Source organism: Salvelinus alpinus, chromosome 6 (genome assembly GCF_045679555.1).
Source record: "Salvelinus alpinus chromosome 6, SLU_Salpinus.1, whole genome shotgun sequence".
NCBI classification, from domain to species: domain Eukaryota; kingdom Metazoa; phylum Chordata; class Actinopteri; order Salmoniformes; family Salmonidae; genus Salvelinus; species Salvelinus alpinus.
This window is the reverse complement of record NC_092091.1, coordinates 8,774,408-8,916,514: the sequence shown is the minus strand read 5'-3', so window position 1 is coordinate 8,916,514 and position 142,107 is coordinate 8,774,408. Positions and strand designations below refer to the sequence as shown.

Below are 142,107 nucleotides of genomic sequence, written 5' to 3'. Positions count from 1 at the left end.
TACATAATGAAACATAGAATGTGAAGCCTACAGCATCTCTCCCTCTACATAACATACATCGTTGTAGGCTACATAATGAAACATAGAATGTGAAGTCTACAGCATCTCTCCCTCTGACACCACGGCCACTCTAACATACTGTAGGTTTAGGTAGGGACCTGGGGACCAGTGTGAGGCCTATCTTTCTCTGATAGGGAATTCCATGCTTCTCAGACAGAATGCTGTACAGAATGATACTTTCTATAATGTGTCAGAGTGTGGTAAGAGCAGGTGTGATGTGGATGGAGATATTTCAAGACAAGGTTTACCTCCTAGAAAAGTAGTGTGTCATCTTCAGGTATCTACTATAACTAGATCACATTATACCAGCCTGTCTATGTGTCCAGATGCCCCTATAACTAGATCACATTATACCAGTCTGTCTATGTGTCCACATGCCCCTATAACTAGATCACATTATACCAGCCTGTCTATGTGTCCAGATGCCCCTATAACTAGATCACATTATACCAGCCTGTCTATGTGTCCAGATGCCCCTATAACTAGATCACATTATACCAGTCTGTCTATGTGTCCACATGCCCCTATAACTAGATCACATTATACCAGCCTGTCTATGTGCCCAGATGCCCCGCTGCCCACTCTGTTTATCTATTCAGGAGTCTTACATCTTTCTGTTACTCTTATTTCCTTACCCATCATCTCTTCTTCTTCTTCTTCGGGTTTCTCTTCTCAATTTACACTGTCCTCATCTCCCTCCTGTCCTCCTCCTCCACTCCCTCAATTCTCATCTTTCTTTCATCAGCATCCATCCTCTTGGTTCATCTACTTGGCTCTATCACAGTTTGTCTCCTCGCCTCCTGAAATCAAGGACAGATGAATTGAGATAGACTTCATACGTCATTATTGATCACCTCTAACCCATACAGGCAGTACTGGTGCAGGATTTCCAGGCCTTGCGTGACCGTGTGGAGAGGGAGGGTTTGCTCATTGCCCGCCCCCTGTTCTTCAGCCTCTACCTGGGCCACATCCTGCTACTAGAGGCCCTGGCTTTGGGCCTGCTCTGGGTCTGGGGGACCAGCTGGAGCGTCACACTGCTCTGTTCCCTCATGCTGGCTACGTCTCAGGTACCATTACAGTATTATTAGGGAGTACAAGAAGATATTTGACAGGCATAGGGATCTACGGTTAGGGTTAGGTTTAGGATTAAGGTTAGAATTAGAGGATTAGGTTCTGGTTAGGATTACGTTTAGGGGTGGTGAGGTTAGATTATGGTGAGGGTTTAGGTTAGCCATAGGGTTACCGAACCACCTTTTAGACACCGTTCAAAATCTGCCTTTCTTTTTCCCTCTCAGTCCCAGGCTGGCTGGCTGCAGCATGACTTCGGCCACCTGTCAGTCTGCAAGAAATCCAGCTGGAATCACGTACTGCACAAGTTTGTCATTGGACACCTAAAGGTAGGCTACTGGACAATGGTTGGACATTTGACATGACTGTTTATTTAGGCTGATCTTCTGCTACTCGTTGGATAAGTTAACCGGACACAGTTTAAACCCAGTCCTGGACTGAAAACCATTCTCAATGGATAATCTCTGTTGAAAGTACATTTTACTCCAGGACTATGTTAAATCTTTGTTCAGGAAACTGTCCCTTTCACTTTCCTACATTCACAAGAGCAGTGTTACATTTACAAGTTCACTGCTATACATTAGCCTTATTTGGTGTAGTGTCCAACAGGTGTAAGTTACAGTAAGTGTAATTGTGTGTACCATTAATAAGTAACAGTAGCTGTGTGTTTCCAGGGTGCCTCTGCTAACTGGTGGAACCATCGTCACTTCCAGCACCACGCTAAACCCAACGTGTTGAGTAAAGATCCTGATGTTAATATGCTGCATGTCTTCGTCCTGGGAGACAAACAGCCGGTAGAGGTAGTTATCTCTATAATATATATGTGATCCTTGCAGGAACTGAACCAACAACCTTAGTGCTTTATGAACCATCTGACTCCATGTCATATTTTAATAATAATCTAAATATTCATGTGATATTCAAATATCCATGTAATAGTTCATTAATTTAATGTAATATTCATGAAATAACCATGTAATAATATCCATGTAATATTCAAATATCCATGTAATAGGTCATTCATTTAATGTAATATTCATGAAATGACCATGTAATGATATCTATGTAATATTCAAATATCCATGTAATAGTTCATTAATTTAATGTAATATTCATGAAATAACCATGTAATAATATCCATGTAATATTCAAATATCCATGTAATAGTTAATTAATTTAATGTAATATTCATGAAATAACCATGTAATAATACCCATGTAATATTCAAATGTTCATTAATTTAATGTAATATTCATGAAATAACCATGTAATAATACCCATGTAATATTCAAATATCCATGTAATAGTTCATTAATTTAATGTAATATTCATGAAATAACCATGTAATGATATCCATGTAACAGTTTGTCTCAGTAGTGTTAAACCGGTATTGGTGTTTCTGTGTAAGATCCATCTGACTCCTTGTCTCTGTTTACTGCAGTATGGTGTAAAGAAGTTGAAGTACATGCCCTACCATCACCAACACCAATACTTCTTCCTCAGTAAGTTTCTGAACACCTTTTATGGATTTCTGTATATAAATCACATCAACTTCCATTGAACACATACAAGTAAAAGAACAGACAACTGATGTATGTATGTAATACCAATATTTTCCTTCTGTCTCTCAGTTGGACCTCCACTACTCATTCCAGTGTTTTTCACCATCCAGATATTCCAGACCATGTTTTCACAACGGAACTGGGTGGTGAGATGTCATACCAATCCTCTTCCTTCCTATGTGGAACCTAAGGCTTCCATGAGAGAGAGAGACACCTGTGATTATATGACTATGCTAACACCTGGGGGCACTAAATCCTTGTTCGTCGCTCACTAAAGCTAGCGAGAACAAATATTGCAACACCAACAACACACTGACTGTACCATCAGAAATGACTAACTTCCTAATCAACAGTGACAATTGTTGCTTTGCTAGGAACCCCAGATGTGATCATTGTTGCTTTGCTAGGAACCCCAGATGTGATCATTGTTGCTTTGCTAGGAACCCTAGATGTGATCATTGTTGCTTTGCTAGGAACCCCAGATGTGATCATTGTTGCTTTGCTAGGAACCCTAGATGTGATCATTGTTGCTTTGCTAGGAACCCCAGATGTGATCATGTCTGGCCGTAATACCAAATCTTTGTCTACTGTGAAGGATCTGGCGTGGTCGATGACTTTCTACCTTCGCTTCTTCTGCTGTTACTATCCCTTCTTTGGTTTCTTTGGCTCGGTAGCATTGATCAGCTTCGTCAGGTAAAGTATGAACTGAGAGGGAGATCAAAGATTAATTCATTCATTCATTGTATTCAAACTATCTACAGTATTATAAAACAACACAATGCTGTGCTTGATGTCATAATGTAACATAATATTGTGGCTGAATAATTGTATTGTGAATATTGTACTGTATATAGGTTTTTGGAAAGCCACTGGTTTGTATGGGTGACCCAGATGAATCATCTTCCTATGGAGATAGATCACGAGAGACACCAGGACTGGCTCACCATGCAGGTAACATGTCATCATTACTAGACAACTGGGTCCGTATACACAGTGTCTTGGAGTAGGACTGCTGATCTAGGATCAGGTCCCCCCTTGTCCATACATTCCTATTCATTATCATCTTAAAAGGCTAAACTGATCCTAGAACAGCACTCCTACACTGAAACTTAGTGAATACAGGCCCTGGAGTGTTTTCTGGGGTTTTGCCATCTGCATTTGTATTTATTATGGATCTGCATTAGTTCCTGTCAAGGCAGCAGCTAGTCTTCCTGGGGTTTATAATGGATCCCCATTAGTTCCTGCCAAGGAAGCAGCTACCCTTCCTGGGGTTTATTATGGATCCCCATTAGTTCCTGCCAAGGCAGCAGCTACTCTTCCTGGGGTTTATTATGGATCCCCATTAGTTCCTGCCAAGGCAGCAGCTACTCTTCCTGGGGTTTATAATGGATCCCCATTCGTTCCTGCCAAGGCAGCAGCTACTCTTCCTGGGGTTTATTATGGATCCCCATTAGTTCCTGCCAAGGCAGCAGCTACTCTTCCTGGGGTTTATAATGGATCCCCATTAGTTCCTGCCAAGGCAGCAGCTACTCTTCCTGGGGTTTATTATGGATCCCCATTAGTTCCTGCCAAGGCAGCAGCTAGTCTTCCTGGGGTTTATAATGGATCCCCATTTGGTCCCGCCAAGGAAGCAGCTACTCTTCCTGGGGTTTATTATGGATCCCCATTAGTTCCTGCCAAGGCAGCAGCTAGTCTTCCTGGGGTTTATTATGGATCCCCATTAGTTCCTGCCAAGGAAGCAGCTACTCTTCCTGGGGTTTATTATGGATCCCCATTAGTTCCTGCCAAGGCAGCAGCTACTCTTCCTGGGGTTTATTATGGATCCCCATTAGTTCCTGCCAAGGCAGCAGCTACTCTTCCTGGGGTTTATTATGGATCCCCATTAGTTCCTGCCAAGGCAGCAGCTACTCTTCCTGGGGTTTATAATGGATCCCCATCAGTTCCTGCCAAGGCAGCAGCTACTCTTCCTGGGGTTTATAATGGATCCCCATTAGTTCCTGCCAAGGCAGCAGCTACTCTTCCTGGGGTTTATTAGGGATCCCCATTAGTTCCTGCCAAGGCAGCAGCTACTCTTCCTGGGGTTTATTAGGGATCCCCATTAGTTCCTGCCAAGGCAGCAGCTACTCTTCCTGGGGTTTATAATGGATCCCCATTAGTTCCTGCCAAGGCAGCAGCTACTCTTCCTGGGGTTTATTATGGATCCCCATTAGTTCCTGCCAAGGCAGCAGCTACTTCCTGGGGTCCAGCAACATTAATACAGTTATGTACAGTTTAAAATATTACATGACATTACATTTTATAACACTTTACCCAATACATTTAGTGTGTTCCCTCATGCCACATCTATAGTTTTCCAGTAGAGGGTGCTGTAACGTGTTTCTTTCTCTGGTCTTAGTTGAGTGGTACTTGCAATATTGAACAGTCAACCTTCAACGACTGGTTCAGTGGACACCTCAACTTTCAGATTGAACACCAGTAAGTGAAACAAATATCTCACCTTACTGTTGTCTGTCAAACAGTATATACTGTATTTATATGGTAATTTATAAAGTCATTCAGATACTAAAGTAGGTTATAGTTTAGGCAGTATTCAGCTTTATTTGATCTTAAATATAACTTAAGTTGTTTGTACTAATTACTGCACTAATTACTTGTACTAATTAATTATGAATAGTGTTGCGATACAACATTGATACAATCCTACTCAGTTTCTGAGGTTTCTCTGAGAAACTCTGATACCCTTTGCTCTCTCTCTCTCTCTCTCTCTCTCTCTCTCTCTTTTTCTCTCCCTCTCCCCTCCCCCTCTCTCTCTCTCCCCTCCTCTTTCTGATGCTTTCTTTCTCTCCCCCCCCCACTCTCTCTCTGCCTCTCTTTCTCTGTCTCCCAGTCTGTTTCCCACCATGCCCCGTCATAACTACCACCTGGTGGCTCCTCTGGTTCGTACTCTGTGTGAGAAACATGGAATTCCCTATCAGGTCAAGACTTTGCAGAACGCCATCATTGATGTTGTCAGGTAAGTGGTAACATCACATACCACTACTTATCCAGGGGTATGAAATAGTTCCAGACAAATAGCTACTCAGTTTAAAAATAAAATATAAACATGTTTTAATGAATACTTGTATAGTGCTATCCTCTGGGAGTAGATTGTACATCATAAGGTGATACCTGCTGCTCTCAGACTCCTATGTGATTTACCTGGTTTGTTATCCACCTCTGTTCTTCCCCAGGTCACTGAAGAAGTCAGGGGATCTGTGGCTGGATGCATATCTTCATAAATAAATCCCTTCCTGGCTCTGGACGGGATTTAAATCCATCGCAGATTAACTACCTGTGAACAGAGATAGTTTCCCCAGACGTTTGTGTCGGATGCTGTATTTTGTTTTGACGTAATTGTTTTAATAATTTTTTGGACCCCAGGAAGAGTAGCTGCTGCCTTGGCAGGAACTAATGAGGATCCATAAACCCAGGAAGAGTAGCTGCTGCCTTGGCAGGAACTAATGGGGGATCCAAAGCAACAATCCAGGGTTTATATTAGGGCTGTCAGAGTTAATCAGTTAAAACTGAAGTTAACTTTTTTTTACATTTTAGTGCATACATTTTTATTTTTTCGCGATTAATCGCATTGTCTGAAAGCGTTGAATACACTGAAAACATCCAAAAGACATCATGTATACAACTAAAATCTATAATGCCATGTAAAAATAAGTTGAGGTTAAATAAAGTTTGCTTTCTCAGTTTACCTAATTTTGCTAACTGTTACTTTAGAAAAAAGTTTTTGGTATGAAAAATCTTAAATTACAGCTCACTTTGAGCAAATTAGGAATTTGCAATTAATCGCAAATCCTGCTAGTTAACTCGATTGAAAACATTTAATTGTTTGACAGCCTTAGTTCATGTACATCATTGGTAGGGCGTCTTTTTTTGTGGGGATTTTCTTTTATGGCATTTCAAGCATTATCCACTGGGCTTGCTGCAGGCAGAAAATCCTAGGAAATGCTCTTTAATTGACACAAGCTGTCTCCAATCAATCATTCAATGTCTGGTTGTGTGTGAGTGTTTTGGTGGGGGGGGGGATCTCTTAAACCAGGGGAGGCACAGCATAGGAAACGTAATCGCACTAAGCCTATTATTTGGCAGGAAATACTATTTGTAGATCAGTGATTCTACGCCTCACTTCTGCTTAAACTGATCCTCTCTAATAGACTCTATACCTTGATCATCGGAGGTTTATAAAACATTTGGTAATTAGAACAGTTTTAAAGGGGAGAGACTATGAATCCAACAAGAAAAAAAAGAAAAAATTCAAAACCATATTATAGTTTGAAAAATAGAGCGCGCCAATATACCGGTGGGACGCTTTTGGAGATTACAACAATATATTCTGCAAAATCTGCAATTTAGCATTTAGATTATAAACGGTAAGTCAAGATACACAGCCTTCTGAAAGAAAGTAAACACCTTACGCTTTGTCAGACGAATGCTTCTATGCAAGACAGTTTAGCTCGGCAGCAGGTGGTGAAGGATATAGTGAAACAGTCTCAACCTTACCTCAACATTTCACAACGTATTCGTTGTCTGTTCTTAACATATGGGCATGATAGTCTACATTTTCTGATATTAAAAATGCCTATTTTCATTTGCTACATAAATAACACAACTTCGCTAACTCTAATGGCCTCAGTATTTGAAGGGATATGCTTCTCACAGCTTAATGTAAGCGCTCATAAAAGCGCAGGTAGGGTACTAGGGGGTAACTAAAACAATGTCTAATTGCTGACACGCAAAATAAATGTTGGAAAACAAATTGGTACGTGGATGAAGGTCATGCTTAGGTGAATAAACTATAAAGGGAAATAAATGGCTACAGTTGACCCTTTTTTTTGTTATTTCGTGAAATGTATTTAGAAAAGGGCTGTTTTTTTCCCCCGGGGTAGCTGCCCCCCCCCCCCCCCCCCCACCCCAGGGGTGCCAGTTACCCCGGTAGAAGACTATGAGACATAGGGTTTCACACAAATGTGTTCAAATGAATGTAATCAGTTTAATGTAGAAATTATTTAGTAAGTAATACTTGAAAGCTAAGTCTAGTTGTCTTATTTTAATTATTTAAATAAAACATGGGGCGGAAATTGTTGCACATGTCAGTGTTAATATCCACACTATGAGGAAATTTGATGCAAAGTCCCTCTTTCTAACTCACCTGCACATTAATGTTCTTTGTTTTTTCTTTGTTGTTCATTTTCCATACAATCCATTATGTACAATTGTACTAAATATGATTTGAATATTGCAAGATTTTAAATCCCAGCAGCCTTTAAAATGACATTCAGGAGCAAAAGGTTTTCAATAGTTTTTAATTCATTAAGAAAATATATTAATTGGAATATAATATTGGAATGGAAAATAACATTAATATTGGAATTGAATATTTAATAACAATAACTCAACTCATTAATTCAGTGTAACATTGATGTGGCAACTCTCTCTTATGCTCTGCTATTGCACGATTCTAATATGTACATAGGTCACAAATAAAGCTATCCCCAGTCAAATTGGAGCACAACTCATGAGCCCACCCCCTTCACTGCTCACACCTAATCCATGTCCCCACCTATGACTGAAAACAAGAGGAGAGATGCCAATTGAAAAGCTCTCTCTTAAAAATGTTGCTAGCGATCTAGCTATATGATGTAAAATATCTAAAAGGCTATAAAGTAACTAACTGTAAATCTCTGTCACTAGTGGAAACATTTACATCTGCAATTAAGTTACGTTATCTTTTTTTATGTAATTTACATCAGACAATCTGTTAGTAAGTTTGATAGTTAGCACTCCTAGGAGCTTATGCTAACTAGCTAGATGGCAAGTATTTACTGCTAGTGAAATTGCTAGCTAGCAAGTTAGCATAAACTAGCAGTTAGGGCTAGTCATTGTCTAAATGACTGGTAGAAACACATTCATAACCATAAAGGGGTAACTAGCCCCGCATTCTTGCTGATAGGCACCAATGCTATAGCAGCTGGCTCTGGTCTGCTTAGTTCATTGACTGTATAATACTGTGCCTTCAGAAAGTATTCATACCCCTTGACTTATTCCACATTTTGTTCTGTTACAGCCTGAATTCAAAATGTATTAATATTTTTTTTTCTCACCCATCTACAAACAATACCCCATACTGAGAAATTGAAAACATGTTTTTAGAAATGTTTGCTAATTTATAGAAAATGAAATACAGAAATATTTCAGTGTATTCAGACCCTTTGACTTGTTCCACATTTTGTTACTCTACAGCCTTACCTTCCCTTTCCCTTTCTATAATTGATTAAATTCAAATTTTTCCTCATCAATCTACACACAATACCCCATAATGACAAAGCAAAAACATGTTTTTATACATTTTTGCAAATGTATAAAATATTAAACTGAAATATCATATTTAAATACAGTACCAGTCAAAGGTTTGGACACACCTACACATTCAAGGGTTTTTCTGCATTTTAGAATAATAGTGAAGACATCAAAACTATGAAATAGCACATATGGAATCATGTGTTAAGCAAATCAGATTCTTCAAGATTCTTCAAAGTAGCCACCCTTTGCCTTGATGACAGCTTTGCACACTCTTTGAATTCTCTCAACCACCTTCATGAGGTAGTCACCTGGAATGCATTTCAATTAACAGGTGTGCCTTGTTAAGTTTATTTGTGGAATTTCTTTTCTTCTTAATGCGTTTGAGCCAAATAGTTGTGTTGAGCCAATCAGTTGGTAGCCCTATTTGGTAAAATACCAAGTCCATATTATGGCAAGAACAGCTCAAATAAGCAAAGAGAAACGACAGACCATCATTACTTTAAGACATGAAGGTCAGTCAATACAGAACATTTCAAGAACTTTGAAAGTTTCTTCAAGTGCTGTCGCAAAATCATCAAGCGCTACGATGAAACTGGATCTCATGAGGACCGCCACAGGAAAGGAAGACCCAGAGTTAACTCTGCTGCAAAGGATAAGTTCATTGAGGCATGAGACCCAGTATGAGCCAAAGGGTGGCTACTTTGTAAAATCTGAAATTTAAAATATATTTTGAGTTGTTTAACACTTTTTTTGGTTACTACATGATTCCATATGTGTTATTTCATAGTTTGGATGTCTTCACTGTTATTCTACAATGTAGAAAATAGTAAAAATAAAGAAAAACCATTGAAGGATTAGGTGTGTCCAAACCTTTGACTGGTACCATATCAAACCATATCAATTAACCATATCAAACCATATCAATTAACCATATCAAACCATATCAATTAACCATATTAATTAACCATATCAAACCATATCAATTAACCATATCAATTAACCATATCAAACTATATCAATTAACCATATCAAACCATATCAATTAACCATATCAAACCATATCAATTAACCATATCAAACCATATCAAATAACCATATCAATTAACCATATCAAACCATATCAATTAACCATATCAAAAGAAGTTAAAGATTCAAGACCTGAGAATAAAATTTGTTTTATAAAGATATTTATACACAATTGTAATTTTATTGAGTAAATGTTTACAGTAGTTATGCACATGATACAAACAATTGTTTATACATTTTAATGACATGGTTTTAAAAACAACTAGAAATTGTAATTTTTCAAACAAGAAAATAAGTTGAAAAACGCACAGACTAGTGTTAAAATGTAGTCTAGTGTAGCAGTACTGTATTACAGTTGTGGGATAGTAACAGAAAAAGTATCGACTATAGCCCAGCAGTAGTAGTACCTGGTCCCATATCTGTTTGTACTGTCTTGGTAACCTGTGTATTTACATTTATATGGTCAGTGCTAGGTGTGTCTCAGCGGCTGTGATCAAGTGGCCAGAGAAATGTGTGACCATTCTGGGCATGGTGAGGCTGTGTTCGTCCTCCACCAGTCAGGTCAGTGTGGTTGGTATTGGTTGTGGTCAGGTCAGTTTGGTCAGTGTTGGTTATGGTCAGAGGTAAAAGTCAGTGTTGGTTGTGGTCAGTGGAGGCTGGTGGCGGGTTGTGGTCAGTGGTGACCGGTTGTGGTCAGTGGTGGCTGGTGACCGGTTGTGGTCAGTGGAGGCTGGTGGCTGGTTGTGGTCAGTGGAGGCTGGTTGTGGTCAGTGGAGGCTGGTTGTGGTCAGTGGAGGCTGGTGGCTGGTTGTGGTCAGTGGTGACCGGTTGTGGTCAGTGGTGGCTGGTGACCGGTTGTGGTCAGTGGAGGCTGGTGGCTGGTTGTGGTCAGTGGAGGCTGGTTGTGGTCAGTGGAGGCTGGTGGCTGGTTGTGGTCAGTGGAGGCTGGTTGTGGTCAGTGGAGGCTGGTGACTGGTTGTGGTCAGTGGAGGCTGCTGGCTGGTTTTGGTCAGTGGAGGCTGGTTGTGGTCAGTGGTGGCTGGTGACCGGTTGTGGTCAGTGGAGACTGGTTGTGGTCAATGGAGGCTGGTGGCTGGTTGTGGTCAGTGGAGGCTGGTTGTGGTCAGTGGTGGCTGGTTGTGGTCAGTGGAGGCTGGTGGCTGGTTGTGGTCAGTGGAGGCTGGTTGTGATCAGTGGAGGCTGGTGGCTGGTTGTGGTCAGTGGAGGCTGGTTGTGGTCAGTGGAGGCTGGTGACTGGTTGTGGTCAGTGGAGGCTGGTTGTGGTCAGTGGAGGCTGGTGGTTGGTTGTGGTCAGTGGAGGCTGGTTGTGGTCAGTGGAGGCTGGTTGTGGTCAGTGGAGGCTGGTTGTGGTCAGTGGTGGCTGGTGACTAGTTGTGGTCAGTGGTGGCTGGTTGTGGTCAGTGGCGGCAGGTTGTGGTCAGTGGAGGCTGCTTGTGTCATTCTGGGTATGAGCCTCATGGTCAGGCTGTGTTCATGTTCATTCTCAACAGGTTGCTGTGACAGGTTGTTGATCAGGACAGGTTATATTGGTCAGTAGTGATGGTGGTCAGTAGTGATTGTGGTCAGTAGTGGTTGTGGTCAGTAGTGGTTGTTGTCAGTTGTGGTTGTGGTCAGTAGTGATTGTGGTCAGTAGTGATTGTGGTCAGTGGTGATTGTGGTCAGTAGTGGTTGTGGTCAGTGGTGATTGTGGTCAGTAGTGATTGTGGTCAGTAGTGGTTGTGGTCAGTAGTGGTTGTGGTTAGGTTGTGGTCATCTGTCTTGGTATGAACCTCATTGCCAGACTGTGTTCATCCTCCACGGGTTGCTGTGACAGGTTGTTTGTCTGCCTGATGCTGCTCAGTGTGTTGCCATGACGAGGACACACCGTGTACCGCGCCAACAGCGTCACCAGGACAGCCTTCATCATCATCATGGCGATGTGTTTACCCACACAGGAGCGGGGGCCACAGCCGAACGGCTGGAAGAAACGACTGGGCACCTGACGGAAAGAGGAGAGGTCAACCATAGCCTGGTACCAGATCGGTTTGTGCTGTCTTGCCAACTCCTACAGTCGTTATAATGTTCGGCATGAATCAAAGGAGTTGGCAAGACGACACAAGCAGATCTGGAACCAGGTAAACCACACGCTACTTCTGAATAATTCCATCAATTATGACAACACATCAGTTTGCAATACAATGCTTTTAAGATAGTAGGACAACGCCAACTCTCACTTACAGTTCTATCAAAGTTCTCCAAGCTGAATTCGTTGGGTTTGGGGAAGAACTCAGTTTTGTGCATGAGCCCTATGTTGAGGATGATGTTGGTTCCCTTGGAAACCTTAGTCCCATCGATGATGTCATCTTCCAGCGCCTTCCTCATGGTGAAGTCTACCACAGGATGGAACCTCATGGACTCATTGATAAAACTCTCCAGTACTCTGAAGTTCTGGAAGTCAACTGTCATGACATCCTTCTCTCCTGTGGATAGAAGTGAACAGGAGATTGTCAGCATGTTGTGCCTAAAATATATAATTTGTCATCCGTGAGATATTTGTCTCAATTATTAGTCAAGGGTGGCTCAGTGAGTAAGAGTATGGTGCCAGCAAGATTGTGGGTTCAAGTCCCGCAGAGATTATTAACACATACTAAAAATAGATGCACTCACTGTACTGTAAGTTGCTGTCGCTTTGGATAAAATCGTCTGCTATGTGGCATATATTATTCGAAATTCCACCTAACTGTTGAAACCCCCTTTATTTGAAAGGTGTGATCATAGTCACCTATGAGAGTGCTGATCTCCTCTACAATCCTCATCTCCACCTCAGGGTTCTGCTTCAGCAGCATGAGCATGAAGAACAGACTGATGGACAGAGTGTCTGGGGCTGCTATCACCATCTCCAACACACACTGTCTCACGTCGTCCGCCGACAGCTCTCCATGGTTCTGGTCAACACACACACACACACACACACACACACACACACACACACACACACACACACACACACACACACACACACACACACACACACACACACACACACACACACACACACACACACACACACACACACACACACACACACACACACAGAGAGAGAGTATAAGATCGACAGGTTTCTCTTAGTGACACCCTATACAATGATATGATTTCATTCATCAGCAGAACAGACCTGGGCAAAGATGAGTTCTGAGGTGAAGTCAATATCATCATCCAGTTTTTCAGATTCACTGATAATTCTTCTTTTGGTTTCAATAAGGCTTTCCATCACATCCTGTAGATCCTTGCTAGAAACAAGACGTCGAAACACTTGATTAAAACTACACGGCTTCATTGACGCAACCCCCCCCCCCCCCCACCAACAATGTAAACATTGGAGACATTGGAGACTTTAAGTGCATGTGTGAACTTACGCTGCTTTTTGGTGCTTCTTGTACATCCATCCACATTTGAAGAAGATATCAGGCTTGATCAGAACCGTTTGCCAGGTGTCAAAGTAGTGTTGAATCTTCAATAGCAGCTCTTTCTCTTGAGTTACATAAAGTACAAGGCACACAGTCAAAAGCTTGGCATAATTCAATGTGTTAAGGATGTCCATTTACATTACATTGAAAGTAGTGAGTCATTTTAGCAGACGCTCTCATCCAGAGCCACTTACAGTTCATGTATTCATCTTAAGATAGCCAGGTGGGACAACCACATATCACAGTCATAGTATGTACACTTTCCTCAATAAAGTAGCTATCAACAAAGTCAGAGCAAGTAAAGGCGTGGGGGGGATTGATGTGAGAAGGGTGGGGGTGGGGGGGGGGTATTATTTAAGATACTCTTTGAAGAGGTAGGGTTTCAGATGTTTCCGGAAGATGGGAAGGGACTCTGCTGTCCTAGCTTCAGGGGAAAGCTGGTTCCACCATTGGGGCGCCAGGACAGAGAACAGAAGTCCCCACATGCATGCAGGCACACCCACACAGACAAACCCCTCCCCCCGCACACACACCCTGCTACTGACCGTTGAGAGGCACCCGGAGGAACAGTTTGTTAGAAATGTCCACTACGATGCATCTCAGCAGGTTGAGAACATCTACGTGTCCGGAGGGGTCAGTCATCTCCTGCAGACGCTCCAGGTGTCTGTCTGTAGCACTCACACAGATCCCTACTGTCCGCTGCAGACCAGGTCCTGTCAGAGCTGACACACACCACACCAAGGATGGGGTCAATTCCATTTCAATTCAGACAATTCAGGAAGAATTCCATTGACTGAATTGAAATCACCCTGTACAATTAATAAAAATGGCCACCGGACTATTTACGTTAAATAGTACCCGCAAAACACCAGTCTCAATGTCAACAGTGAAGAGGCGACTCCGGGATGCTGTCCTTCTAGGCAGAGTTGCAAAGAAAAAGCCATATCTCAGACTGGCCAGTAAAAAGAAACGATAGAGATGGGCAAAAGAACACATACACTGGACAGAGGAACTCTGCCTAGAAGGCCAGCATCCCGGAGTCACCTCTTCACTGTTGACGTTGAGGCTGATGTTTTGCGGGTACTATTTAATGAAGCTGCCAGTTGAGGACTTTTGAGGCGTCTGTTTCTCAAACTAGACACTCTAATGTCCTCTTGCTCAGTTGTGCACCGGAGCCTCCCACTCCTCTTTCTATTCTGGTTTGAGGCAGTTTGCGCTGTTCTGTGAGGGGAGTAGTACACACCGTTGTACGAGGTCTTCAGTTTCTTGGCAATTTCTCGCATGGAATAGCCTTCATTTCTCAGAACAAGAATAGACTGATAAGTTTCAGAAGAATGGTCTTTGTTTCTGGCCATTTTGAGCCTGTAATCGAACCCACAAATGCTGATGCTCCAGATAATCAACTAGTGTAAAGAAGGACTGTTTTATTGCTTCTTAATCAGCACTACAGTTTTCAGCTGTGCTAACATAATTGCAAAAGGGTTTTCTAATGATCAATTAGCCTTTTAAAATTATAAACTTGGATTAGCTAACACAATGTGCCATTGGAACAAAGGAGTGATGGTTGCTGATAATGGGCTTCTGTACTCCTATGTACGCCTCCATTAAAAAATCTGCCGTTTCCAGCTACAATAGTCATTTACAACATTAACAATGTCTACACTGTATTTCTGATCAATTTGATGTTATTTTAATGGACAAAAAATTTGCTTTTCTTTCAAAAACAAGGACATTTCTAAGTGACCCCAAACCTTTGAGCGGTAGTGTATATACATACTGTACATGTACAAATTACCTCGACTAACCTGTACCCCCACACACTGACTCAGTACCGGTACCCCCTGTATATAGCCTCCACACTGACTCAGTACCGGTACCCCCTGTATATAGCCTCCACACTGACTCAGTACCGGTACCCCCTGTATATAGCCTCCACACTGACTCAGTACCGGTACCCCCTGTATATAGCCTCCACACTGACTCAGTACCGGTACCCCCTGTATATAGCCTCCACACTGACTCAGTACCGGTACCCCCTGTATATAGCCTCCACACTGACTCAGTACCGGTACCCCCTGTATATAGCCTCCACACTGACTCAGTACCGGTACCCCCTGTATATAGCCTCCACACTGACTCAGTACCGGTACCCCCTGTATATAGCCTCCACACTGACTCAGTACCGGTACCCCCTGTATATAGCCTCCACACTGACTCAGTACCGGTACCCCCTGTATATAGCCTCCACACTGACTTAGTACCGGTACCCCCTGTATATAGCCTCCACATTGACTCAGTACCGGGACCCCCTGTATAAAGCCTCCACATTGACTCTGTACCGGTACCCCCTGTATATAGCCTCCACATTGACTCTGTACTGATACCCCCTGTATATAGCCTCCACATTGACTCTGTACCAGTACCCCCTGTATATAGCCTCCACATTGACTCTGTACCGGTACCCCCTGTATAAAGCCTCGTTATTGTTATGTTATTGTGTTACTTTGTATTATTTTTTACTTTAGTTTATTTGGTCAATATTTTCTTAACTCTTTCTTGAACTGCATTGTTGGTTAAGGGCTTGTAAGTAAGCATTTCAAGGTAAGGTCTACTACACCTGTTGTATTCGGGCGCATGTGACTAATAAAGTTTGATTTGATTTGAAAACGAATTGATCCCAACCCTGCACCAGACCGGAACATGAATTAGTTTGACATCTAGTTAGAGCGAGTTAGTTAGATAATCATGTTAAATAAACTTAAAGTCTCTGTCGTATACCTTTCGCAAAATATGTCCTCACTTTTTTCCAGAGTGGGATGTCGCTGTTAAAGATGATACCTCTCCCGTCCATCCCGATACACTGCAGTCCCTGTTTACTGGCAAACCGGGCTGTGTAGTGGGCACTCTTCAGGACATGGTAGACAGCAGAGGACCTGCAGCAAGAGTGAGAGACCAAGAGTGTAACAAATAGAGAGTCTCAAAGGAGTAGTACTGATCTTGGATCAGTTTTTACTTTTCAATGATAACGAATGGACATGGGAGGTAGCTGATCTTAGATCTACTCTGAGACGCTTGATGAATACCCCCACCCCCCCCACCCCCACCGAACTGAATGAGTGAAGTATTTTCCAATTCCATTTCAACAGAACTTACTTGCTAAGAATGAGAGTCTCTTCTCCGTTGATCCAGACCCGAACCATACTCCCATATCTCTTGTTGTAGTAGTTACAGGCTGTTCCTATCCCGCTCCAGATGAACCTAGAGTAGGACATGATTGGACCCAGACCAGCCCAGAAGAAAGGACCTGCCATAGAAGTACATAAAGTAGAGACGCAGGTTAGTACAGGATTGCTACCGTTTTACAGTAGTAACCGTTATATTAGATGAATAGCCAATGTCTTTCTAGTTAACTATTGGCTATCAACTTTCATATGAGATATTAGAGATACAATTCCAAAATGTATTAAAGCTCAAAAGGTTTCATCTTCAAACGATCAAACAAAAAATACATTACGACACTTCATATTTTACACGGAAGTGATAGTTGTTAGACGAAGAGAGAGTGGCTGTGTGTTCCCCCCCCCCCCCCGTACATCATACATTCATACATCATTGGTCTTACCTGGTATGTGTGAGGCGTTAGTGAGGCACCGGGTCGTGATGAGCAGGAGACAGAGCAGCAGCAGCAGCAGGGTTCCAGACACGCTAGTGTCATCCACTATACTGGTAGCCATTACAGCGAGGAGGTCTGGAGGCTGCTGTGTTATGATGACAGCTGGAGCACTCTGCTATTAATTATTCTCCTTCCAAGTTTTATCTCCTCCTCCCCAGGGAAAAAGGTCTTCTGACTTACTTCAAGGAGACTACCTGGTTAAATAATTTTTTTTTAAGTAAAACATGTCCCACTGGTTTGCACCTCACCGAAGTAGGTGTCGCTTATCTATTGGGACAGCCGAAGAAAAAAAGGCTTCTAACAGTTGACTGTATATGTATTGAATCACCCTTAATTTCCAGAACCAGATTACACCCTATTCCCTATGTAGTGTACACTTTTTTATACCAGAACCCTATAGGTCCCGGTTAAAAGTAGTGCACTAAATAGGGAATAGGGTGCCATTTGGGACGTTGACAGGGGGATTCAAATGGTCAAAACAAAAGCCTTAATCTCTGTGACAACCCTTGCTCTTTTTTCATCCCCTTTTTAATATTTCTCCTGTCCTTGTCCTATGGGGTCGGTACAACATGTGAACAGGGTAACCATAACACACCCAAAGAAAGCTTTTCAAGTTGACCAGTTGTACAATTGCATGTACAGTTCCAGATGTCTTACCAAGGCTAGAGTTAGTAGATTAGACATCAAAGATATTGGAACGTTCTGAAACCAGAGGGAAGGCTGAGGTGTCTGTCATTTTATCAGAATGTACCAATGCTGTTGTTTCTTTATCTATCGGAGAAACTTGGTCAGCTTTGTTCTCGTCATCGTCCCCTCTAGAAGACACGTTTTTTTTTTATGTAACATTGTATAATACAGATTGTTTGTTTTTATGTTTAAAATTGTACAAATTTCTATGATATTTCTAATTCTGTTATGGGCCTCTTTTCAAGAATATCCCTCTTGACACTTCTTGTTCCACAGAGAGAAAACAATTCCCTCTAGTTAATTAGACATACAGACAAAAAAATCCCACCTATTTATAGAATTGTCATTATGTAGGAAAAGGATAATAGTCACCGTTCTCATCCTGGACTGCACCAGAGTAGTCTGCCTCTAGCCTGGCTACAGTTTGTGTCCGTCTCCTGTGTCGCCACTGCTGTGCCCCTGTTTCTTCCCCTGGTTGGTTTTAAAGATGATCAGCATTCTTTTATCTGATAAATCACAGGCATCCAAGCTTTTGAATATCAACTTACCGGTTGCTTGGTTACACTACCAATTTAGGCCCTCAAGGGCCGTTAAATGCCTGAACTTCTCACCAAAAGACTGCCAAAGAAAAACAATAGAGCTATAGTGAAGGGCCTGGCTACCTTTTAACTGGAAAAGTATACCCCAAAATGAACAAAAAAAGACTTAATGTTGGAGATTATAGAGTAGACCTGGTCTCTCAAGTATGACCGTAGGTCTTTCATTTTGATTGAAACAGTCTCATTTAACCTTCAAAAGAAAGTAAACCACCATATAATTCATCATCTGAAGAAAGAAATAAATTAAACAGGTCAGACTGACCCAGCTAATTTGAGGATAAGAATAGGGCTTTTATCCAGCAAACTTACAACAGAAGAAATGTTAAGAATACATTTGCCCCTGTCTGTCAATAAGTTGGAGAAGGGAAAGACCTAGTCAGTTGTACAACTGAATGCATTCAACTGAAATGTGTCTTGCGCATTTAACCCAATCCCCTGTGGGTCAGAAAGGTGCAGGGGGCTGTCTTTCAGCACCCAGAGAACAGTGGGTTAACTGCCTTGTTCATTGGCAGAACTACAGATGTTTACCTTGTCAGCTCGGGGATTTGATCCAGCAACATTCCAGGTACAGGCCCAGTGCTCTAACCACTAGGCTACCTGCTGCCCTTATATGTTGATAGTTACTCAGCGGTGATTTACAAGCTACAGTGGGGCAAGCCACCAATTGTGCAAGCCACCAATTGTGCAAGTTCTCCCACTTAAAAAGATGAGAGAGGCCTGTAATTTTCATCATAGGTACACTTCAACTATGACAGACAAAATGAGAAAAAAAATTCCAGAAAATCACATTGTAGGATTTTTAATGAATTTATTTGCAAATTATGGTGGAAAATAAGTATTTGGTCACCTACAAACAAGCAAGATTTCTGGCTCTCACAGACCTGTAACTTCTTCTTTAAGAGGCTCCTCTGTCCTCCACTCGTTACCTGTATTAATGGCACCTGTTTGAACTTGTTATCAGTATAAAAGACACCTGTCCACAACCTCAAACAGTCACACTCCAAACTCCACTATGGCCAAGACCAAAGAGCTGTCAAAGGACACCAAAAACAAAATTGTAGACCTGCACCAGGCTGGGAAGACTGAATCTGCAATAGGTAAGCAGCTTGGTTTGAAGAAATCAACTGTGGGAGCAATTATTAGGAAATGGAAGACATACAAGACCACTGATAATCTCCCTCGATCTGGGGCTCCACGCAAGATCTCACCCCGTGGGGTCAAAATGAGCACAAGAACGGTGAGCAAAAATCCCAGAACCACACGGGGGGACCTAGTGAATGACCTGCAGAGAGCTGGGACCAAAGTAACAAAGCCTACCATCAATAACACACTACGCCGCCAGGGACTCAAATCCTGCAGTGCCAGACGTGTCCCCATGCTTATGCCAGTACATGTCCAGGCCCGTCTGAAGTTTGCTAGAGAGCATTTGGATGATCCAGAAGAAGTTTGGATGCTGAGTTGCATCCAAAGAACACCGTACCTACTGTGAAGCATGGGGGTGGAAACATCATGCTTTGGGGCTGTTTTTCTGCAAAGGGACCAGGACGACTGATCCGTGTAAAGGACAGAATGAATGGGGCCATGTATCGTGAGATTGAGTGAAAACCTCCTTCCATCAGCAAGGGCATTGAAGATGAAACGTGGCTGGGTCTTTCAGCATGACAATGATCCCAAACACACCGCCCGGGCAACGAAGGAGTGGCTTCGTAAGAAACATTTCAAGGTCCTGGAGTGGCCTAGCCAGTCTCCAGATCTCAACCCCATAGAAAATCTTTGGAGGGAGTTGAAAGTCCGTGTTGCCCAGCAACAGCCCCAAAACATCACTGCTCTAGAGGAGATCTGCATGGAGGAATGGGCCAAAATACCAGCAACAGTGTGTGAAAACCTTGTGAAGACTTACAGAAAACGTTTGACCTCTGTCATTGCCAACAAAGGGTATATAACAAAGTATTGAGATAAACTTTTGTTATTGACCAAATACTTATTTTCCACCATAATTTGCAAATAAATTCATAAAAAATCCTACAATGTGATTTTCTGGAATTTTTTTTCTCCTTTTGTATATACAGCAGGGCACAGAGACAGTCAATTGAAAGTAAAACACAGTTAAACAGAGAACGAGAGAGACAGAGATCCATGTAGTCTAACCTGCAGGGTCATTCCAGTTCACTCCCTCTGAATGCCTGATTCTGTCACTGATTAAGACATGGTCTTAATGATGCTGGAGGCCTTTGTGTCATGGCCAGACATGGCACAATGGTGGAGAGGGAAAAGGTATTTGGCATCTTCCTGGTTGCCATAGAGACTAGGCATCAACTTAGAGAGGGAGAGGGCTTCTTGAGAGAATACACTTAAGAATGTTCCTATAATTCTTGGCCCGTATTCACAAAGCTTCTCAAAGGTAGGAGCGCTGATATAATCGTATTTAATATAATCTGAGGCTAAATTGATCATTGATCCCCTATCATATTTTGTGATATAGCAAAATAGAACTTCTACAATCCAGACAGGATAACCAAATTGCTTCAGAAGATAGTCATTTTTTCACAACTTGTTTCTATTACTTTCTAGTATGTCAAACTAACTTACAGAGTAGCTATAGCTAACTAGCCAGCTAGCTTTCTAGCCATGGATTGTGCACCTTACATTGTTTAGCTAAGTAGCTAGCTGGTTGATGTTTTCCTTTGGTAACCAGAGCAGATGAAAGCAACATTCACCTCCACAAATGCTGTTTACATTGATATCCATGCTGAATGAAGAAGTTAAGGGACCTCATTGGCACCCTTAACTTTTTTCACTTAATTTAAGAGGGAAATTCACATAAAAATGCTTTGTGCAACTGACTTAAAGTTAAGGAAACTTTAAGGGAAAAGATAAGAGGAAAATTAACTTACGGTGTTTTATGCAACCGGACCATGATCTGTATTGATGTCACTTGGTAAATCCACTTCAATCCGTGTTGATGAAGGGGAGGAGACATGTTAAAGAAGGATTTTTAAGCCTTGAGAAAGTTGAGACATTGATTGTGGTGGGGGGCATTCAGAGGGTGAATGGACAAGACAAAAGATTTAAGTGCTTTTGAATGGGGTATGGTAGTAGGTGCCAGGCGCACTGTTTTTTTCACGGTCAACAGTTTCCTGTGTGTATCAAGAATGGTCAACCACCCAAAGGACATCCAAACAACTACACACAACTGTGGGAAGCGTTGGAGTCAACATGGGACAGTATTCCTGTGGAACGCTTTCGACACCAGAGTCCATGCCCCGACAAATTGAGGCTGTTCTGAGGGCAAAAAAGTGGGTGGGTGCAACTCAATATTAGGAAGGTGTTCCTAATGTTTTGTACATTCAGTGTAGCATACTAACCAATACATATAATCTAAAAACACTGAGAAGGTGTTCAAATACAGTAAACACGTGTTCCAACCACTACTATGAGCCGTCCTTCCATCTGCAGCCTCCACTGATATATATGTACAGTGGGGAGAACAAGTATTTGATACACTGACGATTTTGCAGGTTTTCCTACTTACAAAGCATGTAGAGGTCTGTAATTTTTATCATAGGTACACTTCAACTGTGAGAGAAGGAATCTAAAACAAAAATCCAGAAAATCACATTGTATGATTTTTAAGTAATTAATTTGCATTTTATTTATTATATACTGTATATATATACCAGTCAAAAGTTTGGACACACCTACTCATTTAAGGGGTTTTCTTTATTTTATCATATTTTCTACATTGTAGAATAATAGTGAAGACATCAAAACTCTGAAATAACACACATGGAATCATGAAGTAACCAAAAAAGTGTTAAAGAAATCATAATATATTTTATATTTGAGATTCTTCAAAGAAGCTACCCTTTGCCTTGATGACAGCTTTGCACACTCTTGGCATTCTCTCAACCAGCTTCATGAGGTAGTCACCTGGAATGCATTTAAATTAACAGGTGTGACTTGTTAAAAGTTAAACAGTGGAATTCCATCCCTTCTTAATGCGTTTGAGCAAATCAGTTGTGTTGTGACCAGGTAGGGGTGGTATACAGAAGATAACCCTATTTGGTAAAAGACAAAGACCATATTATGGCAAGAACAGCTCAAATAAGCAAAGAGACACAACAGTCCATCATTACTTTAAGACATGAAGGTCAGTCAATACGGAACATTTCAAGAACTTTGAAAGTTTCTTCAAGTGCAGTTGCAAAAACCATCAAGCGCTATGATGAAACTGGCTCTCATGAGAACCGCCACAGGAAAGGAAGACCCAGAGTTACCTCTGCTGCAGAGGATAAGTTTATTGGAGTTACCAGCCTCAGAAATTGCAGCCCAAATAAATGCTTCACAGAGTTCAAGTAACAGACACATCTCAACATCAACTGTTCAGAGGAGACTGCGTGAATCAGGCCTTCATGGTCGAATTGCTGCAAAGAAACCATTACTAAAGGACACCAATAAGAAGAGACTTGCTTGGGCCAAGAAACACGAGCAATGGACATTAGTGTGCTTTGCTGGTGACACTGTCTGTGATTTATTTAGAATTCAAGGCACACTTAACCAGCATGGCTACCACAGTATTCTGCAGCGATACACCATCCCATCTGGTTTGCGCTTAGTGGGACTATCATTTGTTTTTCAACAGGACAACGACCCAACACACCTCCAGGATGTGTAAGGGCTATTTTACCAAGAAGGAGAGTGATGGAGTGCTGCATCAGATGACCTGGCCTCCACAATCACCTGACCTCAACCCAATTGAGATGGTTTGGGATGAGTTGGACCACAGAGTGAAGGAAAAGCCGCCAACAAGTGCTCAGCATATGTGGGAACTCCTTCAAGACTGTTGGAAAAGCATTCCAGGTAAAGCTGGTTGAGAGAATGCAATGAGTGTGCAAAGCTGTCATCAAGGCAGACGGTGGCTACTTTGAAGAATCTAATATCAAAAATATAATCTGACACTTTTTTGGGGTTACTACATGATTTCATGTGTGTTATTTCACAGTTTTGATGTCTTCACTATTATTCTACAATGTAGAACATAGTAAAAAATTCAGAAAAACCCTTGAATGAGTAGGTCTGTCCAAACTTTTGACTGGCAGTGTATATACAGTATCTTCGGAAAGTATTCAGACCCCTTTGAGTATTTCCACATTTTGTTAGGTTACAGCCTTTTCTAATATTGATGAAATAGTTTTCTTTCCTCATCAATCTACACACAATACCCCATAATGACAAAGCAAAAACAGAATTTTTGAAATTTTTGCTGATTTATTACCAAAAAAGCCTGGAAATAATACATTTACATAAGTATTCAGACCCTTTACTCAGTACTTTGTTGAAGCACCTTTGGCAGCGATTACAGCCTCAAATCTTCTTGGGTATGACGCTACAAGCTTGGCACACCTGTATTTGAGGAGTTTCTCCCATTCTTCTCTGCTGATCCTCTCAAGCTCTGTCAGGCTGGATGGGGAGTGTTGATGCTGCACAGCTATTTTCAGGTCTCTCCAGAGATTATCGATCGGGTTCAAGTCCAGACTCTGGCTGGGCCACTCATGGACATTTAGAGACTTGTCCCAAAGCCACTCCTGCGTTGTCTTGGCTGTGTGCTTAAAGTAATTGTCCTGTTGGAAGGTGAACCTTCACCCCAGTTTGAGGTCCTGATCGCTCTGGAGCAGATTTTCATCAAATATTTCTCTGTACTTTGCTCAATCTTGGTTTCATCAGACCAGAGAATCTTGTTTCTCATGGTCTGAAACTCCAAGAATGCTGTCATGTGCCTTTTACTGAGGAGTGGCTTCCAATTTGTTATTATGGGGTATTGTGTGTAGATTGATGAGATTTTTTTTTATTTCATCCATTTTCAAATAAGGCTGTAGCATAACAAAATGTGGGAAAAGGCAAGGGGTCTGAATACTTTCTGAATGCACTGTATATATAATGGTGTGTATGGACAGTATATGAATAGGAAAGGTGTGTACAGTACAGAAGTATTATTATAGTAATACTAGTATTATAGTATATAGGATGAGCCTTGACTAGAATACAGTACATATGAAGTGGGTAAACCAGTATGTAAACATTATTAAAGTGACTAGTGTTCAATGACTCTATGTAAATAGGGCAGCAGTCTCTAAGGTGCAGGGTAGAGTACCGTGTGGTAGCCATCTAGTAACAGTGACTAAGGTTCAGGGCAGGGTACTGGGTGATAGCAGGCTAGTAACAGTAACTAAGGTTCAGGGCAGGGTACTGGGTGATAGCAGGCTAGTAACAGTAACTAAGGTTCAGGGCAGGGTACTGGGTGATAGCAGGCTAGTAACAGTAACTAAGGTTCAGGGCAGGGTACTGGGTGATAGCAGGCTAGTAACAGTAACTAAGGTTCATGGCAGTGTACTGGGTGATAGCAGGCTAGTAACAGTAACTAAGGTTCAGGACAGGGTACAGGCTGATCGCAGGCTAGTAACAGTGACTAAGGTTCAGGGCAGTATACTGGGTGACAGCAGGCTAGTAACAGTGACTAAGGTTCAGGGCAGATGGGCAGATGCCGGCTAGCGGTGACTGTCTGATGGCCTAGAGATAGAAGCTGTTTATCAGTCTCTCAGTATCAGCTTTAAAGCACCTGTACTGTCTCCCCCTTCTAGATGGTAGCAGGGTGAACAGTCCGTGGCTCGGGCGGGTTCTTGATGATCTTCTTGGCCTTACTGTAACACCGGCTGCTGTAGATGTCATGGAGGGCAGGCAGTGTGCCCCTGGTGATGTGTTGGGCTGACCGCACCACCCTCTGGAGAGCCCTTCGTTTGCGGACGGTGCAATTGCCATACCAGGCAGGAATTTTTAAGCCTCTTGAAGTTGAACAGGTCCGTGAGCTTATTGATAAGCTCGAAGGGCATTATGGGGTTGAAGGCTGAGCTGTAGTCGATGAACAGCATTCTTACATAGGTATGTATTTTGTCCAGGTTGTAAAGGGCAGTGTGCAGTGCAATGGCGATTGTGTCGTCCGTGGATATGTTGTGGTGGTATGTGAATTGTAGTGGGTCTATGGTGTCGGGTAAGGTGGGGGTTATATGGACCTTAACTAGCGTCTCAAAGCACTTCATGATGACAGAAGTGAGTGCTATGGGGCGATAGTCATTTCATTCAGTTACCTTTCTGGGGACAACAGACTGAGATAGGGAGAGATTGAATATGTCCGTAAACAGTCCAGCCAGTTGGTCTGCACATGCTCTAATGACGTGGCTTGGGATTTCGTCTGGGCAGGCAGCCTTGCGAGGGTAAACACGCTTAAATGACTTACTCATGTCGGCCACGGAGAACGAAAGCACACAGTCCCCGTGAGCGGCGGGAGACCCGGCAGCTCAATGTTGTTTTCCTCGAAGTGGATGATGGTGTTTAACTTGTCCGGGAGCGTGGTGTCATTGCCAGCGACGTGGCTGGCTTTCCGTTTAGAATCTGTGATTGTCTGGATTCCCTGCCACATACGTCTCGTGTCTGAGCCATTGAATTGCAACTTTACTTTGTCCCTGTACTATTCGTTTTGCCTCTTTGATTGCCTTAAGGAGGACATAACCGGTCTGTTTGTACATGGCCATGTTCCCAGTCACCTTGCCATGGTTAAATGCGGTGGTTCGTGCTTCCAGTTTTGCGCGAATGTGGCTGCTATTTGATTTGGATAAGTTCTAATCATCACAGTGGGAACAACATCCTCTATGCACTTCCTGATTAACCCAGTCACCGAGTCAGTGTTTGCGTCGATATAATTCTCAGAGGCGACCCGGAACATTTCCCAGTCGTGTGATCAAAACAATTTGGAAGCATAGATTCCAATTGGTCAGACCAACGTTGAACAGTCCTTACCTCGGGTGCTTCCTGCTTAAGTTTCAGCCTATAGGTGTAGAGGAGCAGAATATAGGCGTGATCTGATTTGCCAAAGGGAGGGCGGGGTAGGTCCTTGTAGCTGTCCGGGAAGGAAGAGTAGCAATGATCCAGAGTCCATGATGCACGTGTAGCACAGGAGATGTGTTGCTAGAATTTTAGGAGCGTTTTCCTCAGATTTCCTTTATTAAAGTCCCCAGCTACAATAAATACTGCCTCAGGATATGCGATTTCCAGTTTCCCCATAGTCCAGTGTTGTTCCTTGAGAGCCATCGCGGTGTCGACTTGGGGGAGGGGGGGGGTCATGGATTGAGTATAGGATTTTCTTATGTGTGTAGATCATCTATGTCCAACTGTGAATGCAAATGAAAAAGATAGGAGATCAGGAAATTTCAAACTAATTAATGAACTTCCAGTTATTATAGAGTTGTCCAGCCTATAAAAATGTCCGGGCCTATGCCAAGAGTAATCTCAATCCAAATTGCACGATAGGGAATAGGGTTCCATTCACAGCCGGAACGTTTTTCTAAACGGTATGTCATGGGGAAACGATGTGCAGTGGTGCTCAATGACACCCTATTTCATAAATAGTGCACTACTTTTGACCAGGGTCCATAGGGCTCTGGTCAAAAGTAGTGCCCTATATAGGGAGTAGGGTGTCATTTGGGACTCACTCAGTGACTTGGTTCTCTCTGCCATACTCATATCCTATCCCCTGGGCCTTGGCTCAACTACAGAGGGACCTACTTGGCTGAAGAAATGTATATAAAAATATATATAAATATTCTGAGTGACTCAGGAAATTATAGTCAAACCACTGAACATGAACAGAAAGTCAATGGAAAATAAATCAACATAAAAATTTCACCATCTCATTGGATTTAGATTTAAACGCTCAGTGAAAGAAAGACGAAATGCCCTTAACGTTGACAACTTTTTGCAAATCCATTCAGTTTTCCACATTGATTCAACGTTCACACAGAGTTTTGGGGGTTGAAATGACGTGGAAACAACGTTGATTCAACTAGTTTTTGCCCAGTGGGAACTGATTACCCTCAGAAAGTGAACTGGATCTAATGGTTAAGTTGTTATTGTAATTTGATCCCGCTTTTCCTCTTTTCTTTCTGTCTTTTAGATCAAGGTCCTGTTGGATCTACAGAATGTAAAGGAATTGAGTCCTGTTGGATCTACAGAATGTAAATGAATTGAGTCCTGTTGGATCTACAGAATGTAAATGAATTGGGTCCTGTTGGATCTACAGTATGTACATGAATTGGGTCCTGTTGGATCTACAGTATGTAAATGAATTGGGTCCTGTTGGATCTACAGTATGTAAATGAATTGGGTCCTGTTGGATCTACAGTATGTAAATGAATTGGGTCCTGTTGGATCTACAGAATGTAAATGAATTGGGTCCTGTTGGATCTACATTATGTAACAGAACAAAATTAATTGGGTCTTGTTGGATCTACAGTATGTAACAGAACAAAATTAATTGGGTCCTGTTGGATCTACAGAATGTAAAGGAATTGGGTCCTGTTGGATCTACAGTATGTAAATTAATTGAGTACTGTTGGATCTACAGTATGTAAATTAATTGGGTCCTGTTGGATCTACAGAATGTAAATTAATTGGGTTCTGTTGGATCTGCAGTATGTAAATGAATTGAGTCCTGTTGGATCTACAGTATGTAAAGGAATTGGGTCCTGTTGGATCTACAGAATGTAAATGAATTGGGTCCTGTTGGATCTACAGAATGTAAATGAATTGGGTCCTGTTGGATCTACAGAATGTAAATGAATTGGGTCCTGTTGGATCTACAGAATGTAAATGAATTGGGTCCTGTTGGATCTACAGAATGTAAATTAATTGGGTCTTGTTGGATCTACATTATGTAACAGAACAAAATTAATTGGGTCTTGTTGGATCTACAGTATGTAACAGAACAAAATGAATTGGGTCCTGTTGGATCTACAGAATGTAAATTAATTGGGTCCTGTTGGATCTACAGTATGTAAATTAATTGAGTACTGTTGGATCTACAGTATGTAAATTAATTGGGTTCTGTTGGATCTACAGTATGTAAATGAATTGAGTCCTGTTGGATCTACAGTATGTAAAGGAATTGGGTCCTGTTGGATCTACAGTATGTAAAGGAATTGGGTCCTGTTGGATCTACAGAATGTAAATGAATTGGGTCCTGTTGGATCTACAGAATGTAAAGGAATTGGGTCCTGTTGGATCTATAGAATGTAAATGAATTGGGTCCTGTTGGATCTACAGTATGTAAATGAATTGAGTCCTGTTGGATCTACAGAATGTAAAGGAATTGGATTCTGTTGCATCTACAGTATGTAAATGAATTGGGTCCTGTTGGATCTACAGTATGTAAATGAATTGGGTCCTGTTGGATCTACAGTATGTAAATTAATTGGGTCCTGTTGGATCTACAGAATGTAAAGGAATTGGGTCCTGTTGGATCTACAGTATGTAAATGAATTGGGTCCTGTTGGATCTACAGAATGTAAAGGAATTGGGTCCTGTTGGATCTACAGTATGTAAATGAATTGGGTCCTGTTGGATCTACAGTATGTAAATGAATTGTGTCTTGTTGGATCTACAGTATGTAACAGAACTAAATGAATTGGGTCTTGTTGGACCTACAGTATGTAACAGAACACAAGTTTATTTCTCATTGGACAGTTGGTGTTAAAAAAAATGATAATATTCACATCGCCCCAAAAACATATTTCCCTATATTCATCACATACCTTAAACAAAATTTCACAAATTCCATCAAAATATTTCACATCAGCACTAGGTGGCCTATAGCAGAAACCAACTAGTATTGGTTTCAAATGTGGTCAATGCACCTGTACCCATAGTGCCTCTAATCCATTCAACATTAAGTCCTGACGTTGTTTTGCTGGAATATGATTCTGGATGTATAAACTGCAACTCCACCCTCCATATCTATGTCTGTCCCTCCTGAACAAATTGTCTCCATGTAAAGAGATCTCAGCATCCTCAAAAGAAGAGTCCAGGTGAGTCGCTCATATTGCCAATACATGAATATTGTTTGACTGCACTAGACAGCATAATTCATGTATTTTATTCCTTAAACTGCATATATTCAAGTGAGTAATGAACAGACCTTTCTTTGGTAAATATAAGTATTTATATGTTCAAACATGAATCGGCAGTTGTAGTCTGAGAGAGACAAACTGAGGCTGTGTGTGTGTGTGTGTGTGTGTGTGTGTGTGTGTGTGTGTGTGTGTGTGTGTGTGTGTGTGTGTGTGTGTGTGTGTCGGGGGGGAGTGGGCGGGGGCTGGAAAGACTTGTGTCTGTCGCTCCTCCTAACTCCTTGGGAGGGACTGTGAACAATCAGTTTGTCATACCTCAGATATCCTATCCTATGTCACCTCGTTCTCTTGCAGCCTTCATGGCTGGGATTAGTTCCTTTCTTCTTGGACGGACTGCATCTGAGAAAATCCTCATTGATGAAGATGAAGGACCCTTTTAAGGCGATTGGATTTTTCAAGGACTGCAAGCTTATCCTTGAACCTGAGGAATTTCACTACAATTGGCCTGGGTCTGGTTCCATTGGCACCACCATTGGCACCACTAGTGACCCCTGGTTTCCCAGACCGGTGAGCACGTTCCAGCTCAACCTGTCGATCCAATTGTAGCTCCTCAGAAAACAGCTTTCGAACTTTGTCCTCAGATTCAGCCCATGTCTCACTATTGGCTCTCCTGGATACCATCTATTACAAGATAATTTCTCCTGGATTCTCCATCCAGGTAATCAGCCTTCCCAGACATGTTCTGGAGGCCCTCCCTGACTGTGGTGACCTTGTTCTGGAGGCCCTCCCTGACTGGGGTGACCTTGTTCTGGAGGCCCTCCCTGACTGTGGTGACCTTGTTCTGGATGCCCTCCCTGACTGTGGTGACATTGTTCTGGAGGCCCTCCCTGACTGTGGTGACCTTGTTCTGGAGGCCCTCCCTGACTGTGGTGACCTTGTTCTGGATGCCCTCCCTGACTGTGGTGACCTTGTTCTGGAGGCCCTCCCTGACTGTGGTGACCTTGTTCTGGAGGCCCTCCCTGACTGTGGTGACCTTGTTCTGGAGGCCCTCCCTGACTGTGGTGACCTTGTTCTGGAGGTCCTCCCTGACTGCACTAGTTTGTGTTTACCTTGAAACTTTTGCTCACGAGCACCCCCCCACCCCCCCAGAAAATATTGAAGTGTATATTTAAAGGTGTTTCATGCCATTTCAACATTGCATCTAAATTGTAGTTCTATTCTATCCATATTTTCATTTCATACCCATAGAATGCATTATCAAAAAACATAACATGCTCTAGAAATGTTACTACAATGGAAACTACATGTGGGTGTTTGGATGCAAGATGCAGTCCAGGTGAATGATTACCATATTTTGGATGGCTGAACACTTTTCAGGTACCTTTGGCAAATCTAAATTTAGATTTTTTGGGGGGGGGGGATAATAGTGATATAAATGTGTTTATTTAGTGTCATATAACCATTTGCATTTGTGCTTCAGGTCGGGTTGTCCAACAGTACAAGGGCATTACATCCTTACCGAGCAGCAAGACCATTGACATCAGGTAATTCTCCCAGGGCTGTGGACATACCGTTTACAATATGGATCAATGTATTGCCACAATGCAAGGAACTCCAAAGTTGTGAAATGTAAGCGCTTTTTTTTTTATTTTTTTTTTAGATATGTCAATGTTGACATAAGATATGGGTAACACTTTACTTAAAGCTTACAGGTATAGTGCATTATAACTTGTTATTATAAGTTGTTATAACTGGACCTATATTTTATTCATTTTATTTGGCAGATGTAAGTTGAAAACTAAGATCTTACAGACACTGGACATTGAGAATGCCCTCTACCACAATCTGACCCATCTCTTTCAATAACTCCAAGATATATTTCAAGTTTGCCGCAGACGAGAATGAAGTGTGGGTCGAAATGTCTTCGGATATCGATGAAACCATTATGGTTGCCAAGTTAGACCATAACAGATGATCTATGTGTGTTATTTATAACACATCCTATCTTATACTAAAAGCTGGGACCTCGTCTTGAATCCATCAATAACCTTGGCCTTGTTGTCTGGAGGAGACACACATATTGTACGATACGAGGAGGAAATTACAGTCCTAAAAAACCTTTAAAGTTCCAATGACTCACCCAATGATGGCCGTGCGCTCGTGCCAAAAGCCTATTTCTCTGGTTCGCTCAACAGGCCTATTCGGAAGTTTATAAAATATTTTCATAGCCTACAGACAGATAAGTATTTTTAATTTCAGCTGGAGCCATTTGCTTTCCAAACCTGTGCTACCCCAAGATTGTATTAGAAGTATTGCGAAAGGCCTGTTTTGGCTGCATGCTGTTCACTGACAGATTTGCCAAGCGTTCCCGACTGTAGGCAATGCCTTGTGATTAGGTCACACACAATCCACAGCTAGGCTATTAAAAAAAAAAAAAAAAGCTATTGATCCTCTGTGGCTAAATTATAGGCCTACTCCTCGTGTAGTCTTCTGAATTATTTAATTTTATTTCTGAACAGACGGCAGTTATTCTATAATTTTGGCAAATTTATTTCAATGTACTACACTACCACTACCCTTCCCATGGCTATGACTCGTTCAGGAAATAAATGATGACCTACAACTCTGGAGAGATGGAGAGATGAGAGTTGCAGGCTCATGTCTATCAGAGCAGAGAGAGTGAAAGAGATCATAGAAAGAAAGTGAATCTCATTCTGGTTCTGTGAGAGATACAGGCACGCTTCTCTCTCTCTCTCTCCCGTCACAGCAACTGCTACGAGTTGGTCTCTATAGGCTACAATGTTGAGCAAATCATAAACACGGACTGGCCAAACCCAAGTCAATTCTTAGAATATCAGGCATAGGCTACTTTTTTTTTTAGGTGGCAGGAGAATTACAGAGGAGGCAGCTTGAATGAACTCTTATCACTTTTATTCAAAGTTTTACATTGCAAACAGTGGAAATTAACTGTCATGCCACGAGAGGTACTGGATCCTGGTAAATAAGTTCTGGAACAAAACAGTCCAAAACTGATAGGTACCGGATCCTGATCCGGCAAGATGCGGCTCAAATTAACCACTGCGATTTACATTCACACCCCTGGGTCAATATTTAGTAGCACCTTTGGCAGCGATTACAGCTGTGAGTCTTTTTTTTTTAATCTATCTTTATTTTTTAAAAATCTATTTATTTTTTGTATCTCTTTTTTTTTTTTATACTTAAAAAAAATATATATATGTATCTAATTCCCATAAGTATTCACACCCCTGAGTCAGTACATGTTAGAATCACCTTTAGCAGAGATTACAGCTGTGAGTCTTTCTGGGTAAGTTTCTAAGAGCTTTCCACACCTGGATTGTGCAACATTTCAAGCTCTGTCAAATGTGTTGTTGATCATTGCTAGACAACCATTTTCAGGTCTTGCCATAGATTTTCAAGTAGATTTAAGTCAAAACTGTAAATCGGCCACTGTCTTCTTGGTAAGCAACTCAAGTGTACAGTAGATTTGGCCTTGTGTTTTCGGGTTATTGTCCTGCTGCAAGGAGAATTATCTCAGTGTCTGCTGGAAAGCAGACTGAACCAGGTTTTTCTCTAGGAATTTGCCTGTGCTTAGCTCCATTCTTTTTTATCCTGAAAAAATCCCTAGAACTTAACAATTACAAGCATACCAATAACATGATGCGAGAGCGAGAGTTGCACCCCTTCTGAAAAAACCTACACTCGATCCCTCCGATGTCAACAACTACAGACCAGTATCCCTTCTTTCTTTTCTCTCCAAAACTCTTGAACGTGCCGTCCTTGGCCAGCTCTCCCGCTATCTCTCTCAGAATGACCTTCTTGATCCAAATCAGTCAGGTTTCAAGACTAGTCATTCAACTGAGACTGCTCTTCTCTGTATCACGGAGGCGCTCCGCACTGCTAAAGCTAACTCTCTCTCCTCTGCTCTCATCCTTCTAGACCTATCGGCTGCCTTCGATACTGTGAACCATCAGATCCTCCTCTCCACCCTCTCCGAGTTGGGCATCTCCGGCGCGGCCCACGCTTGGATTGCGTCCTACCTGACAGGTCGCTCCTACCAGGTGGCGTGGCGAGAATCTGTCTCCTCACCACGTGCTCTCACCACTGGTGTCCCCCAGGGCTCTGTTCTAGGCCCTCTCCTATTCTCGCTATACACCAAGTCACTTGGCTCTGTCATAACCTCACATGGTCTCTCCTATCATTGCTATGCAGACGACACACAACTAATCTTCTCCTTTCCCCCTTCTGATGACCAGGTGGCGAATCGCATCTCTGCATGTCTGGCAGACATATCAGTGTGGATGACGGATCACCACCTCAAGCTGAACCTCGGCAAGACGGAGCTGCTCTTCCTCCCGGGGAAGGACTGCCCGTTCCATGATCTCGCCATCACGGTTGACAACTCCATTGTGTCCTCCTCCCAGAGCGCTAAGAACCTTGGCGTGATCCTGGACAACACCCTGTCGTTCTCAACTAACATCAAGGCGGTGGCCCGTTCCTGTAGGTTCATGCTCTACAACATCCGCAGAGTACGACCCTGCCTCACACAGGAAGCGGCGCAGGTCCTAATCCAGGCACTTGTCATCTCCCGTCTGGATTACTGCAACTCGCTGTTGGCTGGGCTCCCTGCCTGTGCCATTAAACCCCTACAACTCATCCAGAACGCCGCAGCCCGTCTGGTGTTCAACCTTCCCAAGTTCTCTCACGTCACCCCGCTCCTCCGCTCTCTCCACTGGCTTCCAGTTGAAGCTCGCATCCGCTACAAGACCATGGTGCTTGCCTACGGAGCTGTGAGGGGAACGGCACCCCAGTACCTCCAGGCTCTGATCAGGCCCTACACCCAAACAAGGGCACTGCGTTCATCCACCTCTGGCCTGCTCGCCTCCCTACCACTGAGGAAGTACAGTTCCCGCTCAGCCCAGTCAAAACTGTTCGCTGCTCTGGCCCCCCAATGGTGGAACAAACTCCCTCACGACGCCAGGACAGCGGAGTCAATCACCACCTTCCGGAGACACCTGAAACCCCACCTCTTTAAGGAATACCTAGGATAGGATAAAGTAATCCTTCTCACCCCCCCCCCCCCCCCTTAAAAGATTTAGATGCACTATTGTAAAGTGGCTGTTCCACTGGATGTCATAAGGTGAATGCACCAATTTGTAAGTCGCTCTGGATAAGAGCGTCTGCTAAATGACTTAAATGTAAATGTAAATGTAATGATGCAGCCACCACCAGGCTTGGAAATATGAAGAGTGTATGTGTTGTGTTGGATTTGCCACAAACATAACACTTTGTATTCAGGATAAAAAGTAAATTGTTTTGCAGTATTACTTTAGTGCATTATTGCAAACAGCATGCGTGTTTTGGAATATTTTTTATTTTGTGCAGGCTTCCTTCTTTTCACTCTGTCAATTAGGTTAGTGTTATATCTAGCTTAGCTGTCAAAGAACGCACATCTGCACAGATTCACATTGTACATCACAACTCTGTTGTTTAATGACATGTGCCACTCATTCTGACAACTCATTCATCCGTAAAGCAGCACACTGTCGTAAACCATAACAATGTACAGTACGACTAACAGCACGTCGTACCATACATAACACTCCCCCCCCTCTTTCCAAAACCAGGGACTGATACCATATATAAAAATGTCCGTAGGGCAAGAACCTAGAGTGACACCCGTAAGAAAGAAACATTAACCCTTAAAACGGAAGAGGTAAATAACGTCTCTCTGAACTAGCCAGTTCAGTCCATTAACCTGGAGCTTGGACTAAGACACCAAACGGAGCCTAAGAATGAAAGGAGGTTAAGTAGTCCCCCAGATGAGCAGGGCGAGTTCGTGCCCTCATAGGCCGTTCTGCAGCCGCCCTCCACTTGTGGCTCTGGCCCTTGGGGAGCCCACAGAGGCTGGGGCTCAGGTGGTAGTAGTGGGGGAGGTTCATAAGGTGGCGTCTCTGGCCTGGAAGTCAGTTTTGTGGGAATTTGTATTCCTTGAGGGGCAGGGACTTTTCTGAGGCGGCTGGCGTGCCAGCTTGATCCATTGCTCAGCATGAAGGTGGCGGGCCCCAGTTGTCGACTGACCGGCAAGGGGTCCGACCAGAATGAGGCCATTTTGTTGCACCGTTGAGGCCGTCGGGCTCGGACCCAGTCTGACACTTAGATGATCGGCTTCTTCACCCTGTGTGCCTTGTCAAAACGCTGTTTCATTGCTCTTTGCTGCCTGGTCACTGCCTGCTTTTCTTGGGTGCGCCTAGTCGCCCGGGTCTGCTACTCTCTGTGTTCTGAGTCTGTCCAGTGGCAGTTCCATCACGACCTAGCAAGAGAGATGCCAGGGAGACCTGTGTTGTTGTGAGTTTGCTTGCTCTGTAGTGCATTAGCTTTTGGTTCAAAGCAGTTTGGAACGTGCACCCCTGGACCAGGTGCGCTTTGATGCCGTTCTTCAGCGTTTTGTTGAAGCGTTCCACTCCGTTAGCTTGTGGGTTGTAGTCGGCCGTGCGGATGTGTTTGATTCCCTTGTCGCTGAGATAGGAGGAGAACTCGACAGAGGTTAGCTGGAAGCCCATTGTCCGTGGTGAGGTTGAGGGATAGGCCCGATCTTGTGAACAGGCTGTCTAGGATGTTCACGATGGCCTGTGTTGTGACAGTTCCGACAGAACACTTCTAGTCACTTAGAGTGGAGGTCATATGCCACCACCAGGAAGCGCTCATGGTGAGGGATTGCGTGCCAATGGATCTCACAAACAGATGTCCAGCTGGATGTGCTCCCAAGGGCGGGACAAGGCCACGTGAGAGGCTGCAGGGGACCTGGTGCGGACTTTCCTGTTTTCCCACTGAAGAGGCATGCAGCACAATCCCTGACCGGGGCTTCAATGTCATGGTCGATGCCTGGCCACCACACAAGGTCTCGACATCGCTGCTTGACCTTCACTATACCCAAGTGACCCTCGTGCACCATTTGATAGAACATGAGCACGCAGGCCACTCATGACCACAGTGCAAAATCCTTCGAGAGACACAGACTTCTTCCCAGCAAGAAAGTTTGTGCTTCACCCTGGCGAAAGTCGCCAGCTCTTCCGGCACACGTGCTGGCCATCCAGTGCGTATGTAGGTGCGCAGGTTAGACAGTGTGGGATCCTGTTCCGATGCTTGCTTCAGCTCCTCCAGTGAGACGGCTGACTGAAGGGGAGCGTAGAGCATTTGCACGAGCTGTTTTGTTGTCGTCTGGCAAGACGGTCGGAGTAGGAGCGTCAAAGGAGCGTGAGAGGAGGTCTGTTACCATGTTATCCCTCCCCGGAGTTAACTTCAGCTGATAGTCAGACTGTCTAAGGCGGTTGGCCCATCTGTGCAGCCGAAGTGGCTTGTGGCCAGTTCCTGATGCCGACAGTAGTGTTGAGGGACTGGTGGTCGGTTCGGAGAGTGAACAGCCGGCCGTATAGGTAAAGGTGCCACCTTTCGCACGCCCAGACACAGCCCAGTGCTTCTCGTTCGCCCACATAGTACCGTTGTTCAGTGGGGCTCAGGGCCCTTGAGGCGAAGGCGACGGGCCTCTCAATGCCATTCTGCAGCTGTGAGAGAGTACAGCTCCTAGTGCTCCAGCTGAGGCGTCACAGGTGACAATGGTGGGGCAGACGGGGTCAAAGTGAGCCAAGACTGGGGTTGTGGTGAGCTGGCTCTTCAGTGAGTGGACCGCGTCTGAGCAGGCTGCCGTCCAGGGCCATGGCTCGTCCTTCTTGAGGAGCTGGCGAAGGGGCGCTGTGGTCTGAAAGTAGTGGGGCATAAACCGGAGGTAGTAGGCTATCATGCCCAAGAATGAGGCCACCTAAGAGGCTGAGGTCGGTTCCGGGATGCGGAGGACGGCTTCAATGCTCGACATGAATGGGGCAATGCCTTTGGGCGACAGGCGGAACCCCACAAACTCGACGGCTGGAGCTGCAAAGGTGCACTTTCCACAGTTCAGGGTCAGGTTGTTCCGCAGTAGAGCACTGAATACTCTGTGGAGTCGATGGTGATTTGATGTGGAGGTCAGGGCCGTGGACGATGATGTCGTCCAGATAGACTGCCACCCTGGGTATTCCAGCGAGGATGGTGCTCATCACCTTCTGGAAGCAGCTGGGGGCGGAGCTAAGTCCAAAAGGTATGCGTGTATATCTGAACACACCACCATGTGATGACAAAGGCTGTGAGGTCTCTGCTGGCTGGGTGGAGGGGCACCTGAAGATAACCCTGACGCAGGTCGAGCTTTGTGAAGCCCGTGGAGCCATGGAATTGTTGCGGTCAGCTCCTCAGCTGTAGGCAAGGGATACTTATCTGGGACAACAGCCTTGTTCACAGCACAGAGATCCACACAGGTCCGGATTCCACCAGACTTTTTGGTTGCGATGACCAAGTTTGAAATCCAGGGGGCAGCGTTGACTGGCTCAATGATGCCTGCCTCCAACTGTGACTGGAGATATTTTGTGACGTCATCACGCGGTGCAAAGGGAATGCACTAGGGGCCTGTGAGTAAAAACTGTGAGGCAGCCCAGTCCATCAGAGTTGGCCAGTTCCAGGAGGTTGGCATTCCGCTTTGCAACGTGAAATGTGAATGATGGCAGGTGCTTGGCGCTGTAGTGCACTGGGACCTGGAGGGCGCCTGCAAATATCTATCTTGGATCTACCATACCCACACAGGGCAGTGGAGGGCTTGGATCTACCATACCCACACAGAACAATGGAGGGCTGTTGGAGTGGTAGATGACTGAAACACTTGTAGTAACTGGCAAGGTTGAGCAACAACACCGCAGTGCCAGTATCCAGTAGCAAAGGCAAACCCACCTCGCCCAGCTGCACAGTGCATGTCTTGAATGATACATGGTTAGTGGAGATGGATCAGAACATAACATATTATTGTGTTCATGTTGAGAGCGAGATGAAAATAAGGGCCTGTTCTGGGTGGAGCTAGTAGCTGGGGCAGAACGACACACTTTAGCAAAGTATTTTGAACAGTTCTTGCATATTTTCCCACGGGCTGGGCAGTTTGAAGCCCTTGAACTGTGAGAGCTAGCCCCACAGTTGCCACAGCTACTTCTGTTTGTTTGTCAGTGTGCCTGCTGCACGGGTATGCCGGTGTTTGTGTCCATGCAGCTATCCACTTGGGAGGGCGTTCTTAGCGTGTGATCTTTGTAGTGCGCCTGCTCGGGCTGAAACTGCTGTGTGAGAATGGCTGGGGGCCGAGTGTATGCTGCAGAGTGTATGCTGCAGAGCTGTCTGTTAGCATAGTAGAGCATTCCAAAGCCGGTTCAACCTGCAGTGCTATTTTAATAGCTCCATCAAGTTGTAAATTAAACAATTCTAAAAAGCATTTCACCCTTGTCTTTTCACATAACGTTCCCTCTATCAGCTGATCTTGTCCTGAAGTGTCCCGCAGTTACAAGAGCTAGCCAAATCTCTCAGATTAGCCATGTAGCTTTGAATGGACTCACCCGGGCATTGGTGTCTTTTCCGTAACCGGTAGCGTAGGAGGAGCACTCGCTCTTTCCCGGCAAAGTGGTTCCGTAGAAGGCTGACTGCAGCGGTGAATGTAGGTGAATCCAAGCACTCTGGAAATCCTCTGTACCGAGGCAGTGACGGAGCAGTGCTGTCCTCCGTTTGTCGGAGATTCTAGAAAAGTCCATAGTTTCGAGATAAGTGTTAAAACTTTCAAGCCAGTTATTCCATGGGGACTGGAGGTTTGCCAGACATGGCGAGGAACGGCGCTGGTGGTGGTAAGCTGAATTCAGCCATCTTCGTCGCCAATGTTATATCTAGCTTAGCTGTCAAAGAAGGCACATCTGCACAGTTTCACATTGTACATCACAATGTCGTTAAATGACATTTGACACTCATTCTGACAACCCATTCATCCGTAAAGCAGCACACTGTCGTAAACCATAACAACGTACAGTACGACCAACAGCACGTCGTACCATACATAACAGTTAGTATTGTGGAGTAACTACAATGTTGTTAATCCATCCTCAGTGTTCTCCTATCCAAGCCATTAAACTATGTAACTGTTTTAAAGTCACCATTGGCCTCATGGTGAAATCTCTGAGCGGTTTCCTTCCTCTCTGGCAACTGTGAGGAAGGACCTCTGTATATTTGTAGTGACTGGCTGTATTTATACACCATCCAAAGTGTTAGTAATAACTTCACCATGGTCAAATGGATAAAAATGTTTTACCCATTTACCAATAGCTGCCCTTCTTTGCGAGGCATCGGAAAACCTCCCTGATCTTTGTGGTTGAATCTGTGTTCGAAATTCACTTCTCGACTTACAGATAATTTTATGTGTGGGGTACAGAGATGAGATAGTCATTAAAAAATCATGTTATACACTATTATTGCACACCGAGTGCAACTTATTATGTGACTTGTTAAGCATATTGTTACTCCTGAACTTATTTAGGCTTGCCATAACAAAAGGGTTGAATAGTCATTGACTCAAGACATTTCAGCTTTTCATTTATTATTAATTTGTAAAAATCTCAAAAAACATAATTCCACTTTGACATTATGATTATGGGGTATTGTGTGTAGGCCAGTGACACAAAATCTCAATTTAATCCATTTTAAATTCAGGCTGTAACACAACAAAATGTGGAAAATGTCACGGCGTGTGAATACTTTCTGAAGACGCTGTAAATTTGGATCTCAGACCAGCCAATGAATGGTATTATGGGTATTTTGTCATATTATCATAAAACAAAATATATAGTCATAAACCTAATGGTATTAAAGAAACTACCCAAATTGTTTAATGGATGTGGTAGAAAAATATGAAACATTCTGCCTATGCCTTGAGCTTATTAATGAAGTGTTTGTTTGTCATTAAATATATATTTTTTTGTACAATATGTAGCATCCAATGTGATATGTTTTCTCATTCATGTTGTACAATGACCAATAAACATGTTGTTGTTTTTTCCATCTTTTACTGTAATTCTCTAATTTGTACAACTGTAAATCCACCCCTCATTACCTTTCAAGGTTTGACAATGCGATACTAAGACCGTATCTAGTCAAGAATGACATAATGCATGATGACAACTGAGAAATGTCACCATAAGCATGTTTCATGCAGACAGAGTACTACAATCCCTTTAGGCTCAGCTGATAGTGTGCACCACAACAGTACAGTAGTCTGCCACATTTATTTCCTCTACACTTCAGAATAGAACACACTACAGTACATTATAGAAGAGAGTAGGCCTAGAATTTGTGACGGTCCAGTCCTGAAACTGGTTTAGTAAGTTAATAATCACCTTCACGGTAGATGGCAGCAGATGACCCTATGTGACGAAATGACCTCAAACCAATCCAAGGGAATAATAATTGTACACTTCCCCTTGGCTTGGATATATCTGACGCAGACAGACAACAACACTGTTCTGGAATACGTAATAACACGGGGGTAAATTGCTGGCCTCGGTCTTGCAATTTGCTTGACCTACTAACATCAAACGTTATATCACACAGGGGTCCAGTCGTCCAACGGGGGTAATATCGGTCCGATTTGAAGCGGGTTATACATGCTATCTGGACAGTGACATTGGTATGACACCGTTGACCTGCGACCATACACAGTTACAGAGTCAACGGAATTGTACTCCGGAAGAAACTGTCAAGACTTGTTTTGGTTCCATCGTGCTCTTTTACGAGTCGACAGGTAACGTTAGCTCGTTAGCAAACCATATTGTTTTTGTCAAGACACATTTTGCGTCTTAAACATGTCACATAGTTAGCCAGTTTAACGGTTTAGTTATCGTTGACCTTCTAACTAACGTTAGCTAACTATATCTCTCTTCCGGAATGTTCACTTGTTTTTCTGTCGCTAGCCCCGTTTGCTAGCTAGCTAGCTGCCCCACTCCAATCCAAATCAGGCATTGCCAGGCCTACCAGCTCTAGGGGGTGTTCATTTTGTTTAATAAATAGCTAGTTAGCACGTAGCTACGCCAGCTACCTGTTGACAGGTGAACTTGAATGGCTAGCTAACTGTATTGTAAGTAAGGAGTTTAGTTTGTCAAATTTGTTTAACTTTGCTTGGTACTGTAGCTGTGGCCTGTGAAATTTAGCAGCTGTCGGAGAGGATCCATGCTAGCTAATCCTGCTTCACTGTTTTTATTTGCTAGACCTTGACTAAAGTATGTCTTGCCCATGCACATCGGCCGCGAGGATATTCTTGAATTCAGCACAGAGAGGTAAGAACAGATTGAAATATTGAGAATTTGTAATATCTAAAGTTACTTATTCGCATTACATTTTAAACGCTTCTGCTAGCTAGCTAACTTGCTAACCTGCAAATTACAGTGCCATCGCAAAGTATTCACAACTTTACTTTTCCCACATTTTGTTGTTACAATGTGAGATTAAAATGGATTGAATTGTAATTTTTTTGTCAATTATCTACACAAAATAGAAAGAAAAATTCTAACTTGTTTTTTTTAAATATGGAAAATTAAACACTAACCTTGATTAGTTAAGTATTCAACCCCCTTAGTCAATACGTGTTAGAATCACCTTTGACAGCGATTACAGCTGTGTGTCTTTCTGGGTAAGTCTCCAAGAGCTTTGCACACCTGGATTGTGCAATATTTGTCCATTATTCTTTTTAAAATGATTTAAGCTCGGTCAAGTGGATTGTTTATTATTGCTCGACAGCCATTTTCAAGTCTTGCCATAGATTTTCAAGACAATTTAAGTCTACACTGTAACTAGGCCACTCAGAAACATTCAATGTTGTGTTGGTAAGCAACTCCAGTGTATATTTGGCCTTGTGTTTTAGGTTATTGTCCTGCTGAAAGTTGAATTTGTCTCCCAGTGTCTGTTTGCCTGTGCTTAGCTCGATTCAGTTTATTTTTATCCTTAAAAAGAACTCCCTAGTCCTTGCCGATGACAAGCATACCCATAACATGATGCAGCTACCACCAGGCTTGAACATATGAAGAGTGGATGTGTTGTGTTGGATTTGGCCCAAACATAATGCTTTGTATTCAGGACATAAAGTTAATTTCTTTGCTACATTTTTTTGCAGTTTTACCTTAGTGCCTTTTTGCAAACAGGATGTACTCTTTCTTTTCACTCTGTCATTTATGTTAGTATTGTGGAGTAACTACAGTATTATTGTTACATGCTCAGTTAGCTCATATCACAGCCTTAAACTCTAATTGTTTTAAAATCACCATTGGCCTCTTGGTGAAATCCCTGAGTGGTTTCCTTCCTGTGTTAGGAAGGGCGTCTGTAACTTTGTAGTGACTGGGTGTATTGATGCACCTTCCAAAGTGTAATTAATAACTTAACCATGCTCAAAGGGACATTCAATGTGTGCTTTTTTTTTTTACCCATCTACCTTCTTTGCGAACCATTGGAAAACCTCCCAGGTTTTTGTGATTGGAAAACCTCCCTGGTTTTTGTGGTTGAATCTGTGCTTGAAATTCACTGCTCGACTGAGGGACCTTACAATTATCTGTATGTGTGGGGTACAGAGATGGGGATGTCGTTTTAAAAAACATGTTAAACGCTATTATTGCACACAGAGTGGGCCCATGCAACTTATTATGTGACTTGTTAAGCACATTTTTACTCCTTCAGGCTTGTCATAACAAAGGGGTTGAATACTTATTGTCTTGAGTCATTTCAGCGTTTCATTTTTTATTAATTTATAAAAATGTCTAAACTTAATTCCACCCTGACATTGTGGGGTATTGAGTGTATATCAGTGACAGAAAATATCAAAATGTAATCGATTTTAAATTCATGCTGTAACAACAATGTGGAAAAAGTTATGGCGTGAACGTTATGTGATGTTGACCTCGTGAACTATGCCGCGTTCACGTGATAGTCGGAACTAGGGAACTGAATTCTCCGACTTGATAACTGGTTGAACGCGGCATGTTGTATAACTACAACCAGTTAGCAAGTCGGAAATGTCAGACTTTCCTAGTTCCGACTAGCACGTGGACGCAGCACAAGTTTTGAAAACGGGTCACCTGTTGCATTTATTTATGATACGTGTGGTGTGCGAAAATTTAGTGCGACGTCACAAATGCAGTGTTCATGAGGTGGCAGCTAGCTATATTTCCATAATACCAATTGTTGATTTTGACATTGGGCGAGTTTGTTTTTGAAATGTCAAAGTTGATGGATTATAACAGCGGCCTAAACATTTGGTTGCATTGTGTTTCTGTCGTAACAGGGCTGTCTTGTTCTCGGGTTCAGCTCTATGCTTTGAGCAGACCTGGTTGGGGTTTTCGTGAAGCTTCTCTTCCTCGCATAGTCCGAGTGAGATCCTTCCATGAAACTGCAGTATGTTTTGCCTCTAAAGATGGAACGACTAAGGATGGATCCAGCGATGGTGGAAAGGTAAACTTGATTCCACTGGATTGTGACATGTCTGTTTGATTCTTTAAAACATTTATTTTTTTTATTTTAAGAATGAATCACACACTGGTGACTAGCTTGGACCCAGATCAGTTTGTGCTCTCTTTCGAACTGCTATGGTCATTGCCAAACATGGCATAACAAAGTGGAAGGACAGCATAAACAGATCTGGGAACAAGCTAAGTGATGACAGCCATAATTGAATGACTGAACTGAAATGGAATTAAACACTGACACGACACAAGAATAGACTTTCTAATAAATAAAATGTGCCGAATACAACAACTGTAGATAGACTTTACCGTGAAATGCTTTCTTAGGAGCCTTTTCTCAACAATTTTAAAGTAAGAAAATTAGGAAAAGGAAATCGGAACACAATAAAATAACAATGCATTATACAAGGAGTACCAGTACCGAGTCAATGGGCAGGGGCACGAAGTGATTGCGGTAATATGTACATGTAGGTAGGGGTATAAATGACTAAGCAATCAGGATAGATAATAAAGAGTAGCAGCAGCGTATGTGAAGAGTGTTGGAGTGTCAGTGTAATGTATTGGTGTGTCGGAGAGTCAGTGTAATGTATTGGTGTGTCGGAGAGTCAGTCTGGTGGGTCGGAGAGTCAGTCTGGTGGGTCGGCGAGTCAGTCTGGTGGGTCGGAGAGTCAGTCTGGTGGGTCGGAGAGTCAGTCTGGTGGGTCGGAGAGTCGGAGAGTCAGTGTGGTGTGTCGGAGTGTGCATAGAGTCAGTGTAGTACATGCTATAACCCCAGTGGTTTCAATAAGTGATAGCTACTGTACACAGAAACAAGCTTCCTCTGTGTCTAAATTATGTTTTTCTGCTGTGTTGCATTCATGAAACAATCTCTCTCTTTCTTTTGTGTTCATCATATATGCAGAAGAGCATCAGTGAAGGAAAGAGATTGTCGGGCTCTTCTGGTGGATCAGGGAAGGGGGGTAACCAGCTGCACTGTCCCAAATGTGGAGACCCGTGTACACATGTGGAGACCTTTGTATGTGAGGACCTTAAAGATACTCCATTCACATAGGCTGTGTTTTCTAAAGACTCCAGTTGCAGAAAAAGCAGCCGTATAAATGATTGACTTGTCCACACAGTCACTACTGTTTTTATTAAATCAGAAACGCGATAAAGAAACATTTCAATAGTCTCACTTTTGTTTTGTTTCTTTTCAGCGTCAACACGTTTTGTGAAGTGTGAGAAATGCCATCACTTCTTCGTGGTGCTCTCTGAGACGGACTCTAAGAAGGGTCTGAATAAAGAAGCAGAGTCGCCCGCTGAGGCTGTCAAAATGGCTTTCGCACAGAAACCTCCCCCGCCACCCAAAAAGGTACGAGCACCGAAACCTCCCCCGCCGCACCGAAACCTCCCCCGCCGCACCGAAACCCTCCCCCGCCACCCAGAAATTCTCTCCCGCTGCACAGAAACCTCTCCCGCCACCCAGAAGCCCTCCCCCGCCACCCAGAAACCTCCCCCGCCACCCAAAAAGGTACGAGCACAGAAATCTCCCCCGCCGCACCGAAGCCTCCCCCGCCACCCAGAAACCCTCCCCCGCCACCCAGAAACCCTCCCCCGCCACCCAGAAACCCTCCCCCGCTGCACAGAAACCTCCCCCGCTGCACAGAAACTCTCCCCCGCCACCCAGAAACTCTCCCCCGCCACCCAGAAACTCTCCCCCGCCGCACAGAAACCTCCCCCGCCGCACAGAAACCCTCCCCTGCCACCCAGAAATTCTCCCCCGCCGCACAGAAACCTTCCCTGCCGCACAGAAACCTTCCCTGCCGCACAGAAACCTTCCCCGCCACCCAGAAGTTCTCCCCCGCCACCCAGAAGTTCTCCCCCGCCACCCAAAAACCTCCCCCGCCACCCAAAAAGGTACGAGCACCAACGACAACAAACAACAACTGGTTCTAGTTTCTATGATGTAATGATTATCTTTTAACAGGAATTACTATGGTAATGCTCCATGTATACCTTGTGCTGTCATTAAGCAATAAGGCCCGAGGAGGTGTGGTATATGGCCAATATACCACGGCTAAGGGCTGTTCTTAGGCACGACGACGCAACGTGGTATACGGTCTGATATACCACAGCTGCCAGCCAATCAGCATTCAGGGCACGAACCACCCAGTTTATAATGCATTATGATACAGTTCATGTATTGTTAGACTTGTCATGAAGAGCAAGTATGACCACGTAATATTGTCTTATAGTCGATGAACCTGCCTTTCAGATCTATGCCTACCTGGACAAGTACGTAGTGGGTCAGTCCTATGCTAAGAAGGTGCTGGCGGTAGCTGTGTATAATCACTACAAGAGAATCTACAACAACATCCCTGCTGGGAGCAGACAGGTGGAGGTGGAGAAACAGGCCTCGCTCACTCCACGAGGTCAGTAGTACAGTCTACTGTTAGTTAGAAACAGGCCTCGCTCACTCCACGAGGTCAGTAGTACAGTCTATTGTTAGTTAGAAACAGGCCTCGCTCACTCCACGAGGTCAGTAGTACAGTCTACTGTTAGAAACAGGCCTCGTTCACACCACGAGGTCAGTAGTACAGACTACTGTTAGTTAGAAACAGGCCTCGCTCACTCCACCAGGTCAGTAGTACAGTCTATTGTTAGTTAGAAACAGGCCTCGCTCACTCCACGAGGTCAGTAGTACATTCTACTGTTGGTTAGAAACAGGCCTCGCTCACTCCACGAGGTCAGTAGTACATTCTACTGTTGGTTAGAAACAGGCCTCGCTCACTCCACGAGGTCAGTAGTACAGACTACTGTTAGTTAGAAACAGGCCTCGCTCACTCCACGAGGTCAGTAGTACAGACTACTGTTAGTTAGAAACAGGCCTCGCTCACTCCACGAGGTCAGTAGTACAGTCTACTGTTGGTTAGAAACAGGCCTCGTTCACACCACGAGGCCAGTCAGCTACAGTCATTTGGTTGAACACTTGGTAAAATAGTAAATCACCCCTCCCCCCTCCAGGGTTTCCAGAAAATGTAGACCGGTCTAATTTTTACGTTTGTTTACTTCAGAATAGTAGAATTTCAATAGGCAACAGTGTTATACTTTCATTATTATGAACAAAGAACTAACCACTGTTTTCTAGAATGTGCTGAAACTCCTGTTCAGATGTCAGTCACCTCCCAAGGTGCTCTCGTCTGTATAATTTGGCATTTGTTTAATGTTGTTTACTTTTATACCCAAGCTCAACATCTTAAATGGACGATGATAATGAATTTAACAAGATGATAACGACAAGAATCTACAGTGGAATCTGATACTCTCTTACGGGCCTGTAGTGATAATAATGATGATGTCATCCTCTCTGTAGAACTAGAGACGAGAAGACGGGAGGATGAGTACAGATTCACAAGTAAGTGATTTGATTGGTCCTCCTTACATAGCTTTCTCCGTATCATTGGCTATTTTAAACATGTCACTTTTTGATTTTCAAGAATTGCTCAAATGCCAAAGTTTACAGACAAACTTATAGTATCTTCTTGTCAATGACTTGTCGTTTTGCGGGTGTGTTAGATGAATTATTTCATAAATGATTTGCCATTTTATGATTTTACGGTAATAAATAGTGGTGGTGGAAAAAATCGAAAGTTACATATCGGGATATTATTATAATGATATACTATATCTTATTGTTTTTTTTGACAATATCGCAATATTATTTTTGCGCTAGTTGGCTGTACCTGCACCAAATCTTCATAACATGTTCTCCATCTTTTGAAATAGGGAGCCAATTAGATTTCAGCACTTTTATTTCCATGACTCTTATCTTCTCATGACTCTCTCTTGTCCCTCTGCAACAGACATAATATGATGACCAATATGTTTGGAACATCGAATCACAATAAAATCACAGTGTCGAATCGCAATACATATAGAATGGTGTGGTGATCAAATCAAATTTATTTATAAAGCCCTTCTTACATCAGCTGATATCTCAAAGTGCTGTACAGAAACCCAGCCTAAAACCCCAAACAGCAAGCAATGCAGGTGTAGAAGCACGGTGGCTAGGAAAAACTCCCTAGAAAGGCCAAAACCTAGGAAGAAACCTAGAGAGGAACCAGGCTATGAGGGGTGGCCAGTCCTCATCTGGCTGTGCCGGGTGGAGATTATAACAGAACATGGCCATGATGTTCAAATGTTCATAAATGACCAGCATGGTCAAATAATAATAATCACAGTAGTTGTCGGTGCAGCAAGTCAGCACCTCTGGAGTAAATGTCAGTTGGCTTTTCATAGCCGATCATTAAGAGTATCTCTACCGCTCCTGCGGTCTCTAGAGAGTTGAAAACAGCAGGTCTGGGACAGGTAGCACGTCCGGTGAACAGGTCAGGGTTCCATAGCCGCAGGCAGAACAGTTGAAACTGGAAACAGCAGCACGGCCAGGTGGACTGGGGACAGCAAGGAGTCATCATGCCAGGTAGTCCTGAGGCATGGTCCTAGGGCTCAGGTCCTCCGAGAATGAGAGAGAGCATACTTAAATTCACACAGGACACCGGATAAGACAGGAGAAGTACTCCAGATATAACAAACTGACCCTAGCCCCCCGACACATAAACTACTGCAGCATACTGGAGGCTGAGACAGGAGGGGTCAGGAGACACTGTGACCCCATCCGATGATACCCCCGGACAGGGCCAAACAGGAAGGATATAACCCCTCCCACTTTGCCAAAGCACAGCACAGTGATGATATGGTATGGTGATAATATCTCAGTATGGTGATAATATGGTATGGTGAGGTCCCTCAGTATGGTGATATGGTATGGTGAGGTCCCTCAGTATGGTGATATGGTATGGTGAGGTCCCTCAGTATGGTGATATGGTATGGTGAGGTCCCTCAATATGGTGATAATATGATATGGTGAGGTCCCTCAGTATGGTGGTAATATGGTATGGTGAGGTCCCTCAATATGGTGATAATATGATATGGTGAGGTCCCTCAGTATGGTGGTAATATGGTATGGTGAGGTCCCTCAATATGGTGATAATATGATATGGTGATATAATGGTATGGTGATAATATGGTATAGTGAGGTCTCTCAGTATGGTGATAATATGGTATGGTGATAATATGGTATGGTGATTAAATGGTATGGTGATAATATAGTATGGTGTTAATATGGTATGGTGAGGTCCCTCAGTATGGTGATAATATGGTATGGTGATAATATGGTATGGTGATAATATGGTATGGTGAGGTCTCAGTATGGTGATAATATGGTATGGTGATAATATGATATGGTGAGGTCCCTCAGTATGGTGATAATATGGTATGGTGATAATATGGTATGGTGAGGTCCCTCAGTATGGTGATATATGGCATGGTGATACTATGGCATGGTGATACTATGGCATGGTGATACTATGGTATGGTGATAATATAGTATGGTGAGGTCTCTCAGTATGGTGATAATATGGTATGGTAATAATATGGTATGGGGAGATCTCTCAGTATGGTGATAATATGGTATGGTGATAATATGGTATGGTGAGGTCTCTCAGTATGGTGATAATATGGTATGATGAGGTCCCTCAGTATGATGATAATATGGTATGGTGATAATATGGTATGGTGAGGATCCTCAGTATGGTGTTAATATGATATGGTAAGGTCCCTCGGTATGGTGAGGACCCTCAGTATGGTGATCATATAGTGTTGTGAGGCCCCTGGCAATTCCCAGCCCTCGTAATATATAATCTGTGTGCACGTTGTGAACTCGGTGTAGCTAGTCGCCATGCTGGACCGATAAGGTGTCCCAATGACCCAGACAATACATTTGTAGTCTTGCTATCTATCCCAGCCTTCGGCCCTGCTCTCCTCATTCACACCAGGGTTCAAATATTATTCGAGATCTTTCAAATACTTTGAGCGTTTGCTTTAGCCTACCTGGAGTGCCAGATGGGAGGGGTTTGCAGTTTTACGACTATTCTATTGGTTCCATTGCACCAGGCAAGCTCAATCAAGCACATATAAAGTATTTGAAATGATTTTGAATACTATTTGAACCCAGGTCTGCGTTTCTTCATTTCGGTAACGCCACACTGGCTCCCAGTTCAGTTTAGCAGTGCAGGGTGCATGTATTTTTAGATTGAACTTGGACCTATTGCTGTAATGCAGCAGGCAGCACCACAGATACTGATACTTCACATTATAACTAGAGAGCCTAGATTATGCAATATCATGCCTGGAAAACTTTTTAAAAAACAAGACACAAACTTATTATACATTTATAACACAATTCATTAATACATTACAAACTTTTAATAGAACTCAAGTTTCCAGATCTCAGAGAGTAGGTCAACATTGCATAGCCTGTTCGGAAAAGTTACGTTTTATCGCCTGGTCATTGCCATGCGAGATGGGAAACATTGACCCAAAATGGATTCCCCTAGCCTGAGTGCCAGTCTTTTTCTGCACTCTCACCAACTCCTTATGGAACCAGTCATGCCGAAGAAGCTTGACAAGGATGACAGTTGGAGTTGACATTTGGCAAGAGAACAAACCGATCTGGGACCAGGTTAGAATTCACCACTGTCCTGCTGCCAAATCTGAAACCAAATATACAATACGACTGTTTGTTTACATTTGTCATTATAGAACTCCTTCAAATAGCAGGGATCAGTCCCCATGGCAACGCTCTGGGAGCCTCCATGCAGCAACAGGCCACTCAGCAGGCTCCTCAGGAGAGGAGGGGCGGGGACGTGTTAGACTCCACACACACCGACATCAAACTGGAGAAGAGCAACATCGTGCTGCTAGGCCCCACCGGATCAGGTTAGTAGACTATTCGTGACGTCATCAAACCAGTTCTGGCATCAGTGTGAGAAGAACTAAATGCGTTGTGGCTCGTACCTTCAACAAAAGCCAAGGCACTTCTAATTCATTTTTGATACAATTTATTTTTAGTTACAGACAGGGTACATTACTCATCTCATATGTATATACTGCGCTCTATACCATCTACTGCATCTTGCCTATGCCGTTCGGCCATTGCTCATCCATATATTTATATGTACATATTCTCATTCATTCCTTTACACTTGTGTGTATAAGGTAGTTGTTGTGAAATTGTTAGATTAATTGTTAGACATTACTGCACGGTCGGAACTAGAAGCACAAGCATTTTGCTACACTCGCATTAACATCTGCTAACCATGTGTATGTGACCAATAACATTTGATTTGATTAGGGTAGTGTTCAGCATTTTGAGGGCCTTAAGCGAGATTTGGTTGGGGGGGGGGGGGGGTCTGTCACAGCCAAAGGCAGGACAGTTGAAACTGGATCAGCAGCACGACCAGATGGACTGGAGACGGCCATGAGTCGTCAGGCCAGGTAGTCCTGAGACATGGTCCTAGGGAGAGAGAGAATTAGAGGGAGCATACTTAAATTCACACAGGACAACAGATAAGACAGGAGAATTTCACCAGATTAATCGGTCTGACCCTAGCCCCCCGCCACATAGGCTATTGCAGTATAGATACTGGAGGCTGAGAGAGTCAGGGGACACAGTGGCCACGTCCGAAGATACCCCCGGACAGGGCCAACCAGGCAGGACGTTTGCGAGAAGATGTGTAATCTGCTTGAAACATTAAAGTGACTTACCTTACAGATTCAAAGGCAGCTAATTTCCACTCCATTCATATGCAAATCCATTTGATTCATGCACTGGGTTGTCTGGCTGTCATCTATCTTTCTACACTGAACAAAAATATAAATGCAACATGTAAAATGTTGGTTTCATGAGCTGAAATAAATGATCCCAGAAATGTTCCATACGCACAAAAATCGTATTTCTTTGTGCACAAATTTGTTTACATCCCTGTTAGTGAGCATTTCTCCTTTGCCAAGATAATCCATCCAACTGACAGGTGTGGCATATCAAGAAGCTGATTAAACAGCATGATCATTACACAGGTGCACCTTGTGCTGTGGACAGTGTCCTTACACATTCTTTACTATACTTTCCCAGGCAAGACATTGTTGGCCCAGACCCTGGCCAAGTGTCTAGATGTACCCTTTGCCATCTGTGATTGTACCACCCTGACCCAGGCTGGCTATGTGGGGGAGGATATTGAGTCTGTTATTGCCAAGCTGCTGCAGGATGCCAACTACTCTGTGGATAAAGCACAGCAAGGTGGGTGAATCACACAAACTGTATCCTGGGTTCTTTAGGACTGTTTAAAGACATGCTCCGGTACTATGGCGACTAAGAAAATATCTCGCTTTTGGGGCTGGATGTGTCAATGTGTAGTTCATGGATAATTTATGAGGAGAATTACTGTTTTACCTCAGTTAGCCACCAAATCCCTAGTTTAAAAGTAACTGTATTCTTGAAGATGTGCCATTTCCCCCCGCGTGGGCCAGCCCCCTAGCAATTCGAGTTCTAGCTAATGAGCTTTGGCCCCTCGCATTGCAGTGACAGCTAGCAAGAGGCCTGCCCAGCGTTATCCAATGAGGTTTGCACGGCGGGCCCAACGGCTCAGTGGACACAGCAGAGAGAGAGAGAGAGAGCAATGACGTGGTGCATATATCTGCACATATGTGACGTAGTATGCTACTTTCAGATCTACTGGCTAAAAAGTATACAAAAGTACCGGATAATCTCTTTTAATAGACCTCTGTTTTACAAGCACTAGTATGATGAAACAGGAACTACATTTGGACTGTTCCCCAATGTTATTATGCAACTTCCTAATTACATAAGCCCCTTTGAACAATATATGGTTTTGTCCTTACCCCTCCGAAAGAGACACATACAGGTTGGAGAGTTACTGGGTGCCCGTGGAGCAGTTATTGTGGTGGGTAAAGTGCCTTGCTCAATGGGCACAATGGCAGGCAATGGCATCTAGAAGTTGATACCAGCAACCCTTCGGTTGCCAGATCACTTCCCGACAGATTTTTGCCTGTCAGACCCGGGATTCGAACGGACAACCCTCCGGTTGCTGGCTCATCTCTCTAACCGCTCATTTTGCTCTTTTGGAACAGTATGCAAAGAGCTCTTTCAACTGAACATCACAACTACTTTTTTACTGAGCTAACCTGCTCCAGGGTGTTGTTCCACAGCTGACCCTGTGCTGTTTCCTGCCTCTTGTACTGTGTCTGTCTCTGTGTGTCTATCTCTGTGTGTCTGTGTCTGTCTCTGTGTGTCTCTCTCTGTGTGTCTCTCTCTGTGTGTCTCTCTCTGTGTGTCTCTCTCTGTGTGTCTGTCTCTGTGTGTCTGTCTCTGTGTGTCTGTCTCTGTGTATCTGTCTCTGTGTGTCTGTCTCTGTGTGTCTGTCTCTGTGTGTCTGTCTCTGTGTGTCTGTCTCTGTGTGTCTGTCTCTGTGTGTCCGTCTCTTGGGAGTTGGGAATAATCTAGGACAGCAAAAAGACCCATTTCTGATTCCCATTAGACGATAAAGTTGTGTTTTATTCCGTGGTTTCCCTGTACAATAGGCATAGTGTTTCTTGATGAGGTGGACAAGATCGGCAGTGTTCCTGGGATCCACCAGCTCAGAGATGTAGGAGGAGAGGGTGTACAACAGGTCAGTACTGTTCTACACTGTCCACAAGTCTAGTAGATACCTCTAGTGTGTGTAGAATCTTCTACACTGTCCATAAATCTACTAGATACATCTAGTGTGTGTAGAATATTCTACACTGTCCACATGTCTAGTAGATACCTCTAGTGTGTGTAGAATCTGCTACACTGTCCACAAATCGAGTAGATACCTCTATTGTGTAGAGGGAGGTATTCAACACTATCCTTAACACTACATACCTCTAATAATGATACTTTAGTTAATGTTCAAACACTCGCCCTGCCGTCATCTACGTACATCTAACAATGATCAGGGATGCAAACGAGTCACCTTTAGGAGAAAATTGCCGTTTTTAATCCAAAATAGGTGACCTACTAGATTTGTGTAGATCCGATTGGTAAAAAAAGTTTGGGCAGGGGTGCTTTGGATCACTACTGGCTGTAAGCGAACAAGTGATGCGCGTTTGCCGCTATACTGTCTGCATCCAAGACAACCAATTTGCTAGTTACAGCATCAGCGTGCGCTCTGGGAAGACAGCAGAGAGTAGAAAGGCAGTTTGTCAGTTACAGCAGCGCGTCCCCTGAACGATAACGAAGAGGTAGGTGAGAAGCTTGACCACGGAGATGGGGGTGAGAAGGTGAGGAAGCTTTTTTTCATCATTGCTTCCTTATGGGCTTTTGGATGGGTGTTTTTATGGTGATTCCACAGGTTGGTGGTATTCTTTTATTTTGTCGTTCCTGACCCCATGCTTACATCTTTATCACAAATAAGACACCTTGCTTTCCCTGGTGCCAATTCAATGTAATAGTCCCACACTGGTGCTCTGCTTTTCTCTGCCATCTGTAAAATGTATATAATCGTACGCACATACAGCTCTCTGAAGTGACAAGGATACTGAAGAGTGCTTATGCGACACAAATACTCTCAACTGTTTGAATAATAAAAATAGAGTTTAAGTTACCTGTGATGAATGTTGAAAACCAAAAACTGTAATTTCTATATGCAGGAAATCCTATTTTAATAATGGGCATGGTAAGAATTGACTACCAAAGTGTGAGTCATAATTCCCATGACACCTTCTAGCAAAATCTGAAAAGCAGTTCCTTCATTCATTTATTCCATAGGATATTCTTAGATTGACTTCAAATAAGGTCTGTTTCGTGTAGGCTTACACCACCTTGCCAATTTGATAACTGTGTAGATATCCATAGGACAAGGTAACTGATCAATATTGGCTAAATATAAGCAAAGGGGGAAAAAATGTAGAGTGGCTTTATGAAAATATGTTGACAAACGTTACCTTATCCTAGTGAGATTTACGCGGGTATCAAAACATCGAGGCGGTTTAAGCCTGCACGAAACGCAGACCTTATTTGAAGTAGATCAAGACATTCACTATGGAAGACATGAACGGTAAAATAACGAAGGAACCCCTTTCAAGTTCAGCCGGGTCGACTATTTTTCTCTATACCATTTGTATTTCATATACCTTTGACTATTGGATGTTCTTATAGGCACTTTAGTATTGCCAGCCTAATCTCGGGAGTTGATAGGCTTGAAGTCATAAACAGCGCTGTGCTTCAAGCATTGCTAAGAGCTGCTGGCAAACGCAGGAAAGTGCTGTTAATGCTTACGAGCGTTATGAAAACTTGAAATCTGCCCTAATTAATCGGCATGGCTATATTACAAATGTCATAGTATGTATATATACAGTGCTGTAACAATGTGCAAATGGTTAAAGTACAAAAGGGAAAATAAATAAACATAAATATGGGTTGTATTTACAATGGTGTTTGTTCTTCTGCCCTTTTCTTGTGGCAACAGGTCACGAATCTTGCTGCTGTGATGGCACACTGGTATTTCACCCAGTAGATATGGGAGTTTATCAAAATCGTGTTTGTTTTCGAATTCTTTGTGGATCTGTGTAATCTGAGGGAAATATGTGTCTCTAATATGGTCAAACATTTGGCAGGAAGTGCAGCTCAGTTTCCTCCTCATTTTGTGGGCAGTGTGAACAGCCTGTCTTCTCTTGAGAGCCAGGTCTGCCTACGGCGGCCTTTCTCAATAGCAAGGCTATGCTCACTGAGTCTGTACATAGTCAAAGCTTTCCTTAGGTTTGGGTCAGTCACAGTGGTCAGGTCTTCTGCCACTGTGTACTCTCTGTTTAGGGCCAAATAGCATTCTAGTTGGCTCTGTTTTGTTGTGAATTCTTTCCAATGTGTCAAGTAATCTTTTTGTTTTCTCATGATTTGGTTGTGTCTAATTGTGTTGGTGTCCTGTGGCTCTGTGGGGTCTGTTTGTGAACAGAGCCCCATGACCAGCTTGCTTAGGGCACTCTTCTCCAGGTTCATCTCTCTGTAGGTGATGGCTTTATGGAAGGGTTGTGAATCGCTTCCTTTTAGGTGGTTGTAGAATGTAACGTCTCTTATCTGGATTTTGATAATTAGCGCTAACGGCCTAATTCTGCTCTGCATGCATTATTTGGTGTTTTACGTTGTACCAGGAGGATATTTTTGCATAATTCTGCATGCAGAGTCTCAATTTGGTGTTTGTCCCATTTTGTGAATTCTTGGTTGGTGAGTGGACCACAGACCTCACAGCCATAAAGGGCAATGGGTTCTATAACTGAGTCAAGTATTCTTAGCCAGATCCTAATTGGTATGTCGAATTGTATGTTCCTTTTGAATGCCCTTCTTGCCTTGTCTCTCAGATCATTCACAGCTTTGTGGAAGTTACCTGTGGCGCTGATGTTTAGGCCAAGGTATGTATAGTTTTTTGTGTGCTCTAGGGCAACGGTGTCTAGATGGAATTTGTATTTTTGGTCCTGGAGACTGGACCTTTTTTGGAACACCATTATTTTGGTCTTACTGAGATTTACTGTCAGGGCCCAGGTCTGGCAGAATCTGTGCAGAAGATCTAGGTGCTGCTGTAGGCCCTCCTTGGTTGGTGACAGAAGCACCAGATCATCAGCAAACAGTAGACGTTTGACTTCAGATTCTATTAGGGTGAAGCCGGGTGCTGCAGACTTTTCTAGTGCCCTCGCCAATTTGTTGATATATATGTTGAAGAGGGTGGGGCTTAAGCTGCATCCCTGTCTCACCCCACGGCCCTGTGGGAAGAAATGTGTTTTTTGCCTATTTTAACCGCACACTTTTTGTTTGTATACATGGATTTTATAATGTTGTATGTTTTTCCACCAACACCACTGTCCATCAATTTGTATAGCGGACCCTCATGCCAAATTGAGTCAAAGGCTTTTTTTAAATCAACAAAGCATGAGAAGACTTTGCCTTTGTTTTGATTTGATTTGTTTGTCAATTACGGTGTGCAGGGTGAATACGTGGTCTGTCGTACGATAATTTGGTAAAAAGCCAATTTGACATTTGCTCAGTAGATTGTTTTCACTGAGGAAATGTAGACGTGTGCTGTTAATGATAATGCAGAGGATTTTCCCACGGTTGCTGTTGACGCATATCCCACAGTAGTTATTGGGGTCAAATTTGTCTCCGCTTTTGTGTATTGGGGGGGGGGGTCAGTCCTTGGTTCCAAATATTGGGGAAGATGTCAGAGATGAGGATGATGTTTAAGTTTAGCCAATTGGAATTTGTGGTCTGTATATTTTATCATTTCATTGAGGATACCGTCAACACCACAGGCCTTTTTGGGTTGGAGGGTTTTTATTTTGTCCTGTAGTTCATTCAAGGTAATTGGAGAATCCAGTGGGTTCTTTAACAGTTGAATCTAAGATTTGTATTTGATCATGTATATGTTTTTGCTGTTTGTTCTGTGTTATAGAGCCAAAAAGATTAGAGAAGTGGTTTACACATACATCTCCATTTTGGATAGATAATTCTTTGTGTTGTTTGTTTAGTGTTATCCAATTTTCCCAGAAGTGGCTTAGATTCTATGGATTCTTCAATTACATTGAGCTGATTTCTGACGTGCTGTTCCTTCTTTTTCCGTAGTGTATTTCTGTATTGTTTTAGTGATTCACCGTAGTGAAGGCGTAGACTCAGGTTTTCTGGGTCTCTATGTTTTTGGTTGGATAGGTTTCTTTCTTAGGTTTTTGCATTCTTCATTAACCTTTGTTTTCGCTTTACGGCGAAAACACAACATATGATTATGTTAGATCACCGCCAAGTCCAAAAAACACACAGCCATTTTCCCAGCAAAAGATAGGAGTCACAAAAAGCAGAAATAGAGATAAAATGTATCACTAACCTTTGATGATCTTCATCAGGTGACACTCATATGACATCATGTTACACAATACATGTATGTTTTGTTCGATAATGTGCATATTTATATCCAAAAATCTCAGTTTACATTGGCGCCATGTTCAGAAATGCCTCCAAAATATCCAGAGAAATTGCAGAGAGCCACATCAAATAACATAAATACTCATCATAAACTTTGATGAAAGATGCATGTTTTACATAGCATTAAAGATACACTTGTTCTTAATGCAACCGCTGTGTCGGATTTCAAAAAAACTTTACGGAAAAAGCAAACCATGCAATAATCTGAGACGGCACTCAGATAGAAACAACATTTCTCTGCCATGTTGGAGTCAACAGAAATACGAAAATACATTATAAATATTCCCTTACCTTTGATCTTCATCAGAATGCACTCCCAGAAATCCTAGTTCCACAATAAATTGTTGTTTTGTTCGATAATGTCCATTATTTATGTCCAAGTAGCTACTTTTGTTAGCACGTTTAGTACACATATCCAAACGCTCGTGCAGGTCCAGGCGAACTTCGGACGAAAACTTCAAAAAGTTATATTACAGGTCGACTAAACTTGTCACACTAAGTAGAGAATCAAACTTTAGGATGTTGTTATCATAAATATTCAATAACGTTCCAACCCGGAGAATTCCTTTGTGTCTATAGAAGTAATGGAACGCAAGTCGATATCATGTGGAATGCGCGTGACCAGGACCTGGCTCTCTGCCAGACCACTGACTCAAACAGCTCCCATCCGGCTCAACATCACAGTAGAAGCTTCATTCAACGTTCTACAGACTGTTGAATGTAGAAGCCGTAGGAAGTGCAAACAGATCCATATCCCACTGGGATTTCAATAGGCGATGAGTTGAAAATCGACCAGCCTCAGAATTCCCACTTCCTGTTTGGATTTTTTCTCAGGTTTTTGCCTGCCATATGAGTTCTGTTATACTCACAGACGTCATTCAAACAGTTTTCTATCCAAATCTACTAATAATATTCATATCTTAGCCTCTGAGCCTGAGTAGCAGGCAGTTTACTCTGGGCACCTTTTCATCCAAGCTACTCAATATTGCCACCCAGCCATAAGAAGTTAAACCATTTGTCATTGTTGTTAATTTTCTTCGGTTTTCAGTTTGAATTTTTTAGATTAGATAGTGAAGCTGAGGGGTCAAATATACTGTTAAAATGTTCTACTGCAAAATGTACACCTTCACTATTACAGTGAAACATTTTGTCCAGGAAGTTATCTAGAAGTGATTGAATTTGTTGCTGCCTAATAGTTTATTGGTGGGTTTCCACACTACATTCCTTCCATCTATAGCATTTCTTAATATTACTCCGTTGCTTTGGCTTTGATGCCTCATGAGTATTGAGCATTGCTCTGTTTAAGTAGACTGTGATTTTGATGTTGATCTGATAGGGGTGTCAGTGTACTGACTGTGAACTCTCTGAGAGACTCTGGGTTGAGGTCAGTGATAAAGTAGTCTACAGTACTACTGCCAAGAGATGAGCTATAGGTGTACCTACGAAGCCTACCATTGACTATGTACATACCCAGCGTGCGACAGAGCTGCAGGAGTTGTGACCTGTTTTTGTTGGTTTGTTGTCATAGTTGTGCCTAGGGGGGCATATGGGGGAGGGAATGCTGTCACCTCCAGGCAGGTGTTTGTCCCCCTGTGTGCTGAGGCTGTCCGGTTCTGGCATTTAGGTCGCCACAGACTAGTACCTGTCCCTGGGCCTGGAAATGATTGATTTCCCCCTCCAGGATGGAGAAGCTGTCTTCATTAAAGTATGGGGATTCTATTGGGGGGATATAGGTAGCACACGAGGACATTTTTATCTGTTAAGATAATTTCCTTTTGAATTTCTAGCCAAATGTAAAATGTTCCTGTTCTGATTATTTTAATAGAGTGAGTTACATCTGCTCTATACCAAATTAGCATACCCCCTGAGTCCCTTCCCTGTTTCACACCTGGTAGTTTAGTGGATGGGACTCCCAGCTCTCTGTAACCTAGAGGGCAACCAGTGGGTCCGTCTCTATACCAGGTTTCTTGTAGGATGACAATGTCTGTATTTCCGATTTATTGGATGAAGTCCAGGTTCCTGCTCTTTAGGCCAAAGGCAGATGACCTCGGGCCTTGGATATTCCAGGATGAGATGGTGAAGGCTTTGTGTTCCATAAAAGTGTCCAATGTTGGTTGTGTGGTTTGGCCTCAGGCCAGTAAGTGTGAGCAGAGCCTGCTGAGCATCTCAAATCAAAGTGTATTTGTCATGTGCGCTGAATACAACAGTGAAATGCTTACTTACAGGCTCTAACCAATAGTGCAAAAAAGATATTAGGTGAACAATAGGTAAGTAAAGAAATAAAACAACAGTAAAAAGACAGGCTATATACAGTAGCGAGGCTATAAAAGTAGCGAGGCTACATACAGGTCTGATCTAAGGGGGCCTAAATGGGATATCTTTCTCTTTGTCTCTGTCTCCTTCCTCTTCTCCACACCCCTGTCTCCCTCCCTCCGTTCTCTCCCCGCCCGCTCTCTCACTAACTCCCTCTGTCTCAGCTGTAATCGCTGCCAAAGGTGATTCTAACATGTATTGACTCGAGGGTGTATCGAGGGTGTATTGTATTGACTCGATACTTATCTAATCAAGATATGAGTTTTATTTTCCATTCATTAAAAAAAAAGTTACATATATATAATTTTGTTGATAGTTGACAAAAAAAAAGACAAATCCATTGGAATCTTACTTTGTAACATAACAAAATGTGTAAAAAGTCAAGAGGTGTGAAATTCTTTCTGAATGGATTTTATATGGTATGGGAGGCAGTAGTGTTTGACAACCATTTTGTTTGCAGGGTCTGCTCAAACTCTTGGAGGGCACGATAGTGAGCGTTCCAGAGAAGAACTCCAGGAAGTTGAGGGGAGAGACTGTGCAGGTGGACACCACTAACATCCTGTTCGTAGCGTCAGGGGCCTTCAACGGACTCGACAGAATCGTCAGCAGACGGAAGAATGAAAAGGTGAGTAAGAAATATAATTATTATTTTCCCTCTATGTATCCACCCAGACCTGTAAAAGGGCTGTAGTCCTCTGTGTATCCACCCAGACCTGTAAAAAGGCTGTAGTCCTCCGTGTATCCACCCAGACCTGTAAAAAGGCTGTAGTCCTCTATGTATCCACCCAGACCTGTAAAAAGGCTGTAGTCCTCCGTGTATCCACCCAGACCTGTAAAAAGACTGTAGTCCTCTATGTATCCACCCAGACCTGTAAAAAGGCTGTAGTCCTCTATGTATCCACCCAGACCTGTAAAAAGGCTGTAGTCCTCCGTGTATCCACCCAGACCTGTAAAAAGACTGTAGTCCTCTATGTATCCACCCAGACCTGTAAAAAGGCTGTAGTCCTCTATGTATCCACCCAGACCTGTAAAAAGACTGTAGTCCTCTATGTATCCACCCAGACCTGTAAAAAGACTGTAGTCCTCTATGTATCCACCCAGACCTGTAAAAAGGCTGTAGTCCTCTATGTATCCACCCAGACCTGTAAAAAGACTGTAGTCCTCTATGTATCCACACAGACCTGTAAAAAGGCTGTAGTCCTCTATGTATCCACCCAGACCTGTAAAAAGGCTGTAGTCCTCTATGTATCCACCCAGACCTGTAAAAAGACTGTAGTCCTCCGTGTATCCACCCAGACCTTAAAAAGGCTGTAGTCCTCCGTGTATCCACCCAGACCTGTAAAAAGACTGTAGTCCTCTGATTAGTTCCTGTCTTATCACTGTTCTAAAATACTTGGTCAACAAAGAGTGTCTCTTATCTGAGCAGTTTAGTTATTTGTCCATTTTAATGTATTCTTTTCAGGAATGTAACATGAATGTCTAGACCTGGCGATCTTCCCCAGATGTCTAATTTCTTCAGTGTTTTAGTGTTATCACTTCCTGTAGCTTACTTAACCCCCCCCCCTTAACCCCACCGTTCTTTTGTCTAGTAGCTGGACTTCAACACACGCACTAATCTTCTTCTCCTTCTAGTACCTTGGCTTTGGCACGCCCTCCAACATGGGTAAGGGTCGTCGTGCGGCGGCAGCAGCCGATCTGGCTAACAGCAGTGAACAGACGGACATGGTGGCAGAGATGGAGGAGAAGGACCGGCTGCTGAAGCTCGTGGAGGCCCGGGACCTCATTGAGTTTGGGATGATCCCGGAGTTTGTAGGGCGTCTGCCTGTGGTGGTGCCTCTACACAGTCTGGATGAAGAGACGCTGGTCCGCATCCTGACAGAACCACGTAACGCCGTCATACCACAGTACCAGGCCCTGTTCAACATGGACAAGGTAATTATAAATAGAACCACCTAATGCCACAGTACCAGGCCCTGTTCAACATGGACAAGGTAATTAATAGTAGAACCACGTAACGCCGTCATACCACAGTACCAGGCCCTGTTCAACATGGACAAGGTAATTAGTAGTAGAACCACCTAATGCCATCATACCCCAATACCAGGCCCGGTTCAGCATGGACAAGGTAATTAGTACTAGTTAGGGCTGGCACAATTCCCGTATAATTGTGTAACCCATGGTTATGGATGAAGACTGTCATGAAACTAAAATAACTGTCAAAACCGTTAAAAAAATATACACAAATGTATCTGGACACCCTTTCAAATTAGTGGATTGGGCTATTTCAGGTGTATAAAATCGAGCACACACAGCCATGCAATCTCCATAAACATTGGCAGTAAAAATTGCCTTACTGAAGAGCTCAGTGACTTTCAACGTGGCACTGTCACCAACAAGTCAGTTTGTCAAATGTCTGCCCTGCTAGAGCTGCCCTGGTCAGCTGTAAGCGCTGTCATTGTGAAGTGGAAACGTCTAGGAGCAACAACGGCTCAGCCGCGAAGTGATATGCCACACAAGCTCACAGAAAGGGACGGCCGAGTGCTGAAGCGCGTAGCGCGCCAAAATCATCTGTCCTCGGTTGCAACACTCAGTACCGAGTTCCAAACTGCCTCTGGAAGCAACGTCAGCACAATAACTGTTCGTCGGGGGCTTCCGCACAGAAACCTAAGATCACCATGCGCAATGCCAAGTGTCGGCTAATGTGGTGTAAAGCTCACCGCTATTGGAGTCTGGAGCAGTGGAAACGTGTTCTCTGGAGTGATGAATCTTCACCATCTGGCAGTTCGCTTCACTATCTGGCAGTCCGACGGACGAATCTGGGTTTGGCGGATGCCAAGAGAACGCTACCTGCCCGAATGCATATTACAAAATGTAAGGTTTGGTGGAGGTCTGGGGCTGTTTTTCGTAGTTTGGGCTTGTGTAACAGCTTTGCTTCCATCCCTCTCCTCGCTCCCCGACCTGGGCTCGAACCAGGGACCCTCTGCACACATCAACAACAGTCACCCTCGAAGCATCGTTACCTATCGCTCCACAAAAGCCGCGGCTCTTGCAGAGCAAGGGGAACAAGTACACTACCGTTCAAAAGTTTGGGGTCACTTAGAACTGTCCTTGTTTTAGAAAGAAAAGCACATTTCTTTGTTCAGTAAAATAACAGCAAATTAATCAGAAATACAGTGTAGACATTGTTAATGCTGTAAATGACTATTGTAGCTGGAAACAGCTGATAAATTTTTTATTTTTTTTTAAATGGAAGATCTACATAGGCGTACAGAAGCCAATTATCAGCAACCATCACTCCTGTGTTCCAATGGCACGTTGTGTTAGTTAATCCAAGTTTATCATTTTTAAAAGGCTAATTGATTATTAGAAACCCCTTTTTTTTTTTTGCAATTATGTTAGCACAGCTAAAAACTGTTGTACTGATTTTAAAGAAGCATTAAAACTAGCCTTCTTTAGACTAGTTGAGTATTTGGAGCGTCAGTATTTGTGTCTGTGTCCGTGTTCTTTTGGAAGGAGGATAATGTATTATTATTATTAACCCTGCATTATAATTATATAAAAGCCCCTTTAGATATTCTGTTTTTATTTACAGTAGTGATGGACAGCTGGCAGCATTTTTTAAAATAAAGGTTATATTTTAAAAATATATTTTAAAAGAATCATCCACCGAGGGTATCGTTTTCTTAGCAAGGGAGGAGAATTCCCTACCTGGGCGGACTGTGAAAGGATCACATACAAACACAATGATATCCTTGGGCATGCTGTAGTCTTCAAATCTGGTGGAGAAGTTGTCCCTCAGCTGCTTGATGGAATGTTCCATCACCTCTGTGACAATGCAGGTCCCTCTGCCTGTCGTTTCTTCAGTGTGCTGAAGTGCAGTAGCCTTTCAGAGGACAAGTCCAAATCCAACAACTCCAGCTTCCTAGTAAAGGCCTTTCCACCATGTCCACGACTGTTTTCCCTCTTCCTTGTAACTGCAGATTTAACCCGTTTAAGTTACGGAATATGTCCGCAAAAAAAGCGGTGTGTGCAGCTTGCAGTTAACGAGTCAATGTTTCTGCGTCGAAGCCTCTATATGGGGCGGCCACTGAAGTTCTATGCTTAGATTCATAATTAGTCTGAGATTTTAATTGTTTGCAAACAGCAATATTTTTATTGCAAATAAGACACACTGGCTTGGCATTGGGAAAAGATGGAGAGATGAACGCATGTCTCTCAATACATTCTTCTCTGAAACTTCGATTTTCATTATCCGCCTTTTTTCTTGATACTTTTTGTTCTCTTGCTATCAAGCTAATTGTTCTGAACGAATGTTGACATTAAAAAAAAGTAGTGGACTACAGTAGGCTACGTAGACTTGTTTTTCCCCACCAATCAACGCACAGAGAAATAAACAAAAATAATAATTTAATTAGAGACAGTGGTTTTATGAGCGTAATCAGATAAATTATTATCTTATTGTCACTGAATTTATTATGTACTAATCATATGTGTTAAATCAATGAGATTGTTATTTTCACTGAATCTCCGTTTGGGTATTGGTTAGCCTACAATTGGAGTGTGGAAACGGTCACGTTGTACAGCGCCATATTTCGGAAACCCTGAGGGTTTTGTTTTTCTTGGAATAGAAACACCATAATATTAATCAAATTAATTAAGCTAAATTTTTAAATCAATCCCATATACTATGTTCTTACTAAAAAAGGTTTTAAATTCTCTAGTCCAGCCAATATTACAAAAAGTAAAATGCTTCTCAAAGATGCCCTCTGGTGGTCAAACTAGCACTAACGGCAACAATGGCTGACAATTAAATAACGTGCCATAGAATTCTGCGGCAGCCCGCAAGGTGTGCTGTAGTATGGCGCAACTTTTACAGGAAGAACCACTGTAGTAGTAATAAAAGGTGGTAGTAGCAGCAGCAGCAGGCCCTGTTCAGCATGGACACGATGAGGAAGGAAAGGCCTTCTTTCTCGGGGCTGGAACCACATCTGCCCTGCTGAGAATCTACTGGCTACCTACAGCTCACATACAAGAACTGCTGGCTACTTAGCAAACACACAGATAATATTGTCAATATCAAGGATGTGTTTTTGTCATGTTTAGTCTAGTGTGGCAGGTATCCTAGTGATTAGAGCATTGGACCAGTAACTGAAAGGTCTCTGGTTCGAATACCCAAGCTGACAAGGTGAAAAATTAGCCGATTCACCCTTGAGCAAGGCACTTAAACCTAATTTGCTCCAGGGGCGCCGTACAACTATGGCTGACGCTGTAAAACAACACATTTCATTGCACCTATCCAGTGTATGTGACAATAAAACATATATTTTTTTGGGGGGGTCTTTGGATGTGCATATCACATTCACTCTTCCTGTGTCTCGGTTCCTGTTTTAACCTCCAGTGTGTTCCTCTCTCTGTCATTGTGTTTCAGTGTGAACTGAATGTAACGACAGATGCTCTGAGAGCCATCGCCAGACTGGCTCTGGAGAGAAAGACTGGAGCCCGTGGCCTGAGGTCCATCATGGTCAGTCCGTACAGAAAATGATGCACAATAACAATGTGCTCAATTCCTATAAGTTGGGTATTTGAGTCTTTTATCAGCAGTCACAATATACACACAATGGCTTCAATTGATGATGATAAATACAACTGATATTTCTATTATGGTGAGTGATTTCTGTGACGATGTAATGAAGGTTAAATTAATTATTTCCATGTCCTGTTTCAGTTTCAGTTTGCTGTGTGAAATGTCTCTCTTTTTTTTTAACACAGGAGAAGCTCCTTCTGGAGCCCATGTTCGAGGTGCCATGTTCAGACATCGTGGCTGTGGAGTTAACCAAGGACGTCGTCCTGGGCAAGTCAGAACCACAATACGTCAGGTTAGTCAGCACCTGTTTGGTTCATTGTTATACAATGGCAAGTGTTTTTTTTTGTGTTAGGCTGAAAAAGAAGAGAAACACACTTTACGCTAAAGAACGTAGGGGGGGGGGGGGGGGGGACAGGCCGTCATTGGAAATAACAATGACTTGTTCACTGACTCGCCTGGTGAAAGAAGAGGTAAACATCAACCCCATCAGTCAGGCAGGTCCTACCTGTTGGTGTCATCATGTCAGAGGTATATTAAGAACAGAACCCTGACGTCGTGTTCCCGTGTCGTGTTCCCGTGTCGTGTTCCCGTGTCGTGTTCCCGTGTCGTGTTCCCGTGTCGTGTTCCCGTGTCGTGTTCCCGTGTCGTGTTCCCGTGTCGTGTTCCCGTGTCGTGTTCCCGTGTCATGTTCCTGTGTAATGTGCCCAAGTGAAAACGCATCTCATCAAATCCTACCTCGGCTCCTCTACCACTAACTAACACTTATCCAGAGCGACTCACAGTAGTGAGTTCATACATTTTCATACTGGTCCCCTCGTGGGAATCAAACCCACAACCCTGGTGTTGCAAGCACCATGCTCTACCAACTGAGCTACACAGGACCAAATAACTAACCCTGCCACTAATACTGACCCTCTCTCTCTCTGCATAACTAACCCTGCCACTAATACTGACCCTCTCTCTCTCTGCATAACTAACCCTGCCACTAATACTGACCCTCTCTCTCTCTGCATAACTAACCCTGCCACTAATACTGACCCTCTCTCTCTCTGCATAACTAACCCTACCACTAATACTGACCCTCTCTCTCTCTGCATAACTAACCCTACCTCGTTCTCTCTCTCTCTGCATAACTAACCCTACCTCGTTCTCTCTCTCTCTGCATAACTAACCCTGCCACTAATACTGACCCTCTCTCTTTCTCTGCATAACTAACCCTACCTCGTTCTCTCTTTCTCTGCATAACTAACCCTACCTCGTTCTCTCTTTCTCTGCATAACTAACACTACCTCGTTCTCTCTGTCTCTCTCTCTTTCTCTGCATAACTAACCCTACCTCGTTCTCTCTGTCTCTCTCTTTCTCTGCATAACTAACCCTACCTCGTTCTCTCTTTCTCTGCATAACTAACCCTACCTCGTTCTCTCTGTCTCTCTCTCTCTCTGCATAACTAACCCTACCTCGTTCTCTCTGTCTCTCTCTCTCTCTGCATAACTAACCCTACCTCGTTCTCTCTGTCTCTCTCTCTCTCTGCATAACTAACCCTACCTCGTTCTCTCTGTCTCTCTCTCTCTCTGCATAACTAACCCTACCTCGTTCTCTCTGTCTCTCTCTCTCTGCATAACTAACCCTACCTCGTTCTCTCTGTCTCTCTTTCTCTGCATAACTAACCCTACCTCGTTCTCTCTGTCTCTCTTTCTCTGCATAACTAACCCTGCCACTAATACTGACCCTCTCTTTCTCTGCATAACTAACCCTACCTCGTTCTCTCTGTCTCTCTCTCTCTCTGCATAACTAACCCTACCTCGTTCTCTCTTTCTCTGCATAACTAACCCTACCTCGTTCTCTCTTTCTCTGCATAACTAACACTACCTCGTTCTCTCTGTCTCTCTCTCTCTCTCTCTGCATAACTAACACTACCTCGTTCTCTCTGTCTCTCTCTCTCTCTCTCTGCATAACTAACCCTACCTCGTTCTCTCTGTCTCTCTCTCTCTCTGCATAACTAACCCTACCTCGTTCTCTCTGTCTCTCTCTCTCTCTGCATAACACTCCCTACCTCGTTCTCTCTGTCTCTCTTTCTCTGCATAACTAACCCTACCTCGTTCTCTCTGTCTCTCTTTCTCTGCATAACTAACCCTGCCACTAATACTGACCCTCTCTTTCTCTGCATAACTAACCCTACCTCGTTCTCTCTGTCTCTCTCTCTCTCTGCATAACTAACCCTACCTCGTTCTCTCTCTCTCTCTCTCTCTCTTTCTCTGCATAACTAACCCTACCTCGTTCTCTCTGTCTCTCTCTCTCTCTGCATAACTAACCCTACCTCGTTCTCTCTCTCTCTCTCTCTCTGCATAACTAACCCTACCTCGTTCTCTCTGTCTCTCTCTCTCTCTGCATAACTAACCCTACCTCGTTCTCTCTCTCTCTCTTTCTCTGCATAACTAACCCTACCTCGTTCTCTCTGTCTCTCTCTCTCTCTGCATAACTAACCCTACCTCGTTCTCTCTGTCTCTCTCTCTCTCTGCATAACTAACCCTACCTCGTTCTCTCTGTCTCTCTCTCTCTCTGCATAACTAACCCTACCTCGTTCTCTCTGTCTCTCTCTCTGCATAACTAACCCTACCTCGTGTTCTCTGTCTCTCTCTCTGCATAACTAACCCTACCTCGTTCTCTCTGTCTCTCTCTTTCTCTGCATAACTAACCCTACCTCGTTCTCTCTGTCTCTCTCTTTCTCTGCATAACTAACCCTACCTCGTTCTCTCTGTCTCTCTCTCTCTGCATAACTAACCCTACCTCGTTCTCTCTGTCTCTCTCTCTCTGCATAACTAACCCTACCTCGTTCTCTCTGTCTCTCTCTCTCTGCATAACTAACCCTACCTCGTTTTCTCTGTCTCTCTCTCTCTCTGCATAACTAACCCTACCTCGTTCTCGCTGTCTCTCTCTCTCTCTGCATAACTAACCCTACCTCGTTCTCTCTGTCTCTCTCTCTCTGCATAACTAACCCTACCTCGTTCTCTCTGTCTCTCTCTCTGCATAACTAACCCTACCTCGTTCTCTCTCTCTCTGCATAACTAACCCTAACCCTACCTCGTTCTCTCTCTCTCTCTCTCTCTGCATAACTAACCCTACCTCGTTCTCGCTGTCTCTCTCTGCATAACTAACCCTACCTCGTTCTCTCTGTCTCTCTCTCTCTGCATAACTAACCCTACCTCGTTCTCTCTCTCTGCATAACTAACCCTACCTCGTTCTCTCTGTCTCTCTCTCTCTGCATAACTAACCCTACCTCGTTCTCGCTGTCTCTCTCTGCATAACTAACCCTACCTCGTTCTCTCTGTCTCTCTCTCTCTCTGCATAACTAACCCTACCTCGTTCTCTCTGTCTCTCTCTCTCTCTGCATAACTAACCCTACCTCGTTCTCTCTGTCTCTCTCTCTCTCTGCATAACTAACCCTACCTCGTTCTCTCTGTCTCTCTGTCTCTGCATAACTAAAACTAAGAGCGTCTCCTAAATGACTAAAATGTGATGTAAATATATTTCCAGAGCTCCAGCGAAGGAGGCAGCAGAGGAGGACTATGACTCTGGTCTTGAAGAGGAGAACTGGCCCAGACAGGTGGACGCAGCAGCTAACAACTGATCGGACCCCCCCCGCCCCCTCCCTCCCCCCATCCAGTCACTCATTTCAACAACTGTTACATCTACAATCATTAGAACACCTTCTAGAATATTTGGAAGCCAACTGTAGGTTCCTGGAATTCCAGCCCCTTGAGTCATCTAAACAGACCTCCGTCAGGCTCTGTAGACCACTACTAAAACCACACCATAAAACCCTTTCTCTGAGGAAGTGTTTTCATAATGAACAACACGGATTGGAGTACCTTTTTTTTGGTCCTGTGAATTGGACAGTAGGCTAATTCTTTAAGTTAGAAAATTAAGATGTACCTGCTATAGTGTATATATTTAAAAAATAGTTGGGGTAGGTAGTGTAATTTTTATTCTTTAAAAACTGATTTAAATAGGTGATTTTTGTGTTTTCTCTCCTCTTGTGTTGTGGTGATGACAGATTTGAAATGACAATGGAAACAAATATAACATGACTGGGATCATATTGTACACTTGAAGACTTAACCAGGGCTAGGAATGTTCCGTTTTACTATCAAATCAAAGTTTATTTGTCACGTGCGCTGAATACAACAGGTGTAGACCTTACAGCTATATACAGTAGGAAGGCTATAAAAGTATCAAGGCTACATACAGACACTGGTTAGTCAGGCTGATTGAGGTAGTATGTAGATATGGTTATAACATCAATATACAACTAATGCCCTGACTGTCACCAGCAGACCGGGGTTTAAATACTATTTGAAATTGTTCATATATATATATACATGCATACATACATACATACATGCATGCATGCATACATAAATACATACATATATATACATGCATACATACATACATACATACATGCATGCATACATATATACATAAATACATACATATATATACATACATGCATACATACATACATATATACATACTTTGGAGTGTTTTCTCTGGCCTGCTTAGAGAAAACACTCCGCCAGGTGGGCGGGATTTGTACTTTTGGTAATATGCTGTTAGTTCAATTGAGCCCAGCTAAAGTATTTGAGATGATTTCAAGTAGTATTTGAACCCTGGTCTCCTAGATGTATGATATTCCATAATGAGCACATCATTATTGTGATGTTTTTCTATGGAGTTAAATTGGTGCCAAAACCTTTTCTGGCAGTAATTTAACTCCATATTTCCTCCTATCTACTATTTTAACGGAATTCGTAATGAACATAACTGGGCTTCAGTGCTGAGTTTAGAATCCATTTGTATCACAGCAACACACCTGTCGTTAGGGAAAACATAGCGTACTACACCCTACTCCGGCACACTCAACAGAGCGGAGGTGCGTCCAAGATGGCACCCTATTCGACCAGGACCTCTGGTTAAAAATACTGCACTAATTAAGGAATAGGCTGCTTTTTCAGACGCTGACCGTTTGATCGTAGTAGTGGCTTTTTGTTGTTGTTTTAAACGTTGAAAATGTTTATTTCTGTAGTGTTGTACCCCCCCCCCCCCCCTTCTAGAAACCCGCTCTCTAGGGAATGAATCTGTCAGCTCTCTCTAACCTCACAGGGTTACAAACTGTTAGATCGATATCAAGCAAGGCAAAGGGGCTTGATTTTCAATAAGGTTTCAGAGTTGCTGACCTAGGATCAGGTGCTACCCGGTCCATGTAATTGTATTCATTATGTTCTATAAAGGATAAACTGATCATAGATTCAACATTCTTACTCTGATATTCTTTCTGTATGTTTTACTTTGCTCTGGCTGGGTCAAGCTTCACAACCGCCACACCTCACCTGTAGTAATTCTCCAGTACGTTGTCTTACTAAAATGGTCCCTCAATCCCATCACTAGGCACTTCTTCCTCAATTAAGCCTTTTAACTATTTCTATCCACACTGAACCATGGCTGTTCTATGTCATGTAAGGCTGTTATAATACAATCATCATCATAATACAACTGTTTGTGTTCCTTTTTATGCTTCTCTTCTCAACGGTCAATCATAATAACATGTAAAATCTCAATTTATTGATGTGATTGTTTAAATATTATAAATAAAATGTGTATCTCTGTACAGAATGATTTGTTGTCTTACATGTTTTTAACACTCTCAATGTAGATTGTGTCAAAGCTTCTTTGTTGTTTTGTTCAAACTCCATTTGTAATGCTATGTGACACCACTGAGGGGCACCATGACAACCATCGCTCTACCTCCACGTTAGAGAGCAGAACTGGCCATGTAGTACCATGACTACCATCGCTATGGCACCACTGAGAGGCCCCATGACTACCATCGCTCTACCTCTACGTTAGAGAGCAGAACTGGCCATGTAGTACCATGACTACCATCGCTATGGCACCACTGAGGGGCACCATGACTACCATCGCTCTACCTCCACGTTAGAGAGCAGAACTGGCCATGTAGTACCATGACTACCATCGCTATGGCACCATGACTACCATCGCTATGGCACCACTGAGGGGCAACATGACAACCATCGCTCTACCTCCACGTTAGAGAGCAGAACTGGCCATGTAGTACCATGACTACCATCGCTATGGCACCACTGAGAGGCCCCATGACTACCATCGCTCTACCTCTACGTTAGAGAGCAGAACTGGCCATGTAGTACCATGACTACCATCGCTATGGCACCACTGAGGGGCACCATGACTACCATCGCTCTACCTCCACGTTAGAGAGCAGAACTGGCCATGTAGTACCATGACTACCATCGCTATGGCACCATGACTACCATCGCTATGGCACCACTGAGGGGCAACATGACAACCATCGCTCTACCTCCACGTTAGAGAGCAGAACTGGCCATGTAGTACCATGACTACCATCGCTATGGCACCACTGAGGGGCACCATGACTACCATCGTTTACCTCCACGTTAGAGAGCAGAACTGGCCATGTAGTACCATGACTACCATCGCTATGGCACCACTGAGGGGCCCCATGACTACCATCGTTTACCTCCACGTTAGAGAGCAGAACTGGCCATGTAGTACCATGACTACCATCGCTATGGCACCACTGAGGGGCCCCATGACTACCATCGTTTACCTCCACATTAGAGAGCAGAACTGGTCATGTAGCTCATAAGCAGCTCATGTGTAATCTCTGTGTTGAAAGTGTTTTGTACAACACGTTCCTGTTTCTCAACACATCAGCATTTCTCTAATCCTCTCCTTCCCTCGGACTCCCTGTTACTTTCCAGGAAGACATTGCCAAGAACTGGAGGTTGCATAAGTCGATGGGGTTGGTTTCCCCAGACTTGCCATTTAGTTCTAGACTAAACAGCATGTTAAATGGAGTTTACAGGAAACCGGCCTATAGTGTGAAAATGGTGTTCTGCTGAGAAGGAAATAAAATCCCTTTTAAACTATGTTGACTTCCAGTAAATGTTGAAAAAATCTCTCAAATGTCACATAATGCACACATACTGTTACCAGGCTGGTTAAATAAGAATAGTTACCAACGAGATCTTGTGTAACCCTTCCCTGGAAAATAAACCACCATAGATATACATCCTGGGTTCCACTCCAAAAGGGTCTGAATACTTATGTAAATGTAATTATATATATTTTTTTTTATAAATTAGCAATTAAAAAAAAAAATCTAAACCTGCATTTGCTTTGTCATTATGGGGTATTGTGTGTAGATTGGTGAGGGGGGGAAATAACAATTGAATCCATTTCAGAATAAGGCTGCAACGTAACAAAATGTGTAAAAAGGGAAGGAGTCTTGATACTTTCCGAATGCCCTGTACATCATTAAAGGCAGCCCCCCCCCCCCCCACCCCACACACACCTCTCTGATTCAGAGGGGTTGGGTTAAATGCGGAAGACACATTTCAGTTGAATACATTCAGGTGTACAACTGACTAGGTATCCCCATTTCCCTTGCCCTTCATGGGTTCCACCTAATAATAATCCCCAGTTTACAATTGGCTCATTCATCCCCCTCCTCTCCCCTGTAACTATTCCCCAGGTCGTTGCTGCAAATGAGAACGTGTTCTCAGTCAACTTACCTGGTAAAATAACGGATAAATAAAAAAAAAAAAAAAATCCACGGGTAGTTATTAGTAATGTGGTGTCAACAACAGCACATCTGATGATGTCAGACAAGGCAGGGGCTTATAAGTGATTAAGAGAATTAGCTTGTGTGTTGATACTTAGGCTATTCATCCAGATATAAGTCATTCAGCGTACACCTGTCCTGTCAACACTTCACACACACGGTGGACTGGTGAGAGGACACTTCTCAAAAGGGGAGGTGAGTGAGTACTGCCTGTGAAAAATGCAAAGAATGTGCGTGTGTGATCAATAAATTAAGATAACTGCCATCTATTAATATCGATTGTGATCCGTTCATGTTTGTAGATATGACACAGCTGCCTTCACTGTCATCATAACATTCACCTGACAGAATTAGCTATTTCAATTAATTTCACCAAGGAATAGAGTACTACTCTAGCTTTGCCCTATGCTGTGTGTGTGTGGGGGTTTTCTTGTTCTGGGTATACAGACAGGATGACCAGTCTAGAGGAGGTTCCCTTTAAGAGCCCTCTGGGGCCACTACCACTGGGGCCATTACAGGAGCTGGGGCCCCTGGGAGGAGAGAGAGAGCTGGTTACGGCCCCAGAGTTCACCATACCAGACCGCCTCCAGATCCTACAAGACACTGAGGTTAGTTACATGGCTATGGCAGGCTATGTGATATTGTTTTGTGATAATGCTGGCAGGTACCCTAGATATTGGGGCTCGGGGCTCCCGAGTGGCGCAGCGGTCTAAGGCACTGCATCTCAGTGCTAGAGGCGTCATTACAGACCCTGGTTCGATTCCAGGCTGTATCACAACCGGCCGTAATTGGGAGTCCCATAAGGCGGCTCACAATTGGCCCAGTGTCGTCCGGGTTAGGGTTTTGCTGGGGTAGGCCGTCATTGTAAATAACAATTTGTTCTTACTTGAGTTGCCTAGTTAAATAAATAAAATAAAAATATTATAGTTGGGCCAGCAACTGAAGCGTAGCGTTCGATTGCCGAGTCCCAAAAAATAATATTTGGTGGGATTCTAGGTAGCCTATTTTAAAATCTCCTGCCGTTGTACCTTTTGAGCAAGACACTTAAACTGACAATGGACAAAAAAAGTGTTCTTCTTCAGTATGAGTTCACCTTAGAGAACTGGGTGATGTCTGCGCTCCATGGAGGATGCTACCGACCCAGGGATGCCTCGTCCCCATCTTGTCCTCCGTACTGGCTCATGTTCTCCAGTCCCCAGGAGAGTCGCTCGGCCAGCAGGTGTTTTTATGTTCTTCTTTTAACTCTTCTATTGTCTAAAATAATGAAATGTATGTTAATCACATGAATTTAGCCTGGGTCCCAGATTTGTTTGTGCTGTCTTAATTGTATCGTTTTACTGTAAAGTGTGTTGTAGTTTTAAATGCACTTTAAATAAAGTTTGATTTGATTTAAGGGGGAACAGTAATCTGCGGGGCTCTGCCCTCCGACCAAGGAGCCACAGCCTAAGCTCTGTGGACACACGTCACCTTAACCACCACCCTCAACCCCACCCCCTTCGCCGCTGCCAGCATAGCCACCGCAAAATCAAGTTAATGGTCTCGGACTCGGAAGACGAAGCTGGCTACTCAGAAGACGACGAGGGCTCCTCCACTGAAGATAACGCCTCAGACTCAAAGACACACCGTGGAGCCTATCACGGTGGTGAACGGCCTCGGCTGCAAAGCTCTGCACCAAAACACCCATTATCCAGAGTCAAAGACCACCATCTTGGATCTTCAGGCTCTTCCTCGGCTCATCACCACTCTAACCTGCCTTCCACTGGTGGTGAACGGCCACGGTCGCAAAGCTCTGCACCAAAACACCCACTATCCAGAGTCAAAGACCACCATCTTGGATCTTCAGGCTCCAACTCGGTTCATCACCACTCTAACCAGCCTTCCACTGGAGGCCGAGGTTACCAGGGTCGCAACAGGAGGTCCAACTCTTCCTCCGCCCTGGACTGCAGGAGGCAAGTGTCATTCACTGGGCTCAAGCAGGAGCAGGGGCGTACCATCAGCCCACTTTGCCATGGTCAGGCCAGCAGTGCCCAGTGCCATGGCGATCAGAGGCCCTGCAGGAAGGATTTCAGAAGCCAGCAGCAGGCGTCATCGTCCTCTGGCCTGGAAGAGTCTTTTGTGCGGGCTGGTAGCCCTCAGTGCCATGGCCATGCCAGCAGTCCCCAGTGCCATGGCCATGCCAGCAGTTCCCAGTGCCATGGTCAGGCCAGCAGTCCCCAGTGCCATGGTGGCCAGAGGCACTATAGCAGAAAGAGGCAGCACTCTTTGTGGTCAACGGGAAGGAAAAACTCTGCGACTCCACAGCAGCCACAACGACCCTCTTCAGCTGGCCCTGAAATCAAGAACAACAGGCAGACTGTAAGTATAGCCTTGTTCCCAGGTCTGTGTCTGTGTGGCTAGTGTTGTTGTTATGTCAAAACATGACACTCCTCTGCTCTGTGATAGACTGGACAGACACCTTATACGGTTGTATTAGGGGATCAATTCCATTTCAATTACACTTTGGGCTACATTTTACATTTTAGCAGACGTTCTTATCCAGATCAACTTAGTTGGTTATCAACATACGTGTAACATATCACAAGTTATAGTAAGTACTTTTTTCCCTCAATATAGTAGTTAACATCAGTCAGTGCTATTATGGAAAGACAAGTGTGAGAGTTTTTGGGGTCAATTCAGGAAGTAAACTACAACCCAACCCAGGCTACTTAATCTTACTCTAGCCTGTCACTATTCTTCCTTTTAGGCTCTGCGTCCACGTAGCTCACACGGCATTGGCTGTGACACATCTGCAGAGTTGCTGACGGCCCTAAGTCAGGAAGAGAGAGAGCTACTGGAGGCCATCACTGAGCAGGGCTACCCTCTACACACTGCCATCCTGGCTCTGCAGAAGACTGGCCGCCGCAGCCCGCAACAGGTAGGTTTGACTTACCCATCCTGTGACATGACAACCCCAGTGGCAGTCTTGAGGTCAGAGAGTAATCAGATGGTTGAATTCCAGGGCTGACAGGAAAAAATATTGGCGGTGCCACCTACCTATTGCCCTTCAGAAAGACACTTAACCCAGAGATCTAAATAGATTTATGGAGACCATGTTTTTATATTGTACTTGTTCACCCCTTTTGTCATATTCACCTCTATGGTCCTGTTTTTCCCCACAGATCCTGAGTTACCTGGTTGCCAGTGACCGTCTGTGTGCGCTGGGCTACGAAGAGGCTCAGGTGGAGGAGGCCATGGAGATGTTCCAGAACTGTGAGAGCAAGGTGAGCTTCTCAATACGTAGAGCTTCTCAATACGTAGAGCTTCTCAATACGTAGAGCTTCTCAATACGTAGAGTTTCTCAATACGTAGAGCTTCTCAATACGTAGAGTTTCTCAATACGTAGAGCTTCTCAATACGTAGAGCTTCTCAATACATAGAGTTTCTCAATACGTAGAGCTTCTCAATACGTAGAGCTTCTCAATACGTAGAGCTTCTCAATACGTAGAGCTTCCCAATACGTAGAGCTTCCCAATATGTAGAGCTTCTCAATATGTAGAGCTTCTCAATGTGTAGAGCTTCGCAATACATAGAGCAAGGTGAGCTTCTCAATACGTAGAGCTTCTCAATACGTAGAGCTTCTCAATACGTAGAGCTTCTCAATATGTAGAGCTTCTCAATATGTAGAGCTTCTCAATGTGTAGAGCTTCTCAATACGTAGAGCTTCTCAATACGTAGAGCTTCTCAATATGTAGAGCTTCTCAATGTGTAGAGCTTCTCAATATGTAGAGCTTCTCGATACATAGAGCTTCGCAATACATAGAGCAAGGTGAGCTTCTCAATACATAGAGCTTCTCAATACGTAGAGCTTCTCAATACGTAGAGCTTCTCAATATGTAGAGCTTCTCGATACATAGAGCTTCGCAATACATAGAGCAAGGTGCGCTTCTCAATACATAGAGTTTCTCAATACGTAGAGCTTCTCAGTATGTAGAGCTTCTCAATGTGTAGAGCTTCTCAATACGTAGAGCTTCTCAATACGTAGAGTTTCTCAATACGTAGAGCTTCTCAATACGTAGAGCTTCTCAATACATAGAGTTTCTCAATACGTAGAGCTTCTCAATACGTAGAGCTTCTCAATACGTAGAGCTTCTCAATACGTAGAGCTTCCCAATACGTAGAGCTTCCCAATATGTAGAGCTTCTCAATATGTAGAGCTTCTCAATGTGTAGAGCTTCGCAATACATAGAGCAAGGTGAGCTTCTCAATACGTAGAGCTTCTCAATACGTAGAGCTTCTCAATACGTAGAGCTTCTCAATATGTAGAGCTTCTCAATATGTAGAGCTTCTCAATGTGTAGAGCTTCTCAATACGTAGAGCTTCTCAATACGTAGAGCTTCTCAATATGTAGAGCTTCTCAATATGTAGAGCAAGGTGAGCTTCTCAATACATAGAGCTTCTCAATACGTAGAGCTTCTCAATACGTAGAGCTTCTCAATATGTAGAGCTTCTCGATACATAGAGCTTCGCAATACATAGAGCAAGGTGCGCTTCTCAATACATAGAGCTTCTCAATACGTAGAGCTTCTCAATATGTAGAGCTTCTCAATGTGTAGAGCTTCGCAATACATAGAGCAAGGTGAGCTTCTCAATACATAGAGCTTCTCAATACGTAGAGCTTCTCAATACGTAGAGCTTCTCAATATGTAGAGCTTCTCAATACATAGAGCTTCGCAATACATAGAGCAAGGTGCGCTTCTCAATACATAGAGCTTCTCAATACGTAGAGCTTCTCAATACGTAGAGCTTCTCAATATGTAGAGCTTCTCAATACGTAGAGCTTCTCAATACGTAGAGCTTCTCAATATGTAGAGCTTCTCAATACATAGAGCTTCGCAATACATAGAGCAAGGTGCGCTTCTCAATACATAGAGCTTCTCAATACGTAGAGCTTCTCAATACGTAGAGCTTCTCAATATGTAGAGCTTCTCAATACATAGAGCAAGGTGAGCTTCTCAATACGTATAGCTTCTCAATATGTAGAGCTTCTCAATACGTAGAGCTTCTCAATACGTAGAGCAAGGTGAGCTTCTCAATACGCAGAGCAAGGTGAGCTTCTCAATACATAGAGCTTCTCAATACGTAGAGCAAGGTGAGCTTCTCAATACATAGAGCAAGGTGAGCGTCTCAATACGTAGAGCAAGGCGAGCTTCTCAATACGTAGAGCAAGGCGAGCTTTTCAATACGTAGAGCAAGGCGAGCTTCTCAATACGTAGAGCAAGGCGAGCTTCTCAATACGTAGAGCAAGGCGAGCTTCTCAATACATATTCTAAAGGATTCTACATATTCTAAATTATTGAATTTGAATTCCATTTCTGTTTCTGCTAATATCACTCCATAATATCAAAGCAACTGCAATATCTTGCTGTGAAAGTATTGGGTCAGGTTTCCCGGACACAGACGAAGGGCTCTATATATTTTTTTAAATGTATTTTACCTTAACTGACTTGCCTAGTTAAATAAAGAACACATTCTTATTTTCAATGACGGCCTAGAAACAGTGGGTTAACTGCCTTGTTCAGGGGCAGAATGACAGATTTTTACCTTGTCAGCTCGGGGGATTCGTTCTTGCAGCCTTTCGGTTACTAGTCCAACGCTCTAACCACTAGGCTACTTGCCGCCCCAATAGGCTACTTTCCGACCCACCTATTCAAGCTGAAGCATTACAGATTCCATGATAGAAATGTAAAGGTCATTTTCCGATTGCGCGCCGACATAAGCAGCGTTTACCTTGAACGCAGCGTTTACCTTGAACGCAGCGTTTACCTTGAACGCAGCGTTTACCTTGAACGCAGCGTTTACCTTGAATGAGGTCTCCGCTAATGCGGGAACACTGCCTTTACATTTCCATCAGGCCGTAGAGCTGGACTTCGTCGATGTGGATTGAAATAGGGCTTAATTCAATCAAATCAAATTGTATTTTGTCACGTGCGCTGAGTACAACACCTTACAGTGAAATGTGTACTTTACAAGCCCTTAACCAACAATGATTTAAGAAGTTTTAAGAAAAAATAAGTGTTAAGTAAAAAAAATTGAAAATAAAAGTAACAAATAATTAAACAGCAGCAGTAAAATAGCAATAGCGAGGCTATATACAGGGTGTACTGGTACAGAGTCAATGTGCGGGGGCACAGGTTATTCGAGGTAATTGAGGTAATATGTACATGTAGGTAGAGTTAAAGTGACTATGCATACATAATAAACAGTGAGTAGCAGCAGTGTAAAAGAGGGGTTTGGGTATCCCTTTAATTAGCTGTTCAGCAGTCTTATGGCTTGGGGGTAGAAGCCTTTTGGACCTAGACTTGGCGCTCCGGTACCATTTGCCGTGCTGTAGCAGAGAGAACAGTCTATGACTCCTTCCTCTGACACCACCTGGTATAGAGGTCCTGGATGGCAGGAAGCTTGGCCCCAGTGATGTACTGGACCGTTCGCACTACCCTCTGTAGTGCCTTGCGGTCGGAGGCCGAGCAGTTGCCATACCAGGCAGTGATACAACCAGTCAGGATGCTCTCGATGGTGCAGCTGTATAATTTTTTTGAGGATCTGAGGACCCATGACAAATCTTTTCAGTCTCCTGAGGGGGAATAGGCTTTGTCGTGCCCTCTTCACGACTGTCGTAGTGTGCTTGGACCACGATAGTTTGTTGGTGATGTGGACACCAAGGAACTTCAAGGTGTTAAGAAGCCTTCTGGACCTAGACAATCAGATCCACTTTAGCAAACATCCACAACAAATCAAATCAAATGAATTTATAAAGCCCTTTTTACATCAGCAGATGTCACAAAGTGATTATACAGAAACCCAGCCTAAAACCCCAAACAGAAAGCAATACAGATGTAGAAGCATGGTGGCTTGGAAAAACTCTCTAGAAAGGCAGGAACCTAGGAAGAAACCTAGAGAGGAACAAGCCTCTGAGGGGTGGCCAGTCCTCTTCTCGCTGTGCCAGGTGGAGATTATAAGAGTACATGGCCATTAAGGCCAGATCATTCTTCAAGATGTTCAAAACTTCATAGATGACTAGCAGGGTCAAATAATAATCACAGTGGTTGTAGAGGGTGCAACAGGTCAGCACCTCAGGAGTAAATGTCAGTTGGCTTTTCATAGCCAAGCATTCAGAGGTCGAGACAGCAGGTGTGGTAGAGAGAGGGGGGGGGGGGACAGGTCAGGGTTCAGTCAGGATAGCCACAGGCAAAATAGCAGAAACTGGATCAGCAGCACGACCAGGTAGATTGGGGACAGCCAGGAGTCATACAGGACACCAGAGAAAACAGGAGAATTTCACCAGATATGACAGACTGACCCTAGCCCCCCCCCCCACATAGATTATTGCAGCATAGATACTGGAGGCTGAGACGGGGGTTGGGGGAAACTGTGGCCCTGTCCGACGTTACCCCCGGACAGGGCCAACCAGGCAAGATATAACCCCACCCACTTTGACAAGCACATCCCCCACACCACTAGAGAGATATCAACAGACCATCAACTTACTACCCTGAGACAAGGCTGAGTATAGCCCACGAAGATCTCCTCCACCGCACAAGCCTGAGGGGGCGCAGAACCAGACAGGAAGATCACGTCAGTGACTCGACCCACTCAAGTGGAGTATAGTGAAAAAAAGCCTGGCAGGACGTGACACACCCCTCCTAGGGACGGCATGGAAGAGCACTAGTAAGCCAGTGACTCAACCCCCGTAATAGGGTCAGAGGTAGAGAATCCCAGTGGAGAGAGGGGAGCTGGCCAGGCAGATACAACAAGGGTGGTTCGTCACTCCAGTGCCTTGCCGTGGCTATATAAAGGGGGTACCGGTGTACAGAGTCAATGTGTGGGGGCACCGGTTAGTCGAGGTAATTGCGGTAATATATACATGTAGGTAGAGATATTAAAGTCACTTTTGCATAGATAATACCAGAGAGTAGCAGCAGCATAAAAGAGGAGGGGGCAATGCAAATAGTCTGGGTAGCCATTTGATTAGATGTTCAGGAGTCTTATGGCTTGTGGGTAGAAGCTGTTTAGAAGCCTCTTGGACCTAGACTTGGCGCTCTGGTACAGCTTGCCGTGCGGTAGCAGAGAGAACAGTCTATGACTAGGGAGCTGGAGTCTATGACAATTTGTAGGGCCTTCCTCTGACACCGCCTGGTATAGAGGTCCGGGATGGCAGGAAGTTTGGCCCCAGTGATGTACTGGGCCGTTCGCACTACCCTCTGTAGTGCCTTGGTGCAGCTGTAGAACCTTTTGAGGATCTGAGTACCCATGCCAAATATTTTCAGTCTCCTGAGGGGGAATAGGTTTAGTCATTTACGACTGTCTTTGTGTGCTTGGACCATGTTAGTTTGTTGGTGATGTGGACACCAAGGAACTTGAAGCTCTCAACCTGCTCCACTTACAGCCCCGTTGATGAGAATGGGGATGTGCTCGGTCCTCCTTTTCCTGTAGTCCACAATCATCTCCTTAGTCTTGATCACGTTGAGGGAGAGGTTGTTGTCCTGGCACCACATGGCCAGGTCTCTGACCTCCTCATTTAATGCTGTCTCGTCGTTGTTGGTGATCAGGCCTACCACTGTTGTGTCATCGGCAAACTTAATGATGGTGTTGGAGTCTGGCCGTGCCTGGCCGTGCAGTCATGAGTGAACAGGGAGTACAGGAGGGGACTGAGCCCGCCCCCCAGAGGGGCCCCCATGTTGAGGATCAGAGCGGCAGATGTGTTGCTACCTACCCTTACCACCTGGGGGCGGCCCTTCAGGAAGTCCAGGATACAGTTGCAGAGGGAGGTGTTCAGTCCCAGGGTCCTTAGCTTAGTTATGAGCTTTGAGGGCACTATGGTGTTGAACGCTGAGCTGTAGTCAATGAATAGCATTCTCACATAGGTGTTCTTTTTGTCCAGGTGTGAAAGGGCAGTGTGGAGTGCAATAGAGATTGCATCATCTGTGGATCTGTTGGGGCGGTATGCAAATTGGAGTGGGTCTAGGGTTTCTGGGATAATGGTGTTAATGTTAACAATGACCAGCCTTTCTAAGCACTTCATGGCTACAGCTGTGAGTGATACGGGTTGGTAGTCATTTAGGCAGGTTACCTTAGTGTCTTGGGCACAGGGACTATGGTGGTCTGCTTGAAACATGTTGGTAGCCAGTGTAGTGAGGCAAAATCTTTGGTTCTTGTCGGCTCAAACCCCGCCCAAAAGGCTTGAAAACTAGCCCAATTTTTTCTCACAGCAAGAGAGGAGTTGCCATATTTAGACAATTAAGCTGTTTTCCATAACGTTATCGAGCCAATTATAGAAGGAATATCGTAGTAACTCGTAACGACGTTAGAAGCAAAATGAGGTTATCCTCAAAATAATAATTATTGCGAGCTATGACATGAGAAAAGATAATTCGCCCATATTAAACTCGCCAGATCATTTTCCATCAATGGAGGGCGATTTAACTCACTTGACTGCTATGATTAAGCAATGAGGCACACAAGGGTATGGTATATGGACAATATACCACAGGCTTTGTAAATACATTTGATTGATTGATTGATCCAGGCACTTCGCTAAGGGCTGTTCTTAAGCATGACACAACACGGAGTGCCTGGATACAGCCGTTAGCCGTGGTATATTGGCCATATACCACAAACCCCCGGGGTGCCTTATTGCTATTATAAACTGGTTACCAATGTAATTAGAACAGTAAGAAGTCATTTTTTGTCATACCACTGGTATATGGTCTGATATACCACGACTTTCAACCAATCAGCATTCAGGCCTCGAACCAGGTTTATAATTGTAAATAAATCCCCTTTGCGCATGTGCATAACTATATATATATCCAACAGAGTTTGAGTGATGAAAGTTGGACAGATAATTTCAAAATCTCTGAAATGTTTGCTATTTTCTGGCAGTTGTGCTGTTATTATGTGCCAGATATTAAGACTACAAACCGTTATAAATGTCCCATTTGCAAGATGGACTTGTTATTTCAATAGGCTACAGATAAAAATCTGGGTTTATGATTGTAATTCAATTTTGCCATGGCTTGTTTGGATAAAGGCAGGTAGCCTATAGCCCCTGATAGGCCTACATCTAATTTCAGATAGCCTGCAGTAGCCTAGCCTCTACAGGATCGGTGTCCCGACCTCTGGAAGGTTGAGCTAACGTAGGCTAATGCGATTAGCATGAGGTTGTAAGTAACAAGAATATTTCCCAGGACATAGACATATCTGATATTGGCAGAAAGCTTAAATTCTTGTTAATCTAATTGCACTGTCCAGTTTACAGTAGCTATTGCAGTGAAATAACACCATGCTATTGTTTGAGGAGAGTGCACAGTTATGAACTTGAAAATGTATTAATAAACCAATTAAGCACATTTGGGCAGTCTTGATACAAAATCTGGAACAGAAATGCAATGGTTCATTGGATCAGTCTAAAACTTTGCACATACACTGCTGACATCTAGTGGACAAAATATAAATTGTGACTGGGCTGGAATAATACATTATGGCCTTTACCTTACATTTCAAAGATGATGGTACAAAAAACAAAAAAAATAATGTTTTTTCTTTGTATTATCTTTTACCAGATCTAATGTGTTATATTCTCCTACATTAATTTCACATTTCCCCAAACTTCAAAGTGTTTCCTTTCAAATGGTATCAAGAATATGCATATCCTTGCTTCAGGTCCTGAGCTACAGGCAGTTAGATTTGGGTATGTCATTTTAGGCGATAATTTGGAGAAAAAAAGCTGCGGATCCTTAAGAGGCTCTAGACAAAGATGTAGGCTAGATGTGAACTGAAAAGATTTAGCAGCTTGCCTAGTTCAAATGAACATACTCATTTATTCAACATGAATAGCTAGGCTAGGTGATTGAAGTGCTTGTTTCTCCAATAGCCTGCTGGAATAGGCTACATGGGGTCATAATTTCAATCACTGAATAAAATATGAATTATATGTATATGAACTGAATAACTTGTCAACAACAGCCAGTGTTTGTTTTTAAATATTATTTTTAGATTTGTTTTTACCTGTAGCCTAATCTGACTACTGTTATCTTTGATCTAATGGTTCTAACAATTGATCGGCAATTGTGGTTAAGGTTTGATAACTTCCAATGTAATTAACTAAACATGTCATTAATTATTGCATAATAACACAAGGCTACAACAACAAACGGAAGTTATATGCTATTTATTCAAGTGTTTTGCCAACTCAAGGTAGGCTACACAAATTGATTTGCAATGACTCCAGTGATATCTTCATTTCAACATTCAACGTATCAAATGGTAGCCTACAATGGCATATAAATGAATAAGCTACTTGATGGCCAACGGAGGCAAATGTGTCATTCTCCACATTTAATGTCAGTTTCATTGAGGACTTTCCCCATAAAAAGAACCACGTGTGGGAGTTCCATAACTTCAATTTAAAATTTCCAATCGGAAAGCCCCCAAAACCCAAGAACGGAGCATGCATAAAACACTTCGATTGATACCGTTTTCTTTAAGCAAAGTCAACATTAGAATGCAGTTTAATCCACCTCCGAGGTTATTTATGTAATGCGCCCAAAGTCATTTTCCAGTGCTCTGTCTCCATTATTTCTTGATGTGCGTCAATTCTAACGTATTAATATGTTTTATGGAAAAATGGCTGGAAATAGGTGTCTCCATAATGACAATCTAAATAGCCTACATACAACTGGTTAAAAGTTGTCACGACGTGCGCACGTGCTCCTTCCTCTCCTCTCGCGACTCGCCAATAACTGTAGTGTTCTCAACAGAAATCCCATGCAGCCTTGTTTACACGTTTGAACACTGGAATGTGAAATGTGATCTACGCCTCGATTAGGATGCATGATTTTTCAATTTGAGAATATTTATATAGCCAACACTGGGGCGGGTGTGGCTTCGTGACAATGACACAATAGCAGCTGTTAACCGATTTGATAGTTCCACGTCCTACATCACAACATCCATGATGCAGGTGTCTGCTATCGCTTGATCCGATTGAATCTAGAAGCCTAAGCCTGTTCTTTGGACAAAAAGCACTTTCAATAGAAAAGGCTACTCTCCTCGATGTTATCCTCACAAATAATCCTGATAGGTATCAGTCTGGTGTTTTCTGTAATGACCTTAGTGATCACTGTTTTACAGCCTGTGTTCTAACGGCTGCTCAGTGAAAAGACCTGTTCTGATTTGTCAGACACTTGCTAAAAAACTTTAATGAGCAAGCCTTCCTTCATGAACTGGCCTCTGTAAAATGGTATAGAATCAACTTGATCCCCTCTGTCGAAGACGCTTGGACCTTATTTTTTTAATGTTTTCAGTGGTATTGTTACCAAAAACGCCCCCATAAAGAAAATTTGAATTAAAAACAAGTTCAGCCCTTGGTTCGACCGTGAGACCGAGGGGCTAAAGGAGCTCCTCAAACTTGACCCCAAAAAACATCTTCTTTAAGGCTGCTGCCCCTATCGTCGCCAAGCCTATCTCCGACCTTTTAACCTGTCTCTCCTCTCTGGGGAGGTTCCCATTGCTTGGAAGGCAGCCACGATTCGTCCTTTATTTAAAGGGGAGATCAAGCTGATCCTAACTGTTATAGGCCTATATCTATTTTGCCCTGTTTATCAAAAGTTTTGGAAAAACTTGTCAATAATCAACTGACTGGCTATCTTGATGTCTATAGTATTCTCTCTGGTATGCAGTCTGGTTTCCGCTCAGGTTATGGATGTGTCACTGCAACCTTAAAGGTCCTCAATCATGTCACCATTGCCCTTGATTCTAATTGATGTTGTGCTGATATTTTTATTGATTTGGCCAAAGCTTTTGATACGGTAGACCATTCCATTCTTGTGGGCCGGTTAAGGAGTATTGGTGTCTCTGAGGGGTCTTTGGCCTGGTTTGCTAACTACCTCTCTCAAAGAGTGCAGTGTATAAAGTTTGAAAATCTGCTGTCTCAGCCACTGCCTGTCACCGCCACTGCCTGTCACCAAGGGAGTACCCCAAGGCTCAATCCTAGGCCCCACGCTCTTCTCAATTTACATCAACAACATAGCACAGGCAGTAAGAAGCTCTCTCATCCATTTATATGCAGATGATACAGTCTTATACTCAGTTGGCCCCTCCCTGGATTTTGTGTTAAATGCTCTACAACATCTCCTGCCATGTCACTGATGTGTCGTGAAACAGTGTTGTTTGATGAAGGCATTGTCTTTATAGTTTTTTGGGCCTTTTCCCCCAAGCACTGTCCCAGCCATATCCGCGGTAGCAGGAAGAATTAAGTTCTCCACAATAGTATGGGGCTTGCCTGTCCTAGCCACTCGGTAGCTCACCATATAAGATGCTTCTAGCCCCTTTTTATTAATGGTATCTGTTGCTTTTATACATGTCTTACTACACGAAAGTCGTCTTAATTCTCGCTCAAAAAACTCCTGTGGATTATTTTTCAAATTGCCATGTTTTCTTTCTGAATGTCTGCGCAAGAGTGAAGGTTTCACTGAGTTGTGAGACAGTACTTTTGCACATATATCACACTGTGGCTGAGGAAAGGCTCCCAATATAAGTGAACCCCAAATAAATGTAGTTCTCATCATATTTGCACCTCTTCGATGGTCCAATGTCCCTGTCTGTGGTTCAGTGCTTTCTCGGGTAAGGGGGCAGTATAGCTCTCCGGCTGCATCAGATTCACAACTGTCAGTGTCCATGCTAGCTGGGCTAACAACAAATGTAGAATTACTGATGCTAGCATTGGATATGCTCGTGGAAGCAGAACAACTTGTCGTTGACAGGTGCAGGTGTAGTACTAGTAGCAGTACTACCAGTAGAGCTGGTATGTGTCTCTATGGACGCGGGCCTTACTTTTTTTTAACCATTTATCAATTTTCGAGTAAATGGAATGAGCAGCAGCTATGTTTGGGTACATACGCACCGTTAGTGAAATTCCCGCGAGAGAGTAACGGTTAATGTGATTGGATGTTAATTATTTGACTAGGCTACCTGTATTTGACAACTCTAGTTGGTTTAATAAAATTTTTGGCGGTGAAACGAGGCTACTCAGGCGAGAAAAAAACCTCACCCAAACGTATAGGCCCGACTGTTTGAAAATGTACAAAAATAAAATAATATTATTTTACACTTAAAAATAAATGTGAATCACATTTTTATTTGGCGTACCCCAGTTTGAGAATACCTGCTCTATCGTAATCTCTCCTCTTTCACACCAGCTGCCAAACTAACCCTGATTCAGATGACCGTCCTACCCATGCTAGATTACGGATACATAATTTATAGATCGGCAGGTAAGGGTGCTCTCGAGCGGCTAGATGTTCTTTACAATTCAGCCATCAGATTTGCCACCAATGCTCCTTATAGGACACATCACTGCACCCTATACTCCTCTGTAAACTGGTCATCTCTGTATACCCGTCGCAAGACCCACTGGTTAATGCTTATTTATAAAAACCTTAGGCCTCACTCCCCCCTATTTGAGATATCTACTGCAGACCTCATCCTCCACATACAACACCTGTTCTGCCAGTCACATTCTGTCAAAGGTCTCCAAAGCACACATCTCTGGGTCGCTCCTCTCAGTTCGCTGCAGCTAGCGACTGGAACGAGCTGCAACAAACACTCAAATTGGATAGTTTTATCTCAATCATGGATACTCTTACTGACAGTTGTCGCTGCTTCACGTGATGTATTGTTGTCTCTACCTTCTTGCCCTTTGTGCTGTTGTCTGTGCCCAATAATGTTTGTACCAAGTTGTCATGTGTGGCTGCCTTGCTGTGATGTGTGTTTTGTTCTATATTTTTAATCCCAGCCCCCGTCCCCGAAGGGGACCTTTTGCATTTTGGTAGGCCGTCATTGTGAATAAGAATTTGTTCTTAACTGACTTGACTAGTTAAAGGTTAAATGATTTTTAATCCAAGACTAGGTAGGGGAAATCAGCCCATAAATGCAAAATCTTGCAAACGTTAATTACATTGTTTAATGCCACTCCATAATGAATTCTTATTCCAGGCTGGTGAATTCCTGCAGCTCCTGGCTCAGTTCAATGAGATGGGCTTCCAGCAGAGTGCCATCAAAGAGGTTCTACTGGTCCACGAGAACCACAGGGAGAGGGCCCTGGAGGATCTCATGACACAGCACAACTAATGGCTGTTATACCAGAGATAATGTTACAAGAGGTTCTACTGGTCCACGAGAAGCACAGGGAGAGGGCCCTGGAGGATCTCATGACACAGCACAACTAATGGCTGTTATACCAGAGATAATGTTACAAGAGGTTCTACTTGTCCACGAGAAACACAGGGAGAGGGCCTCATGACACAACGGAGGGCTCTATTCATTCCGTAATCGCTAAATTTGAGGGCAATGTTCCCACGTGAGCGGAGATCGCTACAGGCTTAATAGGAAAATAATGCTTCAGTGATACAGATTAAATAGAGCCCATTATACCGCTGAGAAGTTGGAGATGAATGTGCAGCAATATAGTAACCTTTTAATGGGTCATGTTCAGTAGGGCACACCGTAGCAGAACATTTTGAACCAAGTGTGTGGCAGTCCGTTTATGAACACAGCCAGGGGGTTTAACTCCATCAGAATATAGATTCATTATTTAAAAGATATGTGATGGATTATTGATTTGCGAGTAAACATTTATTTTCACCCCATTGCCATGACTTTATCACTTGCATTCACAATAATACAACAGAAATAGCTGCTCATTTGGAAACATTTAATTACGGTTTGCAAATCACCAACAGTCAAGGAGTATGCCTTTGCTTTTTGACAATGTGATGTCACATTGGTACCCTCCCCCCCAAAAATGGAAAAGGTGACTGAAAATATCATTGTTTAAATGTAGTGTAAAGCCAATGTTTATATGGCAGAATGATCATAATTTGCTACAAGCCCCCATAAGAATATGAAGTACCAACATGGATAATTTTTTATCATTTGAGTGTTATAGAGAGGATGTTGAAAGTTTAATGAAAACTGTTTTTCCATAGGTCAAGCAAGTCCTCCCAACATTTCATTTAGATCAGAGAAGCTTAAAAATCGAGAAGAATATAATTCAAATCTTCTGACAAATGAGTAGAGTATTTTAGAGTTCAGTACATTCAGTAGGTGTTGACATCTCCATCTAGACATGTAGAAATGGGACACAGACAATAAACAGTGATAAAACTGGAAGACCTGAGGCCAGAAAGTCCAGTTCAGAGCTCTCAGAGATGGAGGATTCAGGATTACGGCAGTAGTTCAGAGCCCTCAGAGAGATGGAGGAGTCAGGATCACGGCAGTAGTTCAGAGCCCTCAGAGAGATGGAGGAGTCAGGATTACGGCAGTAGTTCAGAGCTCTCAGAGAGATGGAGGAGTCAGGATCACGGCAGTAGTTCAGAGCCCTCAGAGAGATGGAGGATTACGGCAGTAGTTCAGAGCCCTCAGAGAGATGGAGGATTCAGGCAGTAGCTCAGAGCCCTCAGAGATGACAACAAGTGAAACCTCAGCAGAGCTAGAAGAACATTTGTACTGAGAGACTCAGAGAGAGGTGCAAGTTTCTGTTCTGATATCATTGCAGTTACATTCAGTAGGTGTTAATAGATTTCCTTCATCTGGACATGCAGAAATAGACCCGGACAGAAACCGTGAAACTCAGATGATTCAAGGACAGGTGTGGTTCCGTCTGATCCTTCAGCTCAGAGACGAGTGCCAGTCGAGTTCAGATGTCCTGTCTTGACGTTAGATTTGGAAGCTTTTGAGAGATCTCGCTGTGGAGGAGAATAAAGATACTAATACAAAAACATACATGCGGTACATACTGGTCCTGTACGTTGCATGAAGACAAAACACAGGAAGGAAAATCTGTCTTGAAGGTAAGCGGAAAAATATAGATTTGTTTTGAGTGGAACATCCCCTTAACTTCCCATGCAGTGTGCAAAAAACACAGAAGGTTATTATAAAATGTGAAGAAGGATAGAAGACACAGAATAACAATAGTTTAACCAAAAACCTTGTGATAAAAGTCAACATGAAAACCCAGCAACACAGCCCAGTTCAACAGTGTACGTTTGATCTTCAATAAAAATGTGAATATTGTTCCTCACAAGATGGTTAGGCCAACCGAACCGGACCAGGCTCTTGGTTGCACTCCGTTAGTCAAAGCTGAAAAGTAGGCATAACTTCAGCATGCAACCTTGGTTAGCAACTTAGCATGGTGAGCCTCACTGATTGTTACGGTGTTAAATAAAAATGTCCATTCATACAGACCTGGTAATGGCAGTGGATTCAATGTTGACAAAATCCTTCTAAAATAGAATGTAGAGTTAGACGGTCTATGTTATCTATTCATGACAGCTTGCTTTCACTTAAAGGAAAAATTCACCCAAAACCACATATTCCTCTAATTTAGTGGCAAATGTTTATTTATCTAGGCAAGTCAGTTAAGAACAAATTCTTAACTACAATGAAGTCCTACCCCGGCCAAACCCTCCCCTAACCCGGACGACGCTGGGACAATTGTGCGCCATCCTATGAGACTCCCGATCACGGCCGGTTGTGATACAGCCCCGGATCGAACCAGGGTCTGTAGTAACACCTCTAGCAGTGAGATGCAGTGCCTTAGACTGCTGAGCCACTAATAACATTTTTTGTGAACAAGTGTTTAATTTTGCCGTTATAATAAGGTTGGTAGAAACATTGGAAATCTGTTGCAGCTAAAGTCGACAACAAAATCTACAATGCAATGCTCTATGGGCTGGCTGGCTAGCTAGCAAATGTAGCTACACACATTAATACCAAAGACAATATCAGCATGTAACGTAGCTAGTTAGCTGTAAAATCACCTAAACAAACAGCACTATCAATTTAGGAGTCTACAATTTCACCATGTTCAACCTGCAGATCGACGTGCCTCACAGAGTGGAATCTAACATTCACAACGCCATTTATACTTTGTACAACGTTACAAATATTTTCCGAGATGTGAGATAATTAACTTGCCATATGTAATATATAGCTTTGGAATCGTGACATTATGTACTTTCGAGAAAAATAGGCAAATTTCTAGCCACTGACATTGAGATTGCGTTGACGATTAATTTAGCAAACCACGTGACGCAGCATGACGTGAACGTGAACACGATTGGCCGACAGTCTGCTGGGTTGGGCGTTATACGCTCCTTTATTCAATAATCTCTCTCTGGCAACCGCACCAAGTAAGACAAATGTGCTAGACCCTCTGTAAAATTACACATTGAGGTATTTTTTATTTAACTAGGTAAGTCAGTTAAGAACCACATTTTTATTTACAATGACGGCCTACCCCGGCAACGCTGGGCCAATTGTGCACCGCACTATGCGACTCCCAATCACGGCCTGGATGTGTGACAGCCTGGATTCGAACCAGGGACTGTAGTGACACCTCTTGTACTGAGATGCAGTACATTAGACAGCTACGCCACTCGGGAGCCCGATTAAAGAATATCGCAAAAAAAATATGATCAATGTCTCATTGGATAGAAGACATCTTCCCGAGTTATAACATCGGCCAGGATTGAAATCTGACATGTATGATAGACGTTTTAACGATCTAAACGTCGTATTCCTATTAACTTCCAGTGTAGAGAGAGAGACTTTATCACTGTGGTACGTTAATACAGGACGGATTTCTGCCTGCTTGAACGCCAATAACTCAGATACACATGAAATGACCCAAGGAATCGATAGGACATCAACTCAGAGATACATTGAAAATGGGCGAATCTTTCCTTTAAGTGTATAAGACTGGTGCAATTCTCTCACTGTACAGACATACATCTCTGACTGGATTGTGTGTTGCTGGGTTTATGATTGGCCGGTAGGTGATGACCTAGGGAAATTACCGAAAATTCCGAATAGGTGCTGGCCACAGAGTTAACGGTGATGTTACAGCGTGAGGCAGGGGTTCTTAACACACCGCTCAGAACCGTGCCGTTCAGGCGGGACATGTTCTCCTTGTTGCGTTCCACTGTGCGGGGGGTTCTTCCAACACGACCAGGGGTCCTCAGAGGAATCTGGGGAGGGGGGGGGGGGGGTGTTAGTGTTCTCTGTAAGCAGACAGGTCTGTTACTTGTTTTAAGCATGTATGAGTCTCATGTTTCCCTCTTCAACTGACTCAACACGGCTGTTGTTGAGACTGGATCCTTATGAGATGACAAGGAAAAACAAAAACACTGTCGGTGATGATCATAAGGGGATCCTACCATGCTGACAGTCATAGGTGGTCTGAGGACTGTGTGTGTACTAACCATGCTGACAGTCATAGGTGGTCTGAGGACTGTGTGTGTACTAACCATGCTGACAGTCGTAGGTGGTCTGAAGACCGGGGACTGTGTGTGTACTAACCATGCTGACAGTCATAGGTGGTCTGAGGACCGGGGACTGTGTGTGTACTAACCATGCTGACAGTCATAGGTGGTCTGAAGACTGTGTGTGTACTAACCATGCTGACAGTCATAGGTGGTCTGAGGACTGTGTGTGTACTAACCATGCTGACAGTCATAGGTGGTCTGAGGACTGTGTGTGTACTAACCATGCTGACAGTCGTAGGTGGTCTGAGGACCGGGGACTGTACGAACCATGCTGACAGTCGTAGGACCGGGGACTGTGTGTGTACTAACCATGCTGACAGTCGTAGGTGGTCTGAGGACTGGGGACTGTGTGTGTACTAACCATGCTGACAGGACCGGGGACTGTGTGTGTACTAACCATGCTGACAGTCGTAGGTGGTCTCAGGACCGGGGACTGTGTGTGTACTAACCATGCTGACAGTCGTAGGTGGTCTCAGGACCGGGGACTGTGTGTGTACTAGCCCTGCTGGCAGGACCGGGGACTGTGTGTACTAACCATGCTGGCAGGACCGGGGACTGTGTGTGTACTAACCATGATGGCAGGACCGGGGACTGTGTGTGTACTAGCCCTGCTGGCAGGACCGGGGACTGTGTTTGTGCTGGCAGGACCGGGGACTGTGTGTGTACTAACCTTGCTGGCAGGACTGGGGACTGTGTGTACTAACCCTGCTGGCAGACATAGGTGGTCTGAGGACTGGCGACTGGCACATGGTTCCTCCGAAGGCAGAGCGTAAGGTGCTGTTAGGAGTAGAACTGGAGATACTGCTAGTGGCATTCAGCTGGGGAAAGGAGAAAACGACAATTCACACATTGCTCCGTTTTTACCCAGACTAGACATTCCGGGTTGTGGTTTTTAACCCAGACTAGACATTATGGTTGTTGAGGAGGAACTGCCCCTTACTACCTTCAGGCTCTTCTCAAACCCTACATCCCAAAACCGATCAATCTGTTCTGGTCTCTTTGCCCGCCCTCCCACCCACCCCTACGTGAGGCCAGTCAGCCCAGTCCAAGCGCTTCTCTGTCTTGGCACCCCAAAAGTGTAACCAGCTTCCCCCTGAGGCTAGGACAGCAGAGTCCCTTCCCATCTTCCGGAAACATCTGAAACCCTACCTCTTCAAAGAGTATCTTAAATAATACCACAGCCCCCCCCCCCCCCATACTAGCTTTAATTTGATCACAAAAACAACCCCATTGGTGTCGAATCAACTGGTTTACCTTTCTTGCTTTGCCAGGCGTAGGCGTCTCTGCAAGGCGTCTTTTGGAGGGGGTTCGTTGAGCAGTACCATATAGCATGTCTTGTTCGATCTGCTGGTTCTTCTTCAGTTGCTGTTTATTTTACAGATCACAGTCAGTATTCTCATCGGAACCAGTTTCACTCTTTACTAGGAAACACTGGAAATAGTCCTTCGTAGTTAAGATTTGTCTGTTTGAATCGCAACCCTTCACCCCCCCCCCCACTCTTCCTAGAATAAATCACTGATCTTATTATGACATGATTGGGGAAAGCTGTGTCGAGGAGACTTTGATTTCAATCTCATCAATGTCTATCTAATCAAGTGAGATCAGTGATTGCCTCAAAAGGGAGGAAGGAAGCACATTAAAAGCGCCCAAACAGGGCCGTTTGTCTCATCTAAAAGCATTGAAACAGGGCCATTTGTCTCATCTTACTCTCTCATTCTTCTCTCTCTCCTTCTCCAGCCGCAGTAGTTCCCACTGCTCCTCAACGTACTGGAGGAACCGCTGTCCGTTAACCAGGAACTCTCTGTACTGCTCCTCCTCCCATAGGTCTATCTGGGTCTTCAGGCTCTTCTCCAACTGGAACACATGAGAGAACATGTTTCAAGTTAATGTGCCCCTCTTTAATGGATCCTGAGGTGTCATAATAAAAACACAGAAATATAGAACCAAGATAAATCCTAAAGATATAGGCTACATAAAGAAAAACAGGCCAGCTATTCAGGTCAGAGAGCCTGTGGGTAGAGAAATAATCAATTAACATTACAATCTGAAAAACACAACTTAGCCTCACCTTTGGCAGGCTTTTCTGCAGGTCAGCCCTCTGCTTCTCCTCTTTAAGAAGGTTCCCACCTCGGTTGTTAAATCTAGAAGGATCCGTCGCCTTTTTCTGTGGAGAATTCAACCATGTTTTGACAAATACAGTCACTTGAGAAACACACCTGAAACTCGTGAGTCAGTGGAAAAGTGAAGGGTGGGGATCAGCGTGATGACAGGTGGAAGGTGATGTCACAATATACACAAAACAAACTGAGATTAAAGATTTGAATTCATATTCCTCACCTCCAGTTGTAGGAACAGTGTCCAGCTTTCTTGCCACCTGGTTACTCCTTCAAACAGCTCCCTGTGGTTCTCGTAGTGCTTCTTCAGACTCAGGAGCTCCTCCTGGTGTAGGTTCAGCATCTCCTCAGTGTAGTCATCTGAGAGAATAAAAGTACCGGTCTGTTATTTATCTATCAATCTCAGTAGAGGACAACCAGGGTTGTGTTCACATGTTCATTAGTCACCAAAATGGAAGACAACTGACAAACAAGGTGGGGACTACCTGGACTATTGTCTAATAAACAACATATTTTTCATTTGCAAAACGTTTCTCTATGATGTACCAAATGAACACCACCCGGTACATTACATTCGTAACAGGGACCAACTGTTCATGAGAAACCCAGTAGTACATTCCAATCAAAACATGTACTACGATACTGTATTTACAAACAACAACTGACCACCATAGTAGGGCGTGAAGGCTTGTCTCTGCTCCAGGCTGTAGTAACACCTCTCCCAGAACAGAGCCACCTCAGCCCTGATGTCTTCTATCTCATTCCTCATGTTCTTGATCTTCAGCTGCTCCAGACGATGGCACTCAGCTTGTAACTGGGGGAGGGGTACAAAACTTACTGATTCGTTCAATTCAGAACATTCACTTGGGTGAGTAAGATTTCCCAACGTATTCATTACACATGGTAAATAAACTTGGACCTAGGGTTTGTCATAGGCATTCTAAAAAGGCAGTCCTTGCAAATGCAAAACGTTAAAACATTGTAATAAGGGTCCGGATAGGTATAGCGTAGTGCTGGAGGTTCCACCACTTTACAGACCTACCAAACAAGAATTATGTAGGGTTGCAAAATTCCAGTAACTTTCCCATAATTCCCTAGTTTTCCAGAAATCCTGGTTGGAAGATTCCTGAAATCAGGAGGGAATAAGCAGGAAAACCAGAATCCTCCAACCAGAATATCTGGAAAAATGTAGAAGTTTGCAAACTTAAATGTATGTTAAACTCACAGCATCCATGTTCTTCTTCCTGGACTTGACCATGTGTTCTGACATGCCATCTCTCTCCTCCTGAGGCACCTGCAGCCTCTCCCACAGCTCCTGGATCTTAGTGCGGTAGGAGCTACACACTAGCTCGTTCTCCGTCTTGCGATCCTCCAGCTGAGAATAACATAATAAGTGTGGTCAGGTGTTTTGTTGGACAAATGGGCTTCTGTGTTACATTTATCTGATCGTTATGTAGATGTATCAAATACCACCCAACGAGAGTGAAAACACCCCAAGAGAAAGTTTAAACTAAAACAACGCAAGCCAAAAAACAGTCAGATATTGCTCTTACAATATACATTTTTATTAGTCACATGCGCCGAATACAACAGGTGTAGACCTTACAGTGAAATGCTTACTTACAACCCCCTAAACAACAATGCAGTTTAAAAAAATACGGAAAAGAATAAGAAATAAAAGTAACAAGTAATTAAAGAGCAGCAGTAAAATAACAATAGCGAGACTACATACAGGGGGGTACCGGTACAGAGTCAATGTGAGGGAGCACCGGTTAGTTGAGGTAATATGTACGTGTAGGTAGAGTTATTAAAGTGACTATGCATAGATAATAACAGAGTAGCAGCAACGGTGTAAAGGGGGGGGGGGGGGGGGGGGGCAATGCAAATAGTCTGGGTAGACATTTGATTAGATTCTTATGGAGTCTTATGGCTTGGGGGTAGAAGCTGTTTAGAACCCTCTTGGACCTAGACATGGCGATCCGGTACCCCTTGCCATGTTGTAGCAGAGAGAACAGTCTGAGTAGGGCGGCTGGAGTCTGCCAATTTTTAGGGCCTTCCTCTGACACCGACTGGGCCGTTCGCACTACCCTCTGTAGTGCCTTGCGGACAGAGACCAAGCAGTTACCATACCAGGCAGTGATGCAACCAATCAGGATGCTCTCGATGATGCAGCTGTAGAACATTTTGAGGACCCATGCCAAATCTTTTCAGTCTCCTGAGGGGGAATAGGTTTAGTCATGCCCTCTTCACAACTGTCTTGGTGTGCTAAGACCATGTTAGTTTGTTGGTGATATGGACACCAAGGAATTTGAAGCTCTCAACCTGCTCCACTGCAGCCACGTTGATGAGAATGGGGACGTGCTCGGTCCTCCTTTTCCTGTAGTCCACAATCATCTCCTTTGTCTTGATCACGTTGAGGGAAAGGTTGTTGTCCTGGTGTAACGGATGTGAAATGGCTAGCTAGTTAGCGGGTACGCGCTAATAGCATTTCAATCGGTTACGTCACTTGCTCTGAGACCTGAAGTAGGGTTTCCCCTTGCTCTGCAAGGGCCGCGGTTTTTGTGGAGCGATGGGTAACGACGCTTCGTGGGTGTCAGTTGTTGATGTGTGCAGAGGGTCCCTGGTTCGCGCCCGTGTCGGGGCGAGGGGACGGTACTAAAGTTATACTGTTACATTGATGCTGTTGACCCGGATCGGGAGAACCCCACGTCTGCCTGTCGACATGATGTTTGGTACGGTGCTACAAGACTCAAATGTTGTAGACTATGATGAGTACGTCAAGTCCCTGACGAGAGACCTGAGGGAGGCCATGGAGACTGTACAGTTGTCGGCAACCAAACAGCTGAAGAGGCATGCGGGCCTCTACAACAGGAAGATCAGAGGAGCTCCAGTGGAGGTCGGTGATCGGGTGCTGCTGGCGAATAAGGGTGAACGTGGAAAGAGGAAGCTGGCGGATCGCTGGGAGAACAACCTCTATATTGTTACGGAGAACAATAGTGACATCCACATCTTTAAGATACAGAACATGTCGACTGGCCAGGAGAAAACGGTCCACCGTAATCTGATAATGCCTGTAAACTTTTTGCCTCTCCCTGACACTGCCTTAGAGACACCTAATACGGGAGACCGTGAGGATCCGAGTGAGGAGATGGAGGACTCATCCATGAATGATATACCAGAAATGGACATCGGTGAGAGGACTAGTGTGTGGGTATCAGAACAGACCTCGGAGGAAACACAGTCGGAGCCCTCTGAAAAAGAGACCCTAGATGTGCTGGAAGATGGGCCACTGGCGAGGGACCCTCAGAACTCACCACATTCTGAGGGTGCCACTGGTGGCACAAGCATGTCAGAGGTAACCTTTGGAGAAGAAATGTCCGAACCCTCTGAGGAAAGGCATTCTGAAGATGCCACTGGTGGCACAAGCTCCAGCAACAGTCACGGAACCTTTGACCTTGACTACCCATCGACTGTGGACAGTGACCCACCAATGGTGGTTGTAGTTGAACAGGTTAAACGTAATGATAACTCTGTTAGGACTGTCAGGTCAGGGGCTGGTCGAGTTAGGAAACGCCCAGTGAGACTCATTGAGACTATGCAGACACAGAGGGTTTTTCATACAGAATTCATTAGAGTACCTGTGTGGGTGTAGGATTAGAATCCAAGTCTGTAGCCACATTTTTTTTTGTTTTTTGTAACTTTCAAGAGACCCTATAGAGGTAATGGGTCAGGGGTCATGTAGGCCAAGGTTTTTCTGTCTGAGGTTCTTATTGTCACTGAGTGTACTGAACATGTAACAGGCATGTTTTCCTACGGGGTCTGTGAATTCCCCTAATTCTCTTTAGAGAATAGTCTTTGCACTGGAATATTTGGTGACATATATATTGCAAGGTTTTGCATACCTCATTTAGTTTCTTTGTAGTATGCAAGTGTAATTCAGCAGGGGAGAATGTAACAGGGTTGGTTATGTTTCCACTTGCCTCTAAAGAAATGTGTATTTGATGTTCAAGCATTCTTATTGGTTAGTTCAACTCTGATGACAATAAGGGGTGTTGTGATTGGCCCCGCTTGCAGATAGGGGGAGATCGCGAACGTCAGGTCTTCCCAGTATGAAAATGTGATGCAAGGGGTAGGTCACGTTCTGAATACTGTTTTCTATTTTCTATTTTACAATGTGTACAAGTTTGCTGTACGTTACTGATTTTATACATGTGTGGGTATATGGTACCTGTTAGGGATTGAGGGGCTTTCTGGGATGTGCTTTGGCATATGATTGCTGTAAATAATTGTGTTAGCTAGCATACACCGATGTCATGGTCACATAAGCCACGGCTAACACAGTTGTCTTCATGCTACAGATTTTGCCATCGACAGCCATCAACACTGTTAAGTCCTGCACAACTAACGTGCTGTTTCCCATTTAACAACAGGTATTTACACATGTTATATTTTGTATTGTATTTTTGTATTTTGTTGCCCCAGTATGAAAATGTGATGCAAGGGATTTTGCCATCGACAGCCATCAACACTGTTAAGTCCTGCACAACTAACGTGCTGTTTCCCATTTAACAACAGCAGAAATAAATGATGCTCAACTGGGACCACTGGCCGAAGTTATTTATTTTGTGAAAACACAACGCATGGGGAGTACATTATACACCTGTTACACTGGTGCCGTGACCCGGATCAATCTGGTTGCTGCGGAAAAGGAGGAGGTTGAAAGGGGGGTGAGTGTAACGGATGTGAAATGGCTAGCTAGTTAGCGGGTACGCGCTAATAGCATTTCAATCGGTTACGTCACTTGCTCTGAGACCTGAAGTAGGGTTTCCCCTTGCTCTGCAAGGGCCGCGGCTTTTGTGGAGCGATGGGTAACGACGCTTCGTGGGTGACTGTTGTCGATGTGTGCAGAGGGTCCCTGGTTCGCGCCCGTGTCGGGGCGAGGGGACGTACTAAAGTTATACTGTTACACTGGCACCACACGGCCAGGTCTCTGACCTCCTGCCTATAGGCTGTCTCGTCGTTGATCAGGCCTACCACTGTTGTGTCATCGGCAAACTTATATGATGGTGTTGGAGTCGTGCCTGGCCGTCCAGTCATGAGTGAACAGGGAGTACAGGAGGGGACTGAGAACGCACCCCTGAGGGGCCTGTGTTGAGTATCCCCTCGTCTTACCAGATGCCGCTGTTCTATCTTGCCGGTACAGCGTATAACCAGCCAGCTGTATGTTGATAGTGTCGTCATTCAGGCACGACTCCGTGAAGCATAAGATATTACAGTTTCTACCGTTGGTAGTTTAATCTCCGGCGTAGTTCATCGATTTTATTTTCCAAAGATTGCACGTTTGCTAGCAGAATGGAAGGAAGTGGGGGTTTATTCGATCGCCTACGAATTCTCAGAAGGCAGCCTGCCCTCTGATTCTGCCAGTTCGAGGTGAGTAATCGCAGTCCCGATGTCCAGAAGTTCTTTCGGTCATAAGAAACGGTAGCACCAACATTATGTACAAAATAAGTTGCAAATAAACAAACCAAAAAACACAAATCGGTTAGGGACACTTTACTCAATATGGCACATCTTTAAATAAAATGAAGAATTCTGACACAAAATTTGAGAAAATGGTGAATGTACATGAAAGCGCTGTATGCCCAGGTCTCACCTGTCCCAGCAGCAGTTGGAGAGCTGTGATGTTGTCGCTGGACAGACAGAAGGCCTCCTCGTCCTCACACACCACGTCCCTCTCAAAGCTGGTGTCTGGCAACTGGTCCAGCTCCTCCATACACACAATGATCTGACGCTTGATACTCACAAACTCACCGTGGCGACGATCCTGGAACATACAACGGAGAGCATAAATCTCAACTTACACAAAGATTGTCTGAATGAACATATAAAACGCAACATTTAAAGTGTTGGTCACGTTTTTCAAGATCCCAGAAATGTTCCATATGCACAAAAATCTTATTTCTCTCAAATTTTGTGCGCAAATGTATTTACATCCCTGTTAGTGAGCATTTCTTCTTGGTCAAGATAATCCATCCACCTGACAGGTGTGGCATATCAAGAAGCTGATTAAATAGCATGATCATTACACAGGTGCACCTTGTGCTGGGGACAATAAAAGGCCACTCTTAACATGTTCAGTTGTCACACAACACAATGCCACAGATGTCTAAAGTTGAGGGAGCGCGCAATTGGCATGTTGAATGCAGGAATGTCCACCAGAGCTGTTGCCAGATAATTGAATGTTAATTTCTCTACCATAAGCCACCTAAAACATAATTTTAGAGAATTTGGCAGTACGTCCAACCAGTCTCACAACCGAGGACCATTTGTAACCATGCCAACCAAGAAAAACTTTAAACTCATAGAAAAAAACATAACGAAATGGATTTTAAATAATTTAACCCATGTCAGTCAATTTGTTGTTTAAAAAACAAAAAATTACAGAAATGTTGGTTAATCGCTCAGCACTATTAAATATACATCCGAATTGTATCACTTCATGCCTCTTCAAACATACAGCGCTGCAATTCTCAAATTAATCTAAAATAAATCTGTGTATATTGGGTTTGCTGTGCTTAAGTGACATGCCCACTTTCCTATGTCTATTGTACATCATACCATTCTCAGGGCCCTTAAATTGTTCATTTTACATTTATATTTTAGTCATTTAGCAGACGCTCTTATCCAGAGCGACTTACAGGAGCAATTATGGTTAAGTGCCTTGCTCAAAAACACAGAGAGTTTTCACCTAGTCAGCTCGGGGATTCGAACCAGCGACCTTTCGTTTACTGGCCCAACGCCATTAACCACTAGGCTACCTGCCACTAACCACAAACTGACCAAAAAAAAGAAAAGCCCCCCCCCCCCCCCCCCCCCCCCCCCAAATGGATATGTATGAACACCATGAAGGATGATGCAGACATACCTTCTCTTTGGTGAGATCGTTCAGGTAGGAGTGGTAGCGGTCCAGCTGTTCCAGGGAAGGGACAGTGTCCATGTCGATACAGAAGGGAACTGAACACATGATGTCACACAGCTCCCGGTCCTGCTTGTACAGAGTCTTCAGCTCCTTAACTCTCTGACTCTTCTGTATCATCATCACCTCCAGCCGTGACCGAATGTCCTTCTCCAGCTGCAGCATCGTCCTCCCCTCGTCCTCCTATAGACACATCAAGATGGTTGAAAAGGAACATTAACAAGATGAAACATTAGGATAATGAAGTAACACATGGCTCTACACTGAGCTTTGTCTACAAGGAGCACATGTGAGCCTAATTTGGAAGATGTAGGCGCACACAAAGAAATTCAGGAGCACAACGAAAAATATTTTAGGTAATAAAGCTAGCTTCATTTCTATAGTTTAAAAAAATCCAGGTCACAAAGCAAAAGATACAAGTAAAATATCTTTACTGTAACAATATTGCGTGTTCCAATTTGGATTCTAAAGACAGAAAAACGCATATTTTTCACAAGTTTGTTGTCTCAAAATACAAAAATCTGGAGATGCACTCCTTAGGCTCATTGCTCCATTAGTAGCTAGAAGTAATAAGCTTAACTCAAGTCAAGAGAGAAGTGGACCTCAAAGGGGGATAGTTGAAGCTCAGTGCACAGAACGTCCAGCTCTTTGCGACAGGACTCTATGCTGCTCATCAATCTCTTCCTTAGACTGTCCTCCTCAGTGATCATCATGTCCAGCAAGCCCTAGTAGAATAGAACACACACACAGGTCAAAATACATTCCACTGGTTAATAAGTGAATTATCCTGGCTCCAGCTCATTTTGTACTGTCTTGCCATTTGTCAACTACTATGTTCATTGCCATGCATTGTTGTGACAATGACCAAGGGAGTTTAGTAAGCCACAAGACAGCACAAACAGATCTGGTAGCAGGCTAGCAAACTACCTTAATCATCTTTTGGAATGAACCCAAACTCACTTTGATATGTTTCTTGACTACATCAGTCCTCTGTAGTCGCTGGTCCTCTGGAATGCCTATTTCTTCCCAGATGTCCTTCAACCTGTTCAGAGCTTGATTCAGACATGCTACAGATTCTGCAGCATGGACTTCACTGTAGAGGAAAGTTTTAAGCAGGTGAAAGCATGTCACATAAATGTGTTATGAATGCTGCAGCCCGCAACTACAGGAAATAGTGCAGATCAGATTCACACTCTCCATGGATTATTATGGATTATTGTGTGTGCATTGCAGAGCTTGTTGTTGATCAACAGAGTAACTGAGCTGAGTAGGTTCTCGAAGGTGTCAGATGCCACGTAGCTACTGTAGCCAAGTTGTCATGGACATTTTGTCTGATCAGTAGCTGGTTGATTAACATTCCTCTTGGCAGGCTAAACAGGTTAGTCGACTACGTAATTGAGTTGCCAAAACAATCCATCTAGTTAAACTAGCCACTGTATTTAAAAACATGTTTAGCTAACGTTAGTTCCTCTTTACAGTAACGTCAGCTAGCTAGTTATGGCAGTTTATCATTTTAATATTAAGCTAAGGCGATTACCAAACGGTTAGTTAGCTAGCTGGCCAGCCGTGTAGTCCAATTTAGCTAGCCAGTCGTGTAGCGCAATTTAGCTAGCCAGACAAAGTTATCTAGTTAGGTACTACAGTAGTAACGTTAGCGTAACTAATGTTAGTTATTACCGACAGGTAACGTTAGCTACTGCAGCATTGTGTGCCAATACTCATTTATTTAACGTTGCTTAGAATGCTATGTTAGCTACCTCTCATTATTAGTTAGCTAGCTAAAGTTAACAACAAGCAAGGACATCATCCAAACACAGCAACCCACACACAATTTTGGGGGACTAACCTCCTCCTCATGGTTACGTTCCACCGAAAATTTTACCAGTGTTGCCTTAACTAAATACGTCTCTTTTAACACAATACAACAAATGAAAGATTGTTATCTGTGTCCAAGCGTCGTTTGCCGTCTGCGACTCTGTTCAAATTTTGCACCGAAACAATGCCTCGCTTTCTATTGGCCGATATGGAGAACACGTCAAAAAACTGCTTTCTGTGGGCGTGGCCACAGCGTTTGACGACTTGAAGAGCTCACCTTTGATTTTTGTAATTGAGGAATAAGCAATCATAGCTGAATATTTTATTACCTGAAAATAACATATATTAGCTGCTATAGTTATAATATGAATAGTCATTTTTATTTGAATATATGTCTATAAGCCTCGGCATTACTGTTGAGGCACTAACTAACTACTGTACACTCTAAATAAAACTAAAAGGGATTATTATTATTTGACCCTGCTGGTCACCTATGAACATTTGAACATCTTGGCCATGTTCTGTTATAATCTCCACCCGGCACAGCCAGAAGAGGACTGGCCACCCCCCATAGCCTGGTAACTCTCTAGGTTTCTTCCTAGGTTCTGGCCTTTCTAGGGAGTTTTTCCTAGCCACCGTGCTTCTACACATTGCTTGCTGTTTGGGGTTTTAGGCTGGGTTTCTGTACAGCACTTTGAGATATCAGCTGATGTAAGAAGGGCTTCATAAATACATTTGATTTGATTTTGATTTGCTTAAGACCTGCCATAACCTTTGTTTCCCTGAGATTCGTTCCCTTTTTATCATCTATTGAAGTGATCAGACCGATGAGGAGGTTGAAGGTAGAACATGATAACAGAGGAAAATAATGATTGCTGCCACTCCTCTGCTCCTTCTTTAGTCATGATAGACTAGTGTTAACATTGTCTATATGTAACGGATGTGAAATGGCTAGCTAGTTAGCGGGTACGCGCTACTAGCGTTTCAATCAGTTACGTCACTTGCTCTGAAACCTAGAAGTAGTGTTGCACCTTGCTCTGCAAGGGCCGCGGCTTTTGTGGAGCGATGGGTAACGATGCTTCGTGGGTAACTGTTGTTGATGTGTGCAGAAGGTCCCTGGTTCGCGCCCGTGTCGGGGCGAGGGGACGGTTTAAAGTTATACTGTTACATATACTCATGATAGACTAGTGTTTCCATTGTCTTTACTCATGATAGACTAGTGTTTCCATTGTCTTTACTCATGATAGACTAGTGTTTCCATTGTCTTTACTCATGATAGACTAGTGTTTCCATTGTCTTTACTCATGATAGACTAGTGTTTCCATTGTCTTTACTCATGATAGACTAGTGTTTCCATTGTCTTTACTCATGATAGACTAGTGTTTCCATTGTCTTTACTCATGATAGACTAGTGTTTCCATTGTCTTTACTCATGATAGACTAGTGTTTCCATTGTCTTTACTCATGATAGACTAGTGTTTCCATTGTCTTTACTCATTATAGACTAGTGTTTCCATTGTCTTTACTCAGGATAGACTAGTGTTTCCATTGTCTTTACTCATGATAGACTAGTGTTTCCATTGTCTTTACTCATTATAGACTAGTGTTTCCATTGTCTTTACTCATGATAGACTAGTGTTTCCATTGTCTTTACTCATGATAGACTAGTGTTTCCATTGTCTTTACTCATTATAGACTAGTGTTTCCATTGTCTTTACTCATGATAGACTAGTGTTTCCATTGTCTTTACTCATGATAGACTAGTGTTTCCATTGTCTTTACTCATTATAGACTAGTGTTTCCATTGTCTTTACTCATTATAGACTATTGTTTCCATTGTCTTTACTCATTATAGACTAGTGTTTCCATTGTCTTTACTCATTATAGACTAGTGTTTCCATTGTCTTTACTCATTATAGACTAGTGTTTCCATTGTCTTTACTCATTATAGACTAGTGTTTCCATTGTCTTTACTCATGATAGACTAGTGTTTCCATTGTCTTTACTCATTATAGACTAGTGTTTCCATTGTCTTTACTCATGATAGACTAGTGTTTCCATTGTCTTTACTCATGATAGACTAGTGTTTCCATTGTCTTTACTCATGATAGACTAGTGTTTCCATTGTCTTTACTCATGATAGACTAGTGTTTCCATTGTCTTTACTCATGATAGACTAGTGTTTCCATTGTCTTTACTCATGATAGACTAGTGTTTCCATTGTCTTTACTCATGATAGAGTAGTGTTTCCATTGTCTTTACTCATGATAGACTAGTGTTTCCATTGTCTTTACTCATTATAGACTAGTGTTTCCATTGTCTTTACTCATTATAGATTCGTGTTTCCATTGTTTGGGGTTTTGATGCATCTTCCATTCCACTCACTGATTTTCTAAGAAGTGCAGCATTTGCAAAGCATATCGTTTATTGTTTTTTTGCTTCACAGACACAAAGATAGAGAAGAGTCAGGAGCAAGATGATGCAACGCAGAACGTGACGACATGTTCAATTAAGTCGAAACATAAACACGTTTAAGGCTACCTGATTTTCTCTGGAGTATCATTTTAAATGTGATTGACATAGAATTACAGTAGACAGTCAAATCAAATCAAATCAAACTTTATTTGCCACATGCGTCGAATACAACAAGTGTAGACTTTACCGTGAAATGCTTACTTACAATCCCTTAACCAACAGTGCAGTTCAAGAAGAAGAAAATATTTACCAAGTAGGTTAAAATAAAAAGTAATAATAAAAAGTAACACAATAAGAATAACAATAACGAGGCTATGTACAGGGGCACCGGTACCGAGTCAGGGGGGGTGTCAATGTAAGTTGTCCGGTGGCGATTTTTATAAATTGTTCAGCAGTCTAATGGCTTGGGGGTAGAAGCTGTTGAGGAGACTTTTGGTCCTAGACTTGGTGCTCCGGTACCGCTTGCCGTGCGGTAGCAGAGAAAACAGTCTAGAACTTGGGTGACTGGAGTCTCTGACAATTTTATGGGCTTTCCTCTGACACCGCCTATTATATAGGTCCTGGATGGCAGGAAGCGTGGCCCCAGTGATGTACTGGGCCATTCGCACTACTACTCTGTAGCGCCTTACGGTCAGATGCCGAGCAGTTCCCATACCAGGCGGTGATGCAACCGGTCAGGATGCTCTCGATGGTGCAGCTTGTAGAACCTTTTGACGATCTGGGGGCCCATGCCAAATCTTTTCAGTCTCCTGAGGGGGAAAAGGTTTTGTCCTGCCCTCTTCACGACTGTCTTGGTATGTTTGGACCATGATAATTCGTTGGTGATGTGAACACCAAGGAACTTGAAACTCTCGACCCACTCCACTACAGCCCCATCGATGTTAATGGAGGCCTGTTCGGCCCGCCTTTTCCTGTAGTCCACGATCAGCTCCTTTGTCTTGCTCACATTGAGGGAGAGGTTGTTGCCCTGGCACAACACTGCCAGTTCTCTGACCTCCTCCCTATAGGCCGTCTCATCGTTGTCGGTGATAAGGCTTACCACTGTTGTGTCGTCAGCAAACTTAATGATGGTGTTGGAGTCGTGTTTGGCCACGCAGTCGTGAGTGAACAGGGAAAAGTCATTATAACTTTTAGGTTGGTGTGTATTGTGTGTATTTTTGTGTATTGTTAGATATTACTGCACTGTTGGAGCTAGAAACACAAGCATTTAGCTACACCCGCAATAACACCTGTTAAACATGTGTATGTGACCAATCAAATTAGATTTTTGATTTGATTGTCCTATTTGCAATGTATATCAGTGAGGGTAGACCTAAACCCAAAGCCTGTATAAAGAGGCATTACATAAACAATCTCTGGTATCCTTAGCGGGGGAAGGGCCTCCTCTCTGTAGTTGAGACTTTCCTCAGTACCTCTGTACTGAACTGGTAGGTCAGTTTCTTCTTGACTTTTCTGATTTCTCCCGTCTTGCCGTAGTTCCGCAGGGCCCTGGCCATCTTCTGGTATGTCATCTTCTTCCTGTTTCCTTTTTGCGTGCCCCATCGATTGGCCAGAGTCTCCTTGTGTTTAGAAGAGAACTGGAAGATTCCTTTCTCTCTTTCCACCCACCACACGCTGTCCTTCATGTCTCCTTTCTTCAGCAGATCCAGGAGGAACTGGTACAGACGGATCTTCCTCTTGCTACCTGGATAGGGAGATATCGTTGGGATATTGGAGATAAGGAATTCATATGGGATTCCATTTTCTCATAATTTCTAAATTTTCAACTAAGGGTAGCTGCACCCCGGAGTAGTGGGCGTGTAGAAAGGAGTGGGTGTGTTAAAAGCGCTCTGCTATAGGTTAGAGGTTTTGACTAGATGGTATACAGTTTATGTCAGAATTGACTTTTCGTAGCTGGTTAGGAGAATTTACGCAGCAGGTTAGGAGAATTAACGTAGCGGGTTAGGATAATTAACGTAGCGGGTTAGGATAATTAACGTAGCGGGTTAGGATAATTAACGTAGCGGGTTAGGATAATTAACGTAGCGGGTTAGGATAATTAGGGTGAGGTTAGGAAAAGTTTTAGGGTCAGCTAAAAGGCAGAGTGGGTTAGGCAGAGCAGTAATATCTGACCAATTAGCTGCTTGCTTTCAAAACGCACACTCCTTTCGACACACCCACTCGTTTTCACATGCCCATACTCCGGTTAAAATGTATTGTTGGTTATTTTTGGATTATAATTATGATAGTAAATCTTTTGCATTGACAGTGATCCTTGTACGGAATAGGACACTACCCAGACAACAAAACTATTATGGCCCAAATCCAGCCCACATCTACCAGGTATTACGGCCCAGTCAGAATTATGGGCCAGAAGTGGGCCAGATTAGCCATATCAGTCAATCAGTCAGCCAGATCAGTCAGCCAGTCAGTCAATCAGTCAGCCAGTCAGTCAATCAGTCAGTCAGACAATTAGTCAGTCAATCAGTCAGTCAGGCAATCAGTCAGCCAATCAGTCAGTCAGTCAGACAATCAGTCAGTCAATCAGTCAGTCAGACAATTAGTCAGCCAATCAGTCAGTCAACCAATCAGTCAGCCAATCAGTCAGTCAGCCAATCAGTCAGTCAGACAATCAGTCAGTCAATCAGTCAGTCAGATCACTCAATCAGTCAGTCAGCCAATCAGTCAGTCAATCAGTCAGTCAGACAATCAGTCAGTCACTCCGTCAATCAGTCAGTCAGCCAATCAGTCAGTCAATCAGTCAGTCAGACAATCAGTCAGACAGTCAATCAATCAGTCAGTTAGTCAGAATTTACTGGAGTCTCCCCCAGAGGGGATATGGTCTCCGTAGTCCTCCTCTCCCTCAGACACCTCCAGGGTGGGGCTGTGGCCCCCAGGTCCCTCCTCCTCTGAGCAGTAGCGGCTAGGGGACACAGGAGCCTGCTGATGGTAATACACTGTACGGCTGCAATAAGGCATCTGTGGAGAAGAATGGACAGATCATTTGATGGATGGTTATAGTGTATGTTTTATTTAGCATCTATATGACATATAACACACATTGGGGAGCCATTTTGAGCCCAAGTTCTGAATGAAAGTATGGAAACACTCTTTATCTAGGCAGGCCCACTGAAATCTAAATATTTCAAATAAAATTGTATTTGTCAACATGCGCCGAACACAACGGATATAGACTTAACCTTGAAATGCTTGCTTACGAGCCCAACAATGCAGAGATAAAAAAACAAGACCTTGATTCTGTAGACTTACTATTGTGTTTGCTTTGATTACTCTGTGATTTGGTGACCACCTACACATCTCCTGTATAAATAACCGTTGCTTAGTAGACTGGCCTGAGAGACTGTTGGATTGTGTTACTTTGAAAGTGACAAAATGGGCCGGCATCTCACTGAAAGAGGAAGTAGTGGAAGGTCAACTAAATATAATCTAAAAGCAATTGCCAATAGCACAATGGACAGACAGTCGTAAATAAGAAATACCCTTAAAAGTCCAGGCCAAATGCTTTAGAGACAGATTTTTTTTTTTTTACATCGTTCTGTGGGGATTCACTTCTTATCACAAATGCAAAGCCATTCTCCTATAGCCTCCAATGCCATTCTTCTATAGCCCCCAAAGCCATTCTCCTATAGCCCCCAAAGCATTATCCTATAGCCTCCAAAGCCATTCTCCTATAGCTCCCAAAGCATTATCCTATAGCCTCCAAAGCCATTCTCCTATAGCCCCCAAAGCATTATCCTATAGTCTCCAAAGCATTATCCTATAGTCTCCAAAGCATTGTCCTATAGTCTCCAAAAGCATGATCCTATAGTCTCCAAAATCCTATCTCCTGTGGGGTTAGGGTTAGGGGTCCCAGTCCTGGGTCTACTAGAGTTGGACTAACCTGTGGGGTTAGGGGTTCCAGTCCTGGGTCTACTAGAGTTGGACTAACCTGTGGGGTTAGGGGTCCCAGTCCTGGATCTACTAGAGTTGGACTAACCTGTGGGGTTAGGGGTCCCAGTCCTGGGTCTACTAGAGTTGGACTAACCTGTGGGGTTAGGGGTCCCATTCCTGGGTCTACTAGAGTTGGACTAACCTGTGGGGTTAGGGTTAGGGGTCCCAGTCCTGGGTCTACTAGAGTTGGACTAACCTGTGGGGTTAGGGTTAGGGGTCCCAGTCCTGGGTCTACTAGAGTTGGACTAACCTGTGGGGTTAGGGTTAGGGGTCCCAGTCCTGGGTCTACTAGAGTTGGACTAACCTGTGGGGTTAGGGGTCCCAGTCCTGGGTCTACTAGAGTTGGACTAACCTGTGGGGTTAGGGGTCCCAGTCCTGGGTCTACTAGAGTTGGACTAACCTGTGGGGTTAGGGGTCCCAGTCCTGGGTCTACTAGAGTTGGACTAATCTGTGGGGTTAGGGTTAGGGGTCCCAGTCCTGGGTCTACTAGAGTTGGACTAACCTGTGGGGTTAGGGGTCCCAGTCCTGGGTCTACTAGAGTTGGACTAACCTGTGGGGTTAGGGGTCCCAGTCCTGGGTCTACTAGAGTTGGACTAACCTGTGGGGTTAGGGGTCCCAGTCCTGGGTCTACTAGAGTTGGACTAACCTGTGGGGAGATGGGTAAGGGTCCCAGTCCTGGGTCTACTAGAGTTGGACTAACCTGTGGGGTTAGGGGTCCCAGTCCTGGATCTACTAGAGTTGGACTAACCTGTGGGGTTAGGGTTAGGGGTCCCAGTCCTGGGTCTACTAGAGTTGGACTAATCTGTGGGGTTAGGGTTAGGGGTCCCAGTCCTGGGTCTACTAGAGTTGGACTAACCTGTGGGGTTAGGGGTTCCAGTCCTGGGTCTACTAGAGTTGGACTAACCTGTGGGGTTAGGGTTAGGGGTCCCAGTCCTGGGTCTACTAGAGTTGGACTAACCTGTGGGGTTAGGGGTCCCAGTTCTGGGTCTACTAGAGTTGGACTAACCTGTGGGGTTAGGGGTCCCAGTTCTGGGTCTACTAGAGTTGGACTAACCTGTGGGGTTAGGGGTCCCAGTTCTGGGTCTACTAGAGTTGGACTAACCTGTGGGGTTAGGGGTCCCAGTCCTGGGTCTACTAGAGTTGGACTAACCTGTGGGGTTAGGGGTCCCAGTTCTGGGTCTACTAGAGTTGGACTAACCTGTGGGGTTAGGGTTAGGGGTCCCAGTCCTGGGTCTACTAGAGTTGGACTAACCTGTGGGGTTAAGGGTCCCAGTTCTGGGTCTACTAAAGTTGGACTAACCTGTGGGGTTAGGGGTCCCAGTCCTGGGTCTACTAGAGTTGGACTAACCTGTGGGGTTAGGGGTCCCAGTTCTGGGTCTACTAGAGTTGGACTAACCTGTGGGGTTAGGGGTTCCAGTTCTGGGTCTACTAGAGTTGGACTAACCTGTGGGGTTAGGGGTCCCAGTTCTGGGTCTACTAGAGTTGGACTAACCTGTGGGGTTAGGGGTCCCAGTCCTGGGTCTACTAGAGTTGGACTAACCTGTGGGGTTAGGGGTCCCAGTTCTGGGTCTACTAGAGTTGGACTAACCTGTGGGGTTAGGGTTAGGGGTCCCAGTCCTGGGTCTACTAGAGTTGGACTAACCTGTGGGGTTAGGGGTCCCAGTCCTGGGTCTACTAGAGTTGGACTAACCTGTGGGGTTAGGGGTCCCAGTCCTGGGTCTACTAGAGTTGGACTAACCTGTGGGGTTAGGGGTCCCAGTCCTGGGTCTACTAGAGTTGGACTAACCTGTGGGGAGATGGGTAAGGGTCCCAGTCCTGGGTCTACTAGAGTTGGACTAACCTGTGGGGTTAGGGGTCCCAGTCCTGGATCTACTAGAGTTGGACTAACCTGTGGGGTTAGGGTTAGGGGTCCCAGTCCTGGGTCTACTAGAGTTGGACTAATCTGTGGGGTTAGGGTTAGGGGTCCCAGTCCTGGGTCTACTAGAGTTGGACTAACCTGTGGGGTTAGGGGTTCCAGTCCTGGGTCTACTAGAGTTGGACTAACCTGTGGGGTTAGGGTTAGGGGTCCCAGTCCTGGGTCTACTAGAGTTGGACTAACCTGTGGGGTTAGGGGTCCCAGTTCTGGGTCTACTAGAGTTGGACTAACCTGTGGGGTTAGGGGTCCCAGTTCTGGGTCTACTAGAGTTGGACTAACCTGTGGGGTTAGGGGTCCCAGTTCTGGGTCTACTAGAGTTGGACTAACCTGTGGGGTTAGGGGTCCCAGTCCTGGGTCTACTAGAGTTGGACTAACCTGTGGGGTTAGGGGTCCCAGTTCTGGGTCTACTAGAGTTGGACTAACCTGTGGGGTTAGGGTTAGGGGTCCCAGTCCTGGGTCTACTAGAGTTGGACTAACCTGTGGGGTTAGGGGTCCCAGTCCTGGGTCTACTAGAGTTGGACTAACCTGTGGGGTTAGGGGTCCCAGTCCTGGGTCTACTAGAGTTGGACTAACCTGTGGGGTTAGGGGTCCCAGTCCTGGGTCTACTAGAGTTGGACTAACCTGTGGGGAGATGGGTAAGGGTCCCAGTCCTGGGTCTACTAGAGTTGGACTAACCTGTGGGGTTAGGGGTCCCAGTCCTGGATCTACTAGAGTTGGACTAACCTGTGGGGTTAGGGTTAGGGGTCCCAGTCCTGGGTCTACTAGAGTTGGACTAACCTGTGGGGTTAGGGGTTCCAGTTCTGGGTCTACTAGAGTTGGACTAACCTGTGGGGTTAGGGGTCCCAGTCCTGGGTCTACTAGAGTTGGACTAACCTGTGGGGAGATGGGTAAGTGTCCCAGTCCTGGATCTACTAGAGTTGGACTAACCTGTGGGGTTAGGGGTCCCAGTCCTGGGTCTACTAGAGTTGGACTAACCTGTGGGGTTAGGGGTCCCAGTCCTGGGTCTACTAGAGTTGGACTAACCTGTGGGGTTAGGGGTCCCAGTTCTGGGTCTACTAGAGTTGGACTAACCTGTGGGGTTAGGGGTCCCAGTCCTGGGTCTACTAGAGTTGGACTAACCTGTGGGGTTAGGGGTCCCAGTCCTGGGTCTACTAGAGTTGGACTAACCTGTGGGGTTAAGGGTCCCAGTTCTGGGTCTACTAAAGTTGGACTAACCTGTGGGGTTAGGGGTTCCAGTCCTGGGTCTACTAGAGTTGGACTAACCTGTGGGGTTAGGGGTCCCAGTTCTGGGTCTACTAGAGTTGGACTAACCTGTGGGGCTAGGGGTCCCAGTTCTGGGTCTACTAGAGTTGGACTAACCTGTGGGGTTAGGGGTTCCAGTCCTGGGTCTACTAGAGTTGGACTAACCTGTGGGGTTAAGGGTCCCAGTTCTGGGTCTACTAAAGTTGGACTAACCTGTGGGGTTAGGGGTTCCAGTCCTGGGTCTACTAGAGTTGGACTAACCTGTGGGGTTAGGGGTCCCAGTTCTGGGTCTACTAGAGTTGGACTAACCTGTGGGGCTAGGGGTCCCAGTTCTGGGTCTACTAGAGTTGGACTAACCTGTGGGGTTAGGGGTTCCAGTCCTGGGTCTACTAGAGTTGGACTAACCTGTGGGGTTAGGGGTCCCAGTTCTGGGTCTACTAGAGTTGGACTAACCTGTGGGGCTAGGGGTCCCACTTCTGGGTCTACTAGAGTTGGACTAACCTGTGGGGTTAGGGGTCCCAGTCCTTGGTCTACTAGAGTTGGACTAACCTGTGGGGTTAGGGTTAGGGGTCCCAGTTCTGGGTCTACTAGAGTTGGACTAACCTGTGGGGTTAGGGGTTCCAGTCCTGGGTCTACTAGAGTTGGACTAACCTGTGGGGTTAGGGGTCCCAGTTCTGGGTCTACTAGAGTTGGACTAACCTGTGGGGTTAGGGTTAGGGGTCCCAGTCCTGGGTCTACTAGTGGCAGATGGAGGGTGTCGGTATCGGGGTAGCGATAGGGGTGGAGGAGTTGTTGGGAATGGACACTCTGGAGCTCTGTCAGGTGACTCTCTTGTGAGGAAGTTTCCAACAAGTCGCTCTGGTGCATGCCCCTGTCAGAGTGGTAGTCCCAACCGTGTTCTAAACCATGAGAGAGACATAACATATCAGAAGCATTGATACAAGACATAAAGGCTCATACATGCTTACAACTAGTTAAAAAGCATTTTACTGTCAGGCTTTAAGTAACGTGTTACTGTAATTTCTTTTCAATGAGGACAATTGGAATTTAAATTGTTTACTTGCTAAACTGACTGAATTGAATTGATCCCGACCTTATCAGATAGCTATTCAGTATTTAACAAGCTTTATCACCATATTCATAGTGTGTTTTTGCCACCCACCATCGTGAAGTTCTCCAACATTGGTGAGATATGAGTATATCTCTACTGGTGGTCGATAATTCTCGGGTTCATATGCGATTATTCCTTCGGATGCCTTTGGGAAAGAAAGATCTCATTCATGTCAAAAATTGAAGGTAGATTGCAAAAGATTATGTGTTTCAAAGAATGGGTAATTCTATATACTGTAGGCTGAGTACATATCTTACTAGTGAGATATATATATATATATATATATATATACACTACCGTCACTTAGAAATGTCCTTATTTTTGAATTTTTTAATAATTTTGTCCATTAAAATAACATCAAATTGATCAGAAATACAGTGTAAACATTGTTAATGTTGTAAATGACTATTGTAGCTGGAAACGGCAGATTTTTTATGGAATATCTACATAGGCGTACAGAGGCCCATTATCAGAAACCATCACTCCTGTGTTCCAATGGCACGTTGTGTTAGCTAATCCAAGTTTATCATTTTAAAAGGCTAATTGATCATTAGAAAGCCCTTTTGCAATTATGTTAGCACAGCTGAAAACTGTTGTACTGATTAAAGAAGCAATAAAACTGGCCTTGAGTATCTGGAGCATCAGCATTTGTGTTTTCAGCTTCAACTGGCAGGTTCATTAAATAGTACCCGCAAAACACCAGTCTCAACGTCAACAGTGAAGAGGCAACTCCGGGATGCTGTCCTTCTAGGCAGAGTTCCTCTGTCCAGTGTCTGTTATTTTGCCCATCTTAATCTTTTCTTCTTATTGGCCAGTCCGAGATATGGCTTTTTATTTATACTCTGCCTAGAAGGCCAGCATCCCGGAGTCGCCTCTTCACTGTTGACGTTGAGACTGGTGGTTTGCGGGTACAATTTAATGAAGCTGCCAGTTGAGGACTTGTGAGGCGTCTGTTTCTCAAACTAGACACCCTAATGTACTTGTCTTCTTGCTCAGTTGTGCACCGGGGCCTCCCACTCCTCTTTCTATTCTGGTTAGAGCCAGTTTGCGCTGTTCTGTGAAGGGAGTAGTACACAGCGTTGTACGAGATCTTCAGTTTCTTGGCAATTTCTTGCATGGAATAGCCTTCATTTCTCAGAACAAGAATAGACTGATGAGTTTCAGGAGAAAGTCCTTTGTTTCTGGCCATTTTGAGCCTGTAATCGAACCCACAAATGCTGATGCTCCAGATACTCAAGGCCAGTTTTATTGCTTCTTTAATCAGATCAACAGTTTTCAGCTGTGCTAACATAATTGCAAAAGGGTTTTCTAATGATAAATTAGCCTTTTAAAATTATATACTAGGATTAGCTAACACAACGTGCCATTGGAACACAGGAGTGATGGTTTCTGATAATGGGCCTCTGTACGCCTATGTAGATATTCCATAAAAAATCTGCCGTTTCCAGCTACAATAGTCATTTACAACATTAACAATGTCGACATAGTATTTCTGATGTGCTTTTCTTTCAAAAACAAGGACATTTCTAAGTGACCCCAAACTTTTGAACGGTAGTGTGTATACACAGTATATATATATTTTTTATTTAAACTTTATTTAACTAGGCAAGTCAGTTAAGAATACATTTGTATTTACAATGACGGCCAAACACAGGCGACGCTGGGCCAATTGTACAATGTAATACACATCTCATTGGATATAAATACAAAGTTTATTATATATTTAACAAAATCATAAAGAACAGCTTGTACATTTTGACAATTTACCCACGTTTTGGTATATTTCACATGTACTTTTAACACATTTCTCAGCCACGTTTGCAACAAATAAAAGATCACACACAAAATACTTACAGATGAAATGATGTAGCTTTCCATCATATAAATGAAGATGACTTTAGAAAAACCTTGTTGAGTTTAGCTCCTAAAAAACACACAGTTACGATTCATGAAATAACTGAGAAATATCCTATGATTTAATTCCCTTGAATTTCTGATGGAAATCCTTTTTTAGTTTGAATACAATGTTACAGTTGACCACTATCAGATCAAACAGAGCTGAAAAACAATGCTGAGAGCATTAAAAAAACAACATTACTCTACTTCCACTTCTATCACCTTTATCTAATTCCTGACAGTTGCTGATTTGTCAGAGGATGTGAACCAATCATATTCACATTCATAGGTTTGGTCTCACTGTTTTTCTGACGAGATTTTAAACCATGAGTCAACCTATCTTTCAGGATTTTAACTATTATATCTGGTAAATGCACTAAAATAATTGAACATAAAACATGTTTTTACTTGTGGGAGAGTTATAGCAGACCTACTGTATATAACAGTGATATTCTTTGTAACGGTATTGTCAGTAAATACTTTAAAGCATTGACTTAGATAAGAGGTTATTGTTGTAGAGTTTTGAGAGAAGTCTAAACCAAAAGTGAAGTTGGGAAAAGCGCTTGTTCCCTTTTTTAAAATTAAAGGTCCTGTCCTATATAATACATTGGAGGAAGTGACACAGTGACACAGTGACACATAGAGCTACAGAGAAATGGATTGTATTAACACAGTGAATAAAAGCATAAAGTTCTCCGTGTTATATTACCATTACTAGGCTGTATGTACACTACTGTTCAAAGGTTTGGGGTCACTTAGAAATGTCCTTGTTTTTGAAAGAAAACCACATTTTTTTGGCCATTAAAATAACATCAAATTGTTTAGAAATACAGTGTAGACATTGTTAATGTTGTAAATGACTATTGTAGCTGGAAACGGATGATTTTTAATATAATATCTACATAGGCATACAGAGGCCCATTATCAGCAACCATCACTCCTGTGTTGCAATGGCACGTTGTGTTAGCTAATCCAAGTTTATCATTTTAAAAGGCTAATTGATCATTAGAAAACCATTTGGCAATTATGTTAGCACAGCTGACAACTATTGTACCGATTAAAGAAGCAATAAAACTGGCCTTCTTTAGACTAGTTGAGTATCTGGAGCATCAGCATTTGTGGGTTCGATTACAGGCTCAATATGGCCAGAAACAAAGAACTTTCTGCTGAAACTAGTCAGTCTAAAGAAGGCCAGTTTTATTGCTTCTTTAAGCAGAACAACAGTTTTCAGCTGTGCTAACATAATTGCAAAAGGTTTTTCTAATGATCAATTAGGCTTTTAAAATGATATACTAGGATTAGCTAACACAACGTGCCATTGGAATACAGGAGTGAAGGCTGCTGATAATGGGCCTCTGTACGCCTATGTAGATATTCCATAAAAAATCTGCCGTTTCCAGCTACAATAGTCATTTACAACATTAACAATGTCTACACAGTATTTCTGATCAATTTGATGCTATTTTAATGGACAAAAAATTAGCTTTTCTTTCAAAAACAAGAACATTTCTAAGTGACCCCAAACTTTTGAACAATAGTGTACACACACACACACACACACACACACACTTAAATGAGGAACTGTGATTGAACTAACAGATTCAATTCCTTATTAGATACATGAGTCATGACAATGAGAAAAACAACTGCAAGCCAACACAACACAAAGATGCCTGTGAACCAAGATGCATGGATTGAATTGTGTAGTTACGTACGTGATGGTACAGAAAGACATCATTATTCTCATGATTGGTGGAAACACAATGTTTTGTTTTGAACAGTTGCATCATATTGCTGGCCTCAGGCCTGTTGTTATATTGGTTGTTTTTGGACCCCAGATTATAATTTTTTTTTAAACTATATTTTTGTATAAATCTGCTTTATTAAACAAGAGGCTAGTAATCATCAGTAACAGAACCTCCTATTAATGCCAATGTGTGAAGATTCTTGTGTTTTTTCCCGACATGTTGGAGTGTATTTTCTTGTCACCGCAGGAAGTCTGTTAGATCTGCAGAGAACACTGTCTATCTCTTACACAACTTTTAAAGCATCTCCACAGCAACTGTCTCTCAGTACTCAATGGCACCCTATTCCATATACAGTGCACTACTTTTGACCAGAACCCATAGGCACTCTTAGAGGGCTACGTTTGACCAGGGCCCTGTCTCAGTCCTCAATGGCAACCTTTTCCCTGTACAGATGTAGGATCTTAATTTGATCATGTTGCAGGAGAACCTTCCTGCAATGCAGGACATTTTAAAACTTGTAGTGTATTTGATGTTTAAAAAGACTTCTGAAATTTGGGAATTTCCACTTAAAAAATTTCAGACTTGATTTTTCCTTACAAAAAATGGATCAACCCCTACAAATATGTCCAATAATTATAATTCACATAATAATTCACATTTCCTGTTGCTACAGGATTATTATCATTTTGTAGCAAACTGGCTCAAATTAAGATCCTACATCTGTATAATGCACTACTTTTGACGACGAGCAATAGGGCATTGGTCAAAAGTAGTGCACTATATAGGGAATAGGGTGCCATAGGGCTCTGGTCAAAAGTAGTGCACTATATAGGGAATAGGGTGCCATTTTGGATGAATAATTTGTCTCAGCTAAACTAATCTTAAATTATGGAAAAACACAGGATGAGGTCAGTTAGAGAAAACCCCTATACTGTATGTCTCTCTCTTTCTGTCATGACTCAAAGACACAAGGGTTGCAAGGAGCCATGGCAACCAGACTCACCACCCACCAAACAAACACAACACAGCTCATCTCCAGCCGGCCCCACAGAAACAAACATGGCTACCTGAAGGGTGGAGAGAAACAAACATGGCTACCTGAAAGGTGGAGAGAAACAAACATGGCTACCTGAAGGTTGAAGAGAAACAAACATGGCTACCTGAAGGGTGGAGAGAAACAAACATGGCTACCTGAAGGGTGGAGAGAAACAAACATGGCTACCTGAAGGTTGGAGAGAAACAAACATGGCTACCTGAAGGTTGGAGTAACAAACATGGCTACCTGAAGGGTGGAGAGAAACAAACATGGCTACCTGAATGGTGGAGAGAAACAAACATGGCTACCTGAATGGTGGAGAGAAACAAACATGGCTACCTGAAGGTTGGAGAGAAACAAACATGGCTACCTTAGGGTTGGAGAGAAACAAACATGGCTACCTTAGGGTTGGAGAGAAACAAACATGGCTACCTGAAGGGTGGGGAGAAACAAACATTGCTACCTGGAGGGTGGAGAGAAACAAACATGGCTACCTGAAGGTTGGAGAGAAACAAACATGGCTACCTGGAGGGTGGAGAGAAACAAACATGGCTACCTGAAGGTTGGAGAGAAACAAACATGGCTACCGGAAGGTTGGAGAGAAACAAACATGGCTACCGGAAGGTTGGAGAGAAACAAACATGGCTACCGGAAGGTTGGAGAAACAAACATGGCTACCTGAAGGTTGGAGAGAAACAAACATGGCTACCTGAAGGTTGGAGAGAAACAAACATGGCTACCTGAAGGTTGGAGAGAAACAAACATGGCTACCTGAAGTTTGGAAAGAAACAAACATGGCTACCTGAATGGTTGGAGAGAAACAAACATGGCTACCTGAAGGTTGGAGAGAAACAAACATGGCTACCTGAAGGTTGGAGAGAAACAAACATGGCTACCTGAAGGTTGGAGAGAAACAAACATGGCTACCTGAAGGTTGGAGAGAAACAAACATGGCTACCTGAAGGTTGGAGAGAAACAAACATGGCTACCTGAAAGGTGGAGAGAAACAAACATGGCTACCTGAAGGGTGGAGAGAAACAAACATGTCTACCTGAAGGGTGGAGAGAAACAAACATGGCTACCTGAAGGTTGGAGAGAAACAAACATGGCTACCTGGAGGGCGGAGAGAAACAAACATGGCTACCTGAAGGTTGGAGAGAAACAAACATGGCTACCTGAAGGTTGGAGAGAAACAAACATGGCTACCTGAAGGTTGGAGAGTAACATACATGGCTACCTGAAGGGTGGAGAGAAACAAACATGGCTACCTGAATGGTGGAGAGAAACAAACATGGCTACCTGAATGGTGGAGAGAAACTAACATGGCTACCTGAAGGTTGGAGAGTAACAAACATGGTTACCTGAAGGGTGGAGAGAAACAAACATGGCTACCTGAAGGGTGGAGAGAAACAAACATGGCTACCTGAAGGGTGGAGAGAAACAAACATGGTTACCTGGAGGGCGGAGAGAAACAAACATTGCTACCTGGAGGGCGGAGAGAAACATACATGGCTACCTGAAGGTTGGAGAGAAACAAACATGGCTACCTGAAGGTTGGAGAGAAACAAACATGGCTACCTGAAGGGTGGAGAGAAACAAACATGGCTACCTGAAGGTTGGAGAGAAACAAACATGGCTACCTGGAGGGTGGAGAGAAACAAACACTACCTGAAGGTTAGAGAGAAACAAACATGGCTACCTGAAGGGTGGAGAGAAACAAACATGGCTACCTGAAGGGTGGAGAGAAACAAACATGGCTACCTGAAGGGTGGAGAGAAACAAACATGGCTACCTGAAGGGTGGAGAGAAACAAACATGGTTACCTGAAGGGTGGAGAGAAACAAACATGGCTACCTGAAGGGTGGAGAGAAACAAACATGGTTACCTGGAGGGTGGAGAGAAACAAACATTGCTACCTGGAGGGCGGAGAGAAACATACATGGCTACCTGAAGGTTGGAGAGAAACATACATGGCTACCTGAAGGTTGGAGAGAAACAAACATGGCTACCTGAAGGGTGGAGAGAAACAAACATGGCTACCTGAAGGTTGGAGAGAAACAAACATGGCTACCTGGAGGGTGGAGAGAAACAAACACTACCTACATTTTACATTTACATTTTAGTCATTTAGCAGACGCTCTTACCTGAAGGTTAGAGAGAAACAAACATGGCTACCTGAAGGGTGGAGAGAAACAAACATGGCTACCTGAAGGGTGGAGAGAAACAAACATGGCTACCTGAAGGGTGGAGAGAAACAAACATGGCTACCTGAAGGGTGGAGAGAAACAAACATGGTTACCTGAAGGGTGGAGAGAAACAAACATGGCTACCTGAAGGGTGGAGAGAAACAAACATGGTTACCTGGAGGGTGGAGAGAAACAAACATTGCTACCTGGAGGGCGGAGAGAAACATACATGGCTACCTGAAGGTTGGAGAGAAATAAACATGGCTACCTGAAGGTTGGAGAGAAACAAACATGGCTACCTGAAGGGTGGAGAGAAACAAACATGGCTACCTGAAGGGTGGAGAGAAACAAACATGGTTACCTGAAGGGTGGAGAGAAACAAACATGGCTACCTGAAGGGTGGAGAGAAACAAACATGGTTACCTGGAGGGTGGAGAGAAACAAACATTGCTACCTGGAGGGCGGAGAGAAACATACATGGCTACCTGAAGGTTGGAGAGAAACAAACATGGCTACCTGAAGGTTGGAGAGAAACAAACATGGCTACCTGAAGGTTGGAGAGTAACAAACATGGCTACCTGAAGGGTGGAGAGAAACAAACATGGCTACCTGAATGGTGGAGAGAAACAAACATGGCTACCTGAAGGTTGGAGAGAAACTAACATGGCTACCTGAAGGTTGGAGAGTAACAAACATGGTTACCTGAAGGGTGGAGAGAAACAAACATGGCTACCTGGAGGGTGGAGAGAAACAAACATGGCTACCTGAATGGTGGAGATAAACAAACATGGCTACCTGAAGGTTGGAGAGAAATGAACATGGCTACCTGAAGGTTGGAGAGAAACAAACATGGCTACCTGAAGGTTGGAGAGAAACAAACATGGCTACCTGGAGGGTGGAGAGAAACAAACACTACCTGAAGGTTGCAGAGAAACAAACATGGCTACCTGAAGGTTGGAGAGAAACAAACACTACCTGAAGGGTGGAGAGAAACAAACATGGCTACCTGAAGGGTGGAGAGAAACAAACATGGTTACCTGAAGGGTGGAGAGAAACAAACATGGCAACCTGAAGGGTGGAGAGAAACAAACATGGTTACCTGGAGGGTGGAGAGAAACAAACATGGTTACCTGGAGGGTGGAGAGAAACATACATGGCTACCTGAAGGTTGGAGGAAACAAACATGGCTACCTGAAGGGTGGCGATGTGCTGAGTTGTTTGGGTATCAATCCTAACGCTATTCTGTTAGAATGTACTGTAAACTATCTCGTACTTTATTTATTTGACTATATGGACAGTGAACATACAATTATATTGTGTTGGTTCATGCATTATTATCAAATGTTTGCTCTGTCTCCATCTGCTGGCATCGACTAGTGGACTCGCTAATAAATCCCTCGAGCAATATTGGACAGACCCACAGCAAGAGAGAAATGAACCAAAATACAGGCCCTTCCTGATATAAATCACCGAATGCTTTTTTACAATTTTATATAACGTAATGTTTACTGGTATTTGGTCGTGCTGGGACAATTAACGATAGTATTTGTGATCTGTTGTCAATAATGGCCTAGGATTATATCGTTACACGGTCATCACAGTATTATAATCTTGATGCTGCGGCAGAGAGCGACGACATCCCCCCTCACGAACCATTGATTGCTGTCCAGGGGAAGGAATTATTCAGGCAGCTGGAACCCTCCGGGCGTAGAACAGGAGGAATCTCTTCTAAACCGCACGCTGTGGAACATCATGTCTGCTATGAGGACATTGACGGTAGCGGGACTGTTTTTGTCTTTTTGCGCCTTGGGACTCATAGCAGTCGCAATATGTACTGACAATTGGTACGAGACGGATGCAAGGAGGCACAAGGAACGTTGTAAGAATTATTCCAACAAAAGAAACGACCCTGGATTCATCTATATCTCCAACCAGAATCTACCACTACGTATGCTACCGAAGGAGAATAACGTGGAGAGGAAGGGGTCGAGTGGGGGAGTCCTCCTCCGGGCTAAGCGGCACTTTTTGCCCCCTGCCCCGGCCATGGAGTCCCTCTGCAGTCGGCAGTACAACTCCACCATCTCCGGGCTGTGGAGGAAATGTCATCGAGAGGGATTCGACCTGGAGACAGAGGATCTCATCTTTAAAGGTGTCATCATTTGATCACGTCACACACGATATATTGTTTATATATATATAATGTCAGTGGCATTATAGTCTGTTTACAAGGCGTATTTATGCTCATTGATGTGGTGAATAGAGCGAATCATCATCGGAATTTGAGCTGAGGTGCTATCCGAGGAGCTGAGTGCTGATCTAGCGGTCCGCCCACATTCAAGGCCTACGCAGCAACAACAACAAGGATTTTCATCCATCATTTCGTAACACAGTGACTTTAATACATTTTATTTTTAACCCTTATTTAACTAGGCAAGTCAGTTAAGAACAAATTCTTATTTACAATGACGGCCTACCGGGGAACAGTGGGTTAACTGCCTTGTTCAGGGGCAGAACGACAGATTTGTACCTTGTCAGCTCGGGGATTCGAACCAGCAACCAACCTTTCGGTTACTGGCCCAACGTTCTAACCACTAGGCTACCTGCCGCCCCAAAACACACCAATGTGACACAAATGTTGACGTTTGATGTATTTGTGTCATCTCAACGTTGTGTCAGTGTGTTCATGGGGTCATATTGTACTAGAATAGGCCCCACTTGTCTGTATGGTATTTCTGGATTAAAACCTATAGGCTACAGAGCTGCAACTAAGACCATAGGCCAATGGGGGGGAAAACACTGCATATTATAACACTGTATGTGAATATATGTGGTGAAACTATGGTTCATGCTGCTAGTCATTAAAAAAAAATATCGGGTAGGCTACATATGCAAAAAAATATGTGTCATTTCAATATGGCCTCTCCATTTTTTATTTAACCTTTTATTTAAACAGGGAGTCACATTGAGATTTAAAAAAAATATATATATTTTCCAAGCGGAGCCCTGTACACATTGAAACTATGTGTTGTTGTTTTTCTTCCTTGTCTGCAGGTTTGGTTCAACGCTGCACACCAATAAAATACTACTACTCTTCTTCAGCCCTGCCCAGACGTCTGAGCACCAATATAACCAAGACTATTGGTCAGGATGAGTGGCATGCACTCCGTAAGTTACCATAATAACCCCCTTTTTCTATCTCCATCTGGGGAATTAGAAAGCGTCTACAAAATGGCGCCTGGTCGGTTGGAAATACAGAGGGGTTAATTAAGGGGTGGCTGGGTAAAAACCCCGTAACACATCTGGGGCACACTTTATTTACATATTATGGCTATCCGGGCTATCAACAAACTATCTGTTTACAAGCAACTGCTTACTAAGGTTAGGGTTCGGTTTAGAATAAGGGTTAAGGTTAAGGTTCAGTTTAGAATAAGGGTTAGGGTTAGGGTTAGGGTTCGGTTTAGAATAAGGGTTAAGGTTAGGGTTCGGTTTAGAATAAGGGTTAGGGTTAGGGTTAGGGTTCGGTTTAGAATAAGGGTTAAGGTTAGGGTTCGGTTTAGAATAAGGGTTAAGGTTAGGGTTCGGTTTAGAATAAGGGTTAAGGTTAAGGTTAGGGTTCGGTTTAGAATAAGGGTTAAGGTTAGGGTTAGGGTTCGGTTTAGAATAAGGGTTAAGGTTAAGGTTAGGGTTCGGTTTAGAATAAGGGTTAAGGTTAGGGTTCGGTTTAGAATAAGGGTTAAGGTTAGGGTTCGGTTTAGAATAAGGGTTAAGGTTAGGGTTCGGTTTAGAATAAGGGTTAAGGTTAGGGTTCGGTTTAGAATAAGGGTTAAGGTTAAGGTTAGGGTTCGGTTTAGAATAAGGGTTAAGGTTAGGGTTCGGTTTAGAATAAGGGTTAAGGTTAAGGTTAGGGTTCGGTTTAGAATAAGGGTTAAGGTTAGGGTTCGGTTTAGAATAAGGGTTAAGGTTAGGGTTCGGTTTAGAATAAGGGTTAAGGTTAAGGTTAGGGTTCGGTTTAGAATAAGGGTTAAGGTTAGGGTTAGGGTTCGGTTTAGAATAAGGGTTAAGGTTAGGGTTCGGTTTAGAATAAGGGTTAAGGTTAGGGTTCGGTTTAGAATAAGGGTTAAGGTTAAGGTTAGGGTTCGGTTTAGAATAAGGGTTAAGGTTAAGGTTAGGGTTCGGTTTAGAATAAGGGTTAAGGTTAGGGTTAGGGTTCGGTTTAGAATAAGGGTTAAGGTTAGGGTTCGGTTTAGAATAAGGGTTAGGGTTAGGGTTCGGTTTAGAATAAGGGTTAAGGTTAGGGTTCGGTTTAGAATAAGGGTTAAGGTTAAGGTTAGGGTTCGGTTTAGAATAAGGGTTAAGGTTAGGGTTAGGGTTCGGTTTAGAATAAGGGTTAAGGTTAGGGTTCGGTTTAGAATAAGGGTTAAGGTTAGGGTTCGGGTTAGAATAAGGGTTAAGGTTAGGGTTAGGGTTCGGTTTAGAATAAGGGTTAAGGTTAGGGTTAGGGTTCGGTTTAGAATAAGGGTTAAGGTTAGGGTTCGGGTTAGAATAAGGGTTAAGGTTAGGGTTAGGGTTCGGTTTAGAATAAGGGTTAAGGTTAGGGTTCGGTTTAGAATAAGGGTTAAGGTTAGGGTTCGGTTTAGAATAAGGGTTAAGGTTAGGGTTCGGGTTAGAATAAGGGTTAAGGTTAGGGTTAGGGTTAGGGTTAGAATAAGGGTTAAGGTTAGGGTTAGGGTTCGGTTTAGAATAAGGGTTAGGGTTAGGGTTCGGTTTAGAATAAGGGTTAAGGTTAAGGTTAGGGTTCGGGTTAGAATAAGGGTTAAGGTTAGGGTTAGGGTTAGGGTTAGAATAAGGGTTAAGGTTAGGGTTAGGGTTCGGTTTAGAATAAGGGTTAGGGTTAGGGTTAGGGTTCGGTTTAGAATAAGGGTTAAGGTTAGGGTTCGGTTTAGAATAAGGGTTAAGGTTAGGGTTCGGTTTAGAATAAGGGTTAAGGTTAGGGTTCGGTTTAGAATAAGGGTTAAGGTTAGGGTTCGGTTTAGAATAAGGGTTAAGGTTAGGGTTAGGGTTCGGTTTAGAATAAGGGTTAAGGTTAGGGTTCGGTTTAGAATAAGGGTTAGGGTTAGGGTTAGGGTTCGGTTTAGAATAAGGGTTAAGGTTAAGGTTAGGGTTCGGTTTAGAATAAGGGTTAGGGTTAGGGTTCGGTTTAGAATAAGGGTTAAGGTTAAGGTTAGGGTTCGGGTTAGAATAAGGGTTAAGGTTAGGGTTCGGTTTAGAATAAGGGTTAGGGTTAGGGTTCGGTTTAGAATAAGGGTTAAGGTTAGGGTTCGGTTTAGAATAAGGGTTAAGGTTAAGGTTAGGGTTCGGTTTAGAATAAGGGTTAAGGTTAGGGTTAGGGTTCGGTTTAGAATAAGGGTTAAGGTTAGGGTTCGGTTTAGAATAAGGGTTAAGGTTAGGGTTCGGTTTAGAATAAGGGTTAGGGTTAGGGTTCGGTTTAGAATAAGGGTTAAGGTTAAGGTTAGGGTTCGGTTTAGAATAAGGGTTAAGGTTAGGGTTAGGGTTCGGTTTAGAATAAGGGTTAAGGTTAGGGTTCGGTTTAGAATAAGGGTTAAGGTTAGGGTTCGGTTTAGAATAAGGGTTAAGGTTAGGGTTCGGGTTAGAATAAGGGTTAAGGTTAGGGTTAGGGTTCGGTTTAGAATAAGGGTTAAGGTTAGGGTTAGGGTTCGGTTTAGAATAAGGGTTAAGGTTAGGGTTCGGGTTAGAATAAGGGTTAAGGTTAGGGTTAGGGTTCGGTTTAGAATAAGGGTTAAGGTTAGGGTTCGGGTTAGAATAAGGGTTAAGGTTAGGGTTAGGGTTCGGTTTAGAATAAGGGTTAAGGTTAGGGTTCGGTTTAGAATAAGGGTTAGGGTTAGGGTTCGGTTTAGAATAAGGGTTAAGGTTAGGGTTCGGTTTAGAATAAGGGTTAAGGTTAGGGTTAGGGTTCGGTTTAGAATAAGGGTTAAGGTTAGGGTTAGGGTTAGAATAAGGGTTAAGGTTAAGGTTAGTAGATAGTTATTTGACATTTTACTGCTATTCTGTAGAGCATCTACAGATGGACTATCCAAATAATGTGTTATCCAAATCAGCCCTTCCCCCGTCCATTAGAATTGAAATATCAATGTGGGCCCTACCACAATTGTCAAAGATATTGACATCAATTACTCCCAAGAGACATTGAGCACCCTCGACAGTCAATGTGTAATTCCAACTCTTCAGTCAAACTAAAATTGGCACCAAAACAGCAAAATAAATTATTTTATACTATGTAGACGTCTTGATTTCTTCATCCCAAATTCCCCTCTCCCTGCGTAGACCTGCAGAGAATGACAGCCAGTTTCATCGGCATGGCTGTGTCCATCATCTTGTTTGGCTGGGTGATCGGAGCTCTGGGTTGTTGTAAGCAGCATGACCTGATGCAGTACGTAGCTGGACTCCTGTTTCTCATGGGAGGTAAGTTCTGAGAGAACACGCGCACACTATGGACTGCTCTTCCTCATAGGAGGTGAATGAGAAAGGATGTACACAGAATACATAGCAATACCATAAAGTACCACTAGGGGGGGGTACAGCTTTTGTTATGGAGAGTGAGGCATCATCCTACTGGACAGACATATTCTAGCCCCTATACTCACATCAGTTAGGTGCAGTTAAATGTGTTGTTTTACAGGGTAAGCCATAGTAGTACGGCACCCCTGGAGCAAATTAGGATTAAGTGCCTTGCTCAAGGGCACATCGACAGACTTTTCACCTTGTCTGCTCAGGTATTTGAACTAGCAACATTTTGGTTACTTGCCCAACGCTCTAAATGCTAGGATAGGCTAGGCTACCTGCCCTGCCCTCTGATTGGCTTGGTGGGAATGTCACTATAGTGCTTCCACCTATCAAATCCTCTCAGATCTGCAAGAGTGGTTAGGGAGTAGGGACTAGGGACTAGGGTTCGATTTGGAATTCAGAAGTCATTCTAATACCATCGATAAATGCATGAAACAGTCTTGTATATACTCTCTCCCTCTCTCTGTCTCTCTTCCTCTCTCTCACCCTCTTCTCTCCCTCTCTCTCCCTGTCCCATCAGGAACATGCTGTATCATCTCTCTGTGTACATGTGTATCAGGGATCAACTTCCAACTGTCCCGTTATCCTCGCTATATGTATGGGATCCCAGAAGACATCAGTCACGGATACGGTTGGTCCATGTTCTGCGCATGGGGGGGCCTAGGTCTCACCCTATTGGCCGGCTTCCTGTGCACCTTGGCTCCTTCCCTATACCCCCCCGTCCCTCACACTATGGTAGAGAGGCCGCAACGCAAGCCCCGACATGAGAACGGCTGTGTGTGACACCATAGAAATCAAGTACTATTTGAGTTGAATACAGGAGTGTGTGTGACATTCAGTGTCTGCCAGAATTTCCAGTGACAGGACTCTCATCCCTCCTGTAAGTCTTGTTTCTTCTATGAAAAAGAGATGCTTTTCTGTTCTGACTGGACAGGAGACGTTACCCAGGGACTAAGATCTGTCAGTGCTGTGTGCCTGACTGCACAAAGAAAGAAACAGACAGACAGACAATTGGTTCTGGCTCTCCAGCTGGAGGGGAATATGTTGGGCTCGGATGGTGACTGTTTACTGTAGAGGAATTCAGTTCTTCTTTTCTTCGGTCCTCCTCTTCCTCCTTAAACCCAAAATGTCAACAGTTACAGAATGATCTTTTATGTCCGATAATGAATTGTTCAGTGTTATTGCTTGCTATTAAACGAGTAGAGAAGTTACTCTCCTAAAATATCTTCCTGTACCTTTGACCTTTTGATGCTGGTTCTAAAAAATAAAAAAAAGAACACAGAAGAACAATAATAGCCGAACTTTAAGGGACGAATTCTAACTTCTACTTAAGTCTATTTTTCACTTACTCTCCCATTGATGTCAATGCATGGCCAAGTGAAAATTTGACGTAAGTCCCAAGTTAGGATATACCCCTAGCTAAGTTGTAATAATTTAAAATAATAAGGATGTGTATTATCACATTTTCAAAGGGCAATCATGTAGTAGTTTTACTGTTTGAAAACAAAATAATATGTAAATGTCGATTTAGAAAATGTATGTATGTATGTATGCAGGTTTGCTTTTGTGTGTATAAAAAAAAAAAAAACATGAGCATTAAGATACAAGATTGTATTTGATGGGAAATGTTTTGATGTTCTTGAAGTTTACTGATCATGATAGTATCATCAAGATATTTTTGAAAAATAAAATGATGATACAAACCGTTGCTCTTGTGGTTGTGAATGTAACTATTATACAATAAAAGATAGCCGGTCCATTCAGACTCTGACCCTCTGTGAGAGGACACAGTGATACTGGCCGAGGCAGATCTATGCATCGTATAAATCTGGGCTCCCGAGCGGCGTAGCGGTCTAAAGGCACTGCGTCTCAGTGCTAGAGGCATCACTATAGACTCCCTGGTTTGAATCCAGGCTGTATCACAGCCGGCTGTGATTGGGAGTCCCATAGGACGGAGCACAATTGGCCCATCGTCGCTAGGGTTGGCCGGTGTTATCACACCCTAATCTGTTTCACCTGTCTTTGCGATTGTCTCCACGGCCCTCCAGGTGTCACCCATCTTCCCCATTATCCACTGTGTATTTATACCTGTGTTGTCTGTTGCCAGTTCGTTTTGTTCGTCAGACCTACCTGTGTGATTTTCCCTTTGATCCTGGTTTTGCTATAGTTCCTGTTTTCTAGTTTCCCGGTTTTGACCATTCCTGTTTGTCTTGAGCCTGCCGTCCTGCACCTTTCCCCCCACCTATCTGAATTACTGACCTCTGCCTGCCCTTGACCTGTCATTTTGCCTACCCCTGTTTGTCACGTTCCTGACCTTATTTCCTTTGTTTAGTCTTTGTTTAGTTGGTCAGGACGTGAGCTGGGTGGGTATATTCTATGTTATGTGTTTCATTGGTTTAGGGTTGTCTAATTGGCCTGATATGGTTCTCAGAGGCAGGTGTTTTACGTTGTCTCTGATTGGGAACCATATTAAGGTAGGCTGTTCTCACTGTTTGTTTGTGGGTGATTGGTCCTGTTCGTTGCGTTCTTTGTTTTTATAGGTTCACATGTTCAGGACTGTAGCGTCGTTGGTTTCGTTTTGTTTATTGTTTTTGTTCGTGTTTAAGTGTTCGAATAAATATGGATACATACCACGCTGCGTATTGGTCCGATCCTTGCTACACCTCTTCAGAGGAAGAAGAGGACGACAGCCGTGACAACTGTGTAGATAGCCAGCCAGATCGCCACCTTAACTGCTGAAAATGCTCTACCTCCTGACGAGCATGAGGGGGCAGTTTAAGTACAATTCTTACGAGCTTGTTTTTCCTGATCTGTAGCTTAAACTTGAGATGTTTTGGGCTGCTGGCGAACTATCACACCTACCAGAGTCTATGGTGCCAATGTCAAGTCATTTTAAGGCCCAAAAACAATCACATACAGAAAATGAGTACCCAGACCAGGTCAACCCAGCCCTGCAACTGAGGTTACCTTGTAGGGTTGGTGACGTACATACACAGTTCTAGGATCCTGCATACGTTGCAGTGTGTTTACATTTTGTAACGTTATTGAGATGGAAGCAGATATGAAGGAGCGAAGGGAGACGTAGAGAGGAAGACTGGAATTGAACCCCTGCCACTAGGACCCGTCTCGAGGCAGCACTATGCTACCACTAGATCAGACTAAAACAAATCCTGGAACAGATGAAGTCACTATTCTAGAACCTGCCCAGAGGAACACATGAAGGAAAATCAAGGTATTCAACTGAAGAGGCTATTTTTCCAGACTCAGATTAAGCCTAGTCTAAATCTACAATACCTTTAATTTAAATTCTCTTTTGAGAATTTGTGGAATTACATTTTTTGGGGTACAAATGTAAACACACTGCAACATATCCAGGATCCTAGAATTGTGTATGTACGTCACCAGCCCTACAAGGCAACCTCAGTTGTAGGACTGAGTTGAGATGTTCCTGGTAGTGTTTTTCTGTATGTGATTGTTTTTGGGTAAACATAAATAAATACTGGGATTGATAGATACAAAACAACAGTGTTGGGGAAGCAACTCTGAAAATGTAGTTTACCAAGCTACCAATTACTTCCTACTGGAAGAAGTTAAGCTAAACTTAAGCTACCATTAATAAAAATACAGTTTACTGAACTAAAGTTACTTTGAAAAAGTAGTTCACTACATCCAATCTACTTAGTGAAAGATTATTATGTCTAAATCTGAAAGGTTATAGACTAGAAATTGTAAGACAGATTCCTCTGGAGTCAGATGTTAACAGAAAGTATAACTTATTATATTAAAAAACAGTAGTGTGTAGTTCCAGTAGTTAGCTACACCGCTACATGGTAAAACAGTAGTGTGTAGTTCCAGTAGTTAGCTACACCGCTACATGGTAAAACAGTAGTGTGTAGTTCCAGTAGTTAGCTGCACCGCTACCTGGTAAAACAGTAGTGTGTAGTTCCAGTAGTTAGCTACACCGCTACATGGTAAAACAGTAGTGTGTAGTTCCAGTAGTTAGCTACACCGCTACATAGTAAAACAGTAGTGTGTAGTTCCAGTAGTTAGCTACACCGCTACATGGAAAAACAGTAGTGTGTAGCTCCAGTAGTTAGCTGCACCGCTACATGGTAAAACAGTAGTGTGTAGTTCCAGTAGTTAGCTACACCGCTACATGGTAAAACAGTAGTGTGTAGTTCCAGTAGTTAGCTACACCGCTACATGGTAAAACAGTAGTGTGTAGTTCCAGTAGTTAGCTACACCGCTACATGGTAAAACAGTAGTGTGTAGTTCCAGTAGTTAGCTGCACCGCTACATGGTAAAACAGTAGTGTGTAGTTCCAGTAGTTAGCTACACCGCTACATGGTAAAACAGTAGTGTGTAGTTCCAGTAGTTAGCTATACCGCTACCTGGTAAAACAGTTATTAATTACTGAAAACACTACCAGGATCTGAATTTAGTTCAACTACCACCAAGGTACTGCAAAATGTAGTTAAATTACTAGTTAAACTACATATAGTTCACTACTCCCAAACACTGCAAAACAAAAATAAATAACACATGAATGTAAAAATATGCTAGTCTTGATAAGAATTGTATCAGTTGGCTTTAAACTGGGCGGTCCAAGCATGATGACGTTTCCTTTCTGAATGAGCTCTGTTCAGGTAAACCTGCAACACAGGTAGTCTTGTGGTACACCTATATATAGGTATCATTGTAAGGTACAGTCAGCATCTCTGTTTGTCCATATTGTCGGCAGTTAAGGACGTACCTGTTGCCAACTTGAGTTGTTTTCGATTTTTTTGTTTTTTTTGTTGAACAGCTGGGAAATGGTTACCAATAAAGTAAGTATCTGTTGTAGACTAGAGGCATATAGTTGAACTTTCTCTGCTGTGAGGTGGTTTCCATCCTGGTACAGTTTGAGGTAGACTAGCCCGCTGACTAACCATGCTTAGTCTCTGCTTCATGACAGATACTACTGAGGAATGTTGTACAGATATGTAACGTGGCTATTCAGTTGACATCCTAGCTACGGTACTCTGATCTGATGGTTCTTATATACTTCTGAATATTTCAATGATTCAAATGTTTTTTTTTAAAGGTTTGGCAGAAGCATGCTTATATTGTTAATAAGCAGACCAGCTGACCAAACAGGGGCTAAAGGTTTTGTGATTCACTTTTTGAAAAATAAATGAACAGGTGTTTAGATTTGGACTTGTTTGATGTTCCTGTGAAGAGAATTGGGTGTTTCAGTCATCATTGTCAATCCCAGAAACAAACTCATAGCTGGGACTGACATACTTAGATCCATGTTTTACAGAGTTTGTAGAGACAGTACAGGTCTATTGTTCTGACAACATGTGTTGAGGCTAGATACTGCTGTTTTATAACAGCATTGTGTATGTTTGGTTCAATTCAGCCAATGTTACGTCTCCATTGCATGACATTCAGATGTATATTACTGTGTATTATACTATATACAGCAGTGGAGGCATCAGAAGCGGAGGCGCCGGCCGCGGAAGCGTCGGCTGCGGAGGCGTCAGCTGTGGAGGCGTCAGCTGCGGAGGCGTCAGCGCCAGCTGCGGAGGCGTCAGCTGCGGAGGCGTCAGCGTCAGCGCCAGCTGCGGAGGCGTCAGCTGCGGAGGGGTCAGCTACTGGAGTAGAGGCGTCAATGTGTTATGTGTTATGCCTTAAAGGGCCAATCTCTGATTGCTATTAAAAAAAATAAAGAGAGCGACACACACTATATAAAGGCTCCCAGTAATTTATTGGGTAAACCACCGTTTCAACATCACTGTCTTCTTTAGGGTGATGTCATGAATGCTTGAACCAGGTTATGTAGACAAACAGTGCAATTAGTGCAACCAATGACAATAGAGAGGGGTGTGTCATAGTAATTAGGGTTGTAATTAGGGTGATGAGGATGACAAAGTGAAACTGTTAAAAGACAATACAGCATGTTGAATTTCTGAGGCTATTGTTTTCAACATCATATTGCTACATATTGTACATAGTATTAACATCAACATACAATATTATTTAATTTAATATACAGTATTTCATTGTTTCCATTCCACTTAATCTTTGTAACACGTAATCTTTTGGTTCAAACATAATGCATAACAAGCATCATCAACGGAGGGAACATCTTGGGAGCACGCTGATAAGCTGTGGGAATAATATGTTAATTTAGAAGACTAAGCTGTGGAAATAATATGTTAATTTAGAAATGTATAAAACGAGCATGAGATCAAAGACAATTTTCAGACCACTAGGGGGCAGTGTTTTTAGATGAGATGTGTTGCCTAGTATGATACACTGTAAGCACAAAACATTAGGAACACCTTCCTAATATTGAGTTGCACCCCCTTATTCTGCCCTCTGAACAGCCTCAATTCCTCAAGGCATGGACTCGACAAGGTGTCGAAAGCATTCCACAGGGATGCTGGCCCTTGTTGACTCCAATGCTTCCCACAGTTGTGTCAAGTTGGCTGAATGTCCTTTTGCTGGTGGACCATTCTTGATACACACGGGAAACTATTGAGTGTGAAAAACCCAGCAGCGTTGCACTTCTTGAAACACTCAAACCGATGCGCCTGGCACCTACTACCATACCCCGTTCAAAGGCACTTAAATATTTTGTCTTGCCCATTCACCCTCTGAATGGCACACATACACAATCAATGTCTCAAGGCTTATAAACCTTTCTTTAACTTGTCTCCTCCCCCTTCATCTACAATGATTGAAGTGGATTTAACAGGTGACATCAATAAGAGATCATAGCTTTCACCTGAATTCACCTGTTCAGTCTGTTATGGAATGTTCCTCATGTTTTGTCCAGTCATTGCATCTCATTGGTCTGCAGTGCAGCACAGCCACCTTGGGAGAGACATTAGTCAACAGGATGAGATCTGAGATAGCAGGATCATTGGCTGCCATCTGATAATAGGGAAAGTGGTCTAAACCCCTGGGTTATGAAACACTGCGGTTCCAGTACTCCCTAACCCCGTTTAAACCTGGTTCTAGCATGCGTCCTGTGTCCAGATCATGTCCACATTCTGATTGTGCCCACCTTTTCAGACAGGTGTAGATGATGAAAAGACGTATTGTGATCCGATTTCGATCAGATCTTATAAGTGTAAACGGACAAGATGAGGAGGAAGGACACAGCGTTTTAGTGGCAGGTATAAACAGGGTATTTGTGTCATCACATTCCCTGTCTAGTTATGGTCCAACATATACTGATGGACAGATGGATTCAACTAGAACTGCCATTTAATATGACCCAATGCATGTGGTACTTTACAATCACGCAAATGCCATTTAGAAAACCATTGATTATATGTACAGCTTCAGTGAGAAACACAATGTGATTAATTAACTCATTATTGAATGAGCAGTGAGGGGAAAGTCTGTTTGGCAGACATGGTATATGGTGTGCCATGTATTTACTGCCGTGGATCTAACTTGTGGTCAGTATATCCAGCCCGGTCTCATAGACTAGAAGTAACGTAGTAAACGTACAGATGGTTATTTAATGCAACAATTAATATAGGATGGCTAGTCGTGGTGGATGGGTAGGCAGATAATACCAGCATCTAGCAAACCAAAAGACAAAAGACAAACCAAAAGACAACATTTGAACAATTTGCTACTTTGCAACTACTTAGCATGCTAGCTAACCCAAACCCTTTTAGCTAACCCTTCTCCTAACCTTAACCCTGTTAGCTGACCCTTCCCCTAACCTTAAACCTTGTAGCTAACCCTTTCCCTAACCCTAACCCTAACCCTAACCTTATTAAAACAAAGATGATTAATGACTACGTGATAAGAGCAGTAACTCCCGTCTCCTACTCACCACCAGTCTAGTTCACTCTATTAAAACAAAGATGATTAATGACTACATGATAAGAGCAGTAACTTCCGTCTCCTACTCACCACCAGTCTAGTTCACTCTATTAAAACAAAGATGATGTATGACTACGCGATAAGAGCAGTAACTTCCGTCTCCTACTAACCACCAGTCTAATGCACTCTGTAAAACAAAAAGTCATGAAGAGTAACACAGAGCCGATATTTTTCATTTGTTTCGTTGACTTTGTATTCCAAGCACTCCGAGCACCTAGAGTGCAAAATGAGGTGTGTGAATATGAAGTAACATATAATAACATTCTGAGAAGCAGTTGACTTAAAAAGATCCATGATTTATTACAGAAAAAAAGGGTGATATCCAAATCTGATTATGTTACATCATATGATCATTATCTTTTTGACATATTCTGGTATGCTTTTCCATAGGGGTGAAGTCATACGAGTGTTCGGTATTGACATACCTCATGTTAGAAAAACGGATGACATCGTATAGATAGTAAATCTACGGTCTACTGTGCTTCCTCATCAAACACCTTTAGGGGCCGTTTCAGGGACACAGATTAAAACTAATCCTAATCCATTTTTTAACGGAGATTCTCCATTGATCTTGCTACTTAGTCCAGGACTAGTCTTAATCTGTGTCTGGGAAACCGCCCCCTGAAGGTGCAAAAGTATTTGTTTGTGTGCTGCGACAACTAAAATCATTCTCATTTCCATGTGACCCACCAGATTATTTAATCTTTGTATTTATATATTTTTTATTCATCATTTTTAACCAGGTGAGTTCTAAAATAATATCAACAAAACAATATTTCCACCCAGATTCCAATTTCCAGTCTTAGGACTGTTTAATCCGCATCGTGGAAATTCATCTTAAATTCAGCTTTACAGCGACACCTCCAAAACATCAGCTATGCGGGTGTTGGCTATCGCCGGTTAAATCTGGATCTGATTGAATCTAGGCCTTAAGCTTCATCCAAGTAAGGTTTCGCTGCGTCCATCCCAGAAACACTAATAAGCATTATGATGACATATGAAAACACAATGCAACAAAATGCTCTACTTCACAAAATGTCTCGGGAAGAAATATCAGCCTTGTACATCAATCAGGGTATTATACAATCAATCAACAATCCATTATCTTGACTGACAAACATCATGTACGATCAATCATGATGAATTAAGAAACTATTTTTTTGTTGGACAGAATAGTGACATGTTTTTCCAAGACACGAATCATTAACTTATAGACTTAACACAGGTAAGCTCTATTTAATACTTATTGACACTAAAAATCAACAAATAATAAATATCTCCTTTGGACACTGTTCAAGATGGATGCTGTAGTCATGGTTACGACATGCATTGATTTCAAATGACCAACCACATCGAAGGGAAGGTGTTTTCAGTCCAATCACATCAAAGGGAAAATGTTTGACCATTCCTCAGCCAATCAGTCCCAAAACAAAACAATCCTCAAAAGAATGATCAAATGTGTAAATGTATGATGAGACTGTGTCTTGTATTTACAGAGCTTTCAGAAAGTGTTAATACCCCTTGACTTATTCCACATGTTGTTGTGTTACAGACTGAATTCAAAATGGATTACATATATGTTTTTCTCACCCATCTACACACAATACACCATAATGACAAAGTGAACACATGTTTTTTAGACATTTTTGCAAATGTATTGAAAATGAAATACAGAAATATCTAATTTACATAAGTATTCACACCCCTGAGTTAATACATGTTAGAATCACCTTTGGCAGTGATTACAGCTGTGAGTCTTTCTGGGTAAGTCTCTAAGAGATTTGCACAGCTGGATAGTACAATATTTGCACATTATTCTTTTTTAAATGATTCAAAGTTGGTTGTTAATCATTGCTATACAGCCATTTTCAAGTTTTGCCATAGATATTAAGGCAGATTTAAGTCAAAATTATAACTGGGCCACTCAGAAACATTCAATGTTGTCTTGGTAACCAACTCCAGTGTTTATTTGGCCTTGTGTTTTAGGTTATTGTCCTGCTAAAAAGTGCATTTGTCTCCACTGTCTGTTGGAAAGCAGACGGAACCAGGTTTTCCTCTGGGATTTTGCCTCTGCTTAGCTCTATTCTGCTTCTTTTTATCCTAAAACACTCTCTAGACCCTAACGACCACAAGCATACCCATAACATGATGCAGCCACCACTCTGCTTGAAAATAAGAAGAGTGCTACTCAGTGATGTGTTGTGTTGGATTTGCCCCAAACATAACGCTTTGTCAATTAAGGTGCCACCAACCTCCTGTGAACAGGATGTTTTGTAATATATTTATTCTGTATAGGCTTCCTTCTTTTCACTCTGTCATTTAGGTTAGTATTGTGGGGTAACTACAAGTTTGTTTTCTCTTATCCACATCCTTTAAACTCTGTAACTGTTTTTAAGTCACCATTGGCCTCATGGTGAAATCGCTGAGCAGTTTTCTTTCCTCTCCGGCAACTGAAGGACTCGTGGATATTTGTAGTGACTGGGTGTATTGATACACCATCCAAAGTGCAATTAATAAGTTCACCATGCTCAAAGGGATATTCAATGTCTGCTTTTATAGTTTAACCAACTACCAATAGGTGCCCTTCTTTGCAAGGAATTGGAAAACTTCCCTGGTCTTTGTGGTTGAATATGTGTTTGAAATTCACTGCTGGACTGAGGGACATTAGAGATAATTGTATGTGTTGGGTACAGAGATGAGGAAGTCGTTCAAAAATCATCTGAAACACTATTATTGCACACAGATGAATCAATTAAACTTATGTGACTTGTTAAGCAAATGTTTACTCCTGAACTTATTTAGGTTTGCCATAACAAATGGGTTGAATACTTATTGACTCAAGACATTTCAGCATTTCAGCAATTCATTTGTAAAAAAATCTAAAAACAATTTCACTTTGACATTATGGGGTATTGAGTGTAGGCCAGAGACTTAAAATCTAAATTTGATCCATGTTCAATTCAGGCTGTAACACAACGAAATGTGGGAAAAGTCAATGGCTGTGAATACTTTCTGAAGGCTCTGTATATGAGGAAACAAATCAATATTTAGCAAATAATGTTTTTAACTGATATGTTGGACAGTTTATTCTGAGAATAGCAACAGTATAAAAAAAAGAGATAAAATATTCTTGACTATACATGGATGTACTGACTGTATTTGGTTATTTTTTTTATGATTATAATAATATCAACTCTGATTCTCTATATGTGTACCTTTGATACAATAAATTAACCAGCTTTTTAAAAACTTTAATTTAAGGTGCTTAAGCAACTGACCTATAAGTGTTGGTGCATCATAGTCATGCAAATACAGGAGTGCAAAAATATATATTTTTAAAAAGCAGATGAATGTCTATCGATAGCAGCTAAGAAAATATGATACAAAGTTAAATCACATGCCAAACATTCAGAGGACAGCTGAGGAAAAGTGGATTTTTTCTATTTAACATTCATAGATATATGATTTCTAGATTTCTGGAGAAAAAGCCCATCAGAACAGGGGAGAATGAACAGGAATACTGTTCTTGTAATTATATTTCTATGGTTACATTGCCTTGATTGCAGGTACAGAGAGGTGAACGTCATGCTGGTCGATTGCATTCAGAATCGCTACAAAAAATATTATACACAATCATAGATAATAATAATACATTTGAAAAGAATATACATTGTAAAGTAAACTGGAAAAAAATAACACATTTATAGAAAGTAAACAGTATATACATACATTCAAATTTAAATAATTAACAATAAAAGTTAGTTAAATAATTTATGATAAAGTTAATTAATACATTTTATTAATTTAATTAATAAAAGTAAGTTTAATAATTTACAATAAATTAAAAGTTACATAATTTACAATAAAAGTACAATTTCAATAATAAAAGTAAGAGTTTAATAATTTACAATAAAATTAAAAGTTAAATCATTTAGAATAGAAGTACTACTTTAATAATAAAAGCAAAAGTTAAATAATATACAATAAAAGTACAAGTTTAAAAATAAAAGTACAAGTTAAACAATTTACAATAAAAGTAAAAGTGACTGAGTTCTCTAAGTTCAACTTTTGTTCATAATGAAATAGGGCTGGGTCACCTATAAACAGAGGTTGTTTATAATGAAATAGGGCTGGGTCACCTCTAAACAGAGTTATATTGTTGTTTATAATGAAATAGGGCTGGGTCACCTCTAAACAGAGTTTGTTCATAATGAAATAGGGCTGGGTCACCTCTAAACAGAGTTATATTGTTGTTCATAATGAAATAGGGCTGGGTCAACTATAAACAGAGTTTGTTCATAATGAAATAGGGCTGGGTCAACTCTAAACAGAGGTTGTTGATAATGAAATAGGGCTGGGTCACCTCTAAACAGAGTTATATTGTTGTTTATAATGAAATAGGACTGGGTCACCTCTAAACAGAGTTATATTGTTGTTCATAATGAAATAGGGCTGGGTCACCTCTAAACAGAGGTTGTTGATAATGAAATAGGGCTGGGTCACCTCTAAACAGAGTTATATTGTTGTTGATAATGAAATAGGGCTGGGTCACCTCTAAACAGAGGTTGTTTATAATGAAATAGGGCTGGGTCACCTCTAAACAGAGGTTGTTTATAATGAAATAGGGCTGGGTCACCTCTAAACAGAGTTATATTGTTGTTTATAATGAAATAGGGCTGGGCCACCTCTAAACTACCAAACCAGAGTAATCAAAATCCCATTTCCTAAATCTATCATATTTTGTTCATCTCCAAAGTGCCGAATCCAAAAGGAAAGAGAACGTGTGATTGAATATCTTAACATGTTGGACAAGGGAATGTGATCTTGTGTTCCTGTATGACTCAGTTGGTAGATCACGGTTTTTGCAATGTCAGGAATTGTGGGTTCGTTTCCCTGCTAAATATTATTATATTATCTTAGCCTACTGGCACTTTCACAGATGGTATGTGTCTGTCATGCTCCTGAGATGCTTGTCCTGGAAATCCTCAGGGTTGAAACCGTGCTGCTATAATCCAGATCTTTCAGAACATTTCAGAATATCAGAATCGACCACCAAGAAAGGCAGCGTCACAAAAGTCAGTCTAGGGCAAAAGTCACATTGTGACGTCTTCATGACGTTCAGCGGAACGTTCCCAGAACTTCATATTATTTGCTCGGGTACAACTAAACTAATTCCTCTAATTTATGTTGTTGTTTTTCAAACAAGAGATAATTTAATGATCTGACTGTATTTCATATTTGAGGTCAATTTAAGAATGAAAACCAAATGATATTTGGAGCGCCGTTAATGTATTTTGGCATGAAAGTATGACATATGAAGTATAGTGCCTGGATGTTCCTCTCTGATACCCACGACATCCAAGCCACTGGTATGTCTAATCTGACCCAGTTTCCCTATTCCCTATGGGCCCTGTTCTAAAGTAGTGCACCCTATTCCCTATGGGCCCTGTTCTAAAGTAGTGCACCCTATTCCCTATGGGCCCTGTTCTAAAGTAGTGCACCCTATTCCCTATGGGCCCTGTTCTAAAGTAGTGCACCCTATTCCCTATGGGTCCTGTTCTAAAGTAGTGCACCCTATTCCCTATGGGCCCTGTTCTAAAGTAGTGCACCCTATTCCCTATGGGCCCTGTTCTAAAGTAGTGCACCCTATTCCCTATGGGCCCTGTTCTAAAGTAGTGCACCCTATTCCCTATGGGTACTGTTCTAAAGTAGTGCACCCTATTCCCTATGGGCCCTGTTCTAAAGTAGTGCACCCTATTCCCTATGGGCCCTGTTCTAAAGTAGTGCACCCTATTCCCTATGGGCCCTGTTCTAAAGTAGTGCACCCTATTCCCTATGGGCCCTGTTCTAAAGTAGTGCACCCTATTCCCTATGGGCCCTGTTCTAAAGTAGTGCACCCTATTCCCCATGGGTACTGTTCTAAAGTAGTGCACCCTATTCCCTATGGGCCCTGTTCTAAAGTAGTGCACCCTATTCCCTATGGGTACTGTTCTAAAGTAGTGCACCCTATTCCCTATGGGCCCTGTTCTAAAGTAGTGCACCCTATTCCCTATGGGCCCTGTTCTAAAGTAGTGCACCCTATTCCCTATGGGCCCTGTTCTAAAGTAGTGCACCCTATTCCCTATGGGCCCTGTTCTAAAGTAGTGCACCCTATTCCCTATGGGCCCTGTTCTAAAGTAGTGCACCCTATTCCCTATGGGCCCTGTTCTAAAGTAGTGCACCCTATTCCCTATGGGCCCTGTTCTAAAGTAGTGCACCCTATTCCCTATGGGCCCTGTTCTAAAGTAGTGCACCCTATTCCCTATGGGCCCTGTTCTAAAGTAGTGCACCCTATTCCCTATGGGCCCTGTTCTAAAGTAGTGCACCCTATTCCCTATGGGCCCTGTTCTAAAGTAGTGCACCCTATTCCCTATGGGCCCTGTTCTAAAGTAGTGCACCCTATTCCCCATGGGTCCTGTTCTAAAGTAGTGCACCCTATTCCCTATGGGCCCTGTTCTAAAGTAGTGCACCCTAT

At 43.2% G+C, this 142,107-nt stretch overlaps 7 protein-coding genes and 2 long non-coding RNA genes across 24 annotated transcripts in view; 6 read left to right on the top strand and 3 right to left on the bottom strand.

Moving 5' to 3' along the window:
• The window catches only part of LOC139578078 (acyl-CoA Delta-6 desaturase-like), a 14,192-nt gene extending 6,368 nt beyond the window's left edge, over positions 1-7,824 (top strand). For 6 of the 7 annotated variants that reach the window (XM_071405261.1, XM_071405260.1, XM_071405258.1 and 3 more), the window contains 10 exons: positions 930-1,127; positions 1,356-1,457; positions 1,803-1,928; positions 2,570-2,630; positions 2,760-2,836; positions 3,286-3,383; positions 3,545-3,641; positions 5,086-5,165; positions 5,578-5,703; positions 5,921-7,824. In XM_071405261.1, the coding sequence (XP_071261362.1) occupies positions 930-1,127; positions 1,356-1,457; positions 1,803-1,928; positions 2,570-2,630; positions 2,760-2,836; positions 3,286-3,383; positions 3,545-3,641; positions 5,086-5,165; positions 5,578-5,703; positions 5,921-5,972 (1,017 nt within the window). In that variant the 3' untranslated portion in view covers positions 5,973-7,824. Of the gene's footprint in view, positions 1-929; positions 1,128-1,355; positions 1,458-1,802; positions 1,929-2,569; positions 2,631-2,759; positions 2,837-3,285; positions 3,384-3,544; positions 3,642-5,085; positions 5,170-5,577; positions 5,704-5,920 lie in introns of those variants that run through there. The other variant, XM_071405262.1, reaches the window with a different exon arrangement.
• Positions 7,825-11,533: 3,709 nt separating this feature from the next.
• On the bottom strand, positions 11,534-18,398 carry cyp19a1b (cytochrome P450, family 19, subfamily A, polypeptide 1b). Its single transcript, XM_071405254.1, has 10 exons — positions 18,267-18,398; positions 17,157-17,401; positions 16,688-16,838; positions 16,313-16,467; positions 14,080-14,256; positions 13,484-13,598; positions 13,243-13,357; positions 12,850-13,012; positions 12,306-12,547; positions 11,534-12,066 (listed from the first exon to the last, which is right to left on the bottom strand). The coding sequence occupies exons 2-10, from the start codon at positions 17,266-17,268 to the stop codon at positions 11,827-11,829; spliced, it is 1,470 nt and encodes a 489-aa protein (XP_071261355.1). The 5' UTR covers positions 17,269-17,401; positions 18,267-18,398; the 3' UTR covers positions 11,534-11,826.
• A 22,424-nt stretch (positions 18,399-40,822) lies between these two features.
• On the top strand, positions 40,823-71,305 carry LOC139578108 (ATP-dependent Clp protease ATP-binding subunit clpX-like, mitochondrial). 3 transcript variants are annotated; one of them, XM_071405321.1, is made up of 15 exons: positions 40,823-41,149; positions 41,613-41,681; positions 43,676-43,842; positions 44,755-44,872; positions 45,050-45,204; positions 46,108-46,264; positions 47,206-47,247; positions 50,493-50,669; positions 51,865-52,029; positions 53,331-53,419; positions 60,509-60,673; positions 61,681-61,980; positions 65,477-65,569; positions 65,818-65,924; positions 69,167-71,305. In XM_071405321.1, the coding sequence occupies exons 2-15, from the start codon at positions 41,627-41,629 to the stop codon at positions 69,258-69,260; spliced, it is 1,884 nt and encodes a 627-aa protein (XP_071261422.1). In that variant the 5' UTR covers positions 40,823-41,149; positions 41,613-41,626; the 3' UTR covers positions 69,261-71,305. The 3 variants fall into 3 exon arrangements, with proteins under 3 accessions (XP_071261422.1, XP_071261423.1, XP_071261425.1); XM_071405322.1 differs by lacking the exon at positions 40,823-41,149 and adding an exon at positions 41,164-41,482; XM_071405324.1 differs by lacking the exons at positions 40,823-41,149; positions 41,613-41,681 and having other exon boundaries at positions 43,703-43,842; positions 44,755-44,868.
• Positions 47,260-50,261, top strand: LOC139578109 (uncharacterized). The gene is made up of 2 exons (XR_011675494.1): positions 47,260-48,664; positions 48,795-50,261. It is a non-coding gene; the product is annotated as an uncharacterized lncRNA (long non-coding RNA).
• Positions 71,306-73,768: 2,463 nt separating the features above from the next.
• LOC139577964 (filaggrin-2-like) lies at positions 73,769-88,994 on the top strand. The gene is made up of 6 exons (XM_071405085.1): positions 73,769-73,924; positions 74,399-74,535; positions 74,711-75,671; positions 76,060-76,230; positions 76,475-76,576; positions 88,347-88,994. Exons 1-6 carry the CDS (start codon positions 73,769-73,771, stop codon positions 88,479-88,481), a joined length of 1,662 nt encoding a protein of 553 aa, XP_071261186.1. The 3' UTR covers positions 88,482-88,994.
• Positions 88,995-89,050: 56 nt separating this feature from the next.
• LOC139578106 (protein regulator of cytokinesis 1-like) lies at positions 89,051-103,773 on the bottom strand. 6 transcript variants are annotated; one of them, XR_011675493.1, is made up of 16 exons: positions 103,614-103,773; positions 102,728-102,860; positions 102,370-102,492; positions 101,717-101,950; positions 100,445-100,615; positions 96,017-96,166; positions 95,458-95,605; positions 95,015-95,151; positions 94,746-94,841; positions 94,385-94,531; positions 93,932-94,042; positions 93,382-93,495; positions 92,284-92,380; positions 90,597-90,634; positions 90,434-90,491; positions 89,051-90,097 (listed from the first exon to the last, which is right to left on the bottom strand). XR_011675493.1 is itself a non-coding variant. In XM_071405318.1 (16 exons), the coding sequence occupies exons 1-15, from the start codon at positions 103,622-103,624 to the stop codon at positions 90,482-90,484; spliced, it is 1,794 nt and encodes a 597-aa protein (XP_071261419.1). In that variant the 5' UTR covers positions 103,625-103,773; the 3' UTR covers positions 89,051-90,097; positions 90,434-90,481. The 6 variants fall into 6 exon arrangements, 5 of the variants coding, with proteins under 5 accessions (XP_071261419.1, XP_071261417.1, XP_071261421.1 ...); XM_071405318.1 differs by having other exon boundaries at positions 92,210-92,380; XM_071405316.1 differs by lacking the exon at positions 90,434-90,491 and having other exon boundaries at positions 92,210-92,380.
• A 2,412-nt stretch (positions 103,774-106,185) lies between these two features.
• On the bottom strand, positions 106,186-122,896 carry LOC139578104 (transcription factor PU.1-like). 3 transcript variants are annotated; one of them, XM_071405312.1, is made up of 6 exons: positions 122,775-122,896; positions 116,110-116,179; positions 114,307-114,400; positions 113,844-114,043; positions 108,853-109,015; positions 106,186-107,741 (listed from the first exon to the last, which is right to left on the bottom strand). In XM_071405312.1, the coding sequence occupies exons 2-6, from the start codon at positions 116,134-116,136 to the stop codon at positions 107,422-107,424; spliced, it is 804 nt and encodes a 267-aa protein (XP_071261413.1). In that variant the 5' UTR covers positions 116,137-116,179; positions 122,775-122,896; the 3' UTR covers positions 106,186-107,421. The 3 variants fall into 3 exon arrangements, with proteins under 3 accessions (XP_071261413.1, XP_071261415.1, XP_071261414.1); XM_071405314.1 differs by lacking the exon at positions 116,110-116,179 and having other exon boundaries at positions 122,775-122,890; XM_071405313.1 differs by lacking the exon at positions 122,775-122,896 and having other exon boundaries at positions 116,110-116,824.
• On the top strand, positions 122,874-129,411 carry LOC139578105 (transmembrane protein 178B-like). The gene is made up of 4 exons (XM_071405315.1): positions 122,874-123,270; positions 124,173-124,286; positions 127,464-127,601; positions 128,224-129,411. Exons 1-4 carry the CDS (start codon positions 122,874-122,876, stop codon positions 128,484-128,486), a joined length of 912 nt encoding a protein of 303 aa, XP_071261416.1. The 3' UTR covers positions 128,487-129,411.
• Positions 129,412-132,369: 2,958 nt separating this feature from the next.
• On the top strand, positions 132,370-133,437 carry LOC139577810 (uncharacterized). The gene is made up of 2 exons (XR_011675413.1): positions 132,370-132,529; positions 133,169-133,437. It is a non-coding gene; the product is annotated as an uncharacterized lncRNA (long non-coding RNA).
• Positions 133,438-142,107: the final 8,670 nt, after the last annotated feature.

What these genes read in the sequence shown, in the direction of transcription:
- cyp19a1b (XM_071405254.1), bottom strand. Translation starts at nt 17,268, where the DNA reads ATGGCTACCAGTATAGTGGATGACACTAGCGTGTCTGGAACCCTGCTG. An exon ending in CCTCCGGGTGCCTCTCAACG is followed by an intron (nt 13,599 to 14,079) that starts GTCAGTAGCAGG and finishes ATGTAACTCAAG; the next exon opens with AGAAAGAGCTGCTATTGAAG. An exon ending in CAGAACTCATCTTTGCCCAG is followed by an intron (nt 13,013 to 13,242) that starts GTCTGTTCTGCT and finishes TGTGTTGACCAG; the next exon opens with AACCATGGAGAGCTGTCGGC.
- LOC139578108 (XM_071405321.1), top strand. Translation starts at nt 41,627, where the DNA reads ATGTCTTGCCCATGCACATCGGCCGCGAGGATATTCTTGAATTCAGCA. An exon ending in GAGGAGAGGGTGTACAACAG is followed by an intron (nt 53,420 to 60,508) that starts GTCAGTACTGTT and finishes TTTTGTTTGCAG; the next exon opens with GGTCTGCTCAAACTCTTGGA. An exon ending in GCAGACGGAAGAATGAAAAG is followed by an intron (nt 60,674 to 61,680) that starts GTGAGTAAGAAA and finishes TTCTCCTTCTAG; the next exon opens with TACCTTGGCTTTGGCACGCC.
- LOC139577964 (XM_071405085.1), top strand. Translation starts at nt 73,769, where the DNA reads ATGACCAGTCTAGAGGAGGTTCCCTTTAAGAGCCCTCTGGGGCCACTA. An exon ending in TCAAGAACAACAGGCAGACT is followed by an intron (nt 75,672 to 76,059) that starts GTAAGTATAGCC and finishes TCTTCCTTTTAG; the next exon opens with GCTCTGCGTCCACGTAGCTC. An exon ending in TCCAGAACTGTGAGAGCAAG is followed by an intron (nt 76,577 to 88,346) that starts GTGAGCTTCTCA and finishes TTCTTATTCCAG; the next exon opens with GCTGGTGAATTCCTGCAGCT.
- LOC139578106 (XM_071405316.1), bottom strand. An exon ending in AGAGAGAGAAGAATGAGAGA is followed by an intron (nt 94,043 to 94,384) that starts GTAAGATGAGAC and finishes TAAAATAAACAG; the next exon opens with CAACTGAAGAAGAACCAGCA. An exon ending in CGCCTGGCAAAGCAAGAAAG is followed by an intron (nt 93,496 to 93,931) that starts GTAAACCAGTTG and finishes TCCTTTCCCCAG; the next exon opens with CTGAATGCCACTAGCAGTAT.
- LOC139578104 (XM_071405312.1), bottom strand. Translation starts at nt 116,136, where the DNA reads ATGATGGAAAGCTACATCATTTCATCT. An exon ending in AAAGCTACATCATTTCATCT is followed by an intron (nt 114,401 to 116,109) that starts GTAAGTATTTTG and finishes TCTTTCCCAAAG; the next exon opens with GCATCCGAAGGAATAATCGC. An exon ending in CCCCTCTGGGGGAGACTCCA is followed by an intron (nt 107,742 to 108,852) that starts GTAAATTCTGAC and finishes CTCCCTATCCAG; the next exon opens with GTAGCAAGAGGAAGATCCGT.
- LOC139578105 (XM_071405315.1), top strand. Translation starts at nt 122,874, where the DNA reads ATGTCTGCTATGAGGACATTGACGGTAGCGGGACTGTTTTTGTCTTTT. An exon ending in AGAGGATCTCATCTTTAAAG is followed by an intron (nt 123,271 to 124,172) that starts GTGTCATCATTT and finishes CCTTGTCTGCAG; the next exon opens with GTTTGGTTCAACGCTGCACA. An exon ending in ACTCCTGTTTCTCATGGGAG is followed by an intron (nt 127,602 to 128,223) that starts GTAAGTTCTGAG and finishes CTGTCCCATCAG; the next exon opens with GAACATGCTGTATCATCTCT.